The following is a 144,179-nucleotide window of genomic DNA, read 5'->3' on the forward strand; positions in this document are numbered from 1 at the left end:
CTAAGAGTCGTATTGATCGAATTTCTCTATATTGACATTTTACCTGTAAACAGCTCATTCTTTATTCCTGTGCTGTGCTGCCGTTGGATGATAATAACCGGAAGTGGCCGCTTAATTGGACTGACCCAACCACTTGATTCTTGTTCCTAACATTAAATCATTTATATATATAGAGAGAGAGAGAGAGGAAGGAAGAGGATGAGCTAATTTTATTACCTTGATCAATTACTGAGCGATTAATCTGCTGATAGGGATGGAGGGGCGTCTTCATGCAGCAGCTTTGGAGGGGGAGTGTAGCTTCCTTGAATTGCTTCGAGAAGATCCGCTTATTCTCGATAGAGTGATTGTATCTTGCGTCAACGAAACTCCTTTGTATGTAGCGGTGTTGCTCAGTCACCTCAATTTTGTGCGAGAGCTTTTACGGCGCAAGCCGGAGCTTGCTCTCGAAACCGACCTGAGAAGACGGCAATCACCTCTTCACTTGGCATCAGCGAAAGTGTATGTTGAAATTGTAAAAGAATTGTTGTTGATTGGCCCCAACAATTGCTTTGCTCGTGACAGAGATGGGAATACCCCGCTTCATCTAGCAGCAATGAAAGGCCGGGTTGAAGTCCTGAAAGTATTGGTTCAAGCAAAACCACAAGCAACTCGAGTACAATTGGATCGTGGAGGAACCATTCTACACCTCTGTGTGAAGTATGACCGCCTGGAGGCACTGAAGTTGTTGTTGGAATCGGTGGGTGATTACGATTTTGTAAACTTGAAGGACGACCATGGGAACACAGTTCTTCATCTTGCTGTAGCTGATAAGCAAATTGAGGTATGTATAGTTAGCCCTGTACGTATGTGGTGGTATCAGTTAGCCCCCAGACTTTCTGTTTTACTGGATCGATTCTGGTTGTGATTCTGTTCCTTATTACTACACCAACCCACTTAGGAGCTGAATTGGTTGTTGTGTTAAAAGGTAAATTTAAGAGAATAGTGTCAAGTTAATATCTAAACTTTCAAACCTGTCATACCCAAATTTTGAAAAAATGTCAATTTAATCCCAACCATTAACTATCTGTCCATGTCATGATATGTACAATTTAAAATTTTTAAAATATCAAAATTACCGTTGAAAATAAACACTGTTCATTGTCAAACTTAGGACTGAACCATAATAACACTAAGCAAAGTTGGATTGACTTGATGAGAGAACAGAAGACGTGAATTAATGAATCCGGTGGAAGAAGCAAAAGAACAGGGATTCATAATTTCGATACTAGACTACCCAAAGTGGTGAAGCTCAGGTGTTCTCTCTGCAATGTCGTTTTCTCTTCTTCCAACCCATCTCGCAGCGCCTTTGAGAATCTCAAAAGGGGGACTTGCCCCAATTTTACTTCTGTACCCAAGCCCATCTCCTCTGTTTCACCTCCTCCCTTCTCCTCCTTCCCACCGCCACCACCACCACCCCAACCATCGCAAGCGTAGTGTGTCATCTTCGGGCAGCGGTGCTTCTTCTTCATCATATCAGGTCTCACCACTTGCCATGGTCGACCCCTCCCGCTTTTGTTCTGACCTCAACTATTCTTCCGCAACGGCTGTCACGACTTCCAGTGTCACTGCAGCTTTGCCTCCACCTCAATAGCCACATTTGATGCTATCGGACGGGAAGGAGGACTTGGGTGCTCTTGCTATGCTGGAAGACAGCGTAAAGAAGCTCAAGAGTCCCGACGCTTAGCAAGAACCAGATTGACTCCGCCTTCGGCCTCCTTGCCAGCCAGGGGTTCATTAGTTTGATCAATGACTTTAACAAAGAGCTCCCACTCTTCAAGACTGTTACGGATATCAAGGCCCGGTAGTGAAAATTAGATGATAGATGAAGGGCATTTATGTCCGTTTGTATAATAACTTGACATATTTTTAAAGTATAGATATGACACGTTTAAAAGTTTAGATACTAACTTGAAATTACCCATAAAGTTTAGGGTATTAAAGTAAAATTTCCCATTAATAAAAATGTCGACATCTTTTCTGAAGTTCAGAATGCAGATTAGTACCATCCCATAATTTTATATTGCAATAAGTGTACCACATATACTCTTTCTATTGTATGTGTAGTATATTATGATAAATAATAATATTATATTATAACATGTATTTATACATGTACACGATAGATAAATAGATATAGTAAGTAGTAGACAGAAGAAATGCATGTGTCTTCTAAAACTTAATTTCTTAATAAATTGCTAGTAGATATTAGAGAATACTACAATTAATAGACCTGTTCCAATGCATGGGGAGTGATTATATTGTTTTTAAGTAGCCCCGGCCGGTTTGATTCTTTTACTTTTTTTTAAATAAAAAACCATATTTAATTTCTTAGCTAGAAGAATGGTGTATTTTGGAATATAGTATATACTAGAAGAATGGTGTTAAAAAGATGCCTATCTTACATTCAGTTTTTTAGCTGAATTGATTGTATGTGAACTTAATTAAATAGACCCATATTTAATTTAATTTTTTTTTTTTAAGAATTCAAAAACTCACAAAATTTTAAAGGGTTTGGAGAAGCAGTCTGAGGTGTCTGATTTTGTATAGATGGATATAGAGTAACTGTAAAAAATGGAAGAAATTCCTTAAAATTGTATTAAACTACAGGCTTTTTGTTGTGTAGAATCTCTAGATCCCATATAAGTTGTTGCAACACATGAATGATACATACCTCCTACGTACTAAATGTCACGCAACATTGAATTAATTGCTGAAAACTGTGCAGATCATAAAATTGTTACTCAACAAAACAGGAGTAAAAATGAACTCCTTTAAGAGCTTTAAGAGATGTGAAAGATATGGACATCGGAGAGGCCCTTCGAGGTGCCGGAAGCTACTAATAAGGATATGCCACCACAAGCACGTAATGAAGCTGGACTTACAACTACAATGTCTATTATCCCTACCATCCATCCATTATCCACAGAAAGGACCAACAACAGAGAGGGTAACATGAAGACTGGTTGAAAAAGAAGAAAAGTGCATTTATGGTGGTGGCATCACTGATAGCAACCATGGCTTTCCAAGCTGGACTTAACCCTCCAGGTGGTGTTTGGCAAGACGATATCCTCAATGATAGCTCATCCACTTCCGGTGGCTCCCGTCCACACTTGGCTGGCTACTCTATAATGTTTTATAATAATTCAAAAGCACACCGTTGATCTTTGGAATCAACACAGCAAGTTTTGTTGCCTCTTTGAGCATAATCCTACTGCTGGTAAGTGGGTTACCCATAAAACATCGGTTTTTATGTGGATTCTGATGGTGATCATGACCATGTGGGTCGCAATTACTTATATATTTGCAGTATCCACCTTAACACCCAATAATGATGAAGGGAACTCGATTAATGAAGTAATAGGCTTTTCAATCCTTGTGTGGTTAATTAGGGTTGATGGCCATTCCATCTCCTTTTAGGTCACACCATTCGGTTGATATATAATGAAGTCTGTGAGAAAATTGATAGGGTTTTGGAGGACACTAATAAACCTTAACGTCAATGTAGTGTCAAGTCTCAAGTGGAAGAGATACCATGAAACTTGATAGTAACCAAAGGTAATATTAATTATAATGCACCATGATCAATTAATTGATAAGTAGTGATATATTTTTGAGTTATGGAGTTGTAGTCTCAAGTGGAAAGTATTTACCTATCTAAGATATGGGTATCACTTACCTGGGCAAGTGGTATCCAAAGAAATAAACTTTCCCAGGTCCTACACAAATCTAAACAGAAAAAACATAGAATTTTTAGTCTATGGGAATTAAAATCTCATTGACCAACTTTCCTTCCTCTCAGCTTGCTAATCCGAGATTATTTTATAATTACACCAAGTAATTAATGGGCTAATGACACCTTATGTATATAACTTCATACCACATTTTCTCCCTTTACCCATTTCTTTTATTACCAATATGTGAAAAGGGTAATGCACCTAGGTCATTTTGGTCAATAAACAGCCTGCCTGATGCTTTGTCTTTTTCCTATGCTATGGGTCAGATCACGCCGAGCTGGATTTAGCATCGTATTATTGTCATCTTTGCCCTTTTGGCATATCCAACTTTAGGGCAATCTGATAACACCTAAAATAGGGTTGTAAACGGATTGGATTCATTACATCCCCATCTGATCGATGCAATTATAAAACAGTTGGATCTAAATCCCATCTGAAATCCGATATATCGGGCTTGGATTGGTTTTGGACATATCTTACTTATTAAATTTAAAATAACAAAAGAAAAGTTTCAAAAAATCTTAAAAACTTTGTATTTAATTTTTACATTTATACAAATTATATATAAATGTAGATTTTAAATTTACAGACCGAATAATAATAAAAGGAAGAAAAAGGGTGCGCAGACTATCTGCGCCAAATCTGCATTGCGATCTCCAGGTTCGAACAGTCCATTAAATCAAAAATAAATAAAGAACAATTCTAAATAAATTTTTGGATTTAACAAAATTAATTTCAAATCAAACGCCCTTAACAAGAAACCATTTCTTGAAAAAAAAAAAAAAAAAGCAATCTGCGCAGATCTTGGCAGAACATTTTCTGTTCATCTGCGCAGGGTCAGATCTGATTTTCCTTTGGTTCAAGATTCGAACCTGGCTCTGATACCACTGAAAGAATGGTAGGATCCAATCTAATGGAGGCCAAGAAGGGTGCAGAATGGGGGGGCGAATTTCAAAAAAAATTCCTACCTTCTTCCAACTGGGAATCATATTCCCTAAATTTAGAATACTTTATTCAAGGATCCTACTTGAACCATAAACAAACCAGATCTGAACCAAAAGGAAACAGGAAGGATTATACCTGATCCGGAGAAATAATATCTCCCAAAGTTGGTGTTCACGCTCAAAGAAGTAACCAAGATCCGCTCCTACTGAAGATGACACAGCTGTGGATGGAACGGAACCAGCAGGGTGCATCCTACACACTGGATTCTTCACAAGAACCCTCTGGAAACCTTGAACACCGAATCCTTTTGTCTATCTTGCAAGACTATTGTCAATACTGCTTTCTTGACTTCCTGTTGCTGCAAAGATCCAATCTTCCAACAGGTAGTGGCGGCGGCTGAATGAGGAAAAGTCCAGGGACGAAGAGGGCAGAACTGTCTCTTCTCTCTGGAGTTTGTGAGAGATCAAATCTCATATTGTAGGATGTGTTTCTTGCTTGCTCAAACCCCTTAGTTCGAAATTTGATATTTCTACTAGGGTTTTCTCCTCTTTCTTCTTGATTAAGAAACCTTCCAATATTTTGGGAGTTATCCCAATCCAAATCAGTATTTGGATAGAGGTTAATCTTAATCATATCTGCAGATTAAGTTAGTTAACTCCTGATCTTATCAGGAGGTTACCAGATTCAAATCTAATTTGATTTTGGTCTCTTAGAGTGGATAAGGTCAAAGACCCAATCCTTTTACTAACACTAATCTCAGATTCGCCCCATGAACTGGTGATCATATCAGCCCAGTTCGAAATGGGCTTTTGACCCATTAAGTGTTCAGTGTTTAACTAGTTTCCAACCTGCTGCCCAGTTGGGCTTCTTTGTATGGCGTGGAACCCAAACATTGATCTACACACCAGCCACATGGGTTCGGCCCAGCCTTTATTACAAGGCCCAGCCGAATTCACTGAAAGACTCAGTGACCCCCTTGAGCCCATCACATGGACACTATGGGCCCAACACTTACATTAAGTGGTCTCTGGGCCAAGCCATCTTATAAAAACCCAGAGACTGTGGGCAGGTGCAAGATTAGCCCATCAGGTATTATCCTAAATGGTCTTACACTTAACCTCTCAGCCCTTAATGATCAAACGCTGCCCGACAAGAGAAAGACTTCTCCCTCGGCTGCAAGGAACAGTGCCGCACTCTCTACTCACATGGATCCCGGGAATTAAAACCCTTTGCAAATCTTTTGAAACCGTACATATACATATACATATTAATTTTGCAAAACAAAATTCCAACGATTGAAATCAACTGCCGGCAGTTTGGTTTCCATCAGAGATAGTGCATTCCCGATCATTACCATTGTCCGACAAAGGGGCTGATCCTGTCACTATGACCACTCACTCAGATGAATTCTTAGACTGCCCCAACATGTCCAGGTTTTGACCCCCACTAAGGATCTCACTGATTGACACATCAAATACAGCCCGATCCGACACCTAGTGATGTGTTATAATCGAGTCTAGGGGCCAGGTGTAACTTTCCAATTTTGCCCATCTCTCTCAAAGGTCTAAGGCAATACTGAAAATCTGGTCCGGTTCAAGGGTTCAAGCAATCCCATACTACATGTGCCTTGGGTCTTACCCTGATGGCTGAAACAAGTCATCCCAACATTTGGTGGCACATCAATATCAGCCTTGGCAAGATAAATCTCCCCAAACTTATCCAATGGCTGTGAACATTTAAAACTAACACAAGTTTCTATAAGTGTCTAGTTTTAGGGTGTTACACAGAATTACACCAAACAACATGAATCAAACATGCACTTTAATTTATTTTCACTAAATAACAAAAGTACATCAAATCCGATTGAAGCTAAGGGCATACAAGATTGTCTAACAATGATTTATTTCTATTATTTAAGACCAGAAATTGAATTTATTTTTCTGTAGCTTAAAGAGCAATTGTTTGTGGAATTAGTTGACTTTCAAGTCAAATTTTATTATATCATGTTACACTTCTTATATAGTGGTAAATTCTATTGCTCTCTCTCTCTCTCTCTCTCTCTCTCTCTCTCTCTCTCTCTCTCTCTATATATATATATATATATATATATATGGATTGGAAGTACTTTTCTAAAAATGCTTTTTTTGAAGTACTTTCTAAAAAAATGCTTTTGTAAAATCACTTCTATAAAAATACTTTTATCAAAGTACTTTTACAAAAAAGCATTTTCAATGCCAAAAGTGCTTTTATATAATTTTTTATATTTCATTTGATTTGGATTGGATGCAATCCAATCCAATCCATTTACATTTTAATGGATTGGATTGGATTTGGTTTGTATTGGATTTGAACTGGATTGGGCCCAGTCCATTTCTAAGTGAACTCACATTGGACTGGATCGGTTGAACCAAATCCAGTCCAATTGACACCTCTATTTGTAGGTAATGCTTCGTGCATTTGGACCTGTAAATGTTACAACTTACAACATGAGACTACCATGTGGCCATGCATTGTTAAATTGCTCATGGTGCAAAGTTTACAGTTCAATGTATATTTTGTGAAACTGGTATTAAAAAATGTGTTTATGTCCTAGAATTGCTCCTTATTTTCCTATTTGTGCACTTGCAAGTCAGGATTTCCAAATTTCCACCCGTCAACCTTAGCCAGGCAATATACCAACCAAGGCTGCAGACTGTTGGACCATGGCAGCAGCAGATTATATGAAAGATAATTTCAGACTGTGAAATCTGTGCTAAAATCTAATTGCTCATCACTTCTCAGATTCTATAAGAGATTCCAGCCAAGGAGGACCAGAGGCAGTGCAACCATACCAAACCAAACAGGCGCAAAAAGCCACAACCTTGTGGGCAACTCAGTTAGCAGTCCTGCTAATCCACATGAAAGATATAAAGTTAAAATTTCTTGCCAAACATCTGGTGGTTCAACTTCCTAAATGACCCGGATATGTATTATGTTGTTAATGTAAAATAGGAGTGCAATTTGGACGGGCTTGGGTTGAGCATTTGTTAAATTTTGAACGGCATAGATCTCATGCTGTGTATATTCTTCTTTTCGAATGGAATACCCAACTTAAACCCCTGATGTAAAACCTTTAGGCTCAGCTTGGGTTGTAGTGCAAATATCATTTGCATTAGCGTAAATGCGTGAGAGTGCAAATTTTTATTTACTTTTGCTTCAAATTGACTTTGTATTATTTGTTTATGAGAAGTAAAATGAGGTTTTCCCCACCTATGCAAGAGAATGGAGGTAGATGGGTTATTCTTTTGAGAGTGAGGAAACTAGATGATGTGTTCCTCATTTTATACGGGAAAGAATTGAAGAAGGTAGTGTAAATTTTGCATCAAATTCTAAGATACAAAATTTCCACTGCCAATAAGTGCAAATGAGGAAAGTACAAATTGTGTGTCAAATAAGAATGTAAATCATAATTACAAACAAACATATGCAAAACTGAATTGGGTGAACAATTTGTATCCAATTAGACCGATACAATCCTAGGCTGTGAGGATTACTTTAATAAATTATAGTTAGCGAGCATTGGATAACAGCTGAAGTGGTTGAACTGAAAAACTTATTGCTTTGTAATTTAGTAAATAAGTTTTAAGGAGATCACGGGCTAAAGATGAAGTTGGGTAAAGTACTAATGTACTATACCATTGACTGTTTTATTGTTTAATTATTTTATTCATTAAAAGACACGCTCTGGTTCTCCATACAGCATCGATTGAATTCCACGAACCTGGAAATCTTTACAATTCTAGTATTTTGAAATATTGTAATGACACTTGACAATTAAGGGCAATTTTATAACTTTAACGATATCATTTGGATTGATTACGGAAGAGAAGTTTTTGTCGAATTCTATGAAAATTCAAGAAAGTTTTTTATTAAAATAAAATTACAGGGGAAGTTTTTATGATTGTCAGAAATTTGACAGGAGGTTTTTGTATTTTACCCAAAAAATGTTACTATGAAATAGTTTCTCCTAACTAGGGCTATCTCTTCTAATTCAGGGTTGGTATTTTACCCAAAAAAAAAAATGTTATGTTTTCATCCGATAAGGAGATAAGGCTTCTTGAAGATAGTAGGCTACAGCATTAGCAAGCCCCTTCTTTTCCTATTCATTCAATCTGCAAACTCAAGCCCAGGCTACTTCTTTGGATCCAAATATGAATTCACTTTATCTGAACCTAATCCAAACCTAATTTTATTTAGATTCATCCTAAGCCCTAACCCAACCCAAACAACTCCACCTCAACTCAAGTCAACACAGCCACCTTGGGGCCCGTTTGGTAGGGCTTCAGCTTTGATTGAGGTATTTTCACTAAATGGCTTTGAAGAAGAACATATTAAAATTAGCCGGAAAGTGGACTTCTGGGCTGAATGAAAGCATATCGTGGCTTTCCTTACTTTTCACGAAACATAGGTTCTGAGATTTTTCATGTGGGGACCACTTTGCAAAACCAGAAGCCACAGCGTGAAATTCCTCTTAAACGGGCACTATTTGTTAATGGGCTCAAGTCAAGTCTAAGACTAGCACAAAATTTAGAATCTGCTTCACTCGAACAAACAAACCTAAAAAAAAAAGGAAATTGAAATATGTTACAGAAAAAGCCTATCAATTAGATGGCTTGAACTGACTGCTAGACCTAGTCAATATTTTTCATTCACAATATATTTGGGCATGATTGGCGCAAACTCTAATCGACAAAATTACCCCAATTTTTTATCCCTGATTTGTATTTCTCCAGCTCCTCAAAAAAAACGAAAGAAGAAAAAAAAACTATTTTCTCTCTCTTTCACATTGGCCATGCATCAATCAAATTGAGACATTGATGAACAATTGAGCTACTAGTAATGGACCCAACACTTAAAAGGGAGCCAGCCCAGCAAACCAGTTGTATCAACTGGTTATAGCAAGATTGCATAAATTAATTAATCTAGAGAATTATAAATTATAATTAAGGAATCTAGCTGATGTTTCCACTAAGTTTCAGGAACTAAATCTGGAGGGAGACAGACAGATAATAATTTGTTTAGTAGTATAATAATGGAAACAACCAGAGAAATTAGAGAGACAAATGTTATTATTAAAAGGAGAACTACCTTCATGTTGCTTTATCTACCACACATCAGAGTTGTGGATTTCTAACTCTTGGCCTGCCATACCACATGTTAATTTGTTTCAATTATATGACCAAAAGTCTCGTGATTTAATAGTTTCTAATGCCCCTAGCTGTGAAGCAGCAGAAATGTCATAGTCAATCGGTACTCACATGCTTTTCAATCACCTTTAAAGAGAAATCAATCACGCTATCCGAATGTTGAGGTTATCTTGTTCTTTAGTATGAATTGAATTCAGATATACAAGAATATAGATCTAGGGGTGTCCAGAATAGTCGATCATCATCCCAAAGAGTGTCTTTTATATTAAAGAGATGAAAAGTATGTACGGTTACAAGAATGCCCTTACAGGGCTGAAAGATAAAAAGAACAAATAAAATAATAAGAACTATGATACTGTACAATAAAGACTACTCTAATAATTTACATCAAAATGTATATTCACACTCCCCCTTAAACTGATGCGTAGACATCAGCATCAGTTTTCCCATAAGAATGAGATGTCGACTCTTGGCCATGGCCTTGGTGAAGATGTTGGCAATCTGCATGTGAGAGGCAACATGAGGAAGAGATATAGAGCCTGCAACAAGGAGGTCTGTAATAAAGTGACAATCCATCTCAATATATTTAGTCCTCTCATGAAAAAACTGGATTAGATGCAATCTTGATAGCACTGGTGTCGTTGGCATATAGAGGGATAGGTATAGGAAGAGAAATCCCAAGGTTAAAGAAAAGTGAATTCAACCAAACAATCTCGCTACATGCGGAAGACATAGCTCTATACTCGGCTTCAGTGGAAGACTTAGAAACAGTTTGTTGTTTCTTGCACTTCCAGGAGATAAGAGAGTCACCCATGAAGACACACCACCTAGTAGTGGATCGACGAGTGTCAGGGCAACCAGCCCAATCAGCATCAGCATAAACCCTCAACCGTATGGATGATGAAGAAGAGAAAAATAGTCCCTGAGAGGTATTTCAAACATAACGGATGATCTAGCAAACTACAGTCATATAAGGTTGTTTGGGGGCAAAGACAAATTGATTGACAACCTGAACAGCATGTGAAATATCAGGCCTGGTCATAGTAAGATAGATCAAAGAGCCAACAAGCTAACGGTACAAGGTGGCATCAGGAAGGATGAGGCCTTTGGATTTGGATAATTTAACATTCGGCTCTAGGGGGGTATCAACATGTTTCTCATCAGTGATTCCAGGTAGTTTGATGAGATCAAAGGCATATTTTTGTTGACAAATAAAATACCCTCGACTGGTACGATGAACCTCCAAACCCAAGAAGTGAGAGGACCTAGGTCCTTCATATAAAATGAGTTATGAAGTAAGGACTTCAGCTCACAAATGTCATCACAGTTATCCCCCATTAGGAGCATGTCATCAACATATAATAGAAGAATAGTAATACCCTGAGGTCTTCTCTTAACAAAGGAGTAGTCAGAGAAACTCTGATTATACCCAGCTGCAACAACATCCCAGAAGAGCTCAAACCAAGTCCTGGGTACTTGCTTCAGGCCATATAAAGACATCTTTAGGCAATAGACACGTGAAAGATCACTGCAATATCTAGGTGGAGGTTTCATGTAAATTGTCTCCTTTAATTCGGCATGAAAGAATGCATTCTTTACATCTAATTGATAAATAATCTAGGAATTCAGCTCACAAATGTCATCACAGTTATCCCCCATTAGGAGCATGTCATCAACATATAATAGAAGAATAGTAATACCCTAAGGTCTTCTCTTAACAAAGGAGTAGTCAGAGAAACTCTGATTATACCCAACTGCAACAACATCCCAGAAGAGCTCAAACCAAGTCCTAGGTACCTGCTTCAGGCCATATAAAGACATCTTTAGGCAATAGACACGTGAAAGATCACTGCAATATCTAGATGGAGGTTTCATGTAAATTGTCTCATTTAATTCGACATGAAGGAATGCATTCTTTACATCTAATTGATAAATAGTCTAGGAATAAACTGCAGAAATGGTCATAAGAGTTCGAACTGTGATCTTAGCAACCGGGACAAATGTTTCTTCATAATCAATCCCATATTCTTAACTGTATTCTTGGGCAACTAACCAGGGCTTATATCGATCATGAGAGCCATCTGATTTTAGTTTGATCGTATAGACCCATCAGCTTCAAACAATAAAAGTATCTAGAGGGTCTAGCACAATATTCCATGTGTCATTCTCATGGAGGACATGAATTTCAGCATCTGTAACTTCTTTCCACCAAGAACTTCTAATGGCTTACTAATAAGATCTAGGGATATCTGTGGAAGAAAGTACAACAAAAAAGGAACTATGGTTTGAAGGAAAACCATAGCGGTCAGGAGGTCTAGAGATACGGGTAGAACGACGAAGTGGAATAACTAAACTACTATCTGAAATAGGAGGATCTTGGGTCAAGGTATCACTTACAAAGGATACCTGAGAAGAATGCTCTAGACTGGGTAGGAGGGTTGTAGTCGTAGGAGCCAGGACACGTAGCCGCTTACGGGTGAAGACAAGAAGATCTCACTTGGTTGAGGAAGTAGTAATGTCATTTGAATCAAAATCCTGCAAAACAGAGATGGAAAAAGCAGACAATCTAACAACCCCAGCAAAGAAGGAGATATGTTCAAGAAACACAACATTCTGAGAAATCCGAATATAACGAATAGCAGGATCATAACACAAATCCTTTATGATCAGGACTATATCTCACAAAGGCACACATAGCAGACTGAGAAATTAATTTAGATCATTCACGAACAGGAAGATGAACAAAACAAAGACATCTAAAAATATGAAGACTAGAGAAATCAGGGGGATGACCAAAAAGTTTTTGGAAGGGCAAGGTGTTGCCTAGAACAGAGGATGGAAGAAAATTGATCAAATACACGGTTGTATTGGCTGCTTTTACCCAAAACGAAGTTGGAGTATGAGACTCCTGTAGTAGTGTCCACACAACACTGAGAATGTGTATGTTCTTTCGTTCAGCTACACCATTTTGTTGTGGAGTTTCTGGGCGGTTGCGTTGAGACTGAATTCCATGACTCCTCAAATATGCCAAGAAGTCTCCATCTCTATATTCTCCCCTTGAATCTGAGAAGAGGATAGTCACACTACACTTGAATCAATTTTGCACCATAGTATGAAACAATTTAAATGCACCAAAGACTTCCGATTTGTATCGCAGAAAATAAATCCAAGTATATCCGGTACAATCTTCTATAAATAATATGAAATAAATGTACCCTAATTGTGAAGTAATAGAAGTAGATCAAACATCACTATGTATTATCTCAAAAGTTTAGTGGCATGTTCAAATTTATGAAGAAATGGTAAAACACGACTTTTACTCAAACAACACATAATGCAAGAAACATCAAAAGTATCAACAGGGGGAATTTTATTCTTAATCAAACTAGAGTCAAACAAAATTTTTAATTTTGGGGAATATGGATGACCCAATCGTTTATGCCATAAATCCCAAATATTATTTCTATAACTCAACATAGAATCAGACAAAGAAGAACTAAGTAAAGCTGAGGATGCCCCTGATTGAGATTTCTCGAACTCCAGTGCAAATAGACGGCCCAACCTACACCCATTCCCTTTCACCTTCCTAGTGTATCAGTCTTGTATCAAGCAACCATCATGAGAAAAAGTGAGAACATTTCCCTCATCAACAAGTTGACCAACAAAAATCAGATTAGTAGTAAGGTTCGGTACTAAAAGGGTTTTGGAGAGAGGAAAGAATCTGTTTGGTGACAGTCGAAGGGACAGATCATTACTACCAATGATGTCTAATTTTTCACCATTAGCAGTAATAATATGTTTATGGTGAGTTTTAGTGGAAGGGATTGGGTGGTTGAGGTAGGCTCCTATCATATGGTTGGTGGCACCTGAATCTATAATCCAAGTATGTGAAGGGGAGGAACAATATGCAAAGAATTTACCAGACAAGCCAATAGCAGAGAAAGTAGAAGAAATAGCAGAATATACCAATTGCCAAACCCTTTCTTCATCTGTGACACCTGTTGATTCACCTTTCATTGAGGACTCACCCTTAGTAGATATAGTGTCTATTGCTGGTCCATCTGTTGCCTGATAGGCCCGGTGCTGAGTCTTTTTCTAAGAGCCATTAGTTGGTCGGACTAGACAGTCTGGAATGATGTGACCATATTGCTTGCAATAGGTACACACATTCTTCTTCTTATAATAAGATGCTATATGTCCAAAACCCTTACACTCATAGAACTAGGTTTTGAAGAGGTCCTTGGAGGTTGGCTTGTTACCCCCATGAGCAACAAACGTTGTTTCAGCCCTAACTTCAGCCATCTTGCCACCAAACCCGATTGCAATGAGAAGTCTAGTCTTTTCTCTTAGAAGTTCCCCTAAAACAAAATCCATATCTAGAAGTGTTCCCCTACTCAGAATGTTGGACCTGATTATTTCATATTCAAGTCTGAGTCTCATCAAGAACTGAGTCACCTTTATCTTCTCAAAGTGCTTTTGAAGATATTTTACACACTCAACTGGATCTAAGGGTTCAATGTGAACAATCTTATATTCAACCCATAAATCAAGAAAACCAAAATAATACTCCTACACCGTCCTATCTCCTTGGCTGTAAGAGAATATTTCTAAATCTATCTGATATTGCTTAGATACATTGGACTATTGATAAACATTTTCTAGGCACATATACATCTCATGTATTATTTTCATTCTCCTCATGGGAACAGATATATGATAGTCAATAGAACTCAAAATCCAAGAAACAAGTATACCATTGTCCAACTTCCATTGTTGTAAAGCTTTGGCCTTAGTCTCAGCTGGTTTGGTGACCGTTCCACTCAAATATCCTTCTAAACCCTTTCCCTCAACATAAAAGTCAAAGTGAAACTTTGACATCCCATAGTTCTGTCCATTCATCTTTATTGGGATGATATCACCTCTATCTGAAGCCATTTTAGCAAGAAAATAGCACAAATAGGATTCGGTTGAAGTTTAAAGAAATTAATTTGAAGCAAAACTTGATCCAAATACAAGAGAAATAGGTTGTAATCAATCCAAGAGAGTCAAAAAACTAAAATAGAAACCCCTTACTTTCACTGGAGATTGCTCAAGATCCAAAATGAAGAGAGGTTGAACACAATCCAGGAAAGGAAAGTATGGGCGCAGCAGCCAAGAAGAAGAGTCCAAATCTCTTCAAAACTTCACGGATATTCGTGAAAATTTTAGAATATGTTGAGAAGGATTGGGCGACAACTCCTTTCAATTATTGCTGCAAACGGAGATCAAACAAGAGAGATCCAATAAAATTTCTCTGGGTGCACAAAAAATATAAGAGGAGTTCCTGGATAGATCAAAACAGTCCAGGACCACTCGACAGAGATGTAGGTTTTCAATAGATCACAAGGGAAAGACGGATCAGAGACAAGGAAGATCAAAGAGCAATCTGCTCTGATACAACATGCTCTGATACCAAGTAAAATAAATTCAGATCTAGGGGTGTCCAGAATAGTCGACCCCCACCCCAAAGATCCTCTTTTATATTAAAGAAATAATAAGAACTATGATACTGTACAACAAGGACTACTCTAATAATGCACTCAAGATATATCTTCACATTCAGATCTTACTATGAAAGGCCAAAGTTTTGAGGTTGGTCATACCAGAAGAAACCCTAAAAGGGTTCAATTTGTTTTCAACTGATTAATTAATTTATTTAATTAGGCTCTATTGAAAATAAAGGGTGAAATATTTTAGTTATATTTTAACCCCCATTTATGTTGAAAATTTTGTAATCCTTCTTTATTCTTTAAAAGATCATATCTCAAAAAGAGTGGAAAATAAAGCTCCGATTGCAAAAGAAGAGGAAATATTAGCAGAAATATTTCCATTTGAAAAAAAAAAATTATATCAATTTTATAGCCCTAAAGTTTTAGAGGCCGTCTGATAATAATTGAAGTTACTGAACGGAATGACATTGTTTAGTGTTTTAGTGGATGAAATAATTAAATAGTAAAATATTCAAGGGTATAGTAACCTACCCAATTTCATCCTGATCCACTAAGGTGTTTCGAACTTGCTCAAGATCTTATTCACTAGAAGACAAAGCAATAACATTTTCAATTCAGCCACTTCAACTGTTACCAAAAAGCCCCTTAATTCTGAACTACTTAAATGTAATTTTTTTAGGTACTATACCTTTCAGGCACCATATAAAATTATAAATTGCCCTGTGATGGTAGAAAGGTATGATACCTAAAGAGCTTTGACCAATCAAAACCCTCCTAAATTTTGATGAATACCACCAGATTGGTTACCACTTTTATGATTTACTATTTTTTTTTTTTTTTTGAAAAATTTTATGATGTTCTATTGATTGATTATAAGTTTTTCCAGTGCCATGCCTTTCTGATATCATAGTGAAACAAATAACAAAGTGGACTCATGTAGATAATAGGCCCCTGGGGCAGAGATGGATCTCCCAGGGCCTTAGGCCCAAGCTTCTGTTGATTGGGTCCATGACCCAATAGGCACTGCCCTAATTCCCTAACGCTGGGTTTGCTTTGAAGGAAAAGGTAGAGAAAGGAAGGGAAATGGATGACCCTACATTTCCCTTCCTTTCCCTACCTTTTCCTTCAAACCAAACATAGCCTAAAAGAGAGCTTGTCTCAAGGTTCTTTAGCTAATCTAACAACAGGTCTCCAAAGGATTTTGTTTTTTGGTAGAAAACAGAGCTGTCATTAAGATGAGAATTTTCAACCATACCGCCTTTCCTCTTCGAGAGTGTGGGCTGATATCATCCCTGAAGCCCATGTCCCTTACGATTTCCTAATACCAAGGCCCACATAAAGAGATTCTCAAAAACGGATCATTGAAATACTTCAATATTTTTTTTTCTTGATGATAATAGGAATTTTGCAAAAGGAGATGGTTTAAACTTGAAACTTTAAACCATATTATCTTTTAGCAGATTAGATAGGCTCTGTTTGGATAAACTTTTTGTTTTTGAGCTTTGGGCTGTGAAAAACAATTAAAGTTGAGCCAACTACTGTTTTGAATGTTTTGTAAGAAATGTTTTCAAAAGCATTTAATCTAAAACCAAAGCACAAAGTTTCTACATTTGGGCTTTAAAAGAACACATCTTGAAGCTTATCCAAACACAACCTTTCTTAGCTTGAAAAGCAATTTTCACCCATCTTTGAACCTTCTTCCTTTTCATTTAGAGAAAAGCAAAAGGTTCATTCAGTTTGGACCTCCCATATTGTCAACTCTCTTTTATCTCTTGATGCTTTTACAGGAAACTTCTGAAACGAAATGAACGGGGACGATAGATGCCAACAAGGAATTCCAATTCCTTTCTTAGATGTCAACTCATGAAGATTCAACGTCTCTATTATAGCCTTTTTAAGTGAAGAGTTTTCTATCCCCCTATCCCATCCTCAATGGATGAGAGATATTTTGGTGATTGTTTAGTAACTTTCAGTCTTGCCACTTTCTTTGACGAACTATTCACAAGAGTCCTGAAAAGGGAAAATGACATTCTTTGACGATCCATTCATTCATGAAAACCCCAGAGAAACAAGAATACACGTCAAGTGTTCTATTCAGCCCTTTGCTTAACAAACCAAAGTTTCTCCATAAGTGGCGCTAGAAAAGCCAAATTCTTCTGTCATTCGCTTTCACTTTTATCTCTTTTCAGGTCTACTTGAACACAAATATTAGGTTAGAGTTAGGGTAGTGTTGAAAATGTCAATCCAATAAAATGGGGTTGGATTAAGATTGATATATCACTCTTGTAATTGTATATTCTTTTACATCAAGTATGATGCATGTGAGCCCATTGCAGTCATACATTGGGAACATTTACATGAATACATTGTGGTTTATTTTAATGTGATGTTTCATATAAATTATGTGTAGTTACATGTATATATGTAAATTATTTGATAAAAAGTCCAACCCTACCTCATAATTGAGTTGGGTCAGGGTAGAGAACCTTAGGTTGAAGATAAGGTCAGATTAGGGTTATATTTGATGTTTTAAACACATTGGATTGGCCTCAATACAAGTTGTACCTCTACCTTTGATATTGTAATACATATTTGCCATTCTTCATAAAGAAGAAAGAAGATTGAAGAAATAATAAATTGTACTCGATTCAGTAAATATTTGGTATAAATCTTGGGCTGATTAGCATGAGGATACGAATTTGAGTTTAAGAACAGCCTAGTTATGCAAAAAAAAGAATGTCAAAGTTTAGGATCATATCCAATCTATCCTCCTACGACCCTGGATCGCAGGGACCAACATTAGATAATGGCCATTAAAACTTTAAGGCAAAATCTATGATGCATCAACTGTGCCAGCAAAAAATGTGAATCAGTGATAAAACGATATATTAGAATTAGCATCTTTAATGTTGTTAAAAGTTTTGAAGGCGAATACATAAATCAATGAAAAATAAATAGATCATATAACTAATATATGGACTGAAATCTTACTAATTTAATGTGCAAAAAAACACTGAAGAATGCACACACCATAAGCAACAGATAGCATATTCTCACCCACGTTATAAAACAGTTCTCTGTGCTAATTAATATATAGAGATCCATGTCCTCTCTGACGTAAAGCCCCAAACTGATCAAACTCAAAGTGATTGAGCAAAGCAGAAGGTGGTACTGTGGGACCATCTTGGTTGTGGGGCTTATAACATGATATGCATTCCATCTTCATCATGATTCATGAGAGGCTCAGGCATCCATCCCCACAAGATAGACTTCCATTCCACCGCTAATGGACCAAAATCAGCAAAATCAAGATAAGACTTCCATTCCACTACGGTCTGAGATTCCCACGGCAGAATAAAGCACATGGTAGCAATCTGTGGCTGATTCCAGGTCTAGAAAAATCCCTATTATCCAACTCCTTGAATTGAATTGAACGGTGGTTTCATCTTTCATGAAATAAGTGACAAGCCATGGGGCCCTAGCCCACCTTGCAGTGCTGTAGCTCCAAACCCAAACTTTTGCCCTCCTTGTGAATGATGATAGAATTGATAGAGATACAGACCAATAGCATAACATGGCATGAGAGAGAGAGAGACTCCATTATGAGTACGGGGGCTCTGCCACTTGATTAGAGGGAGCCAGCCAGGCAAATGAGTTGTATCTTACAGACAATAGACAATAGCATGTGTGCCCATTGTTTTTGCAAATAGATATATCATATATGCATGCAACAGTGATGGGACTTCCCACTGTTTCCAATAAACTATAGCCCCAATATTCTGATAGGGATTGCCCCCAAGCACCAAATAGTACATTTTAACCAAAAAAGAAACCCATTTAATCCATACTTCAACAGAGGTCTGAGAAATTAAAATAAAATAATAATAAAGAGACGGTGAGAAAATTTAAGCCATATTTCAGAGTAAATTTAAGCAAATTTAAGTTCTTTTTCTACAATTTTTTGAGAGAAAAAAAAAATAGAACAGGCATAGAACATTATTTACGCCCAAGGGAAAAAAAAAAAAACAAAACAAAAAAACACAAAAAAAAGGGTACAACAATCAGACATCAAAGGCCCCTGACAGTCCTGACTTTCATACATTCCAACACAAGACCCCCGCCCACAAACCACAATCCATTGCTTTGCCTCCTTCCCCCTCTCAAAATAATTTAAACAAAAATACAGAAAAAAAAATCAATGATAATAGAATTACAGAAAAGAATCACCACCATTGCTTCTACCCTTCCCTAAACAATTTCAAGCAAAACAATCTTCCTCACCCAATCACCACCCACCATCTCTTTTGTAACATACAAGAATCAGAGAAGCCCACGTGTCCTTTTCCTGCCTTCCAACCTCATAACCTTGTCAGGGACCCCATCTAACACCAAAGAGAAACACATCACGTGAATGAGCAGGTTAGCAGAATGCACCACAGCCTCTCAACCTTCTTCTCTCCCTCCCTCAGTCCCCTCTCAGTCCTACTCTCTATTTCTCTCTCTCTCTCTCTCTCTCCCTCAATTCAGCACCAGTTCCTTCTCAGTACAACCATGGTTGTCAGGAGCTGGTTGTGTAGCATTCCTCATCTTCTTTAGATTCTGTTGATGATAAACTTGCCTCAGTCTCTCTATCTCCTTCTTCAATGCTTCTTGGTGAGCTGCATTCATATGAACACACAACCCCATAATTAGCAGGTTAATGAATCCCCTCAGACATAGACTGTCTAAAGAATCACCAAAGCTAATTAAGCACCCAACAAAGCTTTTTGCAAAAAGCCATACACGCTGTTGGGTTTATTAATCTATCTTGTTCTAAGTTTAATTGGAGAAAAAGTTAAGCACTTGCCATCCTTGAAAATCTTATCTTGAGCTAGAGCGGCTATCCGTTGCTTAAGAGCACTGTTGTCGACGTTCAGAACCAAGCGTTGATGGTCCAGAAATGCAACTCTCGGTGACAATGCTGAGACTTCCGTCTACATTCGATGTTGTAACGAAGATAATTAGATAATTAAGAGGATAATTCAACAATAATTGAGATATTAACAGATCAATGGGATTGAATTCTGTAATACCTGTAACGTGGTTACACTCCTCTCCAGCTCGGAGATGTATTGTAGCTTCCTCACTCGTGACCTCTGTGCGGATTGCCGGTTTGCTAGAATCCTGATTTCAAGCCAACCCAAGATGATAAATTTGCGTATGAATTGTTTTCTGGTGATCTAAACGAGGGAGATAAGAACGTAGAGCCCAATTGGGTTGTTAGTTTGTTACCTCTTGACCCTCTTGGGATCGACAATAGATTCGCCGGTGGCATTTGAGGGTGGGGGGATTTGTGGGTCTGGTTTACATGAGCTCTGGACCTCGGCTGGTTCGTTCTTTTGCTGCTGATCGGAGTGGGTTGGCTTGTCTTCATTAATGCTGTTGTGATCCGAAGGCGTGGAGGGATTCGAAGACGACACCGTGGGAGGTACATTCCCGGATATATCGTCAGAGAACATAGACATGAGCTGCTCGTCGTCCAACTTGTCGAACTCATTGTTGCTAGGCCCCAGGGAGGTCGGAGAATTACGGCATTCTTCGATCAAGGGGGCCTCAAGGAAGGCGATTGAGTCGCTGACAGATCTCCGATGAGCCCCACGCTTTGCCGCCGAGAAATCAAGGAATTCGTCGACCCAAGAAGGTTGCTGGGTGGTGTTGGGCATCAAATTTCCCATGGAGGGTATCCTCTGGTGAGGGAAATTAGCCCAATTGGGAGCCATATTTGGAATTTTGGGAGGCAACTGTGCCATTTAATCTTTCCAACGACACAATTTAAAAAGATAAAGAGATGGAGAGAGAGAGAGAGAGAGAGAGAGAGAGAGAGAGAGAGAGAATGAAAAAGAAGGTGAAGTAGAGAAATAATTAAGAGGAGAGTAAAGGAAAAACTAAGCAAACCAACCAACCAACCAAATTCTATGAAATGTCCTTTGTACACAATTCTTTGAGTGGTGGTGAAGAGATGAAACCCACAATAATAACCACCACCACAACAACTCTCTTTTTCCTGCTTCTGCTGATTCTCTTCTCATTAGACTAGATTGGTGGTGGAGGTGGCGGTGGTGGTGGTGGTGGTGGTGGTGGTGGTGGTCTCTATTCTGTACATTGTTTCTCTGAATGGGTTCTATTTTTCCTTTCTCCTTTTCAGGCCCAGAGGCTTTGGAGGGGATGGTCACATGGGGGATTGAGACAGCTAGCTACAGCTGGGGAGGGGTTGGGTCTCAACGGTTTTACTGGAAAGTCGCAGTAGTTTAATAACTGGCGGAATCAGCGACCACGTGCCGATGTGACCGTCTTTTTGGCGGGAGCTTATTATAATCCCATTAGTAACACTTAGGAACTTCCCCCCAATACACCCCAAAATTCTTCTTCCTCGCCCATCCATCCACCCTACTGACCCATCAACTGGATCATGACCATTTGATGGGTTGAAGCCCAGAAGTATTATGGGGGCCACCCCATCCTGAAGCCCATGATGAGATTGATCAAAAAAGTTGGGAGGAGGAGGATGATGATGATCTAGATGGTGGTGAGAAGCATGGGAGGAGATCCCTTGAGAAGAAAAAATATAGAGTAAGATATATAGTGGTGAGGTGGGAGCTGAGATGGATGAGGTGGGAGCTGAGATGGATTACTGGATTAGGGAGATGAGCTGTGAAGGGAAGGGGGAGCTTGGTAGGATCATGATATCATGTCCTACGACCCATGTGAAGTGCTTACAAGCTCCCACCTTTGCTTTGTCCTCAAACCATGCTCACATGGTGGCAATATTGGGTCACTTTTATCTTCTCCACACACTGTTTCTTGGTACCTTCGATCAACTCAATTTGGCATTTTTGTTGTTTATTAATGGAACTGTTGAGGAGACAACAATAATGAGTAGAGAAAAGTTAGTGCATTAAGTCATTGTGTTTAGTAGAATAAAAACTTGTTTAGAGCTTCCTCTACCGACATTTAAGACTTTGATTTTGATGCCCATCATCAAAACAAGGACCACTCTATTCAGTATTCAATCCCCCCCTCCCTTGATGGGTTATAATCCCCACCTCCCTCCTCTCCTGCACCACCCCACACACCCACACAGTCACAGTGACACAGACCTAATTAAGAAAAATAAGAGATTACATTGGGTTGGGTGATCCTGACCATTCACTCAGTGCATTGTCTTTTGTTGGTTAATCAGACAATAGAGCATCTGCTTCATGATAATGGGTCGTCATAGAACAACTTACATTTTGCCCTGACACAGGACTAGAGCTATCCTAAAATATTCATGCCCAAAGGCTCCAGCCCATCTATGTACTAGACCCATTAACCCCTCTCTCTCTCTCTCTCTCTCTCTCTTAGGAGGGGCAGGGCATTTAATTGTAGGGTGGTGGAGTGAGAAGAAGCAAGCATTATTGCATGTGAGCAGGGGAAGAGGAACAAATGAGATATAGTTTTTTTTTTCTTCTCTTTTGGGCAGAGAAATAAAATAGTAGATGGGGTTCGCCACTTGAATGGATCCAATTGAGGAAGCTTTGTAATTTGTATGGATCCCATGCAGCTCCCCATTATTAGCCGCCTCTTTCCAAGTTGGTGAGTGGTGCGCCAGAACCAGACCTCGTTGAGTGGTCGAGAGACTCGAGAAATGCTAGCTCATTTTTTATAGGAAATAGGGTCCTCCCTTCATCGATCGAACTGTGTCAAACAAATGTCAGAGACTCACAGAACAGTTCCCAGGTTTGGCCTCTAACTTTAATATTCTACACCATCCTATGACTTGCCACGTGTTCTATCTGCAGAAAACAAAGACCCACATTGAATGGGGTCCACCACTCCACCATACATTGTTTGAAATGGTGTGCATCTACCGTAATTTGAACTTTTGAAATGTGAAAAGACCAAGAAAATACCATAGTTTTGCAAAGTTCCAAGGGAAATACATAAATCAGAAGGTTAAAAGCCACCTAATAATGATGTTTTTAGCAAAGCAACTTTTTAAGTAAAATAATCATCCGTTGATGGCTCCCAACCCAAACTTCTTAGTGTGCACCACCTGACAAGTTGAGTGGGCCAACAGTAATTAATAGGCTATTTTGCTTTCTGAACTACTTTTGTCCCACTAATTCAATCAATTATCCCAATTATTGCAGTAGTTTTACCCTTTTATGAGAGTACATCGGTAAAATAATAGTTTGGGTGATCAATTTTGGCAGGGTCAAAAGTCATGTAGGATTAATAACAAGCTTTTTGAAAAAAATGTATTTTGAAGGATAATAAGGTAATATTTGGAATCAAAGTTATTTTTCTATCACCATTTTCTCTACATCGATATGATATTTTTTGAAAAAAAAAAAGCAATTTTTTTGTTTGGAAATGTTTCTACCACTTACGCGTTTTTCAATGCCACATTAACAAATCATGTTTAGTAATGGTATAAAAATTAAAAAACATCAAAGGACATTTTCTCATATAACACCGTTCCTTCCGATTTTCAAGGCATAGTTTGAAAAAATCATGGTTTTCAAAATTGGATCGGACGGTCAGACGAAAAAACTGGGAATCGGTCTCAAAACCAGATTTTTGTCAAAAAAAAAATATTGATTTAGTCAGTAAACCGCTAACCCAGGCAGTTGAACCGTTCAATGATTTTAACCATTTTTTTATTTTTTTGTCAAAATGAGCCAATCGTTCGACCCAAGAACCGGACCCTGATTGGTTCGTTGTCTGGGTCGGTTTCAAAAACCTTACAAAAAAACATTTTCGAAAAAACACCCAATTAAATAGGCACCATTTTACCAATTTCCAAAAAACAATCTGAGAAAACATTTTTCAGAAAAATGCCCAACCAATCAAATGTCATTTTCCCCAACACCGGATCTCTCAGTGGTGCCAATATGGCACCGTTTTCTGGGAAAACGGCATCAGTTCCAAACATGCCTTAAGTTGTTTATACAAATTTGTCCACTAAATATTAAATTGTTATTTTTCTACCAAAATTGTATATATTAAATCATAGGCTTACTCATGGGCACTGTGCCAAAGGCAAACAGAACTCCCACATATTTCCTTCCACCATCTATTGATGGGCCATAGTTTTAGCCCAATTCCTTTTGCCAGGTGGCCAAGTTAAGGGGGCCTTATTTCTTGCGGTGCTTAAAAATCTGGACTATCCCTTGACCGAGAAACCTCGCCGAGTGGCAGATTTGGAGGTTCAACCGGGCAGTTAAGTCGATGATCCAGTCAAAATCATCAAAAACCTGGGACCCAGTTGGGCAGTTAGCTGCTCAGTTGACCAGCTAACCACCCGGCTCAACAACGGTTCAAAAAATGGGTTTTTTTTTTCATCCTTCATTCTTTCAATATTGATGTGAATACCTTACCTAATACACAATCTGGATTTGTTATTGCCACGTAATCTGTTGAGGTGGCCTAACTTAGCAAGGAAACAAGTGCCCAAATCCAATCTAAGGAATCCCATAAACGACAGTTCCTCTTTGCAACTTGAATTTAGAATCTTAGGGTCCAGACTAAGTAGTACTTGAAGCTGAGTCTACGCATTCAGAATATGACACCAAATAGCTCTTGTCCTGATTAGCTCTTGATGTTCAACTTAAATTGTACTAGAAACCAAGCCTACATTGAGAATCTTAGTTCAAGAGTAAAGCCTTTTGACATCGAGTTTGAACTGGTCTAGGTCTCAATTGATTCTGAATCCTTCTTTCAGATGCATCAAAAACCCAGATTGGCTTTATATTACTTAGATTATTTTTCACCAAATACAAAAATAGGCTCAGAAGCACTTATATGACCTTGAGAGAACTGCAATTTCCTTCCCTATGTGAGAGAGTGGCTAACCTTGATTTCCCATTCCTGTGCAGTAATCCGAGAACTTCTTAATTTGAACAAAAACACAATTAATACTTGATGAGATATGGAATTGTGTGTATCTAAGCCATTCTATTAATTAGGTCTCCTATCAAAAGGACAGTCTGGAGTGGTCTTGCATTGCAAGCTTCAGAGAACATAATGACTCAATAGATTACCTCAGGCTTAAGAATAAAGAAAAATTCTGGAATTTCTTTCTTTCAGGGTTGCTTGTTTTTGAATATTGGTCTTTCCTTTTCTTTCCCTTCTTTTTCTCCTTTTCTTTTTAATCTTGAAAGTAGGTCAATTATAATTCTGATGTGAATATGAAGTCTTTTCCTTTTATGTTCTTTCTTGGTTTTTCTTATTGGCTAGGAAAATGGATTACCCAACATCTACGTCCACATCCAATCCAATTATCAAACCTTTGGATCCAAATCCAATTTATCCAATTCAGAATGGATTTGGATTTAATCCGCATCATTTTTATTATACTTAAAATGATAAAAAATTAAAAAAATACTAATTATTTTTAACTTAAACATATATAATAAATGTATATAAATATAAAATGTTAAAGTTATTAATTATAAAATTTATATAATTGTGTGTATATGTATACATATATTTAGATTTTAATTATTAATCAGATGCATGTTCTAACATCCAAATCTAGAATAATGAATTCAATATCGAATTGATATCAAACCTTCAGAGTCCATCCACAGACCTAACAACAGGGATAGAATGGCGGGAACCTCAAAAGTCAAAAAAACCCTACCCTGGCAAAGGCGAGATTGAAATTGCCCCACCTAAAAGATCTCTAATGCCAAAATAAGTATGATCATGTGATTATAACTGTTTGATTTTCCTTGCACTCATTTGAAATGTCGGAAAAAAAATATACAAAACTATCAAAGCTTCAAAGTATAGCCAATAAACAGAAGATCAGATTGTAGAATTATGCATTACAAGAGTGGTTCTAAGTTTAAAAAATAAAAAATAAGAAATAAAAAAAAAAAAAGAAGATTCTTATCTATACAACCTCTGAAGAGGAACCCATCCGAAATTGGGTCAACAGTGTACATAACAACTATGGAAACAGGATGCCTGAAGGCAGCAGGACTTGGAATACTCTAATGGAGATACAGAGTACAAACCTTGATCTGCAAACCTAATCTGCCACGTGCAAGGGTTCAAGGCTTACCTTTTCCCATAGTATTTTATACCCACTAGACTATAAATCATATGGTTAAGTTGTATTAAATATGATTAATATATTTTTAGAGTAATTTAATTGGAAGGATTTAACAGGATTATAGTAGCTTTGAAAAGCCAAACAAGAAAAGAATCTCAAATTGGGCTTGTTAGTGAGGGAATGGTCATGGATGGTGCATGTGCAGAGTATATTTGATCTGTGACAGATTAAAGCTTACCCACAACTTGGGTCGGCCCATTTCCCAAGAGCCTGTCCATGCTTTGTTTGCTCATCATTTGGGAAACATCAATGCTTTTCGTCCACATGAAACATGAGTTTTTTCCAATTCCAAAGGTCCAACTTGGGTCGGTCCATTTCCCAAAGAAAACTTCATTTTTGTTTGGTCGTCATTTGAGAAATGGCATGCTTTTCTTCCCCATCAAATACTAGTTTACAAAAGGGTTTCATATACCTTATCCTCTAGGCTTTAGTAATGGTAAATCCTCATTATATTCTCTGCTTTTCAGAAAGAGGTCTGGACCTTCTTAAATCAGTGAATCCTCTCCTTCACTTTTACTGCTGTCTGTCAACTTCCTTTTGGGCACATCACATGAGTTATCCTTCTTGGTTGATTGCTTTATCTGTCCAACTGTGGAAATAAAACCATGATTTCACAGTAAACACTGCCCTCAACCCCGACCTTAATGTGGGGCCACAATCCTAGTTTTGAGCTTGCTGGTTCTTGACCCAGATGGCTACCCTCAACTGATAGCTGGAGAATGGGTGTCAAGAAAATCAATTGGAAAACAAAGCTTTAACCAGATAAAGTTACAGTTGCTTCACACCAGAATTCATATTCTTGAATTCTTTTACTCTTTCTTTTCATTTTATAAAACAAGAATTCCATACAAAGCGTGAAGCCCATTGTTTTCGAATGTACTTAAAAGACCATGCAAAGTGGGTGCTTAGAAGTCTATAAATATAAATAACTAATGGCCTTGATAGGAAGCATATGGGATGACTTTAGAGAGAGAATAAATCTCATTGACACTATAATTCAATTTCACATGGAAAGCATACGGGGATAGCCTGGATGGCACATCAGGCAGTAACATCACCCCAGCATCGTACCTGTGACAAAGCCAAAGTTCCTAACACGTGCTTAGGAATAAAGTATAATATCATTTATAAATGCCTGATCATAGTTCACTTTGCTCCAATTATCACATTTTATTTAGTACCCATTTGAGATTCCTTCAATGATACACGTGTCAACTTATACTAATTCTATCCGGTTCTGATAGACACAACTATTAAGTTTCTTGGAAAATTCCCCCCATTTTTTAGTACACTAGTGGAATTTTTCCAACTCATCTGAAACATTGAAAGAGCAAACTCATTACTGGAGTTTCTACCAAAAAGAAATCATTGCTGGAAAGTGCAAAGAACCGCCTCTAAGTCAACTCACATAATCAAATTCCGTTGCACAGACTCCTGGGTAAAAAGGGATGTTAGTACATGGCCTTCTTGATCCCTTCTATTTCTTCACTAATAAAAGATTCGCTCCATCTAACCCTAGCCCAGGAAATACATTTCTACACTCTGATCATTCACACTCATCACATGTAAACTACTTACCAATTTAATTCCCAAGGACCCCATATTGATGACTTTATAGAAGCCACTGAGGATTCAACCTACTTTATCCATCAAAACATATAATAAACCAGTTGTTCAAGTAAATCAATTAGAACAAACTCTTTAACCACCACTGACATCTAAATTTCAAGAACGGAAATTGAAATCTAAGGTCACCGTGCCTTTCAAGTTACGGGGGATACATTGGTCGTAGCCTCATGGGCCAGGGCTTGCAATCTAAGTGAGTATCGGTTGGTTGGATGTGGTCATGTGGGCTGAGTTACAACCGACTCGTTAAACCCATCAATCCATTCACCACCAACACGCATAGACCCATAGATGTAATTCACCCAGACCCACTTAGGCACTGTTTGATAACACTTAAAAAAAATACTTCTTTTAAGACATGGGACCACAAATTAAGTGGTTTTTAAGTACTTCTCGGTGTTTGGTAAAAAAGTTGAAAAAGTGACTTCAACTTGGCTTTTTTTAAGAAGTACTTCTCCAAAAAAATATGACGAACGAGTCCCTAATAAATTTTATAATACCCAAAATACCCCCACACCCAAAAAGCATTCATCATCTTCTTCCCCTCAATCTTCCGTTTATCAACTCCCCCTCTATCTCGCCCCTCCACTTTGTCTCCAACCACCCATCTTTCTCCCTTTCTCTCTACCCCCTAGTATATAATTTTTTCTGTGTTCTAGTTTTCGCACAGATTTTCTTCTCAGTTCTCAGCACTCTCCGTTACCAGGGTTAGGTTTTCGACTGATTTTCTCTTGTAAAAACATGGGTGGTAGAGTTGTGGTGTCCGACGACGAAGGTAGAGATCTTCAGAATGTTTTCGTCTGTTGCTTTCTTTAAATCTGGTGATTCATTTCATTTAGTTTTCCCATGTTTGTCTCATTTCTCTCTTTGTTTATTTTTTCAGAGGTCGAAGAGGAGGAAGACGAGAGGGAAGTTGGGGCTGTGAAAGCAATCGATGACGAAGAGAGGGGCAATGTTGACGAAGATGACAAGGAAGAAGACGATAACTTGGTTTTATTTAACATCTCGAAGTTTATCTTGTTCACTTCACTTGGTTTCAAACGAGGTTTTAGGGTTTCTATTTTGATTAGTAGATTTTTTGTGCACAGCTGTTTTACCTTTTGTTTTTTCGTTTGTTCCTCTTTGAATGCCATTTTGGTTCGTAAGTTCGATGTATAGCTTTAGTTGGTTTATATTTGTTCCATGTCTGTTTTTGTTTGTTTATCTTATTATTATTATTATTATTATTATTATTATTGAATCCACATGGCAATCCACGTGAACTCTCAGTTGAAATGTATAATATAATATGTGAAAAATATTATACATATGTATGAGTGAAGTGAGGGCTAAAATTGCCATTTGTATAAATATAAGTACTTGTGGGAAAAATAACTTACCAAACATTCCCACCCCAATAAGTACTTAAAAACATAACAAGTGATTTAAAAAAGTGGATTATCAAACAGTCTAAAAGATTGTTAAAACAAGTACTTTTAACAAGTACTTAATCATCAAACAGGGCCTTGATCCAACCGTAAGCTTCAACCTGCAGAGAGTGATCAGTGAGTGAAGAAATACATATCAATCCATTACCACTCATCTTAATCTAAGCGTTGGCACAAACAGGTATAGATGGAGTCAATTTCCATAGCTCTCGAATGAACTTTGTCAGTCATAATAAACATGAATCAAACCAAGTGGTAAGAAACACTTTTTTTCTTTAGTGGAAAGTGCAGCTTTAGTAAGATGGATTGCACTGGAATTTCAAGAGTTCTCAACTAATCTGAAACCCTTTTACAGGCTACATTGTTTTTTTTTTTTTCCTTCCTTTTACAGGCTGCAGCTGATACCAGCTAAATTAAGATGGGATTGGAAATGCAAAACCTAATCCCATGTCACTCAGCATGAAAATCTTCAGAACTTGACAATAGATCTCTTAATCCGAAATGAATCTCTCTCGCCAGCTTTTTTTCAAATTCAACCTCCTTAGCCCTTTCTGAAGATATGATTTACAAGATGCAGGATAAAAATGCAACGACCAGTTCGCACAACGACCTTTACTCATGATAACAACTTACAAGAAAGCAAACTTAACGATACCCCCTTCCTCTTCCACGTCCACCCCAACCCCTACCTCTCCCACCACTTCTGCCACCACGAGATAAACCCTCCAATGCCCTATTAACTAGTTGGTTCTGCACACCTTCACCACGTCCCTTTTTGGTTGCAGGAGCACCTGAACCATTAGTAGCTGTAGCAGTTCGTTTACCCCTGCAAAGCAAAGTGCATACACAATTAGCAGCAAAACACAGAACATAAGATGAGAACGTAGCTAATTTGCATACCCTGCTGGAACAGTGGTTGATGGTACTGAAGGCTTTGCTGCTTCTTTCCATGAGAGATTTATCTTCTTGTCCCCAATAAACGAAGGTGATTTGGAATGCAAAGGCTGAATAACAAATAACATGAACAAAACTGTTCGAGAATACATACACAATTATGCATATAAGCAAAATAAGGACTTTTCTTTCTTTTCATTCACCTGGGTCATAGCAAGAATATTGTTGCAGGTTCGCAACCCTGTTGTAGTATTCTGCTTTTTTACTTTCTGCAAAACATAAAAGGGGATGAGTAAATATGCTAGCCAGATGGTCCAACATGAGACCATGCTCACTCTAAGGAACTTTATTTTAATTTTTTAAATAAGAGAAATGCAATAAAAGCAGTAGAAAGGTGCTGAAATAAAGATCTGTAAAAGAAAGGAATATTTGTTGAAGAAGAGAAGAAAGGAGTAAAGGAAGAGAAGAGATTTCAGAGAGAAAAGAGAGCAATAATGCTAGCGGCCCTCTTCACTATTATTTATAGTCTAAAATAATAGAGTACAAAGACCAATAAGCCCTTATAGGGTGGCTAACCCATAAAACAATTAAAATAACTACTCAAAAATAACCCAACAAGAGTGTTGGGGTCCCCACTTTCTATCTAAACAATAAATAACCAAAAACTATCCCTATAGACTACACAATGTCTAAAATCTCAACATTCCCCGTCAAGTTGGGAGTAAATGTCATACATTCCCAACTTGCGTAAATTGTATTCAAACTTGTTCTTTGCAACCCCTTTGGTGAAGACATCAGCCAATTGTAGTTTAGAGGAGACATAAGGCAAGTATACTTCTGGGAAAAGGTTTCAGTCAGTCCATCCCAAATCTCCTTTGCAATATTAGCCCACAAAAAATTTTTACCAATGTGAGGTAACATAGAGTTGGCATTACCATGAAATTCTCCTATACCCATCGGAAAGGATCTGTATCAGGTTTCTTCTCCCCAGTGATGTACCCCAGTTTCCCATAAGCACCAATGGCCATCTTGGCTGATTGTTCCCATTCTAGATAATTTGTACCATCAAACTTCACTGTAGTAATAATTACAGACCCAAAAATCACTACTACCTCCAACACCTAGACCCATGTTACCAGTGGACTTATGCTCGGTACTCCAACTCTCCATTTTACTTCAAACAGTTCAAAAGCAGAAAATATTTAGGTAGAGAGCCTCCAAGATCAAATCGATTTCACACACAAAGGTAACGGACCTTTTCGAAAAGAAGAAAACACTACCCGAAGAGAAATCTCTCTCCTCCCACTATCTCCCACTGGAAAGAAAAGTGAATCAGCCACTCCAGAAGGCCCAGAAAATTCTAGAAACGTAACCACCCCCTATAGAATAGCTAGAGAAGTCCAACAATACCTGAGCGCCCAAGATCATATTAAAATTGAAGAGTCCAACTTGACTAGGACTCTTCCCTACACTCCAATTCTTCCTAATTTTGAGGCCAAAACATAGATCACCCTCCTGATGACTAGTTCTCACTAAAAAATCCAAGAACTGGGCAATCTAAAGTAGATTGATCAGCCCTTTATCTCCTCATGCAATCGGCTAATCTAGGACTGTATGGAAAAAACTTCAAGAAACCCTAGCCAAGCTCTGATACCAAGTAGAAAGGTGCTGAAATAAAGATTTATAAAAGAAAAGAAAATTTCTTGAAGAGAAAGGAGAAAAGAAAGAGAAGAGATTTGAGAGAGAAAATAGAGCAATAATGCCGGCTGCCCTCTTCACTATTATTTATAGTCTAAAATAATAAAGAGTACAAAGACCAATATGCCCTTATAGGGTGGCTAACACATAAAACAGCATAAAACAATTAAAATAACTGATCAAAAACGACCCAACAAGAGTGTTATGGTCCCCACTTCCTATCTAAACAATAAATAATCAAAAACTACCACTATAGACTACACAATTTGTCTAAAACCTCACCAAAAGAAAAACTTACAATGTTGGCCTTTGCTTCGTCAGTCTTAGCAGCTGCCATTGCCTTGTTGTGCTCAGCCATACCCTGTGTTAATTTCTTCATGGTGGCTCTCGCTAGGTCCTCCACGTTACTCAACCTGCACCACCATCAACCACAAGGATGTCAATTTCATCCTTCTGGAGAAACCACATTCCAACCACAAAACCCATCAATTTTACCAATTGAACTCCACAGCAACTGTTACAAAATGTCTTCCAATGTTAAAGCCCATATTATCCTTATGCAAGCCTTTACTAGTAATTTTGTGTAAACGATGGTAACTTTTATTTCCACTTAAAATCATTGCTTAGTATATGCAAATGGCTGCTATATATCACATGTCATTTTAGTGGATAAATACAGAACAACCTAAACAGGGATGTAACATGCGTCAGGAGGTGGGTGGTGTAGGGGGTACATCTTAGGCCAAGTTAATAGTCCCAGAAAGAACAAATCCACTGCCCTTCATAAGTCCAACCAAAGCTCAGTTTACTTGCATTGACAGATGTGTATAATATTTTACATGCACAAGTGCTATACGCTACCATTGCTTATGCAATGGTACTACTACTGTTAAAACTTTATGGCAACATCTAAGCTAAGAGTAAAGGATAAGAACCATAAACGTCCTATTTCTTAATGTCCCCACTCTTATCTATTATCCAATTATCAAATACTATCATTGTAAGGGCTTCAAATGGATTGAATTGAATCAGACAGATACCTAGAACCAGATTTGATTTTTTTTTTTTATAAATTAGAACCAGATTTGATTCATTAATATTTAAATTTGAATAGAGACATATTCATCGGATTTAGATCAGACTCATACTGCATTTGGATACTGAATGCTATTTATAAATTACCAAAAATTATCAGAATATTAGATGTTATTAATAAAATAAACTAAAAATGAATTTTATATTGTATATCATAAGAGGGTGGACCTTGGTGCAACAGTTAGGTTGCTCCATTGCAACCTGGGTGACCAAGGTCCAAATCTAGGAAACAGTCTCTCTATGTATCTACAGGGTTCAGCCTGTGCATCTGTCCCTCCCAGACCCCGCATGATGGGAGCCTCATGCATTGAGCTGTGATTTTTATATTGTCAATAAATTGGCTTGAAAATAATTTTTACAAGACTTGAACCTACTACTTTTTAGTAAAAATACAAGATTCAATGAATCGTACCAATAGCTACATATTAGTTTTATGCAGATAAAGCATAAACATAAATGCTAAAATATTGTTTTTTGGTGATAAAAGAAAATTCATTAAAAAAAGAAACAGATTACAAACAGCATAACAAATGTTTAAGATAACACCAAACCCAAAAACATCAGAGACAATCCACATTACAACTCAAGATAAGGCAGAAAGACCCCCCCACCCCCACCCAGACATAAATCTTCAGCTTCGAACAAACTTAGGTTCAAATTTGGATGAACCAATACCATTTGCAGCTCTATATTGTATAAAGTCACTGGTTGACTCACTTGAACCAGAAGGGAAAATAACGCCAAAATATAAACCAGAAAGCCTAACAACTGAACCATTAACTGCCACCAGTGACAGCACTTTGACATCTGAACGAATTTCTACAATTTTGCAAAAAAAAAAAAATAGAACCGTCATCGAAAATCATTTGCGTTTTGGAAGATATTCCCAATAGAAAGATAAAACGTAAGAAGCAAGAAAGCGGCAAAGCACTGATTTTGAATTGAGTTTCTGTAATCAATATGCAGATTCTAGTTCTTTTCAAATTAACACTTGCAGTCTGACTCAAAACCAAAAGCTCCACCTAAACTGAAACCAGGCAAAAACACCCTCAACAGAATTACAGACCCCAGCTACAACTAGCCTAAAAGATGAACAACGACCACTAACAGAAGTTTTACATCTGAATCAATTTCCAGAACTTTGCAAAACAAGAGCATCATCTTTAAAAATCGTGGGCATTTTGGAAGGTTTTCCCAATAGAAAGATAAAATGTATGAAGCAAGAAAAATATAATTTTATAAATAAAATGTATAATGTGTGAATTTGTACATGTTTGTGCATGGGTGTGAGTTTAAGCTAATCATATACATGTTGTAAATAATTATAGTTTATGGTGTATATGAAAGTATAAATATGTAATATACAGACACGTGTCTTTTTTTTATCAATTACAGACACATGTCATAAATACACAATATACACGTCTATGTCACACAATGTCAGGGCAGTGATTTAAAAGGCACACCTAGGCGCACAGGCGAGGTGCATTTTAGGGTATGCGCCTCGCCCAGGTTCTAAGCGCACCCCTTTCAAAAGGCGCACGCTTGGTGCGCCTAGGCATGGGCCTGATGCACCTTGCACCTCAGCCCAGGCATGCGCCTTTTTAAAATTTTGCGCTTTCTGCTTTTTTTCCGAGAACCCCCTATTTGCTAATGTTGTTCATTCATTCATTCCAATAAAATATCTTCTTAAAAGACAATTAAAATTATAAAATCATTATTTTATGTGAGAAATAAGAATTTAAGACCCTAACATGGACTTGTTCGGGCTTTGCCTCAAGGGGGTGTGGTACAAAGGCAACTCACATCGCATTAACTACATGTTTGCTTTTATTTTTAAATTTTCATTTGAGTGCGCTTTACATGTTATGTTTATGTATTTTTAATTTTAGATAATAGGTTTTTTAAAACATTTACTTTGAAATTTAAGTTTATATTTTTTTATTAACATTATGTTTAATATTTTTTGCATTTTTTAAAATTTTTTGGCATTTTTTTATTTTTTAACATATTTTTGTAATTTTGCGCTTTGCTTCAAAAAGGTGTGTGCAACCGTGTCAGGCAGGCTCCAGTTGGGTTGGATTGGGCTTGGGTTAGGCCTGCCCAAGTTGCAGCCCTACTAACTCCTAATCCAACCAAACACAGGAGACGTAAATCTTACCTCTCCTATTTCTTCCCCCTACCACCCCTGCCTTGACTCTAGTGCTCTTACTATTTCCTATCAATGACTTGAAGATTCCTAGATAACACAATCTATTTGTTTCTTAACCCTTCCTATTATGAGAATATGTTATAATGAGATCATAAAAAATCAAGGAGGAAATTTATCTTTTAAAGAAAGTTCAAACAGGTAATTACCTATGATTCTTCAACACAAGTAAAAGATGTCAGTCATTTATTATATATATGGCTACACACATACACACACAACTGAGAAATATGAATAACTTCCATTTTTGAAATAAATGAAGATAGAGAAGAAACACATGGTACAAATTACCTCTCAGTGAAATCTTTAAAGTTCTCAGAAAAATCTTCTCCAAGCCTATCTGATGGTTGGCCAGTGACTATCTTATAACCACAAAGACTATTCGTTGCATTAGGAGTCTGTATAACCATAACAACAAAATAAGCATCAAGTAGAAATAACAAACATGAAAGCATTCCAATAGGAAGCAAATACCACAAATGATAACTAACCTTACTAGCTAAATGGTGGAAGGTGTACAACAGACACTCAACATAAGTAAAATTCATTTCTTCTCCAGCCTTTCTCATGGGCATGTATTTCTGCCAAAATAGGGGGAAAATATAAGGTAATTTTGTGGGGCATATATTGCATATGGCTAAAAGAATGGAAAATAAAGGAGAAAGGAATGGAAGACAAAAAGAGGGGGGAGAAGAAGTGGTTGAGTTCCTAGTTAGGACTTGGAAGTTGGGACAAATGGGTCACACAGGTGGCCTCTCTCCCTCTCTAACTTCAGAATTGAAACAACATGAAAGATGTTGAACATCCTTGATTATTAAAATCAAGGAAAATTTTTGAAACAACATCAAAGGACAAAAGATGTGAAATAGAGGAAAATTTTTGGCAAATCTCAATTACCAAAATCAAACTCTTTTGCACATAAACTCCTAATGCAAAACCTCCAAAATTTTTACCTTTAATAGTTGAACAGTAGATGGAAGAAGCTGGCGAGAATCCTGTGGTGTTGTATAAGGTGAACTTTCAGCAAGGTTTTTCAATAAGTCAAGTTTCCGTTCTTCAGGAAGCTGACAGGAAAATGCATTGTTAGACCAAAATTGAACAACTCATCTTTTTCCATATGGTGATATTCAATAGCTCAAACTCATATACCGCAAAGAACATATGGAACCATATCCATGTAAATTCAGAACACTGTGTATATCTCAAAGGCTTCATAGATAACAAATAGAGAAAACATTTGGTAATAATAACTGGATTTCCCAGGAAGCTAAGAGACCCTAAATCAACCAAAATAAATAAGTCATATTTACAAAACTAACACAATGCTCTTTACCATTTCAAGACCAAAGAAATGAAGACTACAATGCTAATATGCCTAAAATAAAATAAACTGCATGCATTAACTGAATCTGCATCATATTTAGCCACCATGCAGGAGCTAAAGCAGTAGCTTCACTTCTGCCCTAATAGGCAGAACTGCCCTACCATCCCATAGTCTTTTCCAACTGCATACCATCAAAGCTGACCAAAATGATGAATTTGCCGAAGAAATTCAACTAAGGCTTGGTAGTTTGGGCAACATGGGGCATCTTAGAGATGGAAAGACCTCTTGTTCCTTTTAGTGGTCCAACCAAAGAGGCACATCTGGCCAAGGCAGAGATGATCATTCTGGGTTTAGGAGTGCCTTTGCAAGAAGGTAATCATTGATTCTGATAGAAGGAAATTTTGCAAGTGCAGCCATCTTGGGCAACGGATTCAGGAGAGAATCCAGGAGGCTATGTTTCATTCTTAATATGAGAAAGGTGCTTTGAAAATTGAAATAGATTATAAGGGAGAAGAATGCCATGACCAGTGGTCTAGCTAGATCAAGGGTTGTCAATCAGGATACAATATACAGCAGGTCCTACAATGCCATACAAGATTTTGTGTAGTCATCCTGTCTGTACAACTTGAGGAAGAAAGCAATGATCTCTTGGAAAGAATGCCTCCAGAAGCTTGAAGGCATTGATCTATATTCTTCTAGATCAAATTTGTGGTATCTGTTGGATATTGTTATGGATGATGTGTGAATTACCTTGTTTTTTCTCTCTTATGTATGAAAATATCATTTAAGGAAGTTTCTCGTCAACTTCTTGTACTCTTCTTTTTTCTTTAATAAAACTTTGGGAAAATTCCTGATCAGTACCCTGTACTTTGGCTTGAGTGACAATTTGGTCCCCGAACTTTAAAATGCGACAATTCAGTACCCAAACTTTCAAACTTTCAAAATGTGACAATCCAGTACCCTAACTTTCAAAATGTGAAAATCCATACCTGTCGTTAATCAACTGTTAAGTGACATTTGAAAAGTCAAAAATGCCCTAAGAATGCCATCTAATTCTCTTTATCAACCACCCAAACATTGACAATATAATGAACAGTCCCAAATTCTAGATTCTTCTAAACAGTCACCAACTTTTTGAATAGAAGAGGCTAGGATTTGGGACTGTCCAGTTTTTTGTCAATGTTCGGATGGTTGATAAAGAGAATTAGATGGCATTCGAATGGCATTTTTGACTTTTCAAATGTCACTTAACGGCTGATTAACGGTAGGTACTGGATTGTCACATTTTGAAAGTTCAGGTACTGGATTGTCGCATTTTAAAGTTCAGGGACCAAATTGTCACTCAAGCCAAAGTACAGGGTACTGATCGGGAATTTTGCCTTGAAAAATAATAATCTAAAGGATCAGTTAAAAGCTTTGCCTTGCTCATCTAATTTCCTACTTTTCCCTTAGCTAGCCATCCTACTGTTGGCTGAACATTCCTTTTCTATTCCCTTTCTATAAATAAATTTTTCATCCTAAAAGGATGGTTAGACATGATGTACCAAGTTATTTAAAAAAACTTGTTCTTTGTAAAATGTGAATAGGAGACTTTGATCTTTTGATCGCAGTGGTTTTTATCATGTTCCCCCTCCAAAGTTCTCGATACTTGGGTTAAAGCAATGCAGATGAGCCCCTCTCCAAAAATTAAGGTTTTCACGAAATCAAGAAGTATTTTTAACCAATATGTGCATTGTTCACAAGGCCAAAGGCAAGTCTATCAACAACCTTTTTACTACTTGCTCTTATATCCACACGATATGCTTCCACCCTCTACTAAGAGGGGAAGATCATGTGGAAGTGTTGCAGGAAGCTATGTTATGGCCATGTGGGAAGAGAGAGTTTTGAAATCTTCTACAATAAGCATTGAGAGGTATTGAACTGTTTATTGGTCTTATCCCTAGGAAGGATACGCATCCAGGCTGATGACTCTCCAGATTAGGATTTATAAATTCAAGAACTTGAATTCTACAATAAGCATTGAGAGGTATTGAACTGTTTATTGATCTTATCCCTGGGAAGGATAATGCATCCAGGTTGATGACTCTCCAGATTAGGATTTATAAATTCAAGAACTTGAATGTCCTGCTTTGAACATTTTGAAATATTGGTATTTTGCACAAGAAGCAATACTAGTGTTGTTTGTTGCAGCATTTTGCATAACAAATTCTGCCCTCAAAAAAGAAGGGTCACAAAGCTTTCAGAAAATGTAGGCATCAAAATATATTTCTGCAAAATGCTTAAAAAAGTTGAAAACAATGTAGTAGACCGAATCTACATTCATAACAGTGGATTACTCACATTTGTTGGTTGTCTTTTGTATGTCAACATGGTCAAATTTAGACAATATTGTTCGTTTCAGCAATTAATAAATGATTCTATCATTCCAACTAATCAACAATTCATACAAGTATTACAGTTTGGAGTATTCTCTGTCAACATGCCATAGGATGGTGCATGCGCATCAAAATAGGACAAGATCAACAAAACTCCCAAATATTTTTCATGTCTAGAGGGAACACAAACAAGTCATAACAAATATTTTCATGTATTATTAATGTAGAACCCTACCTAAGTATACAACACTAATAGAAACCAAGAAGCCAAAAAATTAAGCATTGTAAAATCAGCCTAATAAAATTTTCATGTTATGCAACCAAATCAGCAATTTCTACAAAACGTGCAAAGATTAAATAATTCATGATATTACAGAGAATAATTCAGCAAAGACTCCATGAAGTAGCTGGTATAAACCCTCTAATCAAAATCAGGGCTTTTAGGGTTGCCCTGTCATTTTAAAATAAACTATAAAGTTCTTGTCAACTGAAAACATGTCTAAAGAGAAACTCTAAATAGAAAAACATTCACTTATTAGCAGTAGTTTGGGTGGTCCACAATCCACACAAAAAGAACAAGCTACAAGGACATAAGATAGAAGTACATGATAATATAACTTGCAACAAACTTAGAGAACAAGCCAGAAGGATGATCTCCATTGTTCGTAATATCAAAGCAAGTAAAAAATTACCTTATCAAAAACCGGTATTATGTGTTTGTTGATATAGTTGAGGAACTTGCTGTTCGATGCACCCCTCTGTATAAAGCATGATTTCAGCAATAGAAGATCATTAATTTGCTGCCTTTTCTTTAAAAGCCACAATACAATTAACTAATCAGGAAAACATATTGAAAAAACAATATATACCATAAAAAATGGAAGAGCCATGTACAGGCATGATATTAATCTATCGATGTGGTCACCATCTGAAACCTGTCATTTTAAGGACATCCAAAGAAAGTAAGAAATATTGAAAGACATATGGCAAATTCACAATGTAAATTAGGACCCTAACAGATTGCTACCACACGGTCCAATTTGGGCTGAACATCCACCCTGGCCTCTGAATATATAATTGTCTGGACTGAAGTCCTGCCACCTTGTATCTCATACATCTAGGCAAACCTCATCCAATAAACAAATATAAGAGAGGCATCTAAGCCTTATGATTTTCAATATATAATCAGGTTGTTACAGTCCTCTCGAAAGAGACTAATGTGCTCATTTAAATTGGCACCTAGATCTCCCAACAAATTTGCTGACACCTTAACAAGAACAGGAGTAAACAAAAATGAAATTGTTGGGGGAGGGGATTTTGGGTACCAGGCCCAGGAATATACTTGTAATTCTGATCTTGCTCTTAATTATAACTGCTTTACTTGTCCCCTTATTCAAAACCCTTCAGGATATTGGGGTTTTACATTTACCAAAATAAAATTATCCAACCGCTATAATTTAAGGAAAAGGACTAATATGCTATCTTCCCTTCCTTGATATAATTCCTGCAGACCTGATCTTTAGAGAAATTTTACTAAAAACTTAAGACGCCTCTATTTAGATTATATCAATGAAAGCATACTTCAGCTTTTATCTAAAAACATGCGAATACTACACACACTGTTGGTGAAATTAGCTGTTGTTTTCCAAATTTTATTTCTTTTTCATGGCAGTTACTAACAAAACCTATGCATTTGAATGCAAATTGCAACCTCTATACAAGAAACCAAACATATGAGCCCAATTACAAATATCAAGACCAAGGTTCAAAGTATCGATACGTATGGGCCGATGCGTATTGTGCCGATGGCTTCGCGATACGCCCCTCCAGGGGTTGTTTCAGGTCAGACACTGGTTCAGAGGGTAGCCGGGCCTTAAACCAACCCCTCTGAACCAGTTTCGAAAAATAAATAAATAAAACCTAAAAAAAGTACCGATACAGGCCGATACGTCGGTTGAACCTTAATCAAGACAGTAGATCTGACCCAGGCTACACCAAAAAATGCCAATGAATTAAAAAGCAAACCAATGGGATAGCTACTGAATTTGCTTCCAGAACCCATCAAGTCACTGAAGTTACCAAAAACTTCATCCATACCCATCAAGTAGAAGACAAACAGAACCACTGCATAATATATATGCATTTCAGTATGGTTGAAAACAGCAATAAAATGTGCAAGCAAGAAAAAAGTGCTCCAAACATAGTCCTTATCAATGTTTCATTATATTCGGTTTATACAAATACACCAAGACCTCACCTAAGAAAAGCCTCACAGTTTCAGTCACTACCAAGAGTTACAATGACCACACACAGAAAAAACAAAAATACAATACCAAGTCTAGCATATATTAATTTCACAACTTACATTGAACTGTGCATCTAAATCAGCCTGTCCCTCAATAATTTCAATTAGCTCTTGCACACGCTCAGGAGGAGCATTGTCTCCAAATAGGCTCAAACTTTTCAAGAAGTCCATGAACATTTTGAATTCTGCCCCCGTCACATCTTGCAAACTCTACAATTAACACAATTAAATTGTCTGACATCTAGTAGCCTTTTTTGTCCAAAAATTCTGGTAAATTAATGTACAATTAAAAAGGAAAAATAAAATGTAGCAAGCAACCCACCAAACTACAGAAATGTTGCATAACATACATATACAGGATAAAAAAGACAGCTATTCCCTAGAAACCAAATCATTGACCTACTTTTTTCACCAATTCAGTTATATGTCTTTCCATCTGCTCCTGAGGCTTCAAGAGCTCAGCTTTGATAGGAAACACCTGCGATATAAAATCATTTTTAGCTCAACTATGATTTACAAATAAAACAAAAACAAACAATAACAACACAAACAAATATATATATGTGTGTGTGTGTGATATGCTCCTTACCTTATCCCTAATGAAGTTCAGAACCTTTTCACGGATACTTTCATCAGTGTTAGCTTCATCAGTACTCTCAATATGCTTAAACAAAGCTGTCAAAGAAGCTGCAACAAAAACAATCATATAGCATGAATTGGTACAGAAAAGAATATCCTGGTTATGTTAAATGTACCATGACAAAGGTTATTATACATTGACAACAACACTTCTGGATATATCAGGGGAAAAACTAAAGATAACAAGCAAGTGCATCTAAATCAAGTTATATTACTAAAAGATCTTTACCAATTCATGCAATTGATTTTCTTTCTAAAACCAAACATTCAACCAAAATTAAAAATATAAGATATTGATATCATGTTTTTAGAAGTCAGTTTCTCTATTTATATTTATGTAATTCCAATGTGGCGGCAGTTAGGCTTTGTCCTCTTTTTATTTCTTTATTATTTAACAGGGGTATATATGCAATTCTACCCAATATTATGGAATAAATAAAACAGGGTGGCAAATGTGATTAGTAGTACAACCTCTTTTGCTCTTCCACCTTACTTTTCTCTCTTCCCTCTTCTTCTCTATTACAGTTTTGTTCCTTTTTTTATTTTTTACAGGATTCTAGGGTATGGGTAAAATCTTGGCTGACAAGCGTGAAAATACATGTTTGAGTCTTGGAGCAGCCACTTTGTACCCCCCCCCCAAAAAAAAAAAACAAAACAAATGTTAGATATGCATCTAGTCCACCCCTCCCAAAACCCCGGATAGCAAGGAAGAGCATAGAGTAATGGCCTTTTATTGATATCATATCAATTTTTTTGTATTTGTCAGCATAGTACCAACATTCCCGAAGACTTGTTACAACGATTCAGAATCCACAATACAAATATTGTATCAGCATTTCATCATAAGCAATATTCTTTCAACTACTGATGTCTGAAAACTTTGGATTTGTTTACTGATGTCTCCACAGTTATGCTGCTGAACAATATTTGCAGTCAATTTGATGTCTCCACAGCAATATTCTTTCATCTTAGCTCCCTATCTTCTTCTGTAAGACAACCCCTTTCTTCCTTGCCATCCAGGTCCTCAATTTGTGCAATCACTATTTGCTTTCTTTCCTCTAATCTCCCAAACTCTAACAGATTCCACTCCTTGATTTTGCCTTTCAAATACTAGAGCTTCTTATGAAACCTCATTCCACTCCATTTCACTGTTGAATTTCTTTCTAACCACCATTCTTTGACTTTCTTTATGAACCCCAGGTGTCCTAGCCACATGTTTTCAAACCTAAAGGGAGCAGGACCAGCACTTCTCACTTCCTCCCTACACATTACAATAGGCCAATGGTCAGAAGTCACCCTTGGATATGCTCTAGAGTTTAGATTCCCCCAATGTTCTTCCCAGTCATTTGAGAATAGAAATCTATCCAGCTTAGATAAAATCGGGTTCACTTGGAGATTGGACCAAGTAAAATAGTTGTGTAATAGTGGGATCTCTTTAAGCTCGTAAACATCCACAAGTTGATTGAATTTCCCCATACTCAAGGTCGATCTCCACCTCAGACTATTTGTCTCTTCCAGGAATCTTATAACATTAAAGTCACCTCCAAGACACCAAGGCCCTTCCCATAGTCCCCTTATATCAGCCAATTCTTCCCACAACTTCCTTCTCTCTTTGTAATCATTTGGATCATATACATTGGTAAGCACCCATTCAAACCCATCTTCCACTTGTTTAAACTTCAAGGAAATTGAAAATTGGCCTATTAACTCTTCCTGATCTATGAGTACTTCATTCTTCCACATTGTGACAACACCCCTCACAGACCCCCAAGAAGGCAGAGCCACCCAGCTAATCCCCCTGCCTCTCCAGACACTCCTTGCCCACCTAATGTCAAAATCTGCTCTCTTGGTCTCCTGCAAAAGTACCACATTTGGGTCTGTTTTCTTGATGGCCTCTTTTATTATTGCTCTCTTCCTAGCACTTCCCAAACCTCTGTTATTCCAACTTAAGATCCTCATCTAACTATCTTCTTTCCCCTTAGACCCCCCTGCCCTCAGTTATTCCTTCTTTCTCCTTTAACCTTCAAACCTCTATCTCCTCCCACCTCCTTTGGCAGCCTTTCAGCCTCACTCACTCTTCTCCTTTTAGATTTTGCTTCTTCTTTCTTTGTTTTCAAAAATACTTTGAGAGCATTTGGATCTTTCAATTTGCACCCCAATTTCTGTACGAAACCCGCCACAGAATCCTCACTAATTACATCTCTTACACTTGACTTTCTACTTCCCTCCCCTATTTTTGTCTCCCCCCTTCTATCTCCTTCCTCCTCAGAACCCTCTACTCTAACTCCCTCTGACCCTTCCTTTTGACTATTTTCCACCACTGCTTCATTTAACAGACACTCCAGGATTTCCAAGATTCTTTTCTTTTTTTCGGTTTCTCCTTCATTCCCTACTTCTCTCTCCTGACCCTACCTGTCGCTTCTATTTTCTCTCACCCCATCCCCTCCTTCAAAGGTTGCAGCCTCTGGGTTGGGATATGTATTTGGCACGGAAGTCAAAGAGCAACAGTTAGTATCACAAAACGAAAGAACACAGTTACCTAGGTTGTGGTGGAGAAGACTGGGAGTGCTGGAGTTGGATACAGAAACAGTCTAGCCCTAACAAGGAATGTGGGTTCCATCTGGTTCCAAGGCTCGGTTCAGATTAGTTAGCCTTTCCGTCACCTCTGTTAAACAAAGATCACATCTCTTACCCACCTGTTTTATGCCTCCCCACTGTGTCCCCGTATTGCTTTTGAGAAGTCTCGAGGGATCCCTTACAAAAAACCTGTTCAGCAAGGAGATTTTGAGATGAAGTTTCTGAGTGTAAGTTAGAGTTTCCACCCCCAGAGTTTGAAATGTGTTCAACGACAACAATGTACGGCTCTTCCTCAGCACAGTGAAACGTTACCGCACCTGATCTTTCTGAGAACAATGTATCCAGATCAAGAATTGCAACAACTTCTTCCTCTGAAAACTTCTCACCCAAAACACTACCTAAATTGGACTAGCTATCCAAAACTTCTTCCACGTCTTCTTCCTCCATTTCGTAGTCCACCCAGCCCTCATCAAAACCATCCGTTTCCTCGAGATGAGCTCGATCGTACCTGGGGTTTGGTCTGTCTTGTGATATTCGTCCCTCCCTGGGTGTTTCAGGAACTGTGCAAGGCACCCACCGGAGAGTACTTGAGCTTCGCTCTGACTGCCTGAGATCACCTACAACGCCCCCATCCAAAATTTTCGAAGAAGAAGATAGACGATGTCTGTCGTCTATAGTCCCCAACCATCTCCCCCGACCCACGTGCTCACTTAAACAATCATGTGGGTAGGGATTCCCCCTTCTGGCTGAGCCGATCGGTCCACCCACCAGTTCAGATGACCTGGCCTGCAGAAATCTCCCTTTCTTAACCACGTCAGCGAAAGTGTCTTGTCCCTTCGAATTACCAGCTAATTCAAAAATTTTTGAATTTGTTTCTTTTAATAGATTTCGTGGCTTTTGGTTCTCTCCCACCGACTTTTCAGCTTCCTTTCTCAGCTGCCCCCTATGTTCAGTCTTACCCGCCAGCTGTAAGCCCCTAGTAATCCAACCCTCCACATCAGCATCATCTTCTACCTTGGGTCTTCGTCCCCAAAGCTCTGCCTCCACCTCTGAAACTAACCATACTTTAAACCATGTACCTTCAGCAAGAACCTCTATTGTTCTTGGGAGCGATTCCGGTCTCACCCCGATCATCCTGACCACAGCAGCACGAAAATATTGCAGTTGGACTTCCTCCATTTCTCCGCCCAGCAGCTTCACAATATTTCCCAGATTTGCTTCACTCCAGAGATGGAAGGGAAGACCTACCAATTTGAGCAGGAAACTTCCGCAGACATGTTCCATCTCATTACACAACGGTTTCCAGTTTTGAATCTGAATCAAACCTTCTTCACATTCAAAAGATGTAGATCCCCTGATTTTCTCATCGTCAATTCTCAACACTGCCTTCCTGTCTGAGAACAATTTCAGAGCAACCTTGGACTCCAGCTTCAAGTTGTGCACCACTGAGTTTAGGACCTTCCTCCAATCTTGTATTGCTTGCTTGCTGAGATCACCATTCTCCGCTCCCAGTCTTCTTTCTCACCCTCAAACCACAGCTTCACCCCTGTATTAGAGCTCGAAATAAGTTCATCATCACTACATGAGCTCTTCTTCAATGGCTGCTCCAGGCTTTTAATGGGTGCTGAACTTCGTTCTTGCTCCAACACCACATCGACAGAGACAAGAAATTGCTGCAACCCCTCCGCAAAGGCCATCCAACCTTGTTTCTTCTTCCCTTCCGGTAAGCAAAGCAATTGTCTTCTTGCGTCGAAATATTCTGTGACCATGATGAACTAGCCTTTATCATTGCATCTCAGTTCCACTTCGTACCTCTTCTTTCCCAGTTCAAAGACATTTTTCCATCCTATTGTCCTAACCGATTGTATAACACCATCAATAAAGCCCTTTAACCATGCCACTGCTTCCTCAAACAATAGTATCGTGGCCTTCCTATCCTCCCTAGTTTTTAACAGGTTCTTTCCTCTGGCCCTTCCACTCTCAAATTAAAATTTCTTCGCTTCAATAATCAGTTCAGACTTCCATCTACTCACCAAATGAAAAACTTATCCATTTCGGCTTCCCATCAGTTCAGACTTCTCCGTCTCTAAGTTGAAATTTGGTTCCATCAGTCAATTCATAAGCTGCTCAAATATTCTTTTTATGGGAAATGGTAACTTTCATTAAACTTAAAAGGAAAACTAATACAGCTGTCACCTTTCTAGCTGCTCAAATATTCTTTTTATGGGAAAGAATATTCTTCTGTGGAACTTGTTACCCCCACACAAGACTATCCATCAGTCAATTCATTAGCTGCTCAAATATTCTTTTTATGGGAAACAGTAACTTTCATTAAACTCAAAAGGAAAACTAATACAGCTGTCACCTTTCTAGCTGCTCAAATATCCATCTGAATGAATAGTTCAGATTAGATGCCAGACTTTTAGCTTCTCTTTATCTTCTGCCCCTTAACAGCCAATGGCCTTTTGCTTCATTCTACAACCAACTAATAACTACCTCGCAATCCCCTTCATCAGGTTGACAACTCCCAGAGAGCACCACAATAAACATCCCTATACTTCCTCCTCCAGGTAGGCTATCAGATGGCATGTTGTTTGATCTTAGCACCTATCTGGATCAGCTATTCAAGGTAGCAGATAAATACCTAGCCTCTTTAATTGTTTTAGATGTCAGGGCCCCTCGTCTAGAGTTTGCACCCATCTCACCATAATATGAGCCCCTTCTACAATGCTCTTTTCCCCACCTGATTCAAAACCCATCATAAGCACATGAACTAAGGCCAAGATTTCAGCCCTTAGAAAGTCACTTTCCCCAACAGGACCCAAATATTACACCATGAAGTTTCCATTGCAATCATGGAGAACTCTCACACCAATGGTCTGGGATTCCCTAAGGAGCATATGTTGAACTTTAGCTTGAGCATAACTGGTAGTGTGAACTCATATTCATGCTGCACAGGCCTATGGATGGAGAAATCAGCTACTGACTGTCAGCCCATGATGATAGGCTCTGTATCATTACAGTATGATTTACCAAACCCTTGGACTCTTTCAATCAAAGTAATATTGATACATTTGCTTCCATTTCCAATCAAAAAAAAAATCATATTATCATATTTGCTTCCATTAAAGAACAATATATAATATATCTTACCCAGATATGGAAAAGGACAACTGGAAATAAGGTGTCAAATATGAAATTTACACCATACAACACCCTTGCACAGATCTTTTCTTTGGCTAACCCTTGTACAGATATCCTGGTATCATAATGTCCCTAGCAAACAACATGCAGTAAAGGACCACCTCTTGCAGAGGGAAGGGAGAGAGAGAGAGAGAGAGAGAAAGAGAGAGATGCCCATGACAAAGCCAAATAAACAAGTACCAAAAGAAAAGAATTCTATTCATGCCAGAAACTGTATAGCAAGTACAAAGATTAAATAGAAAAGTTCTCCAAAACAAATAGCATTTGACACAAGATTTTTAGGTCTTCAGTAGTGAAGAAAATTACCTTTTACATCCTGCCTTAACAAAGATAGAAGGGCTTTATGTACTGCATCACGCTCCACATTTTCTTCTGAAGAGAAGCACCAAAAGCATAAACTTTTTTTATTGGTAAGAGAAGTTGAACTATAAAAACTATAAAATAGCAGGGCCAGACGCCACAAAAAGAGATGTATACCCCATCAACATCCACATTTTACAACCTCCCCCCTTGAACCCAAAATATTACTCAAAAACTAACTTACCAGCAGTAAGAAGCTGGCCAAGAATGTCCACAATCTTAGAAACATATTCTGGAGTATCCTTGCAGAAAAGAGGAAGTCCACGGATTGCTTGTACTCGAATCTGCAGCCATAGGTAAACAGAAATTAGAGTCTAGATTTCAAATACAAATAAAACATTATTCATATTGACAGAAGGACATCTAACCAATGCATTTCACCATTTCAGCAATTAATGTGACATTAAGTGAAGGGTGGAAATTCTGGGTCTCAAGAGTTTATGATGCAATTGGATGGGGCAGACATCCCAGGAAAGAAGAGCAAAAAGCCCTTCAAAAAAGAATGCTTCAGTTTTTAAGATGGTGGCAGGTGTCACAATGACCCACAGAACTTGAGAGATGATTCACATGAAATCAACGCATGTGACATGCTTCAGCAAAGACAACCTACCTGTTCCCTATCACCCCATATCTATTTTCTTGGCAAAGCCCCAGGTAAGACCATCTACTGATTACTAATCCCCTATACCTTTACTCCAGGGATTTAGGGAAATTAACTTTTTGTAAAGTAATATTTATTGAGATAAGAAATACACAAAGGAGGCTGAGATCAGTCCCAGAAAAAGCCGACTCTCAGCAATTACACATTCCACCAGGATCTGGAAAGAAAAACAGCTGACACATTACAATTTCTGAAATCCTCAGACACAGACACCCAAGACATCAGTTTGCCCACTGTTTTCTGAATTACCTCTTCTGGACTTGAAGCCTTGTTACAGAATATCCTTCTATTCCTCTCAGACCAGATGGACCAAAACACAGTAATTGGAATCGTCTTCCAAACAGTCTTCTTTTTCTTGCTCAAACCCATGAGCTTCCAGCAACACAACAGCTCCTTAACCGACCTTGGCATAACCCGGCATAACCCATCTGAGGAAGTGACTCCACAGCTGAGAAGAAAACGGGCAGTGGATGCACAAATGGTCGGTGGATTCAGCACTACTCCCACACAAACTGCATGACAGATCCAAAATCTGAATGCCCCTTCTCACAAGGTTAGCTCTAGTAAGACATTTATCAAGCGCCGTAATCCAAACTAGGAAGTTAGATTTAGTTGGGCTGGTGGGATTCCACACTTGACGGCCAGGGAAATCAGTAACACCCCTACTACAGAGGTTAGAAGCCAGAGACTTGACAGAGAACACACCATCTGAGTTCCACTTCCACTGCCACTTATCCTCTGAACTGTAATCCAGCTCATGATTCTGAAGACAGGTCAACAGCCACTTTATTTGGAGTCTGAGAGTGGCCAGTATGTGCAAATTAAAAATAATAAAAAAATAAAAAGCCAAGTGTTAGGAAGCCTACCCCTCCCAAGACCTCCACGGGACATTTCAGCATTACTTAGCTCATCTTGGCTCTCTCCTAAGAGTCTATGACCTTGAAAAGAAAGATTACGTAGAGATTCTTAAGAGTACCAAGAGAAAAATGATTAGGGTTTTCTCTATAAAAATAAAAGAACAGTGTTCTTATTGATCTCATCTGTGTTATAGTGGCCCACTAGGCATGAACCAGTGTTCTCAAGCCATCATTGACTTGGATGATCAAACTACTCAACCCATTACCAGTAGGATAAGACTGTCTAATTCAACCCCAAACCTGTAAATAAGCCAAAAAAAAGCATTCACTTGATCGAAACCAATGTTCAGAAAACCGGACCGCGCATAAAACCAGAGAAGGGAGAGGTTCACGGGTCAGAGTTTCAACCGGGGTCGAACTGTGATGGCATGGCATATACATATATTACCAGTAGGATAAGACTGTCTAATTCAACCCCAAACCTGTAAATAAGCCAAAAAAAAAAACATTCACTTGATCGAAACCAAGGTTCAGAAAACCGGACCGCGCATAAAACCAGAGAAGGGAGAGGTTCACGGTCAGAGTTTCAACCGGGGTCGAACTGTGATGGCATGGCATATACGTATATATATTACGGGGTCATATAATAAAGTAATATGTGTATAATAAAGCAAATGACTAGGGTTCAAGTCTCTTAATTTACATTTTCTTTAAAATATGTGTATAATAAAGTAATGTGTACATTAAAGAGCAATTAATTATCACAAGTAAAGAGGTGAACTAATGGTAATTGAGCAATATATAGAAATTAGAGATCATGGGTTCAAGTCTTACTAAAAACATTTTAAAATTTCAATTGTTAAGGACCCAGGTGGTTTCACAAAACCGGGACCAGTTTTCTGGTCAAACCGGCCAGACAGCCAGTTTTCGCCAGTTTTTTATCAAGTGTGGTTATTGGGGTATGACCAAACCGGCCAAGGTCCTGGATCACGGACTCACAGTTCAACAGTCCACCGACCGGTCTGGTCGGTTTTCTAAACACTGGTCAAAACTCATTCATCCAAGACAGTTAGACCACTGAACTGAACCATTTAACTCGGTCTATGGTTCACAAATCATGCTATTTAAATATTAGACTGTATTCAACCAATAAGTCAATCAAAGCGTCAAATATTCTAAACAAGATTTAAATATTAGAACTTTATCAAATCAACCAGTCAAATCAAAAGATCCAATTGACAAGGAGAGAGAGAGAGAGAGAGAGAGAGGCGGGCTACCACCAAGCAGTGATGGCAAGTCCACAACAACCAAAGCTTAGTTGCATCTCACTTTTTCTCTTTCATTCTCTAATATAGTAATATTTGGTTATATAACCTAATATTTGGTTATACATGTGCATAAGATAAATCTAACCTAATATTCTAGTCTGATGATCCAGATCTGTTGTATTAATAAAATAGTGACCCATTCAACCGGGACAGCAGAAACAGTGAACTCACCTGGGAAGAAAACCAGGTGGTCCACCGGTTCAGGTTTTAAAACACTAGTTCAAACTATAAAGAAGTTCTAGGATTTTACCACTGATAAGTAATGGCAATGTGAGGGGATCTTCTTTTCTAGCTTTCTCATACACTTAGAGAGAGACTCTCATCTAAATTTTTTTACTAGTACTCTCATATCTAGATCTAGACTCTCCCATCTCTTGGATCCATCAAGTTAAACTTTGATGGGTGCTCCCTGGGTTGAGTAGGGCTGCAACTTAGGTGGCCTCAAGTTGAGCATTCATTAAAATTTGAATGGGCCTGGACCCAATGTTTGTTTAAATTCTTCAGTTCAGATACCTGACTTGTACCACTATACTTGGGCAACCATGGTCCTTCAGTTATTGGACAAGAATTTAGGAAATATGGTCCTTGAGGTATTGGGCAGATGGTTCTGCAGATTTGCAATGGAACCAAACAACCTATGGAGGAAGGTCATTGCTGAGAAATATGGTTTGTGTAGCAATGGTTGGGATGCAGAAATGTCCCTTTCATCCTATGGTTGCAGCTTGCAGAAGGGCATTTCAAAAGTCTTCAATAGTTTTAGTGAGGAGCTGCTTTTCAAAATCGGGGATGGGAGGGAGATGAGATTTTGGTTGGACTCTTGGTGTGGTGATTTTGCCTTAAAAGACCGGTTTCCCTCTCTGTTTAACATGGTGGATAACAAACTGGCTTGGGTGGCAGACTGCTATGGGATGAGTGACAGTTCAATCTGCTGAACCCCCTCCTTTAAGAGTTTCAATGATTGGGAGATTAATCAAATTTCTGAACTGTTAACTCTAATGCAGAATCAAATTTTGGCAGATTCAGGATTCCAGACTTTGGAAGTGGACTTCAACAGGGGTTTTCACAGTCAATTTTTTTACAGAAGTTTGGTTGGAGCCCCAAGGAACCCTTGTTTCCCAGCAAGGCCATATGGGGTTCAGCCACACCGTCTAAAGTGAAATTCTTCACATTGGTGGTAGCCCTAGAGAAGTGTTTGACTAAAGAAATGCTCATGAGGAAGGGGTACCCTGTCCAAGACAGATCATGTGTACTGTGCAGCAGGGAGGATGAGTCAGTCAGCCATTTGTTCTTACACTGCAGCTTTAGCTCATCTGTGTGGAGACACTTCTTTAGGGTTCTTAATATGCAGTGGTGCTGTACCTTCTCAGTCAAAGACCTTTTGCAAGAATGGGGCGTACAGGGCTTATCAAGGAAAGGGAGAGTGTTCTGGTCAGTTGTTCCTTCAGCAGTCTTGTGGGCCATCTGGTCAGAAAGAAACTTAAGAATTTTCAAACAGAAAGCATCACCAGAACCTTTGGTGACTAATATAGCTGTAGAGGACTGAGGACATGAGAAGCTGGTTATCCATACATTTTGTATTTAAAAGTGATATTTTATCTTCTTCATTTTTGACAGTAGATTTTTTGAGGGGGCTTAAGTTTTCTTTTGGTACATAAGCCACTACCTGGCAGAGGCTAGGGACTCCCTGGACTGCTTAAACACAAGACTGACAAGGATTCCCAGGGAACTAAAACCACATAGCAGATGGTCTAGCCAAATGTGGTGTGCTATTAGAGTTTTTGTATAGTGATAGACTTCCTCCTCTGTAATCCTTTGGGGTTTTCCCCTTGCTTTGTACATCTTCTCATGTACTTTTTCCTTTTCTAATGAAATATGGACAAATTTTTCTCAAAAAAAAAAATTCTAAGGTGTATTTTGGGCCGGTGGGATAGAACAGTTCTACTACTGTTGAGTTTTTTTCTCTTCTAAGGGAACTTCTTATGGTTATCACCCTTGGTTATTCTAGAGTGGAGGTAGAAGAAAGTAGGTAACTCCCAGGAAGAAATTGGCTGGTTAAGAGATAGGGGTGACCAGTGACGGTTCCTAGATCATTAGTATTGTACCAGAGAGAACAAATCTCTAGTAGCCAAATAAAATATCTCATTATGCTGGATTCTTAGGTCTGGCCAACAGCTTAGCCAGCTCTTTAGCTAAAGGTGGAGTTGCATTGGAGATCTGTTTACCATATCAGGGAGTTTTTGTATTATCCTTCTTATTGGTGTATGAGGAGGAAGTAGTCTCACAGCCTCTGGACTGTATTAAATTCTGTTTTTTTTTTTTTTTTTTACTTGTATTTATCCCCTTGTACATCTCTCCATTGTCCTTATTCATAAAATCTATTAACTTGAAACCAATCACAGAGAAAGAGAGAGAGAGAGATTCCAAGACAAATATAGCATTTATATTATCTAAAACAATACACCACACCCAAAGCTCACACCCCAAAAGCATCAAGAAGACAGAACTCGCACAACCACATCCTACTAGCCCCTCCACAGCCCAAAGGATCTCTCAAGATTCAAGAGCAAACTTTGGCAAGACAATGCAATAGAAAGCTTCAAGTCCTACAAGGATGAAAGTAATTAGAGATCACCAAAGGAAGCATCAACAGAAAGACCTATTATGTCAATCCCCTGCCTTCCCACCCCCTCTCGCCAAACTCGATGTACTCGACCCTCATTCCATAGACCAGTTTCCTCTACAGCATTTCCTCCTACATATTAATAAGGTTTAAAATGTCGATGTCGGTGGAAATGTCTGTCACCCAAATATAAGAAACATGTCGGAAATGTTGGAAATATCATATGTAAAAATTATAGACATGGTGGAAACATTGTAAAATATGCAAAATATAAAATGATATTTTATGAAATGATAAAAGAAGTATAGGCACACCTTTTTATATTATTATCTTGTTCTAAATCATTAAACAGAGCTAAGAAACTAAGGTTATAGACAAAAGAATACGTTCTGCACGTAACCTGTAAACCTTAAGATTTAGAGCTTCATGATAGAATGAGTTAAAGCAAAGTTTTAAAAATTAGAAAATGTAAATGGTTGCAATAGATCAACCTTATTATCTATTACACAAACAATAAACTAATATTTAACTTCTTGTTTGAAATGAATATTGAGCTAACTCGAAGTGGTAATCATGTAAGTTAGGTAGACAATAACATTGTTACTTCATATATCTACAATATTGTCACCAACTTATGTTATAATACTATCTCTTGGACTCCAAATAATACTGGTAGTGTTTTACTAGGGAATATGTCGATTCTAGTAAAATTTCATGTCGCTACCCATGGAAGTGGAAATGGAAATATGTCATAGAAACTATCTCTTGTACTCCACATAGTGCAGGTAGTGTTCATTGGGGAAATGTTGATTCGGGTAAAATTTTGTGTCGCCACCCATGGAAATGGAAATATGTTGTGGAAATATTAGGGAAATTTGGGACATTTTAAACCATATAACATATATAAGAAGGATTATGCCTGACATCAATGCCCCTTACAGTTCAACTGGAGGAGGGAACCAAACCCTTCCAAATAAAGGTTTATTTAGTTTTTTCTTTGTTAAGTAGAGACGGTTTATTTAGTTACTCTATTAACATCAATTATCAATCCCTCTCTCACTCATCTCATAGACCCTTTGTTCACTGTGAAAATAGTCAATGACCTGATTCTGCAATCCCATTGAAAAGTTAATTTCTTGTTCATCTCTGCTATTTGCTCAACTTCATTATGAGCAACCTCCTCGATGTCTGCTCTTTCACCACATCCAGATCAATCACATTATCTGAAACATAGGATGTCTCATTTGATTTTTTTTTTTTTGAAAGAAAAAGAAAAAAACAGGATGACTCATTTGAATTAAAACCATGCTCTCTCTCTCTTTCTCACTGGCGCCTCCCTTTCGTTTCTCTTCAGAAGGCTCAACCAACTAGCTTTCAAAGATCTCTATTTGCACCCATTACACCTATTAGGCTTCACAATAATCCAAATTGTTATCTTCAGCCTCCCCAACCCCTCAGTGACTATTGCTGCAACAGCTCAAGCAAATTCATCAACAGCTAGATGGGCTATGCTGTTGCATACCATAGTAAATACTCATCTTCCTCCTTCTCCTCTGCTACTCCTTACAGCAAACTCTAAAAATTACTTCACCATCTCTATTAAAGAAACCAATCAAAATCTGCTCCATCAAAATAATTCAAGGGCTATCCACCATTCCACCTGACTCTAAATCAACAAAAGTAGGGGCAAAATCTGCCACTTCTAATGCTGTCTGCTACTTGCAACTCTGAAGTCTGAACCCAATCCTAGAGTCTTCTTGATTCCTGACATAACCTCAAGGAAATTAGAGCCCCAATGACAGAATATCAGAAATTGAAACCTGTTTCAGACCCCAAACTCCCTTTAAATGTACCTTCCCCATCAACTTAAAATCCTAATATGCATAGAACCCCAAGTCAACCATTTCAGAATTTGAAACTGTGGCTTCAATTTTCTGTACAATCTCCAACCTAACCTCATCATTATTGAACAACCAGAAGCCACCACTTAAATGCAGTTCACATGCACAGAGATTATTTTAACTGTCCCCCAGCCTCATGCTCCATGGCAGACTTCTGCAAAACCCTATATGTTTTATGGTAATGACAAATATCATCATCTTAAAACTATAACCAGAAAAATGAAAAAAGAAACACTATAAGCATCATGGAACACCCAAAAGCCAGCATGATAGTGCAAGTTAGCTTCCCACTTCTGCCTAGAAGGCCTAAAATATTGAGTTTGCAAATCATAAGTCACCTTTCCCTTGATCCTAATTGCAGTGCTTCAAGAGTGTAGGAAGAACCAGAGATTTAGAGTTCCTAACTTTCAAGCTTAGAGCATAGATCTGAAGCTTATCTTTTTCAGTCCAGCATCTTCGATTGCATGGAACAGACCAAAATCACTAACTTAAAGGCCATCGTTTAATCAATGTCTTCACTACTTGGGACAACTGAGATAATATTTTTAATGACAGTTGCTTGTATGTCTTTTTTTTCAAAGCTTTTAATGGTACTAGTGACCAGCGATACTTGTAAGATTTCTTGTACATGGAAGCTGACACCATGCCTGCTTCAAAGATTAAAATAAAAAATGGCCTGCTTCACACCACCAAGCAAACTACATACAACTGCCATAAGAGTGATGATGTGGGAGCCGGCAGCAGCAGCAGCAGCAGTAATTTAGTGTTCTCAGCAGCAACAATTTAGTGTTCTCATCCTATCTTATCTATTCAGTATTCTTACCTTATCTGCTTTCAGTAGCAGGGATTAGTAGGAGTCTTATCTATTCAGTTTTCTTATCTTATCAGTTCAGTAGGATAGATTAAGGGAGCCTTATCTTATCTAATTACAGTTCTTATCTTATCTTATCAGTTCAGTAGGATAGATTAAGGAAGTCTTATCTTATCTTATCAGTTCAGTCTTATCTTATCAGTTTAATAGGATAGAGTAGTAGATTAGCAAGGAGTCTTCCTAAAAGTAGGATTCTACCTCGTGTAATCTCCTATTTAAGGAGCTGATATTATTCAATAAACATATCGAAAGTTTCAGTCAAGAAAGAGAGCAAGAAGAGTTAGGTGATCTCTTGGACAAATCATCATTAGGGCGCCAAGATAGGTTCATCAAGAGCAGGGAGGAACAAGGGAAAACAGGAGGTTTTCCCTGTGGACCGACCCGTGACGAGATCTTATTCCTGGGCCCATAACAAGTGATTACCCAATGTTGGTTCCTGCTATCTGGGGTCTTGGGAGCTATGATACCTGGATACCCGTACAAGGGTGGCATGTCATATCAGATGCTTCAAGTTATAGTGTAAATTTCATATCCAATACTAACAGCTATTTCCTTGCTTTATCCAGGTAAAATAACTCTGGAGAGGTGGACTGGATATGGAGTTATGGACTAACTTTTGACATTTTCTTGCACAAAATGGCTGCTCTCAGGTTTGGACTAGCATCCTCACGCTTGTCAGTCCAAGATTTTACCACTGAACCCAGAAATAGCCCTCTACATGGCACTGCTATGTTAAAAACAAAGAATAGCAACTTCAGCACAATGTCAACTGGAAATGTGAGAAAAATCTAGCTTTACACCACTGGTCATAACCACAAGCCCTAAAGAAATTATGAGCAATGCTTAGTGAAGATTTGCAATCAAATTCCCAGTCTCCCACTATCTAACAGAGATCAGCCACAGATCAACCTGATATAACAGCAGTTTTCATCCTTGAAGCATCACAGACCATATCAATCACCTAGTAAGCCATAAAACTTTAACACCTAATCTAAGATCTGCAAACCACAAATGATCATATCAAAAGAAAATTGACCAGCCGGTGACTCTATGCAATTTTCCAACCTCTAAAAACTAGCCTACCCATCTGAGCACCTCAAGTACAGGAAGCAATGTAACTTAAATGCATAAAGCATATCCAACTTCCAACTGCCCACTAGCACTATGCCTGTACTGCTACATCCACAACTTGAAATTCTGTTAGGTCCAACTAAAACTCCACTTCAAATACAAACCCAAAAAAGTATGTGATGTCACTCTGCAACTTGAAATTTTTTCAGCTTCAACTAGAACTCTACCGCCAGCTCTATGTGAACCAAGTGAGACAATATTTCTCCACGTTCCGCAACTTAGTTGAGTTACATGGTTGTGGTCAAATGTGATGCATTAACTACAAATCACTCCAGTGTGACCATGTGACTAATATCATATCCACGCTAAAACAAACCCATCAAGTAAACCATTAAAACATACACAAATATTCATTACAGGGAAAAACAACGTAGAGACTAAATAGAAAGCTTATTACTCACACCAAGTTCCTCCTCTTCACACAAATCGAAATGGGCTTCGACGGCTTGACTCGAGAGGCTGGGGAAGAACTTGAAGAACCTGGGAATAAGCTGTGCTGCCAACTGTTTCGCTTTTACGCTGCCCTTGGCTGCTCTAATTATACCCTCGTAATCCTTAACATTCTGCCTCAATTCCAGACCCAAAACAGAAAAAAAAAAATCAAAATTTCCATAAACAAACATAATTAACAGCAAACTGAATTGATTACAGCACCATTAATACCCCGAAACAAAGAAAAGTAAGCAGACAGATAGACAGACATAGAGAGAGAGAGAGAGAAAAGCAAAAGTTTAAAGTTAACCTGGGACTTATCCTTGGCTTCGTTAAGTCGCTCGCCGTACTCGTACAGCTTCTCGATATCGTTCGCCTCCTCGGACCCATCAGCCATTGCAGCTTAAGAAGGTCGAACACAAAAGAGGAATTTATCAAGAACAATGAGGGAAAAAATCATAGAGATTTATGGAGATCTTGAGAGAGTGAAAAAACGGGATAATAAAGAAAAGGAAAAGAAGGGTTTTTACTTGTTTCAATGTTTTCTTTAATTCACTGTAGTTTTACAAAGTAGTAAGAACTAAGAAGCAGCAGCAAGAGCCAGAAGCAGCTCCGAGAGAGAAGGGGGGAAGAGAGTGTTTGAACACAGCAGAGAACAGACGAAAGAGGAGGCAACGAGCTTTCGAAGCCGCAGCGTTTTTTCTTACCCTCTGTCCCTTACCGTAGTCCGTAGGCTGTAGGAAATAGGCGGGGTCTTAGTGGACCAATAATGTTAATTTTACTGAAATGCCCATCAATCAGGACCGTCCAACACACCGACTCTTTGCCTTTGGGAGATATTTGCATTGACATCAACATAGAAACTGTACTGATCGGACGGCCACGAAACACGAGAAAAAACGAATCAAAATTTTTCTGCCATATTATTAGTCTCATGTGGGATACAGTAGATCAGAATCTTCACGATAAAGTCTTAATAATAGAATAAATTTCTTCAACTACACCTAATTGAGTAAGTGTATTTTTATTATTTGAAAATTGGTTAAGATACCTTTACTGTTTTTTTCTCATTTGCATCCGTTAACGGAAAAACAAAAAAAAAGATTATTTTATCCTTTATTCTTCTTCAAAATTTTAAAATAAAATATGGAAAATGGGGAAAGAAATGTTGATTCATCAAAACATTAACATTTCAAACCCAAAAGATTCCATCTTCCTCTTTGATGAAGGAAAATTTGGCCCGACCTCTTTATTATGAGACACGTGGCAGAAACGACAGCTCGGCAAAAGGGGTCAAGCCTACGCGGCAAGAGCACACTTCGCCAAACTAACCCACCTTGTAATAGCTCGGGGTAGACTTCGCCCAACGCCCTGTAACAGCTCGAAGTAGACTTCACCGAACTGCCACCTTGTAACAGCTCGGGGTAGACTTCGCCGAACTGACCGCCTTGTAACAGCTCGGGATAGACTTCGCCGAACCGCCTTGTAACAGCTCGGGGTAGACCTCGCCGAACTACCTTGTAACAGCTCGGGATAGACTTCGCTGAACTGCCACCTTGTAACAGCTCGGGACAGACTTCGCCAAACTGACCCACCTTGTTACAGTTCGGGATACCTCCGAGCTCAAGACCGCCTCGCTCAGCACTTCACATCATCTTCTAGGCACCAAAGCCAAACAAGTCGTACCACGCCTGGCACCAGAGAATTCCGTGCCCGAGGGCGCCACGCCTGACTGACTTGGGATCTGACGTTTGGCAGCTGCACTCTAAACGGCCGCCTGCCACCGCCACTGACGCCGCCATCTCCAGTTGGACGGTTAAGCAGTGACGGTTAGGCAGTGACGGTTCTGTCTCAGCAGAAGGGACGGCAGCCGAGTTGACAAGCGCCAGAGTAATCATACCCGATTTGACAAGGGCCTCGGGGCGAGTACGCGAAGCGACTATAAGAGCCCCCTGCCCCCCCGATAAGAGAGGTATGCAAAAACCTTGCGCTATCTGGTATTACTTTGCTTTTGAAAGATTCTAACTTGAGCTTCGGAGCCTATACACCGGGTTCCCCCCGGAGCTTTTCCATCTCTCCCATTTTAGGATCCCGACTACCTCGTTCGAAAGCAAGGCGACGGACAGCTAAGACCAGCCGGATCGCGCTCCATCACTCCTCTTTAAGAAATTTACCCAATATATTACCTATGGAGACTTCAATCACATGAAGTTTTATTAGTGAAGGTTGAAGAGGAATGCACATCGGTCCAGCTTTTCTTCCATTCTCTTTTGAACCCGTCAGGCAAGAGCATTGGTAACTCCCAACCGTATTTGTGCAAATTGCTGATAGTGCACAGTTATTCATGGTTCGATCCACGCATTCATCTATGTCTACAAGCGGTTTACTGTTTGCACCTCTGCAACTCTCATGTTGCAACTCTACAACTCTTCACGAGATACCTGTTGCAACGCTTTAGGTGAGATGGTTATTTGAGTCCTGTTTACTGTTTTTATTGTCATAAACAATAGGGGTACCATTACCCTTAATAATATGACAATTGTAAGGAAACATTGTACATTGAAAGTAGGGGTGCAACTTGGACGGGCCCAGCCCGAAATTTTACATGGGTTGGACTTTTATTTTTGGTTTTCGGGTTGGGTTTGGGTCCAAATAAGTTGGGCTTTTTATTTTTGGGTCAGGCTCGGGTCTATTTAGGTAAGCTCAAACCCGATCCAACTGTATAATTTATACATACACACACATTAGAGTGGGCTCATTGACTAACCTTAGCCCAACCTAAGTGCATCAAATTATAATGTGGATTGGGCTTAGGTTTGGGAGATTGAGATTGACCTCGGGCTCAGGCCTTAAAGCCCAAATTTTAGAGTTGGGCCTGAGTTGACCATAAACCCGGTCCAACCTACCCGATTTGCACCCCTAATTGATAGTGGATTAACTTGCTCCATTTAGAATCTAGATTTCCTCCCCACTCACCTCAGCGTGCATTGAAAGAATCTCTTGAAGTTGCCAGTGGGAGATGTTCCCAATACATGGTTGAGATATATTGTGGGGTGCAGATGTAAATTCACCTCATAGTACTTGCAAATCGTGCATGGAGAAAACTGAACATCTCATATCTCATAGCCACCCATACATGGAGAATATGTTAATTTTAGAGGGAGACATTGTTAATATATGGTTGGATTTGCATGCATCCATAAATCATAACGTGAATACAATTTTTGCTTACATAGCACCCAAACATGATGAAGGTGGGTGTAAGGGAGATCATATTCAATCCTTGCAGTTGTAGTTGTGTATTCAGAATATCTCCCGGTAAGGAGGAAATCCAAATTCGGTGTGAGGTGGGTCTTTGTCCATGGGATGCGAGATGTTTCCAATGCATGTGCAAGTGAAGTGAGATAAGGTGTGAGGAGGATTATGAGAGAGGAGGAATTTTGATTTGTTTGTATTCATAATATAGTGTGTTCCAATTGGAATTTGAAATATAAATGTTTTTTTTTATCAAAACTAGTGTAAGGGCATGTGTATATATGTATACAAACAAAGGCCAGGTAAAAATATAGTTAATATTATATAACCAAAATTATTATTTTTTTATCTTCTTCATAACCAAGACAAGTATTCAATTTATATAATATAAACAAGGTTTGAAATATCATACAACCCCATATCAAACATATCATATCAGTATCCAAAGTTACTAATACAAGTCCCAACTCCTAAGTCATTTAGCACCTCACAGCTTGAGCCATTATTTCTCCTTCTAACTTGTGGTGATAAATGAAATAAAATAATTTTTATTGTCAACATACAATCTAAACAAACACTATATGTTTATGTTCTTTTTTGGTAAACGTCATATATTTATGTTAAACACTCCAAACTTAAAACTAAAAAATTAATATTTTATAAAATATTAATTAAATAAATTAAATTATCAAATTTATATTTATATCAAAAACTGATTTTTATTCAATAAATTTATACAAATACAAATGTTAATAATATAATAATTATTTTTAGTACTTAAAATTCATAAATTTGTACATAATATGTATCTAAAAAATTTAATGTATTTTTATAAATTATTAATTTATATTTTAATTTACACAAAATAAAAACATATTTATTGTTTACAAAAAATAAAAACTTTATTTACAAAGTATTTAAGAATATAATATTAAATTGAATTTATCAAATCCACTAATTTACATTTATATCAAAAATGGTTTCTTATTTTAAGAAATTTATAGAAATAAAAGTAATAATAATGGAATAATTATTTTAGTAATTAAAGTTTTGAATTTTCATATGAGATGTATATTATAAATTTAAATAGATTTGATATATTTTAAATTAAGATTATATTTTTTATAAATTATCAATTGATATTTTAATTTACATTTTATAATAACATAATTATTGCTTATAAAAATATTGTTTGTCAAACATTTCAAATTTTAATATTTAGTTTACTTTTTCTTAATGTTAATAAGTAAAACTAAAATAATAAAAAATAATAATATAATAATTAATAATTGTATATATTTTGTGTTAAACTTATATAAAATATAACATAATAATGGCTCTGTGCATGTATTGATTTGTAAAAATCTATACAATATGAGTCTTAGACTCTTCATTGATAGATTGTCAACAAAATTGTAATATATCTATGCATCTTGTTATATTAATTATAACATATTTCTTCATATGTACCATTAAAATATATATTTCTTATGTATTTATATCTTATTTGTAGTTATTTTGGCCTTAAATTTAATGTAATTGATGTATTTTATAGAATTTGTATGCATTTCTCTAGTGTATCAATGTGCTTCCATATTTTTCACTCGTATCCATGTGTTTTCAAAGCTAGAGGTGTAAATCGGACTGTGCCACTCATAACCCGACTTTGGACCGGTACAGCACGATGGCACACAGGTCGTGCCATGTTGGGCTGGGGTTCAGAGTCCACAAGCCAACACGACACGACACAATTGTGTCGTCCCATGGTCCGCTAGCCGGACGGGCCACACTCGGCCCGCCTGAGAAGCTTTTGGGGGGTTTACAGAAATACCCCCAATAGTTATAAACAACTATATATGGGGTATTTATGTATTTTGGTTATGGGGGGAGAAAAAATGACACAAATGCCCCCAAACAAATATATAATAACTAGTTTAGGGGGGTCATTTTGGGTAAATAAATTTATAATGACCAAAATACCCCTCCCAACATCTAAAAATAACTAGTTTTTAGGGTATTTTGAGCAATTGAATTTCTTTCAATTCCTATAAAATAGCCCTATCCTTCATCATTCTCATCACACAAATTCAACAATTCTCTTAATATCTTCTCCCATACATTCTCTAAAGTTTGAAGTGATCTGAACTATGATTGACTAATTCTCCAATTCTCAACTTTATTGAAGTTTCAACAAGAAGAAGGCTTGCTCAACCAGCTCATTTATCTCAAGTTAGCAATTTATGAGGCTTGGACTCTTGGAGTTGAAAGGCTTCAACTGTTGAAATCAAGTTGGGATTCTGAATCGATAATCTAGGTAAGTCCAATTAAATTATTATTTTTTTATTTAAAAGTTGGTCGGATCCTCTCGAAACCAATTCCCTAACATGTTCAGTATCGACGATATTCAGTCGCATCATGATAGTGTTAGCACCAATATGAATGTTATTGATATTGATGGAACTTCCACCCCTAGTACTTGAAGGGATGGGAGATCCATCATATGAATGGCCAAACCCTACAGGAAGGTTGGGCGGAATTTAAAAAATCTCTTTACTCTCATCCGGAAATTGTATTCCTAATTTAGAAAAGTACATTTCCAAGGTTCGTTCTTGTAACCAAACATGACCAAATCTGAAACCAAGATTAAGGAGAGGTATACCTTATATGGAATCCAAGCAAAAATGCTCCTCCCAGCGCAGGTGTTCACGCCTAAAGAGTGTACCAAATCCTCCCTTCACTGAAGATGACAAAGCTTAAGATGAGGCAGGATCAGTAGCTATTTCTTCACCAAGAACTTTTGATTCTTTAGCAAGAATCAAATAGGCTTGTGAGCACAGCTTCAGAATTGCTTCTTCTTGCAAGAAACAATATCAAGATCTAATCTTGATCAGTTCCAAGAAATGGAGATCAAACAGGATAGGGTGACAAGAGCAAAGAGAGAAAGAACTGGAAGCAGAAATAGTCAAACTATGTTGTGTGTATTTTTCATGTCTGCCACGCTCTTTATTTATAGCCTTAAATAGATGATCTCCTAATCTGATTAGGAGTTTCTTGATTTAAATCTTTATTTGGATATGAACTCTTTAAGTGATAAGGATAATCCCTTATCTTATCTGCAGATCAAGATCAACTACCCCTAATCAAATTAGAAGTTTCCTAATCAAAATCTCTATTTGGATCTAAACTCTTTAAATGGATAAGAGTTATCCTCTTATCCATACCCATATTCGCCTCTGTTTAATTAATCCAATTAACCTAGTTTGAAATGGGCTTTAGGCCCATTAAGCTTTCAGGCTCATTTCCTTTTAATGCTGGCTAGCTTGGCTCTCTTTGTATGACGTAGGACCCTATCAGTGATCTACACATCAGCCACATGGGTTTAGCCTAACCTCTGTTACAAGGCCTAACTGAATTCACTACTGAATACAATGAACCCCTGAGTCCATCACCATGGATTCTTAATGGGCCCAACATTTACACTAAATGGTCCTTGGGTCCAACCATCTTATGAAGGTTCAAGGACTATGGGCAGATGCAAGACTAGCCTATCAGATATAACCCTTAATAGTCTTACACTTAACCTCTTAGCCCTTAATGATCAAACACTACCAAATAAGAGAGAACCTCTCCTTCAGCTGCAAGGTACATTGTTGCACTCTCTACTCACATGGATCCCAGGAATTAAAACCTTTTGCAAACAATTTGTGAAAACATAGTATATAAGTATATCTCTATATAAATATATTTTGCAAAACCAAATTTCAAACACATTTGAATCCACTGTCGATAGTTTAGGTTTCCATTAGAGGGAGTACATTTCCCTAATCATTCACTTTGTCCAACAAAGGGGTTGATCCTGTAACTATGATCACCCACTCAGATGAATTCTCGGACTATCCCAACATACACAGGTTTTGACCCCCTCTAAGAATCTCACTGATTGGCACATCAAAGACAGCCAAATCCAATACCTAGTGCAGTACCATAATCGAGTCTAGGGGTCAAGTGTAGCATTCCAGTTTTGATCATCTGTCTCCAAGGTCCAAGGCAACACTAGAATTTGGTCCGGTTCAGGGTTTCAAGAAAACCCACACTACATGTACCTCAGGTCTCACCTTGGTAGCTGAGACAAGCCACCCCAACCAACTTGATGGTGCATCAGTGTCAGCATTGGCAAGATAAATCTCCCCAAATCTATCAAAGGGCTGTGAAGATTCTAAACTAACACGAGTCTCATATGTGTCCGATTTAAGGATATTACACAGAAACACACAACAATAACATGAATCAAATATGTACTTTATTTATTTACAATAAATGTCATAATGTACATCATGCTAATTGGAGCTAAGGGCATACACTGTCTTATAGTACTAATACTAGGGGAAAGAAAAAGAGGGCCTCTAACTTGATTAGCCTAGTTTGGAAAATATTTAATATAGAGGATGTTGAGGGGAAGGGAAAAATAATTGTTTGCAAAAAATGTAGGAAAGACTTTACCTATTGTAATAAGGGTGGTACTGGCTATTTGAGCAGACATTTGCTCATCCATGAGAAAGAAGAAGAAGAAGAAGAAGAAATATTCTCAAGATATTGAACTTGAAATTACATTATACATACTGAGCAAAATATATTATACATACTGAACAACCATTTTTGTTAGCTGAAGATACTAAATTTGAAAAATGGTTTCGTAATTCTTTAAATCCACAATATATGAAAGTTTATAGGAATACTATTAGATCAGATGCTTTAAAATTTTTTTGTTCATATAAACAAAATTTAATTTATATGTTATCAAATCTTAATTCTAAAGTTGCAATTACTTCTGATGTTTGGACTTCTAAATTCAACATAAGTTATATTTGTGTTACCGGTCATTTTATTGATAAAAATTGGCTTTTCAATCAAAGAATTTGAAATTTTACTAAGCTTTAGTGGCCACATACCGGCTCAACTATTGCTGCAAGCATTTTAAATATTTTACATGCTTTTGAAATTGAGAATAAATTATTTTCTATTAGTTTTGATAATGCTAGTAATAATGATTCAACAATAAATATATTAAAATCTCAATTAAACCCATGTTTAAATGGTAAATTATTTCATATCAGATGTGCATGTCACATTTTAAATTTATGTATTTAGGATGCTTTAAATATCATTTCTACTCATATTTCAAAAATTAGAAATGGTATTATATATATTAAAAGTTCTAGAGCAAGAAAACAAGAATTTAAATATTTATGTCAAAATTATGGTTTAAAGTATAAACACTTTATATTAGATGTTATATATAGATTGAATTCTACATATGCTTTGCTATAAAGTTTTATTTCTCATAAACAAATTCTTACTATTTTTATAATGCAAAAATGCATAATGATATTATATTTGATGAAGACCGGGAAATGACAATTTGTATGAGAGATTTTTTAAAACATTTTTTTTATGCAACTAATGAATTATCAAGTATTTATTATTCAACCAGTTGTAATTTACCTTATCAATTGATGGTGATTATTGATTGTTTTGCAAAATATAGAAATAATCCACAATTTAAAAGTATTTTTGAAATAATGAAAAATAAATTTAAAAGATATTGGGAGAACATTTCTCCTCTTTATTGCTTAGCTATAATATCAGACCCTAGGATTATGAAAAATGGTATAAATATTTTACTTGAAATATATTGTGAAAATATGAATATTGAAATTAAAAATAAAAAGATGAAATTAATAGTTTATTATTTGAAAATGTATAGTTTATATGAAACTGAAGTAATATGAAATAATTCTACAAGTTGTACAGTTGCATTTTCTATTTCTAAACTTGAGCACAATGGTATAAGAGAAAAACTTTTTTATTTAATAAGGCAAAAATCTGCTACATCAACAATAAGTTCATTTACGAACCCCTCCGGTGGAGTAAACATGCAAAAAATCATCCAGTTTTTGCCGCCATGGCACGTGATCTACTAACCCCTCCGGTGTCTACAATTCCAGGGGTCTTGTTTTAATGCATGTATTAGGGTGTTGGACGACAAGAGAAGGTGTATGAATGATGAAAGTATAGAAATGTGCATCTGCTTTAAATTTTGGTTGGATGCTCACCCGATATTTTATCTGAAGTAGATGATGAAAGTCATTAAAAATAGTTGTATAACATTTTTTCAAATTATTTTAAATTTTGTTTTAATTTTATTTAATTTATTTGCTATTTTTTAACAATGTGATTTTGTATTTTCAATTTGTAACTATATTGTATTTTTTATATTTTATTAATTTATTCCATTTTCCATTTTTCATATTTCATTCATCCAAGTATCCAACCATTATATGCTTTGTAATTTGTATCATTCAAATTTAAATGAAATAAAATTCTTATTTTTCTTCCAATTTGTTATTCCTTTCTTATTTGGTTAAGTTTTTTTTTTTTTCATTTATTTGTTAGATTTTTTATTTCTTATTTTTTCAAATAGTTCCCAAAGCCCAAAGGAAAGTTAAATATTTTAGTTTTACACTTTTACTTTGCAAAGAAATAAAAAAATCAAAAATAAAAAAAAAACAAAAAACAAAAACATAAAAAAAACAAAAAAAGGTAAAAAATAAGTTTGGCCTAGTTCAGCCCATGCCCAAGGCCTAACTCAGCCTGGCATGGCCTTCAGTCCGACCTAGCCTAGGCCCGCTACACAACATGACATGATACGGGCCCACACTTTGTACGGGCCGTGTCATGCCAGCCCAGCCCGACTCGTTTTACACATCTGTTCAAAGCATATACATATCTAAGGTGTCCAATACAATACCCAATATTGATACTTTGATCATTGAGTATTGATATACTAATTCAATGTTATTTTTTTTTTCTGGATTCCACTATGATATGGAAAAGATATAATATATGAAAAACTTCTAACCAATCAACTGGAATCATAAACATGGTAGCCAATCAGGTGTTATTTATCAAAATTCATGAATGGATTTTGATTGGTCAAAAATCTTTCCATACCATATCTTTTCTGCATCATAGATTTTCCCTTTTTTTTTTCTTTTTTCTACTTCAGTTTTTATTTAGTGTTGCCCCAACTCCCAACATATTCTAGTATATGTTGTGCTTCAAACGGTTTCGAGTCACACCACAGCTTAAAAGAACATATATTTGTCTTGGCACATTCTTGAACCAAATGAAAATATGAAATAGTTATCTACCATGGGGAATGCCACATCGACGTATTTTTCTTTGAATACCACCTCGGCGTTCAATTTGCTATTTCTTGATTCTTGATCGGTGTAGACTTGACTTCTTAGTATCTTTACATCTACTAAAAAACAAACAAAAACTCATTTCAAATAACTCTTTCCATAGTGAAAAATAATAATATAGGATCTATAAGGTGAGATATATTATTCAGAAATAAGACTTCATTTCATCACTTAAACTAAATAACAAAAAAGTGAGTGCCAAACAAAATTTATCAAAATACATGAATAAAAAAATTTATCAGAATACTACCCTGCAGTTAGTATGGGATTCATTCTCTAGTGAAAGAAAAAACAAGAATGAAAAAGCCTAACCACACTGACTATAAACATGGTTTTCATGGGCCCCATCATAGTGTCTGGAAGCTTACGCTGCATTTTGGTTTGATAAAGTTATGGTTATAGAATTAAAGAAAAATAAAAGGCAATTACCCAATGCTGGTCAAAGTTCTCTACGGTGTTGGGAGGAGTAGTAGACTGCCTAACCTTGGGCATTTTTTTCTCAAATAAGTATTCATCTGTAGGAGTGTCAATTGGATTGGATTTGGTCCAATCCAATCCAATAAATGTTTTGAATCAATTTGGAATCCAAACCCAGTCTATTGACACATATATTCTTATCTTATATCAATGGACCAGATATTGGCTTAATCCAACCCAATCCAATATAAATTTGTTACGAACGGATTAGGTCTAATCCAATCTAATAAATATTTTGGACCGGATTGATCCAATCTAATATATCTTATTGGTCAGTCCAATCTGCCCAAATTAATTTTGGACTGGACGGGATCCAATCCAAAACTGGTGGTCCATTGACACCCTTATCTATATGCAGATTTTAAACTCGTTTGGCAGACTTGAAGTTCAAGATTCTCTTGAAATGTTACAACTTATAACTCAAAGGATCACTTTTAATTACCTTAAAAATTAAGCCAGTAAGTACATTCGCAACCTGTTTTTAATTTGTTTTAGTTATGGCAAAAACGAATTAAAGTGATGTTAGTTCTTGGTTACAAAAAGAGGGATGGTATAATTTTAGAACATATTTTTCTTTTGAAAATGGCAATGCTTTTTTATTCTTTGAACCAGACAATGCAAAAAGGGTTATTCTGTTCGTAGTTCATTTTTCCTCCCCGTGGCATGTGAATATTGATGCTGCTGTGATTCACGTGAATATATACTTTTACTATTTACTTTTAATAACGTTATCATTACTAAGAGAAGATACTATTGTTTGGAGCCGTATAGGTGTATGTGGTATGCAATTTGGCTGGTCAGCAATAACATCTGAAACAGTATTTTTGTTCAAAATTAAAGAGAAAAGGCATTCATACGTTAAAGACAGATGGAGCCTATCCAAACCAAGTGGTTGGACTTAGAAAAGTCAACCTATGCTATGTTTGATTCACATTGGAATCAGAAATGGTCTCTACTCCTCCCTGTTTCGTTTAGATGGAATCAAAACCTAAATTATAATTGGATGGAATGGATTCTCATTCCCAAGGGAGGTGGAGGGAAGTGGTTGTTTCCTCAAATCCAGGAAGGGCGTTGTACGATTTCTGCAAGTATATAGATCGTAGGCAAGTAATAGTGTGTGAATAGAGTGTCGATCCCACAGGAAAGGTGTTGTTAAGTACCAAATTTTAAGATTTCTTTATTATTTAAAAATTAGAAATTCAATTTTCAAGTCAAATTAAAGAAATGATAATGCAAGTACATAGGTTTAATTCAGAATATTATAAAAAGCCTAGGATTCGGGTTTCATCAAATGATTACCTATGACATACTTATGTTTTATTAGATTGGTTTATTGTTGTAGGAATTTATGATCAGATTTCCCCAAATTATATGAAGTTCTCTCTCAAGATACAACACATGTGTTTATGCTAACCGTGTGTCTACTCTCGTGATCACAGGCAATGAACACAAACCTATTAAGATCAATGGAAATCAGTTTAACAATTACAAAGGAGTGTTCTTATCTCTAAGCAACACATATCCTAAGTCAATTATCTCAATGAACTAGTATTATGCTTCCACTCTCGCTACTTCACACAATACTTTAGTTCAAGTAATTAATGGCCAATTACTTACTAGCATTAAGCCCTAAGATAAAAGATAAATCCCAACAATCAACGACCCAATCAATTAAACAAAATCTATCATAGGCAAATCAAAAGACTACATCCAAATCCTAGATCAAGAAATTTAGCTACTCATATTATTGATGAAAAGAATCATTCCAATGATAAAATTTAGATTAAACATAAGTGAAATTGAATAATAACAGAGAGTAAAGTTTGAAGAAAAAAAACTCTTGAATAGAAGTTGATTGAGGGGAACTACTCGCCCTTGAATCTTTAATTCTCCTCTTCGCCGCCTTTCTTTTCCTCCTGGGTTGCTTATTGCTTCCTTGGAGGCTGAAACTCTCTTGGAGAATTTCTCCTTACTCCCTTGATTGATTGATTGATGCTAGTCCACCCCCCCCCCCTTTATATAGCTTTAGGAGGAGGGGTTGTTTCTAACTCCTTTTTGGAGTTCTTTCTTAAAAATAGAAAGTCCTAATTCCTAATGATTAGTTTAGATCTAATCCCATCCTATCTCTTATCTGATAATCTCAATATATTTTACCTTTCTAGAATTACATCAAAAAATTAAATCTGATAGGACTCTTTGCAGTTTTCTTATTCTTGTATTCATATTAGGCTTCTGCTGCGAACTGGGCTTCTCTACGAATTTTCTCAGACTTCGGGCCCAATTTTGACTTTGGTGCAGTCCGAATCTATCAAAACTCAAAACATGAAAGTTATAGAGTTTTTCCTTATATTTCCAATGCATCTTGAATAATCTTAATCGGAGTCCGAATGGAAGAGTTATGCTTAGATTACTACGTGGCGCCAAAACTGTGCAAAATTACCTGATTGGCATTGTTTTTTTGCTGACACCTTCTTTCATGTCCTAAATCAAAATACAAGAATAATGAGTCCAATTAAGTACTAATTAAGTATAAAAGGCTGAATATTTAGGGATAAAAATATGATAATTTTTATTCTTACCAAAGGGGAATCGGATTTTGATTCTAAAAAATTAGGAATGGTAATGGGGTAGGTTCAGATTTGGGGAATCTAGTCCCCATTGGAGATGGGGAATCTTCAAATTTTCTCTGCCTTAAGAAAATCACCTAAAAAACCTAATTTATGGATATTTTACAAATAGGATTATGGAAATATAGGGGTATTTTAGGAATTGGATTATGACAATTTGAGAGCACTTTATAAATGGAATTATGAGATCCTAGGGTTTTAAGGATTTGAGGAACTTTAGAGATATTTTAAAAATTAATATTGAATATCAAGGTTTTTAAAACCGAATCGGTCAGGGGTCCGGCTCTCAGGTCGAATGGTTCGACCATTTAAACCAAATGAATAGCCTGTTCTGACCAAAAAATTTAAAAAAATAAAAACTAGCCAAACTGTTAAACGGTTCAATGGTTTTTGGGGAAATAACGGTTCCAGGGTAAAATAGAACTGGTCACCTGGCCTGTTCCTGGTTTTTTCCGGTCCGACCATCCAGTTCGGTTTTGAAAACCATGTTAAATATAGGAATATTTTACTAATTTAGCATTGGGTTCAGGACGACTATAGGGAATTATATACAAACCCCATCCCCGATTTGTGGAAAAATATTTTCCCTATTCTCATCTCATACCTATTTAAGATTGGGAAAAACATGCCCTATTCAGGGTGGGCCCCCGATTTTATAGGGAAAATTGACATCCCTATTCCAAAATAAACGGTTATACTTTTCGATTTCATTTTAAAACTCTTATTCCCATGAGCCAAAGAGACCCTTAATAGAATTCATTATTTCTCAATTCCACATATATATATATATATATATATATATATATACACTAATCTATTATCTATTACTACTATAAAGTGATATTTGCTTTGGTTTTGGTGTGTGTCATAAAGTTAATTTAGAATATACATTCTCAATCTTATACCTTTATCATTTACTTGTATAAGTTCATAGCTTACACTAGTCTTGTATAAAAAATAAAGTTTCGCTTATGATTCCATCAAAGCCATTGGAATGTGGAAATTTGTACTTGTAGACTTTAGAAATGTAATTATGAATGTCTAAAATTTCCAACTAGATTATGTATACAATTTTAAGTCTTAATTTTTGGTGATGCCCAGTTTGGCTGAGGGCAACAAAGTAAATTCACTCCCAAGCTTCAAAGGAAGGCCGAAGAGGGTCCAGAGGAGATGAGCCGAGGCCGAGGGCTAGAGGCTGAGGTGAATTGTTCCTTCGGATACTGTAGAAGCCGAGGGCTAGTACTGAGAAGGGTATCCAAGGGAGGACAAGATGTTGTTCCCACAGTAGTGAATCTACAAGAGAGAAGGTGTCAGAGGCCTCGGGTGCTAACCTGAGGCAAGGACTTCGACGATCAAGTTAGTATGTGCACGAGGTAAGTAATGAGTTTGGAACCGAGGGGTCTAGACGAGGTCTCAAATAGTGCTAAGTCCTTAGAGGAGAGAGCACTAGTGATCACAAAGGTTTCGAGTCCCTTACCTTGTGGGGGGTGCCTTGCATTTATAGCTGGAGCTGCCAGGGGGTAGTTGGGCTCAGATGGTCCAGATGCGAGTCGTACGAGGGCCTGGCGAGATGTTCTGCTAGAGCCATGCGGCAACCTATGGCTGGGGCCGCCAGGTCTGCATCAGGTAACCTTGAGCGTCCTCATGGTAAGCCTATGCTGGCGTCCTCTATTTGATAGGTGTCAACCTTGTACAGGCCAGCCGAATGCACCTACATCACTTGTCCCCGCTCCCGAGGCCAAGGTGGGGGTTCAGAAGGGGCCTCGGTTTCGGTCGAAGGGAGTGTTGATGTTGGTAGGTGCCATCAGGCTTGTTTAGAGGGGTGTACCCTGCAGTGGCGTCGCCTTCGTCTCGCTTTTGCCTCAGCCTAATTTCAATTCGTGGAAGAGAGGTGAAGCTGTGGATGCCTCATCTTCGGATAGGGAGCCCGAGGTTGAGGGGGTCTGGTTGAGCAGAGCATGTGCATTATTCTCACGCAGTGACGGTCTAGGGCCATGCGTGGTATGGGATTCATTGGCTAGTGCGCCGGGGTCATGCCTGATACGGGTCTGGCGCGAGGAGAGCCTTCCGTAGAGGGGATGGCCACTCTGGGTGAACCGGTCTACGCATCCATCGGGTTTGTGCACTCGAACTGGTGGGTTGCACAAACGGGCCCGTCGGTTCGCTTGGTGTCGTTTTGTCTTCTTGAGGTTGAGTGTCGGTTCACTAGGTGTCATTTTGTTTCCCCGAGGCTAGGCACGTGCTGGTTTATTAGGCATTGTTTTGTTTCCTCGAGGCTGGGTGCCGAGTGTCACAGCGAGAATGGTTAGTGGAGGCGAAGGCCTCCAGACCGTTGGATCCGACGGGATCTAAGCCGTTCATTTTTCTATAAATAGGGGCCCTAGTGACGATTTTTCTCTATCATTTGTCTCTAGGCACCCTTGTTATCGAGTGAACTCTGCTCCCAAACCTTCAATCCTTTGACACACCTCGTCTTCACTCTTCTCTCCTTCGTTTTTTAGGTAACTCTCAAACCATGTCTTTTTCAGATTTTGGCCTCGAGTGCTATGAACTTCCAAATGGTTTGGAAGGGAGCTCTCTTCAGACTCCTTCCCCACTTTCTCCCTTTGGTTCATTGACCGTTGTCCCACTTCAGTGAGAGGTGATGGTGCTGAGGGAGAGGGTAGCCTCTGGGGGTGCCAAGGGCAGCCGCCGAGGCGATGACCCTCCCTGTGATCATTTAGGTCAAAGTGGGGAGTGGACTGTATGACGGTTGAGGAGTGTCCACCTCTACTTCAGGACAAGGAGATCGCTGTCGTGGCACACCTGATCGTGTTGGGAGGTCAAGGCCTAGCCCTTGGTGGAGGGGGAGCTCCCCCTGGTGTTTGCAGGGCTCAACCCTGCCCCTCTCAGTAGGAGAGTTTTTTTAGTTTTTTACATGTTCCCTTCATCTTCGTTTGGTGTACTAACTCATGGTCTTTCTTTTGTAGAGGTACCAATGCATGCCAAAAAGCTGCTACTCGAGAGTGCCTGTGCTAAGCAAAAGGCCTAGGTGGGGAAGAAGGCAGGAGGGTAGACGTCGAGGAGGCCTGCCGAGAACGAGCCTGTGAGGGATGAGAGAGCATCAGCCCCCACCAAGGGGGTTACTCAGCAACAAGTCCTCGCCAAGGGGGCAACTCAACAAGTCCCTGCCAAGAGGAAGAGGCCAATCGAGGGGGCCCAAAAGCTGGCCGAGACGTCGAAGAAGCCCGTAGAGGGGATTGAGGCAGGTAAGAAGAGGCCTACCAAAGGGGCCTTGAGAGAGCAGCCGCCAAAGAAGGTGGTCCAACATCGAGCGTCCGACTAGGGATGCCGCGAAGAAGCCCTGCCCTAAGGGTCACCCAACGGGGCCCCTCCGCCCCCTCATCAGCATATGAGCTCGCCGAAGGAGTCGAGGGGTCTGCTAAGGTCTTCCACCCCTGGTGGTCGATTCATGAGGGGGACTCTATAACTGAGGAAGGGATCAGCAGGCCCTGGTGAGTGGGGCAATCATCTCGAGGGGTTGCTTTCGAATGATGCATAGTGAGCCACAATCCGTCTACGACAAGAGGTTGTACCACTTGGCCGAGGTAATTTTCTTTCTCAAGCTTTGTCTTGTGTTTATTTCTTTGTTGTAGTCTTTACTGATAACTCTTGTTGCAGGCCTGTCTTAACTTCATCGGTCTAGGAGACAGAATGAACCTTACTTTGTCACGCCTGGACAAGCTTTAGAAGGAGAAGGAAAAGTTCTATGCTTCTACCGGTGACAAGCGAGACACCATCAGGAAGACCCACAAGGATGAATAAATGATCCGAACAAAGATGGAGGCCGACTTGAAGGAAACACATGCCCGCCTTGTCAAAGAGCAAGAGGAGAGGGTTCACCTCGAGAGCATTGTCACGGAGGCAGAGCGGCGGGCGACCTAGGCCAAAGGGCAACCGAGGCGGAGAAGAGGGCTGCGGAGACCGCAACAGAGATGGACAAGCGGGCAGTTAAGGCAGCGACCGAGGTAGTGGAGGCCTTTACGAAATCACTCGAGTACCAGCAGACCCTCGTTGAGTATGCTCCACCTCGTACCTAGATGGTATCGAGGACACCAAGAAGGTCCCCTGCAGGTGATGCTCGATTTTGACGTTGAGGGGCTAAAGGTGATTCCTGACTCCCACAATGAGGCTCAGGCTACTGATGGCGCTGTCGGCTCTGCCCTTCCCCCGGATAGATATGAGGCTTGATGTGATTCTTCTTGTGTTTTTTCTTTCTTTTTTCTTTTGAGATGTAAATGGGCTCAGCCTCCGAGGTCGTAAAATTTTTTGTAAACGCTTTACACAAAACGAAATGAAAAATACAAGCATTTTTTGTATGATGTGTTCTCCCCTTTTGTCTCTTTTGCATATATATATATATATACATATTTTATTATATATATTTTATCAAAGAGGTCTTTGCCCCTCCTAACAAAGAGATCACTGTTCAAAAAATGGCTTGTAATGGCTCATTTTAGGTACATGCTCGCTTTAGATTGTTAAGGGGCCGAGGTTGACGCAAAGGTATGCGACCAAGGTGCAAATTGCCTGGCTCGTTTTTTACCCAGGTGTTCACTTAGGCTAGGCTGAGGTGGTCTGTCAAAGTATGGGAGGGAGGCCGAGGCTGAGGTATAGCTCGCCTAGCTAGTCTCTTTCCCAAGTGGTTACTTCGACGAGGCCGAGGTGGCGTTCTAGGGAGGTTGAGGTCTCGGGCCGAGGCGAACCGTCGAGTTGGTCGGGGTTGTCATTCATTTAATCGCGCTAAGTGTGTATGACCAGGAGGCCATCCACTGCCGAGGCGGGTGGTGAGTAGACCTGTTCATGGGCCGGGCCGAGCTCGGGCTAGGCTTTTACTATGTATTAATAGATTTTTCTAAGGCCCGAGCCCGAGCCCGACCCTCATAAAAAGCCTGAAGCCCGAGCCTAGGCCCAAGCTTGAAATTTAGCCTATACTTTTATAAAATATATAATATTGAGTCAGGCCGGACTGGGCTTTTTTGACAAATTTCGAGCCTGGCCCGAAACGCAGTCGGGCTTACTATGTTAGGCCCAAGGTCAGGCCTGCAGACCTAATTACATGACCAAGCTTGGCCGGGGTGCGGGCCAGGCCGTCGGGCTACCCGGCGCACGAATAAGTCTAGTGGTGAGGCATGTGATGCCTCAGCCGTCTTGATGTATTTTATTTTGGCGAGGTGTTAAGTTAGGGTGTTTGCCACTAACTATGTGCCATGGCGACGGTCTAGCTCGAGCACATGGTCTTCGGAAGAGGCTGTGTGCTTCGACCAATCACGAAGCCAAGGGGTCATGGGAACTTAGTGAGGACACGTGCTAAAAGCCGAAGAGGAACTTTGCATTTCATTCATCAAAGTTTGCGTTTACTAGCAATACATCCAGAGGTTCTCCAAGTTCCATGTCCGAGGGACGGGTCTTCCATCTAAATGTTCTCAACAAAAAGTGCTAGGGCCGTCGACTTGCTTGGTTTTGTAGGGGCCTTCCTAGTTGAGGCCCAACTTTCCTACACCGGGTTTAGGGACCATGACCTTCTTGAGGATGAGGTCTCCCTCTAGGTAGTGTCTTTATTTCACCTTTAAGTTGTAGTAGCGGGCCACTCGTTGGTGGTAGGCGGCCACTCTAATCTGTGCATGCTCTCGAGCTTCTTCCAACAGATCTAAGTTTGCTATAAGTGCTTCACTATTCTCGGCTTCGCTGTACGCTTCAGTTCGGAGCATCGGTTAGCCAATCTCTGCTAGGATAACTGTTTCTGTGCCATAGATCAGGCCGAATGGGGTCTCTCCTATGGTTGTCCGAGGTGTGGTTCGGTATGCCTAGAGGACCCTGGTTAGCTCATTAGCCCATAGGCCATTGGCTCGGTCTAGTCCGGTCTTCAGTCCATCTAGTACAGTTCTATTGGTGACCTTGGCTAGGCTATTTGTTTGGGGGTAGCCCACTGAGGTGTACTATTGCTTGATGCCGAGGAAGGCACACCACTCTTGGAACTTGGCACTGTCAAACAACTTGCCGTTGTCGATGACTAGCATGTGGGGGAGGATGAAGCGACAAATATCGTTCTTCCAGAAGAAGCTCTGAATAGCTCGAGTTGTGATGATGGCTAGGGGTTCAACTTCTACCCACTTGGTGAAGTAGTCCACGGCGGCGATGAGGTATTTCCTGCCCTCCATTGCCTGAGGAAAGGGGCCGAGGAGGTTCATCTCCCATTTGGCGAAGGGCCAGGGGCTACTAAGAGATGAGAGGGTTGTGGCTAGCTGATGGCATAAGTTGGCATGTCTCTTGAAGGGATGAGAGATCTATCATATGGATAGTCGAACACTGTAGGTAGGTAGGGCGAAATTTCAAAAATTTCTCTCTCCCATATGGGAATCACATTCCCTGTTTTAGAAAAACTACATTTTCAAGAATCAATCTTGAACCCTAAACTGGACCAGATCTAAAGCCAAAAGGTTTCATCCTATGGCTGCTAGGAGAATTGCTTCTGTGTCATAGGTCAGGCTGAATGGGGTCTCTCTTGTGGCTTTTCGAGGTGTAGTTCAGTATGCTTAGAAGACCTTGCTTAGCTCATCAGCCCATAGGCAATTGGCTCGGTCTAGTCCGATCTTCAGTCCATCCAGTATAGTTCTATTAGTGACCTCGGCTAGGCTATTTGTTTGGGGGTAGCCCATCGAGGTGTATTGTTGCTTGATGCCAAGGGAGGCACACCACTCCCGAAACTTGGCATTGTCAAACAACTTGCCGTTGTCAATGGCTAGCATGTGGGGGAGGATGAAGCAGCAAATAACGTTCTTCCAAAAGAAGCTTTGAACTACTAGATTTGTGATGATGGCTAGGGGTTCAGCTTCTACCCACTTGAAGTAGTCCACGACGACAACAAGGTATTTCCTGCCCCCCATTGCCCGAGGAAAGGGGCCGAGGAGGTTCATCCCTCATTTGGCGAAGGGCCAGGAACTACTGAGAGCTGAGAAGGTTGTGGCTGACTGATGGCATAAGTTGGCATGTCTCTTGAAGGGATGAAAGATCCATCATATGGATAGCCAAACCTTGCAGGTAGGTAGGGTGAAATTTCAAAAATTTCCTTCTCTCCCATATGGGAATCACATTCCCTGTTTTAGAAAAATTGCATTTTCAAGCATCAATCTTGAACCCTAAATTGGACCAGATCTAAAACCTAAAGGTTTCATCCATATGTGCTGGATGGAACTACTCCCAATTCATGAATGAACTTTTTCATCCATACATCTTCTTTGGCAGTTTCACTTGCATCAATGTATTCGGCTTCGGTTGTGGAATCCGCCGTGGACCCCAGTTTGCTGCTTTTCCAACAAATAGCACACGATTCTATAATGAAAACATACCTAGAAGTAGACTTTCTATCATTTGGATCTGACTGGAAGTCGGCATCAGTATACTCCTGGATCTGTAGTGAGCTACCATCGAATACCAGACAAAACTCTTTTGTCTTTTTAAGGTACTTAATATGTTTTTCACAGCAGTCCAATGCTCCTGCCCTAGGTTGGCCTGGAATCTGCTTACCACATTCATTGCCTGAGCGATGTCAGGACGAGTGCACAGAATGGCATACATGATGCTCCCTACGACTGAGGCATAGGGAACGCCCTTCATGCCCTCAATCTCCTTTGAAGTCTTGGGAGACATGCCCTTGGAGAGAGTGACTCCATGCCTGAAAGGAACATTTCCTTTCTTGGAGTTTTCCATACTGTATCTTTTGACTATCTTGTCAATATAAGCAGATTGGGATAATCCTGTTATCCTCCTCGATCTATCTCTATAGAGTCGAAGACCTAGTATATAGGAGGCTTCTCTAAGATCTTTCATGGACAATTGCTGTGAAAGCCACACTTTCACCGTAGTCAACATTCTACGTAATTCCCAATGAGTAGAATGTCGTCTACATACAGAACTAGAAACGTAATCTTATCACCACTGGATTTCCTGTAAACACAGGGCTTGTCCGGGTTCTGCTCAAAGTCAAAGTATTTGACAGTAGAGTCAAACCGTATCTTCCAATTCCTAGAAGCTTGCTTAAGTCCATATATGGATCTATGTAATTTACATACCATGTGTTCTTCACCTGAAACTATGAAACCTTGTGGTTGCTGCATTAGATATCTTCACTAAGATCTCCATTCAGGAATGCTATTTTGACATCCATTTACCAAATCTCATAATCATGGTATGCTGCTACAGCTAGTAGGATCCTAATGGATTTAAGCATGGCCACTAGCGAAAAGGTTTCATCATAATCGATGCCCTCTTTCTGAGTATATTCTTTCGCCACCAGACGAGCCTTATAGGTCTCTATTTTACCATCGAGGCCTTTCTTCCTCTTATAGATCCATTTGCAACCAATTACTTTTACCCTAGGGGGCGGATCTACTAGAGTCCAGACTCCATTGGTCTCCATTGAGTCCATCTCAGCTCTCATGGCATCTACCCACTTTAGGGAATCTATGTCCAACATATCTTCCGTATAAGTCACAGGATCCTCCTCACTAGTCGTAGCTTCCACCAGGTAACTATCTTGGTCATAGCCAAGACGAACTGAAGGCGTGGAAGCCCGGGTAGATCTTCTAGGTTGGTCATTACCTGGAACTTGTGGGACACCTCCCACTGACCCTGAGCTTTCCTCATCAAGAACAACTTCTTGACGATGATTGTTCAGGATGTAATCATCCTCCAAGAAATGGGCATTTCGGCTATAGAACACCTTCTATTCTCCTAGGTCATAGAATAGGTAACCCAAAGAGCCCTTGGGGTAGCTTACGAATAGGCAACGGTTGGTATTGGATTTCAATTTGTCCGCACTCGTTCTTTTAACATGTGTCGGACAAACCCCAAATCTTCAAGTGTCTCACACTTGGTTTCTTTCCAGTCCAAAGTTCATAGGGAGTCTTTGGAACTGATTTGGTTGGAACCCAGTTCAACACGTATATCGCAGCCTCCACTGTGAAACCCCAAAAGGATGTGGGCAACTCTGAATGTACAAGAAGTGACCGGACCATATCTAATAATGTCCTATTCCTCCTCTCTGAAACACCGTTTAGTTGTGGTGTAGTAGGAAGAGCTAACTGTGATATTATCCCGTTGACCTTCAAGTAGTCCCTGAATTCATCAGAGAGATAGTCACCACCTCGATCCAATCGAAGGGTCTTAATTTTCTCCCTAACTGCTTCTCGACCTCTTGTCTGAACTCTTTGAACTTTTCAAATGATTCCGACTTGTGTCTCATTTGATACACGTAACCGTACTGAGAATAACCATTGGTGAATGTAATAAAATACACGTGCTAGTTATGAGTTCTAACACTCATGGAGCCACATACATTAGTATGTATAAGGTCAAGCGTGCCTGTTCATTTTTCAGGCTTACCATTAAATGGTCGTTTCGTCATCTTACCCTGAAGGCAAGGTTCACAAGTTGGAAGATCTTCTACAGTTAAAAAAATCAAAAGGACCATCCTTTACCAACCTTGCGTTACGATCTTTTCTTAATATGGCCAAGTTGGTAATGCCACGGGCATGTGGGATTAACTGTATCACAGACTCTTTTCTTGAGGATATCATACGACATAGTTTTGGCTATGTTAGTTTCTAGAAAAGGATGGAGAACATAGAGACCATTCTCAAGTTCTCCGTATGTGATGAATTTGTTATTTCTTTTAATAGTAATTGTTTACCAAAAAGAATAGAATATCCATTCGCACACAATTTTGAAATAGAAATCAAATTTATTCTCAAATTCTATACACAAAGACAACCTTTTAGTACAATAGATCATTCTCTGAAAAATAACTCTATGGTTCCTATAGCCGTAGCTGCAACACTTGCAGAAGTCCCCAAGTAAAGAGTTACTTCTCAATTACTCAGTCTTCTGCTTATCCTGAACCCTTGCAGTGAGTTACACGCATGAGTCGAAGCCCCGGAGGCTGATCTTGAGAAGTTCAAGGGTAGAGGAAGAGAAGGATGCCTCGCAAGAGGAGGGGTTCCTACTTGCATTTTGCCAACACCACTACTGCCACCTCTGGATTTGAATCCCAACCATCTTCAATTTTAGAATCACTTTCTATTCTTTAATTTCAGTTTATTTTTCCCTCATGCAAATTTACTTTTATTAGATTTAATTTATGTTTTAATTCTCTTCTGCAGATTTGAAATTCGTCCAGGTAAGATGGAAGGCCTAGCTCGAGAAGTTCAAGGGTGGAATGAGAGATCTGGAAACTACTACCTCTCATCGAATTCTCAGACATTTTTATTTTGTTTCTTTTATTTATTTATTTCTATTATTTATTTATTTTTTATGCACTTGTTATTCTTAGTACCGTTCGAATTTGGTTTTAATGAATTCCATTTTTTTAATTAATTAATTTTATACTTTTGCAACTCCCCTTTGTGTTATCTTGTTTGGATCTAAGAAAATATTAATTTTTCCCTTGCTTCCCTGTGGAGACGACCCGTTCTCACCCATTTACTACTTTAGTAGTTGTTTGAGAATCGGTAAAATTCTATAAATGTTTAAATTGGTGTTCCAGAGTGTTTAATGACGCGCTTCTGGACACACCAGGCTACATCTTTGTGAAGGGTCAGCCAAAAGTACCCCTGCCTTAGTGTTTTTGGGCTAGGGCTCGATTGCCGAGGTGGTTACTACAGATGCCTTAGTGAATTTCTTGGAGCACATACTCGCCCTCCTGTACAACTTTCCCTCTAGCAGGGTGTATGAGTTGCCTGATGTCGGAGTCGCTTAGCTTCGTTCTTGTTGTCGGGCAACCATTCTGTCACTAGGAAGTTGATGATGGGGTCCATCCATGACGGTTCAACCTTTATTGGAAGTACTTGGGCTTCCACTATAGAGGGCCGAGGTAGTTTCTCCACTCAAACAGTGTGACCAAGGGTTGCATCCTAGGTGCTTACCAACTTAGAAAGGGCATAGGCTCTTGCGTTCTTGGCTCGTGGGACTTGCTACAAGGAGAAGCGTTCTCAGCTCGTAGGCTCTTGACGTTCCTCCCCATTTGATTTTTAAACACCTTGTTACGAGGCGTTGGTAGGTGGCCCCTACATTCTTGAGGCCGAAGGGCATCACTTTATAACAATAAGTGTCGTGCTCGGTGATGAACGAGGTCTTCTCCTTGTCTTCTAGGTGCATTTTTATTTGGTTGTATCCAAAGAAGGCATCCATGAAGCTGAGTAGCTCCTACCTTGTAGTGGCATCGACGAGGTGGTCTATCATCGACAAAGGAAAACTGTCCTTAGGGTAAGTTCGGTTAAGGTCTATGAAGTCGATACAGATCCACTATTTCCCATTAGCTTTCTTTACCAAAACCACATTTCATAACCAATTTAGGTAGTATACCTCTCGGATGAAGATGACGTCGAGTAGCTTGCGAACTTCCTCTCCTATGGCCTTCCAACACTCTGGTGCAAAGTTCCCCTTCTTTTGCTGAACTGGCCTAGAGCTCGGGTCCACGCTCAGCCTATGAGTGATGACTAAGGGGTCAATTTAGGGCATGTTAGCGGTGGACCAAGCAAAGACGTTGGCATTGGTTTTGAGGAAACTTACCAGTTTGGATAGGCTCTTTGCAAGTACACTTGAATGAGTTCAACACTCTAGTAAGCAAATTAGCAGCTGTAGAGGTACGTATTGACGATGAAGAAAATGTTGCTCTTTTTTTTTATGTTCTATGCCAGACTCTTGGGATAGTTTGATAATGAATTTGAGCAATACTAAAGATCTGTCATTATAATCTACTATTCTATGTTGGTTATGGAAGAATCTCGTAGAAAAGTTGGTGAGAAATCTTCAAGTGACGCAATGATGGTACGAGGTAGATCGAATGAGAGAAACGGCTCTATAAAAAATCAAACGAGATCCAAGTCAAGAGGCAACAAGAAAAGAATCAAGTGTTGGAATTGTGGTAAGAAGGGGCACCTTCGAAAAGATTGTTAGAAACCCAAAGCATAGAAAAATCGGCCCAACTCTAACAAAGATCCGGTTTCAAATAATTCCCAAGGAAACATCGCAGAAGGAAGTGATTCATCAGAAGATGGTGAGGTACTACTGCCTATTGATTCTTGTGAAAATTTAAAGCATAACTAGATATTAGATTTTTGTGCTTCTTTTCATATGACGCTATGCAGAGATTGGTTCCACACATACCAATCGTGCAATGGTGGGACTATTTACATGGACGATAATAGCACATGCAAAATAGTGGGAATTGGAGACGTTAGAATTAATATGTTTGACGACATCACTCGTACAATCTCTAGTGTACAGTATGTTCCAGAACTGCGAAAGAGTCTCCTGTCACTGGGAAAGTTTGATGAAGACGATTACAAATTTTCTGGAGAAAAGGGCCAATTGAAGATCAGTAAAGGAGCTATGGTAATTGCAAAAGGCAAATTACAAGGGAAGCTATACCGCTTGATCGGGGATACCATGGTCGGCGGTGCCATCATTGCAAATGATGTGACCGATTCCGTCATGATTTGGTATAGACGTTTGGGTCATATGATCTAGCAAGGACTTAAGGTACTTCTTGATCAAAATCTACTTCTTGGTTTAAAATCTACTGATTTGAATTTATGTGAAGATTATTTATTTGGGAAACACCACAGAGCTAGTTTTCCCAAGTCAAAAGCTAGGAGTAGAGAGGTATTAGATCTAATACACTCTGATACATGGGAAGCTACTACAGAATCTCTTGGAGGTTCATTATACTTTGTCTCTTTTATTGATGATTTCTCTAGAAAAGTATGGGTATATTTACTCCAACGGAAGAGTGATACTTTTTTCTATTTCAAGAAGTTCAAAGCTCTAGTTGAAAATCAGAAGGGGAAAATAATTAAGTGTCTGAGAACCGACAATGGAAAGAAATATACCTCGAAAGAATTTGAAGAATTTTGCAATGAGCATGGCATTCTGAGATAGTATATGGTTCCACGAACTTCACAACAAAACGGAGTTGCTGAACAGATGAATCGTACACTTATGGATCGACCTAGAAGCATGTTGAGTGCAACTGGGCTGGAGTAGTATTTTTGGGCAGAAGCAATCAATACGACATGTTACCTAGTAAATCGCTCTCCCACTACAACACTTGATTGCAAAATTCCAGAAGAGGTAAGGTCAGGAAACCCTGTTGATTATTCTTTCCTACGTACATTTGGTTGTGATGCTTATGTTTGAATTCCTAAGGAGCAAAGGACCAAGCTAGAGGTAAGGCCCAAAAAGTGTATTTTTCTTGGCTATGCAGATTGTACAAAGGGATACAGATTGCGAGATCCTACTGCCCACAAGATAGTACCTTCAAAGGACAAAAGAGTTTTGTCTAGTATTCGATGGTAGCTCACTACAGATCCAAGGGTATACAGATGTCGATTTCCAGTCGGATCCAGATAATAGAAAGTCTACATCTGGATATGTTTTCATGATAGGATTGTGTGTTGTTTTCTGAATGTCAGCAAACAAGGGTCCTAAGTAGCAAATTAATAGTCCACAACCCAGGCCGAACGCATTGCCGTAAGTGAGGCTGCCTTATGAATGAAAGTGTTCATTCCTGAATTTGGAATTCGGTACATCACCCATTCCACTGTTGTGTGACAACAAGAGGTTGATGTTAAGAGGTAGCATCATCGGAGAATGTGGTAGACCCATTGACTAAGCCACTGACACAGAAAGTGTTTGAGAAACACGTGGAAAGCATGGGACTCCGGCTAGTATCTGATTGGACCTAAGTGCAAATGGGAGCTGTTAGACAGTTTTGTATGCCCTTAGCTTCAATCAAAATGATGTACTTTATGAGTTTATTGTAAATGAATAAAAGTGCATATTTGATTCATGTTCCCTTGGCATGTTTCTGTGTAATACCCTTAAATTGGACACTTAATGAGACTCGTGTTAGTTTAGAATGTTCACAGCCAGTGGGTCGGTCTAGGGAGACCTATCTTGACAAGACTGGCACTGTGGCGCCACCAAGTCGGTTGGGGTGGCTTGTCTCAGCTACTGGGGTGAGACCCTAGGCACTTACAATGTAGGATTAATTGAATCTTTGAACTGGATCAGATTTCCAGCATTGCTCTGGACCTTGGAGATTGATAGGCAAAACTGGAAAATTACACCCGACCCCTAGACTCGATTATGATTCTGCACTAAGTGTTGGATTGGACTATCTTTGATGTACCAATCGGTGAAATCCTTAGCGGGGATCAAAACCTAGGTATGTTGGGACAGTCTGAGAATTCATCCGAGTGGGTGATCATAGTGACAGGATCAACCCCTTTGTCGGACAAAGGTAATGATCGGGGATGCACTCTCACTGATGGAAACCAAGACTGCCGGTAGCCGATTTCAATCGTTGAGATTTGTTTTGCAAAATATATTTTATATGAGATATAAAAGTATATATAAATTATGGTTTTGAAATGATTTGCAAAAGGTTTTAATTCTCGGAATCCATATAAGCAGAGTGCAACACTGTCCCTTGCAGCCGAGGGAGAGGTCCTCTCTTGTCGGGCAGTGTATGATCATTATGGGCTGAGAGGTTAAGTGTAAGACCATTGAGGATAATACCTGATGGGCTAATCTTGCATCTGCCCACAGTCCCTAGGTGTTACAAGGTGGTTTGGCCCAGGGACCACTTAGGGTAAGTGTTGGGCCCATAGAGCCCATCTGATGGGTTTCAGGGGGTGCACTGTCCATAACAGTGTATTCGGCCAGGCCTTGTAACAAAGGCTGGGCTGAACCCATGTGGCTGATGTGTAGATCAATGTTTGGGTTCCATGCCATACAAGGAAGCCCAACTGGGCAACAGTTTGGAAGGCTAAATGAATGCATAACCTTAAATGGGCCTTAAGCCCATTTCGAATTGGGCTAATTTGATTAGTCACTTAAGGGGCGAATTCTGAGATGGATCAGTTGATAGGATTGGGCCCACACCCTATCCACTTAGAGAGTCCAAGATCTAAATAAGATTTAGATTTAGAAACCTCCTAATTAGATTAAGAGATAACCGATCTAATCTGTAGATAAGATAAGGATTACCCCTTATCACTTAAAGAGACTTTTAATCCAAATATGATTTGGGTTAGCAACTCCTAATGGGATTAGGAGCTAATCCCTTTTTAAGTCTATAAAAGGAAGAGGGGGCGGCAGCTTTTAGACAATCACAAGCAACCAATACATATTCTTGTCTTTAGAGCTGAAATCACAGAAGAGAGAATCTGCACCCTGGAAATGCTCTCTTGCCGCCTCCTTCTTGCAGTCGCCGCCTACAACAGTTCGATCTCCAGTTCTTGGGAGAAATCAAGATTGGATCTTGATTCCAATCTTTTGGAGAAAAGATTGGTGGGAGTCGTATTCACAAGTCGTCCAGGTGATTTTGAGAAGGATCATGTTCTTTTGGAAGAACACTGCTGATTCTACTCTACCCTACACTGCGCCATCTTTAGTGGGAGCAGATTTTGTATCCTTCCTTGGGCGTGAACACCTCCATTGGGAGATACTATTTCTCTGTATCAGGTATTATCTCTCCCTACTCCTTTTGGTTTAGATCTGGTTCAATTTATGTTTTAAGAATGATCCTTGAAAACATGATTTTCTAAATAGGGAATTCGATTCCTAGTTGAATGGAGAGAAAAATTTTTGAAATTCACTCCCTTATTCCGCAATTTTTGGGCGTCCATGTGATGGATTTCTTATCCCTTCAAAAGCAACAAATTGATACAACTGTTGATGTACCTAAAAAGCACATTGAAACTTTTGAAGGAGACTCACGGTGATCAAGGTCGATCGAGGAGAGCTACAAGATCTATTGTCTGGCTTCAGAATTATGTAACAACTTATGCTTGCATTACAGAAGAGCATGAGCCTTGTTCATACCAGGAAGCATGCAAATGTCCAAATTCTTGTCATTGGCAAATGGCAATGGAGGAAGAAATGAAAGCTCTGAAGAAAAATAAAACTTGGGACTTAGTCAAACTACCTAAGAATCAAAAGGCCATTGGTTGTAGATGGGTGTACAAACTCAAAAAGGACACTAGCAGGAATATCGGAAGATACAAAGCTCGACTAGTTATAAAAGGATATGCTCAGAGATCAGGTATCGAGTTCAACGAAATATTTTCTCCTGTTGTTCGATTAAGTATTATTCATATTCTATTGAGTATGGTTGCAGTATTTGACTTGGAGTTGGAGCATTTATATGTTAAAACTGCATTTTTGCTTCGTAATCTTGAAGAAGAGATTTATATGACTCAACCTGAAGGCTTTGTTGAGAACGACAAAAAGGATCTGGTTTGTCAGTTGACCAAATCACTTTATGGTCTAAAACAGGCGCCAAGGTGTTGGTATAAGTGGTTTGATTCCTTCATTGTGAGCTTGGGCTTTAGCAAATGCAAAGCAGATCATTGTGCCTACACATACTTTGGTAATGATCACTTCATCATTTTGCTGTTATATGTTGATGGCGTGGCAGTTGTAGGTACTGATAAAGAAAGTATCTCAACACTGAAAGCTCGTTTTGCTAGGGAGTTTGACATGAAGGATTTGGGGGCGGTTAATCATATTCTTGGGATGACGGTATATAGGGGCAGAAAGAACATGAAAGTCTAGATAACTCAAAAGAGTTATGTTCAAAGGGTCTTGCAGCGCTTCAACATGCAAGATTCCAAACCAGTCAGTATCCCATTTTCTGTTGGTTGCAAGTTGTCTTCGGAACAATCACCTAGCACTGAAGCTGAGAAGACAGAGATGTCCCACATACCATATTCATCAGTAGTAGGGAGCCTTATGTTTTCATGGTGTGCACCAAACCAGACATTGCACAAGCAGTGGGAGTAGTCAGTAAGTTTATGGCAAATCCAAGAAGAGATCATTGGACTGCGGTGAAGAGAATCCTTCGGTATTTGAAGGGTACTTCTGAAATCTCTATTTGTTATAGTGGCCAAAGCTTAAAACTAGTTGGTTATGTAGATGCAGACTATGCAGGAGATCGCAATAATAGAAAATCAACTACTGGTTATGTGTTTTATTTACCTAATGGTATAGTGAGTTGGGCATCAAAATTGCAATCAGTAGTAGCCTTATCTACAATAGAAACAGAATATATGTCAGCTACACAAGCATGCAAAGAAAGTATTTGGCTAAAGAGGTTGCTTAAAGAATTCCACATCGAGAAAGAAGTGGTGACTATTCATTGTGACAATCAAAGTGCATTACACTTAGCAAGAAATCCTGTTTTTAATGCATGGATTAAACACATTAATGTACAGTACCACTTTGTTTGTGAGGTAGTTGAAGATGGGCAGATCTCATAACAAAAGATCCACACTAACAACAACGTTGTTGAAATATTGACAAAGCCGATGATGAGAGAAAAGTTCATTTGGTGCAGAACTTCTCTAGGACTTGAAGCCACATAAAAAGAGATGATCGATAGCTATTCTAGAGCGAGTTTCTTCACTATGAAAATTGTCTTCAAGTGGGAGAATGTTGAAAAGCAAAAGGTGGGCCAGTCGGTGGCCCACCGAAATTGCAATCGGTGGCCCACCTTGTTGTGCCCATCATTCTATTTGGTGGCACACCAAATAGAACTGTGGCACACCATTTGCAAATCACTGATTGTGGTTTGCTTACTATGAATAATTAAAAAAAAAACCCATTATACCCCTAAGCTTGTTAGATAGTTGTATGCCCTTACCTCCAATCAGAATGATGTACATTATGAATTTATTGTAAATGAATAGAGTACATATTTGGTTCATGTTCCCGTGGAGTGTTTCTGTGTAATACCCTTAAATTGGACACTTATGAGACTAGTGTTAGTTTAGAATGTTCACAACCATTGGATAAGTCTGGGGAGATTTATCCTGCAAAGGCTGACACTGGTGTGCTGCCAAATGTTGGGGTGGCCTGTCTCAACTGCCAAGGTGAGACCCAAGGCACATGTAGTGTAGGATTAATTAAATCTTTGAACTAGACCAGATTTCCAGTATTGCCCTGGACCTTAGAGATTGATGGGCAAAACTGGAAAGTTACACTTGACCTCTAGACTCGATTATGATACTACACTAAGTGTCGGATTGGGCTATCATCGATATGGCAATCAGTGAGATCCTTAGCGGGGGTCAAAACCTGGGTATGTTGGGATAGTCTGAGAATTCATCCGAGTGGGTGATCAAAGTGACATGATCAACCCCTTTGTTGGACAAAGGTAATGATTAGGGATGCACTCTCTCTGATGGAAACCAAGACTGCCGGCAGCCGATTTCAATCGTTGAGATTTGTTTTGCAAAATATATTTTATATGAGATATAAAAGTATATATATATATATATATATATTACAGTTTCTAATTGTTTGCAAAATGTTTTAATTCCCAGTATCCATGTGAGTAGAGAGTGCAACACTGTTCTTTGCAGCCGAGGGAGAGGTTCTTTCTTGTCGAGTAGTGTTTGATCATTATGAGCTGAGAGGTTAAGTGTAAGACCATTGAGGATAATACCTGATGGGCTAATCTTGCATCTACCCACAGTCCCTAGGTGTTACAAGGTGGCTTGGCCTAGGGACCACTTAGGGTAAGTGTTGGACCCATAGAGCCCATGTGATGGGTTTTAGGGGGTGCACTGTCCATAACAATGTATTCGGCCAGGCCTTGTAACAAAGGCTGGGCTGAACCCATGTGGCTGATGTGTAGATCAATGTTTGGGTCCCACCCCATATAAGGAATCCCAACTGGGCAACAGTTTAGAAGGCTAAGTGAGCACATAACCTTATTGGGTCTAAAGCCCATTTCGAGTTGGGCTGATTTGATCAGTTAAATAAGGGGCGAATTCTGAGATTGGATTAGCAGATAGGATTGGGTCTTAACCCTATCTACTCAGAGAGTCCATATCTAAATGTGATTGAGGTCTGGAAACCTCCTAATGAGATTAGGAGAAGGGCTCACCTTGTAAACTCTCTTCAGCCCTCCCAAACGGGCATATAACTTGTAACTGTCCACGCAGGGCTCACCTTGGATAGCAAGAAGAGGCTGCGCTTCAGCCCTCCCAGACCGGCACTCATTAGACCAAAAGTGAGTGCGAGGTGAAGGTTTGAAATATCTACACAAAATGTAAACTCCAATTGGTCCACGTCCAGCAAATAGACTATAATGTCTTGTTTCATGGGAACTGTTAAGTATGCATTTCTTCCTGTTTAAACTTTATCTACATTCATTGAGGCCGTATAATCATAAGATGAAATGACGGAACTGAATGGTCTGTTGCTTTGTCTTTGAATAAGTTTTTAAGATGATTGAAGCTGAAATTGGGTTGATCATTATATTTTTATTAATTAAATTTATTTAAATATTATATCCACTAAAAGACAAATAATAAGTAATTCAATTTAATTTAGCCACTTCAGCCATTATCAAAAGGGCCCCTATAGCTTTAGTGTTATTGATATATCTGTAGTATTTATATGAATATTCCTAGTGTATATTCATGATATCTCAAAAGAAAAAGAAAAAAAAAAGAACTCTTTGCAATATTGGTATTTTTAGCACTGGGCTTAATTTTATATTGGAAATTCTGGAAAAAAAGAAAAACATTGGGCTTAACCCGTTATATGTATAAAGGCTAGGATATACATGCAGATTTGAAACATAAGCTGATTTTTGGTCAGAGGAGGAAAATTGCTTAATTAGATTCACAATATCATTGATTGATTTACCCACGTTCGTATTTCAAGAATAAGTGGGACCCACGGTAAATTTCATTTTCCCGGTATCACTTACCGGGTAAATGGTACCCTTCTCATAATCGGGTAAGTTTGTTTTCCCGAGTGAAACGTAAATGTCAAAATTGCCCCCCACAACATATGAGCATTCGAGAGCCTTTCCGCTTCTATCGTTCCTTCTCCCAAAAATCACCGTTGCCTGCTGTTGAAAGTGTCTCCCTCATGTTCACCGTTATTCTGTCACCAGTGATGATACTCTCACTTGTTGCCGCTGCTCCACCAAGTGACCGTCATTGTTAATATTTTTTTTCATCCATTGAAACGGTAAAGAGTTAAAGAGGGTAAATCGCACCATTTTTCTTTTTCATAGGGTTTCTTCTTCTACGTTTATAATTGCTGTTAATCCCTTTTTATTACCTTCTCACCACTTGTAGATTGAATTCTGTGATTTGTTTTGTATTGCAAATGATTATTTCACAGAATCAGTGTTTGCCAATTGCCATTCTCGTCATCTTGCTAGATAAATTGCCGAATGGAGGGATGTTTCTATTGATTTTAAACTATAATTTACACCATTACGTTCTTTAGCTTTTTATTAATTTTGTTAAAGGGGTCTACATTCATTTTCATATTCTAAGCAAAATTTTGTTTGAAAATTCTTGAGATACAAGCCCATGCAATTACTTTTTTTTCTTGTAGTTATTCTTTTGCATGTCTATTTCTCAGACCGTTTTCCTGATTTGTTACCATATTGCAATGGAATTAGAAGTTGTCTTCTCGTTTCGTGGATTATACTGTTATCTATAATGGAATAGATCGTCAGAAATCATTGTGGTTTCCCCACCAAAATATTTTTGCCTTGTTAGCCCCCATGGTCCTCTCTGTTTGATATTTAATAAAATTCCAGCTGTCTATCCCAAAGAAAAGTTACATGAAACATCAAGGGAAAGTAAAACTTTTCAGGCCTTAACCTAAAATGGGTTGCCTCAATGTGTCGAACAGACATTAAATTGGGGTCCCGGTTCATGTTCCCAACTTCAAATTTTGGTTGCATTAAGTTTCAGTTCTATCCATAATTTCACTGCATGTATGAGGGCATATACAAGGATCAACCATTAATTTCAGTTCAAGGCTTTGTTATCTTGAGAGAGTGTTGTTTGTGGAAAATATAAAGGTTTAAACTTTGCCTAGCAACTATTTGTTGTTGTTGTTGTCATCTTGAGAGATTTTGTAGCTGGACCATCTGCAGGTAAGGCCTTATCTTCAGCTGACATACTGGCTAAAATCTGAGAAACCAAGAAAAAGCAATCAGTGATGGTTTGAAAACATCAATTTGGTTTGGTCTTTGGTTCTAGTAACAACACAGAACATTTGGTAGGTAGTGGGCCTTCTAGTTTTAGACCATTTAGCAAGCTTGCTACAGTGCAACCTGAGATATTGATATGCCAGATATGTACATTTATACAACAAAGAGTTAAATGGCTCATCTGCTACTATTTTCGCCATTGCACCTGCTTATTTTGAAACATTGAACATAGACACTCTTAGTTTCACTTCTGCATAGAGTTAAATGTTCTTCAGGTTTCTAATTTTGAGTTCATTAGGTACTTAAAATTTAGCTAGATCAAATTCACTTATCTATGATTAAGAATTAAAACATAATCTCAAAAAATACCTATGCTCTTAAAATTTGGTCAGATGAAATTCACTTAAAATTTGATCAATACCTATGCTCTCATTTTTGTATTCTGTACCCATATATAATCTAAAAATAATAATAATAATTAAAACATAAAAGGACCTTGTTACACTTTCAGAGCTAGATGATTAAGATTTGTCTTATAAGTCTTTGCTAGCAGTTACTTGTAGAATGCCAGGTTGCAAGTATATGGTTAAAACCTTGCTAATAGTCCCATCTTAGTAGAGTATTAAGTTAGTTAGCCATTTAAAAGATGGTTAAAACCTTGTGAGTCTTCTTCCATGTTTGGTTGTGACAGAGGTTCTCAAATATTGAGCAATATTGATGCACCTGGAAATAGGAAAAATTAGATATGTAAATGATGATGATAGGGCACTATTAAAGGTGTGTTATTCCATATTATTAATTTACAAAATCAGAACTTGTACTTTTTTTAGCTTCTAATTTTTGGAAGGCCAATGTTATGGCCAAATATTAAGCTTTTTCTTCAATTCTTCTTTTTCTTTTTTATTCTTATTTCTTTTTCTTTGGGTGGTTATGCGAGTAATATGATTAGTAACAATTACTTGTCAAAGACTTGTTTGGAATTCAGGCTTTTATATAAAATATGACCTTTCCAAATATACTGTTGGTTTGTTAGTTGCTAATTTGATTAAGATTTATTTTGAAAGTATGTTATGTAATCAAAACATAATCTTTACGTTAGTCTTTCTGTGAATCAGATCATGGCCTGGATCTACTTAGTCAAATATGGTTATCAATAATACATCTGTTTAATCTATTGATTTGAGTCCAAATGCACTCAAATTTATTTGATAGAAACCAGATATGACAATCTTACCATAAAGATATCTGAATGTATTTTACATATTTTTTTAGTAGAATTGTTTCAAGAACTGTCTTTTTGTAAAATTGCAAGGCAAAGATTTATGAAAGTCTTTTTAGTTCATTTGTTAAGAATTCGTGATGTCTTAATCCAATTTGGAATTTGATTAACCGAGTTCAAGTTGGATACTGATATCCTAGATATGCAATTGAATGGCATAATCTTTCTTTATCTGTTCTTGTTGTGTTTCTATTTTCCTGATTTATTATGTTGGAATGTTTTGAGATTTGGTTCTTTGAATGAGGCAAGTAATGATTGTTAAGGAAGGAGAATAATTCAACAAATCATATCAATGTGTTAAAGGATTATGTGAAATTAGAATTATTTGTTATAGAATATCAAAGCTTTTAAGGGCATTACTGAAACCAAACTGTATGAAACAATACTTATGCAACTGCAAATCTGGAAGAGTTGCTACTGTGAGACTAATATCTGTTTGTTATTTGTTGCAGATTTATGGATCAGTGACCGTGAGCATCCTTTCTCTAGCAGTCTTTTTAGTGGTTGTTTACATAAGGAGCTTAATATGGGACTTCTCTTCTGAAGTACTTATTCGTCTGTTTGTTGGACAATTGGACGGCCATTGTTAATTGTTTTATTTTCTAGCATTTTTTGGACTAGTTATGCTATTGAGGCAAAAAGTAAAAAAAAAACATGGATTTGTTCCCAAAGGGTAAAATTGGCAAGAGATGAACAAAAATTACCAACTTACCCAGGAAAGTGGATGTTGCAAAAAAACATGGGAAAGTAAAGAATCTCATTTACCTAGGTAAATTAAACAGAAAAAGAACATGGGTAAATGCACTTACCCAGGTAAATATTCCTTGGGTAAGTGCATTTACCCAGGTAAACGTGTTTCCAATAAAAGAACAGAGCTTAATTGATGTTGGAAGAGCTCATGACCGAGTCTTCATTAAATCAGTGGGATTTCAATCCAATCCCACTAATTGGTGTCCTTTCCATTCTGTACTTGTTTATCCTTATAATCGCTCTCTTCATGGGAAAAGTGGGATTTCAATCCAATCCAGCATTGGTAATATTCACGATCAATGTGGGGAGACTCAAGAGCCCATGGACAGACTCGAGGGATCAGACACGATTCAAACATGAAAGCCATGGTATTAGCTATTCTGAATGGCCCTGCATCATTTCCACGGGCCACTGTTGCCTGTCATCGTACAGATAAATTTGTCATCCAAAGCAGAGAGCAAGTTATCCTATAAACAATTCATTCTGATTGAAAACAAGCATCTACCTCAAATGTCTTGGTATCAGGACCATGGGGGGTCATGCAGCAATGAAGACTTGCACCTCCAGGGAGAAACCCATCAGCTTTTGCCTTGTAATTATGTCAAAAGTATCTTGGTGAAATGTACCAAACAAACAAAGAAAAGATAACTTTGATCCCATTTTGAGCATGAACAAGCAATAGCATCTAATAAAAAATGAGAATTCATGCACGTTTTGAGCATAAACATGAAATTGCATGTCTAGATGTTGAAGATCTTATCATATATGAAGATACATGTACTGGGAAAGCAGGTAGCAAAGACAGAGCTCTATGCCTTCCAAACTGCCCATGTCTATACTCTTTTTTAACTTACAGAAAGAGATTAAAAAAAAAAATCATGCCATGTTAAATAATTACCTCATATCCACCATAAATTAGGCCCATAAATTCACTCATACAATTTCGATGATAATATGGAGGTCGAAATGTGTGCTCAGCAACTAACCATCGAGGAGGAAAGATGACAAAGTCGAGCAATGCAACACCAGGCTTATCAGAGGGCACTGTTAGTACTGCAATATAATTGTATAAAAAGAGGAAAGTTTAGACACAATGTTTATGAACAATTAGATTCTTTCCTACCCTCTATAGGAAAACAGAATAGGAAAATATATTGCAGAATTCACACACCTGTGTTTATTGATGGATCACCATGATCAATTAAAACAGTATTGAATGGGCAAAACTTACTTAGATCATACTGCAAGTAAATGATATTTTTCATAAATTAGGTATGAGATATGCATTTACAACATTCATTCCAAGTGCTTCACAATTTGATACCAAAGGGAATAACCGATGTTACAAGAAACTCATCCTTTTATCTCTATTGGCACATACCTTATATGGTACATAATTACCATGCCAGGCAACCACATTGAATGGAGAAAAATCTTGTATGGCAGTGAACAGTTCACCACCAAACTTTTGTACAATGGTATACCCTGGACAGAATTTTTGTTCAAACCAAGCTGTAGGGGCAAGAAAGTCCCGTGGAGCAGCAAGGCCATTAGCACCTATACAATATCCAAAGATAGTTTGATCAGGATAGCATTTTACAAGCCCAGTAAATTGTATTGCATAACAAAACTAGATTAGACAATGTTTAATGGAATTTTCATTCAAAACTGAATAACAGAATACAATACCTATAGGCCCAAGATCAGGAAGCTGGAAATGTGCACCAAAAACCTCAGCAACATATCCACGAGATGGACCATCTGGCAGGTTGACAGCAAAACGAAACCCTTGAGGTATAACAATTATTTCGCCAGGAGATATTTGCAACCTTCCACATTCAGTTGCAATCCACAGCCCTGTAGAATGGAGAAAGCATTTAAGAGAGAAATAATCTAGAGCAAACCACAAAAGTAGATAGTTCCAAAGAATCTGCCAAGGAAAAAAGTGCATAGAGACAAATATGTTTTTTTAAAGAATATCTGAAGAGCTTTATTAAATGATTATGAAAAAGGACTGTGGGGCATGTAACCTGACCCTCAAAGCTATACAAGGAGCAAAACTCTCTAATTTCTGGCTTATAACCAGGAAAAAAGATTCTTAAGAAGAATAATAGGGGTGAAAACCCTTGTTTTCTCTTGACGATCCCTGGACTACTTCTAATTGATTACTGGGTGCCATTTCCCAGTCCTCCTTAGACTTACGGTTCTTCTTCTTCTTCTTTTTTTTTTTTTCCTCAACCATCATCCATTCTTGATTTGGGAAATCATTTCTCTTGGATGTAACATCCTTGGTAGGTCTCTCAGCAATATGATTTTCCTTGCAGAAGTGGCTACACATTTAGAATTTGTTGTTTATTTCACCTTAGTCGCATACTGTATTTCTTGAGTTGGTTACCACACTTTATTGATACCTCTTGCATTCCTATTCCTTGATTCCTAATCGTAGGGGTGAATTCGAGCCGAATATCTAGTTATTTGAGCTTGACTTGCAAAAAATATTCATGAGGCTCAAGCTCAACCCCAATTCGAGCTAGAGATTTGAGCTTGAATTTGGCTTGGCTCAAAAGCTTGTATGCTCAAGCTTGGCTTGACTTGAGCTCGAATGTGAGCCAAATTTCCTATAAACAATAAAAGTTATACATATACAAAATTATTTTTTTAATTATACATACAAATATTTAAGAATTATGAAAATTATTTATTATCATACATATAAAAAATAAAAATATTATATATAATATGTATTATTATACATATAATAAAAATTATTTATTAATATATTTATATATAGCTCAATTAGGATCTCGAGCCGAGCTTTATTAGGCTCGAACTTGGCTCAATTAGCAAACAAGATGCTTGTTTTTGATATAAAAACGAGCCGAGCTGAGCTTTACAAAGTGAAACAACAATCCCTACCAATCTGAGCAAGTTTTTGATATAACAATTTACTAGTAGATACAAAAAACTGATCCACACTAGCATGATATATGATTCCCAACTAAGTTCAAAATCCGGAACCCACTTCATCAAGTGAAACAAGAATGCCTTGATTCTAAAAGCCTCCTCTAACCATATCTTCAAATAGTCGTTTTCATTCGAGAACCAGATTAGGATGTGCTTTGAATCTATAGAAGTAATCCAAATTCTAGAGCCGTCACTAAAGAGTAGGGTTTCTCATCCTTTCTTTAGCTTATGCTCATGATGATCCGGGATGGATTATTAACTATGTCCAAACTCATATTACTAACAACCCCCATAGAGATAGATGTGCACTAGAAAGATAACATCAGAAATATTGCACAAATACAATTAAATCCCTAGGACATTCCAGCTAAATAATATGCTACTTGATATCATAGATCACTCAGAAGCTATTCTTGAAAAGATCCAGAAAATTGAGTAGCAGTACTTAGTAAGGAGAAGAATTTGAAAGAAGTGGCCAGGAGCATGAATATGATTATGATTGTAGTGCAGCACAATGGTAGAAGGTCCTTGTTCTGGAGTTTACCATAAGGCATCTTTTATGCATTATGCTCCTGAAAATCAATGGCCACCCTTACCATTTCCATCCAGTATAGGAATATCATGGTACATCTAAATATTGTCAAAATGAGCAAAGGTTCAAGTCAAATGCATTTGCAGAAGAGGACTCAGAGGAATGCTAGTAAACAATGCATTGTGCAACTTAATGAATTATTTGCCCCACAGACATGGTGGGACACACGGAAAGACAAATTGTGGTACAAATTTGGACATGCTTTTGTGGGTCCCACCTCGTCTGCAGGGCAAATAATTCAGCACATGGCACCCTGTTCTTGGCATTAGCTTTGGCCTTTGAGAACCAAGGAAAATTGATAGTATGCAACTTGAGTAACAAAAAAGAGACAGGAGAGAGATCTCAGGGTTAGGCTAATAGCATTATATGCTTCCAACCTAGTATTCTATATCAACACTTTTATTGGCATGTACACCTGCCTCAAAAGTTCAGAAACCATCAGCTTTTGATGGACATGCTCTTGCAACAAGTATCATGTTTGGAGGATATTTGCAACACAGATCCTATACCTATTATTATGTTTTATGAAATTTAATGACTATAAACAGCAAAGCCTAAATATGTTAAAGAGATTCAGAACATCAGCAGACGAAAGCCCATTCTCCAAACCAGAGAAGATAATGTGGAGGTTGAAACAAACCGCTGAGGAATCGAGTACAAAAGGATACATGACAGCCACTTACTTCCTTTCTGAGGCACTATCAACAAGTCACCATCAGCATTGCAAAGAGCACAATTATCCATTGATTTGTTGGCAGTGTACCTAAATGCAAACAAAATTCTTCTGCTATTCAAAATGCATAATTATGATTTGCAGTTTGAACTCAGTGATGATTGCAAATATCAAATTACCATTTCTATTTCTAATCCAGCATCTAATGCTTTAAAGCATCTTCAGTCCCACTAGCAAAAGTTTTCTACATATATAACAAAGGAAATTAAAAGATTGCCAAATTACAATCACCTGTAGTTATAATTATTCATCTTTATGAGAAAATTGAAGTCTAGATTGAAAACAGAGACCTTGTGAAGTTATTCTTCTCAAACATGGATAGAAGAACATATGTCTTCCTGTACATTACTCTTTTCAATTCTCTTGGAATTATTTCTGCTTTTCTGCCTGCCAAATCCAATCCTACAATTCCATTTCCACCATGATCCAAAAGCAGTCCAATGGATATATCTCTTTGCTTCTAGGCCTTGTAAAAGAACTATTAGTCTTCCCCACTGTTTATATGAGTATTAGCTTAGCCTAAAGTTCTTTCTTAATTCATAAGGAAATCACAAAATCAACGAAACACTTAAAACATTAGATGAGAATTCACTACTTATTCTATCTCAATAGGGCTGCAAGTGGATTTGATATTGATTGGATCCATTTAATCTGGACCTGTATACCTGATCTCAATTGGATCTGTTGGATCTGATTAGATTCAAGTGTGTGTATATATATATATATATATATATATGTTTTTTTTAGTAAGTTTGTGTATTTGTATATATAGACATATCCAATATATACTTACATGGACGGTTCATAATATCGATACACATGATACCAAAAAATTTTGTTAGCCTGATTGGTGAAATACAGGCTACTGAGGATGTCTTCTACAATCTGAAACATCCAAAACCTGCGCACTCCTATTATTTCATGTCTTGGTGATCTTCAAAACTGATATGTTATGCCCCGTATATAGGGGGTGTTCTTCAATGTAAATTGTTTCTTGTTGTGAGTTCCAAAAACAAATCAAAACCAACTGGTTTGAAAACAAATTGGTCCTTGCAAACAAAAACACAGAAAACATGTCCTTGGTTATATATCAAAACGTATTGAAAGTGAATATCCTGATGTTTAATGGAATCAAATTCGGAGATACCCACTATGTTATGGGCCCGGGAATAGGATCTCGTCACGGGTCGGTCCACGGGGAAAACCTCCTGTTTTCCCTTGTTCCTCCCTGCTCTTGATGAACCTATCTTGGCGCCTTAATGGTGATTTGTCCAAGAGATCACCTAACTCTCCTTGATCTCTTTCTTGACTGAAATTTTCGATGCCTTTATTGAATAAAATCAGCTCCTTAAATAGGAGATTACAAGAGATAAGAGTCCTACTTTTAGGACGACTCCTTGCTAATTAGGAAGACTCTCTACTAATCTATCCTACTAAACTGATAAGATAAGATAAGACTCCCTTAATCTATCCTACTGAACTTATAAGATAAGATAAGACTCCCTACTAATCCATACTACTGAACTGATAAGATAAGAACACTGAGTAGATAAGACTCCTACTAATCCTTACTACTGAAAGCAGATAAGGCAAGAATATTGAATAGATAAGATATGATGAGAACACTAAATTGCTGCTGCTGAGAACACTAAATTACTGCTGCTGCTGCTGCCGGCGTCCACATCACACTGTCCAAAGTTGGTTTGATCTATTTTGCAGCCCTACATCTCAAGACAAGTATAATACAATCCAGAAATACAGGCCAAAGACCTATTGTTGCCATCTAGAATAAATGGTTTTGCATTTAGATCTAGATCTAGAGAAGAGGCTCATAATGTTGGGGTGGGGGAGGGGGAGGGGGGGGGGGTTGAGACTGTCAGGAATCTGACCTTCAATGAATAGAAAAGGTAAAAGGTGTACAACTTGAAGCTACAATATAACATATGGCATGCTCATTTACGTGTGCACACACACACACACCTGTAAGCACGTTGTGATGGTACCAAAACATACAGGGCATATAGAATCCATAAAATCAGCTGCAGAAATAGTTTCTATCCATTTCTTGAATATTTCAAATCCAATAAAGCTTGCAAGGGTGCAAATAAATCTGAAGATATCCTCTTATCTTTATGTTTTTCCTCTTTTTTCTTCACTTTTGTTTTTGAGAAGGTAATCAGATGATGCATGATGCAAAGGCACTGATATTCAAAGTTCATTTATGAGTGAGTTCTAGAGAGAAGAGTCTCAAGTCCATCACTCGATTTGCAGCCTAAATTTGAGGAGTCAAAACCTGCAACTTTGGCTTGATTTGGTGTATGTTATTTGCTTACCTATCAACAAGACCTAAAGAAGGCAATTCAGACATGAACTGAGAGCGAGTTGTTTTAAGAACACCCAAGAAGTCCATGACATGATTCTCTATTTTTAGGTTATTTACGTTTTTAATTAGAATTTATACTTTTTAGGATTTACTTGGGCAAATATTTGTCTTATAAGTTTCTTTTTTCAAATTTCATGTCAAACTTGTAATGAATATAAGTTGGAGAGTTTTAAGAAAACTGTCTATATAAATTCCACAATATTCTTGTAGAAGAGTGACAAATATTGAGAACAAAACTTTGCCTTTCTGATATTTTTTTTTTGGATTTTGAGAGAGATGTTCAAACACTTTCCTTTCATGAAACTCAATTGAGGACCTTGTATCGAGTTTAGTATGAGTTATGACAGACTCCACACTTCTTCCATAAAGGAAGCTGTGGCACCTCTATCTATGTATCTTTCTTCAATATACCCAACTTCTCTTCTTTATTTACCATTATTCTATTTATAAGAGATCCAATCAACCCCAAGGCTGTTTTACATCTCCAGAGACTCTCTCTCTCTCTCCATGGAAATTTAACTTTCCTCCTAAAAAGGTGAATCAGCATGAAGTCAATGTTGAAGGGATTGAAAGAAACTGCCTAGATAAACCCAATCTCCAAAGCTGTTAACTATGCCAGGTAAATAGGGCCTATAAGGACTTTCCCTCCATAACCAGTGTAGGAAACTGTAGACCCCACATTAGTGTACTCGTGTGGCAGCTTGAGTTGTACTTAGATTTAATTAAGTAATTGATTAGGATCAGCTTTCCTAGTAGGATTAGTTTTAATTTTGTTCTATCTTATCTAGGATTAGTTTTTAAGAGGTACGGTTAAGAAAAAATCCCTCTTTTCTGTATTCCTTTTAGGGTTTAAGAGAAAACCCTCAAGTTTCAGGGCTGGTATTGCTTCAGGGAGGTAATCAGATTTGTCTCCCTCGATTTCTTTGCTCTTTGGAAGATCCAGTAGAGCTAGGACTGTTACAGTTGTTTACTGCTATCAGTCTCAATAGGCCGACTAGGGTTTTTGAATTAGAACCCTCCATCTAGACCCACTATTACCTGTTACAGACCTAGTAGGCCGATTGGTACAGCATTAGGAAGTATTTTGATTAATAATGGAGTTTAAAAGCCAAGGGGAGGGTGTTTTTGGGGCTGATTCAGGTAGCATGGCTGAAAACACCTTCCAGATTACAACCGTAAAGTTTGATGGTTCAAACTACTTAGAGTGGGCCCAATCAGCCATGATGGCCATTGGGGGAAGAAGAAAGCTGAACTATTTGTTGGGAAATGTGAAGGAACCGACCAAGGAGGATCCCACTTATGCTAAGTGGATTTGGGAAAATTATTTGGTGATGACATGGCTGTGCAACTCTATGCAGCCACACATCAACCAAAATTATTTATGGGCAAAAATAGCTAAAGAAATATGGGAATTTGTGAAAGAAACCTACTCTCAGCCCCTTAATGTTGCTAGGGCTTATGAGCTGAAATGTGAGGCTAAAAATCTCAGACAAGAAGAGAAACAGGTCTCTGTTTATTTTTCAACCCTAAAATCTCTGTAGAATGAGATTGACCACCTTGAGACAATTGAATGGGAGAGTCAGAAAGATGCATAGACTTACAGAGTATTTGAGTTCCTGGCTGGTCTAAATTCTGAGTATGATATTGTAAGACAACAGCTATTGACAAGAGAAAGTGTGACTCTGTTTCAAGCATATTCCCTAGTGCACAGTGAAGAGACTAGGAGAAAGGTTATGTTACAGCAACAACCTTCCGAATATGCTCTGGTAGTTAAACCCAAGTCTGGTGATAAGGAAAGGGATATGAAGAAAGAGGCTAAAAAGGACCTAGTTTGTGAACATTGCAAGAAACCTAAACACACTAAAGACACTTATTAGAAGTTGCATCCACATCTAGTTCTAGCAAAACTCATAAACAAAAAGGGGAATGCCAATATGGCTGTCAACACTAATAGTGCAGCCTCAATGGCCTCAAGAGGCACTCCTCTAGACACCCTAGCTGCTGTCCGACCTGCTCTGACACAATTGGAAAGTGAAGTTAGTAACTCAGTCTTATCTCCTCAGCCACCGTCAGCTCCTTCAACCTCATCCTTTGCTCAATTAGGTAATCGGGCCTCAACTTATCATGCTTAAGCTCCAGGTAATACAAAACATTATTGGATAATAAATTCAAGAGCATCTAACCATATGACTGGTTTGCCATCACTTTTCTCTACCTATCATTTATCTTCTGGTAAAGACAAAGTGTTCATTGCTGATGGATCCCTTCTTCCTATTTTTGGCAAAGGAGACATCAAGTTGTTTGATGCCATTTCCCTATCATCCGTTCTGTATGTTCCTAAGCTTAATACTTACTTGCTCTCAGTTAGTAGCATTACAAAAAAAAACAGAATTGTTCAGTAAGCTTTTTTCCGGATTGAAATGTTTTTTAGGATCTGGATACAAGGAAGGTGATTGGGCCTGGTCGTGAGACAAATGAAATCTACCTACTTGGAGGAAGTTCTCATCAGGAAGATAGTGAAACTAAGAAATCCTTTGTTTCTTAGTCTGTTGACCAGGTGATGCTTTGGCATAATAGGATGGATCATTTATCCTTTCAGGCTTTGAAGAGTTTGTTTCCTAGTTTATTTGAATCTGTTCAGATGTCTAGTTTGAAGTGTGAAAGTTGTGAGCTTGCAAAACATTGCAGGACAGCCTATTCATTAAGTAATAACAGAAGCAATATTCATTTTGAAATTGTGCATACTGATGTTTGGGAACTCTATCATACCACAACTAGGGGGGGGTACAGATATTTTTTGTTATTTGTTGATGATTATACTCGGTTTTCTTAGGTTTACCTTATGCATTCTCGAGATGAGGTTCCTGCATTAACTCAGATATTTGGTTAAAATTAAAACTTTTAGATCCGATAATGCAAAAGAATATTTTGCAAACCCATTAGCCTCCTACATGTTTGATGATGGGATTATCCATCAGAGTACCTGCCCACATACACCACGGCAGAATGGGGTTGTTGAAAGAAAGAATAAACACATATTGGAGGTAGCCAGAGGCATTATGTTTACCTCAAATGTGCCTATACGTTTCTGGGGGATGCTGTTTTTACAATAGTTTATCTCATCAATCGGATTCCCTCACGGGTTCTTGACATGAAACCTCCGTTTACCCTTTTATACCCTAATAAAGAATTGTTTACCATTCCACTCAAAACCTTTGGGTGCACTTGCTTCGTTCAAATCCTTGCCCCTCATCGTTCCAAATTTGATCATAATCCCTCCAAATGTATTTTCCTTGGTTATGCCCAAACTCAAAAGAGATATTTTTATTATGAACCCACTTCTGGAAAAATATTTGTCTCAATGGATGTCACCTTCTTTGAGGATCAACCCTATTATCCAAGGGTTTCTCCTCAAGGGGAGAATAGTGAGGCTGGGAGCAACTCATCAGAAGTTCCTTTACAAATCCCATTAAGTGAAGAAGGGTGTAATGGAGAAGGTTGTCAAAGGTGCAGGGATGTGAGAGTCTATAACAAACGATAGAGACAGGTTGATTTCGGACATCAGCAGTGTAGGCCAGTCTCAGTCCCCTCTGCAAATCTAGATCCTGGTACCACAGATACTACAGATGAGAGACATCCCACCATGGAGCCTTCACCTTCATTAGATGATCCTGACCTTCCCATAACAGTTCGTAAGGGCAAGCGCCATTGCACCACATCCACAGTTCACAACATTTCTCAGTTCTTGTCCTATGATCATTTGTCTCCCTCCTATAAGTCTTTTTTCACATCCATTGATGATATTCCCATTCCTAGAACAATACAGGAAGCATTGGAAGCACCAGAATGGAAAGATGCAATAAAAGTAGAAATGGATGCCCTCATCAGAAACAATACCTAGGAGATAGTTGATCAGCCTAAAGGAAAGAAACGGGTTGGATGTAGATGGGTATTCACTGTGAAACATAATGCTGATAGTTCTGTTGAAAGGTGTAAGGTCCGATTAGTTGCAAAAGGATTTACTCAGACATATGGTATTAACTATTTAGAAACTTTTGCACCAGTAGCAAAGATGACTACTATCAGTCCTATTATCTCTTGCAACTAGTTACTCTTGGCCGTTGTATAAGATGGATGTTAAAAATGCCTTTCTCAATGGAGACTTGCAGGAAGAAGTTTACATGTAGCTGCCTCCTGGATTTTATGGTACGGAGACAGGAAAAAAGGTTTGCCGGTTGAACAAAGTTTTATATGGACTTAAACAGTCCTCCAGAGCTTGGTTTGACAGATCCAGACAAGCCCGTGATAGGTTCGGATATGTGCAGGCCCATTCAGATCACACCCTGTTTATTAAGTGTAGAGATTCTATAACTTGATGTACCTTATTGGTATAGTCCCTGTTGTATATTACTTTTACATCTTATTCTTCTTCTCTTTCAACCCTGTATGGGCATTCTTGTAATTGTACATATCTTTTAATATATAAGAGACTCTTTGAGGTGGGGGTCATTCATTTTGGACACCTCTAAGATTATTCTTGTTCTTTTCTCTATTCAGCCAAGAGTGTTGACATGTTATCAAAGCAGGTTGCTCTTTGATCTATTTTCTCGCTCTCTTGAACCCTACTAGAAGCAGTAAACCTATCGTATTAGGGCTGTCTTGATCAACCCTTTTCTACTCTTTCTTCTTTGCGCAACCAGCAGGAGAGATTTCTTTAGATCTCTCTTGGGGGACATTGGTTTGAGGCCAAACTTCAGATCTGGTGTCGCCTAGACCTGATCTATTCTCCCTATAAACAACATCTGATTTGGTGAAGTTTTTGAAGGAGTTCTGATCTTCTTCTTGGGGCGGCAACACTGTACAGTTTCCTTTTTTGGACTGCAACAGCTTTAGACTTCAAATCTGGTGTCGCCTAGACCTGATCCATTCCACCTACAAACAACATCTGATTTGGTGAAGTTTTTGAAGGATTTCTGATCTTCTTCTTGGGGCGGCAGCACTTACAATTTCCATTTTTGGACCACAGCCTTTTTTGGACTTCAAGCCTTCAACATCAACTTGCGATTTAAGTTTTTCTCTCCAGATCAAAGGGTTCTCTCAAGCTCTCCTTAACCCTACACTCAGTTTCTGGTTTGGAGTTTTTAAGGACTGCCCCAATCAGCATAAGATACCTTCTTGTTCGTGAAGAAGAAGTCTGATGTGTTGGTAAGTCACAGATTTCTATCAATCGGCTGACTCGATCAACCTATAACCCTAGATCTAGTGTTGTCCTAGAGTTTTCTTGCCTCCCACTTATTTGATTCAGACTTCAGATTCATATTTGAAAGGCCTTAGACTCGACAGTCTTAAAAACTTGCCATTTTGAGACTGTCATCTTCGTGATTGCTGAATTTGATTCTCTGATATCCTTGTGCCTGGACTACTATTTTCTCGCTGAAATGGCCTCTGATAGTGGCGATTCTTTTGTTAAAGGTGATTCTCTGGCATCTATGGTTGAGCAAAACATTTGACAACTTGTAACATCTGCTATTCCTTCTGATCTTTCTGCTATTGGCTTACCTAGTGAGTTTTCCAGTTATTGTGCTTCTCCTTCTCATATTTGGATCATTGACTCTGGAGCTACCAACCACATGACAGGAGCCAATCCTAACCAACAAAGTAACCTTACTAAAACCCATCACAAACATATTGTCTGCCAATGGTGAAAAGTTAAACATCATTGGTAGTAGTGATCTGTCTCTTAAGCTTTCATCCACTGCATCTTTCCCTCTTACCAAGACCCTTCTTGTTCCAAATCTCACTACAAACTTGATTTCTGTTGGCCAATTAATTGATGAAGGTAATATTCTCATTTTCTCTTAGGATGGATGTTTGATTCAGGACCAGAACACTGAGAAGGTGAAAGGGAGGGGGCGCAGGTTGGGCCGTCTGTTTGCATTGGAGTTCGAGAAGACTCAAACAACAACATCATCAGTTTATTTCAGTTCCTCCACTTCTAATTACTTTCTGAATCATAGAAATAATGTTTGGGACCTATGGCATAAACGTTTGGGTCATTTACACTCAGAAAATTTAAAATTTTTGTTTGATTATGGATTTGTTAAGAATAAGGTTCCTTCCTTGCACACCTTTGATACATCTTGTGTTTCTTGTTGCTTAAGTAAGAGTCGTACCTTACCTTTTCCTCACACATCTGAGCATGCTACCTCTCCCTTCGAGCTTATACATAGTGATGTCTGGATTGCTTCTATCTCTTCTCGGCTTGGATACAAATATTTTGTGTCGTTCATTGATGATTGTACCGGGTACACATGGATATACTTTCTTCGCCACAAGTCTGAGGTGTTCCCAACACTTAAGTTGTTTCATGCTGTGGTACAGGTTCGGTTTCAATCACAAGTGCATGTTCTTCGTTTAGATTCAGGAGGAGAATACACTGATGGAGATTTTTTATCCTATTTGAAGGATCATGGAATACAAGTGCAACAAAGTTGTCCAGATACTCCTTAACAAAATGGTGTGGTCGAGCGCAAGAATGGACATATCCTTAGTGTTGTGAGAACATTATTGCAGGAGTCCCATACTCCACCTTCCTTTTGGGTAGAGGCATCCAATACAACTGTGTTTTTGAACAATTACATTCCTTCCTCAGTTCTTGGTAAAATGTCTCCCTTTCAGAAGTTATTTGGTCGTTCTCCAAATTTATCTATGCTTCATGTCTTTGGATGTGTGTGCTTTGTTCATCTTCCCTCTCGTGAACGTTCTAAATTGTTTGCATAGTTTGTCATGTGTGCCTTTGTGGGTTACAGTCCTGACCACATTCATATATCACATAATGTTATTTTCCTTGAGCACATTTCATGTTTTAATGGAATTGCTAGACTGTCTGCACCGTTTGTTTCTATTTTGCCAAACTTTGATTCACAAGATGATCCACCTCTTTCTGCTAAGAAGGACTTTCTCGTCTTCTCTCGTAAGCGGTTAGTGCTCCAGCCCCTGCGCCTGTGACTCTCCCTCCTTGGTTCAGATCATCATCCTATCACTACTACTGTAAGTGATACCTCTACTTCAGACACTCTTCATACTTCTATTCCTTTTCGTCGTTCTACTCGTATATCTAGACCTCCTGACTGCTATGATTTTCCTTCAAACCATAGCTCTTTGTCTGCCATCCTATCCTCCGCAGATGTTCCTCGCTCCTACTAGGAAGCTAATAGTAGCCCTCATTAGAAGGAAGCCATGGATGTAGAGATTCATGCTTTACATGAGAATGACACTTGGGATCTTGTGCCTGCTCCTCTAGATGCATCCATTGTTGGGAGTCGTTGGATTTACAACATTAAGCTAAAGTCTGATGGATCTCTTGATCGATACAAGGCACGTTTAGTTGCCTAAGGATATAGTCAGGAGTATGGTATTGACTATGAAGAAACCTTTGCTCTTGTTGCAAAGATTACCACAACCCGCGTTCTTTTAGCAGTGTCTGCTGCTTAGCCTTGGACCATATGCCAGCTCGATGTGAAGAATGCCTTTCTTCATGGTCAGTTGAAGGAAACAGTCTACATGAAGCCTCCTCCTGGATACTGTAGTGATCCTTCTTTAGTATGTCGCCTCAAAAAATCTCTATATGGTCTAAAACAAGTTCCCTGGGCATGGTTTGAACGCTTTCGCGATGTTGTTGTTGCTGCAGGATATAGCCAGAGTTCTTCTGATCACTCTTTATTTATTAGGCGATGACCTCAAGGTATTACCATTCTCCTACTATATGTTGATGACATGCTGTTGACTGGGAATGATGCTGAAGGCATTCGTGAATTGAAACTATTACTTCATAATTTCTTTCACATGAACGACTTGGGGCCTCTCACATATTTCCTGGGATTGGAAGTACATCATAGTGATCGAGGGTGTTTTGTTTGAGAGCAGAAGTATGCCTCTGACCTTGTTAAACTTGCTAGTCTTAATGATGAAAAGCTTGTTGATACACCTATGGAGCTAAATCTTAAGCTATCTAAATCTGAAGGTCCATTACTTCCAGATGCTGCCTTATACCGCTAGCTTGTGAGGTCCCTAATTTATCTCACTATGACTCGGCCTGATATTTCTCATGCTGTCCAGGTTGTTAGTCAATTTGTTTATGCTCCTCGACAACCTCATATGACTACTGTTTATCGCATCATTCGATATGTTAGAAGCACAACTTCCCAGGGACTGTTCTTCTCCTCCTCTCCTATTCAGTTGAGAGTATATGCTGATGCAGATTGGGCTAGTTGTCCAGACACTCGTAGGTCCACGTCTGGGTGGTGTGTTTTTATGGGTGATTCACTCATCTCTTGGAAGTGTAAAAAACAACAATCTCTAAGTCTTCCACTGAAGCAGAGTATAGGGCCATGTCTTCGGTTTGCAGTGAGATTGTTTGGTTACAATCTCTCTTTATGGATATTGGCATTCAGGTTCCTACTCCTATTCCTCTCTATGCAGACAATACAAGTGCTATCAAGATTGCATCTAAGCCTGCCTTCCATGAGAGGACCAAGCACATCGAGGTGGATTGCCACTTTATCTGAGATCTCTTCACTACTAGGTCTATATCGCTTCCTCATATAGCCTCGGACATGCAGATTGCTGATGTCTTCACCAAAGCTATGACTAGAGTTCGACACCTCTTTCTTATAGACAAACTGATGCTTATGTCGAGGCATCAATTTGGGGGGGGGTGTGGAGATTCTATAACTTGATTTACCTTATTAGTATAGTCCCTGTTGTATATTACTTTTACATCTTATTCTTCTTTTCTCTTTCAGCCCTGTATGGGCATTCTTGTAATTGTACATATCTTTTAATATATAAGAGACTCTTTGAGGTGGGGGTCATTCATTCTGGACACCTCTAAGATTATTCTTGTTCTTTTCTCTATTCGGCCAAGAGTATTGACATTAAGAAAGAGGATTCTTTCGTAACTTTGCTTGTTGTGTATGTAGACGATATTGTAGTAACAGGGAGTGATACTAGTGAAATTAAGTCTCTTAAGCAACTTATTCATCAAGAGTTTGAGGTAAAAGATCTAGGGGAACTACGATACTTCTTGGGCATTGAGGTAGCTAGATCCAAGCATGGAATTTTTGTCTCTCAATGAAAGTATGCCCTTGATCTGCTAGAAAAACAGGAAAGTTGGGAGTTAAGCTTACGAACACACCTATTAAATAGAACCACAGGATTAGTGCAGAGGGTGGAGAGCCTCTTGAAGATAAAGTTATATTCCAACGGTTAGTTGGAAAACTTCTTTATCTTTGCCTCACACGACCCGACACCACTTATGCAGTCAGTGTAGTAAATCAGTATATGCACTCTCCTAGAACTACTCACCTCCTTGCGATTAAGAGGATATTAGCATATTTAAAGAGGTCCCCAGGCAGAGGCATTTTGTTCAAGAAAAATGACCACATGAAGATAGAAGTCTACATAGATGCTGATTGTGCTAGGTGGGTTCATGATTGAAGATCTAGCTCTAGATATTGTGCCTTTGTAGGAAGTAATCTGGTCTCTTGGAGGAGTAAGAAACAAAGTGGTCTCTTGTTCCAGTGCTGAAGCTGAATATAGGTCCATGGCAAATGGTGTGGCTGAGATTCTATTGTTAAGATCATTACTTGAGGAATTGCTATGTCTGTCCTGATGTCACCTTTTTTGAGTCTGTTCCCTTCTTCTCAGGAACTGAAGCATCTTCGTCTCCACCTTTACTTCCTCTTCCTCTTCCGGTCAGTGATCCCGTTCCGGGTGTTCCTGTTGGAGTTGACTCGTCATCTCATCCAGTGCAGATCCCTACTGAACGACCACCAATGCGGCAAGTGTATACACGTCGAACGACACCGACCCCTCCTCCAGCTTCTACCTTGTCCGCGGATCCTGTCGTTGCTCCTGTTGCTGAACCTTCAGGACTTGACCTACCCATTGCCTTACGGAAAGGTAAACGTAGTTCTACTCTCCATCCCATTTCCAATTTTGTTTCAGTATCTCGCCTTTCCACCTCACATCGCCAGTTTGTTTCACTATTGTCATCTATTTCCATACCTAACAATGTCCAAGAGGCTCTTAGTTCACCTGGGTGGAGGCAGGCAATGGAGGAGGAACTCTTTGCTCTTCAACATACTCACACGTGGGAGCTCACTACTCTTCTCCCTGGTAAGCATGTTGTGGGTTGTGAATGGGTGTATACTGTTAAATACTTGCCAGATGGTAGTGTGGAGTGTCTGAAAGCCAAACTTGTTGCTAAAGGGTATTCACAGTTGTATGGAGTGGACTATATGGAGACCTTCTCTCCAGTGGCTAAGATTAGCTCTGTCCGTGTGTTAATTTCCCTGGCAGTTATGTATGATTGGCCCTTATTTCAACTTGACATAAAAAATGCCTTCCTTCATGGTGACCTTATAGAGGAGGTATATATGGAGCAACCACCTGGGTTTGTTGCTCAGGGGGAGGCTGGTAAGATGTGCAGACTGAAAAAGGCAATTTATGGGTTGAAACAATCGCCTCGTGCTTGGTTTGGGAAGTTTAATGAAGTGGTGAAGAATTTTGGAATGAAACAATGCCAGGTTGATCACTCAGTGTTCAACTATGACTCAGAAGCTGGAAAGATTTTATTAGTGGTCTATGTGGATGATATTGTCATAACTGGCAGTGACAAATTGGAGATCGACAAACTCAAGGTCTTTCTGCAAAATCATTTTCAGACAAAAGACCTTGGGACATTGAAGTATTTCTTGGGTATAGAAGTTGCTAGATCAAGACAAGGTGTAAACCTGTGCCAAAAAAAATATGTTCTCGATCTATTGGACGAAACAGGACTGTTAGGTGCAAAACCGGCTGAGACTCCTATGGAACCAAATGTTAAGTTGAGCGGTGATACAGGGGAAATATTTGATGATCCTGGAAGGTATAGACGACTAGTGGGGAAGCTGAACTATTTGACTATCACGAGACCAGACATCTCTTTTGCAGTAAGTGTGGTGAGCCAATTTATGCAGAACCCTCGTATATCTCACTGGGATGCAGTTCTTAGAATTGTAAGATATTTGAAGGGAGCTCCAGGCCGTGGGCTATTGTATAAACCAAGAGGAAAACTTGAAGTAGTTGGGTACACGGATGCAAATTGGGCAGGCTCTGTGTCTGATAGAAGATCTACTACAGGTTACTGCACATTTCTTGGAGAAAATCTTGTGACGTGGAAGAGTAAAAAGCATACGGTTGTGGCTAGAAGCAGTGCTGAAGCCGAGTACAGAGCCATGGCACACACTACATGCGAATTAGTGTGGTTGAGGAATCTCCTACAAGAAATCGGGTTCCACATGGATAAACCTATGAAGTTGTACTGTGACAATCAAGCTGTGCTCCATATCTCATCCAACCCTATTTTTCATGAGAGGACAAAGCACATAGAGATTGATTGCCACTTTGTGAGGGAGAAGGTTCTTACTAGAGAGATAAGCATAGAACATGTAAGCTCAGGTGATCAGTGGGCAGATTTGTTTACAAAAGCCTTAAGCTCAGGGAGAGTGAACTATATATGTAACAAGCTGGGATTATATGATATATATTCTCCATCTTGAGGGGGAGTGTTAGAGTTAGCCGAATAAGGGTAGATTAGTCATCTCACCTTGGTTAAGTTATGAGCTTATGTGGCAGTCTTATTAGAGGTTCTCTGTCCCATACTTAAGTAGGGGCAGTTTAGTTCTTGTACATTTAATTAGAAGCCTAATCACTATTAAGAGGTCGACTGATAGGGTTTAGCTATCAAGTTCGACAGTTCTTTCATCTTCTTCTTCTTCTCCTTACTGGTTCGGATTACTGTAGCTACTGTAGCTACAGTAGCTACAGTAAAAACAGGTATTATTTATGAGAAGTCCCTAATGTTGTACTGTGATAATTAGGCTGCCATTAATATAGCCCATAATCCAATACAACATGACAGAACTAAGCATACTGAAGTGAACTGGCATTTTATTAGAGAAAGGGTTACATCTCAAGAACTATGCCTCCCTTACATCACCTCCGACATGCAATTTGCAGACCTTCTCACCAAGGTTGTTTCAAGAAAGAAGTTAGAAGAAGACCTATGCAAGTTGGGAATGACAAACATCTACTCTCAACTTGAGGGGGAGTGTAGGAAACTGTGGACCCCACATTAGTGTACTCGTGTGACAGCCTGAGTTGTACTTAGATTTAATTAAGTCATTGATTAGGATCAGCTTTCCTAGTATGATTAGTTTAATCTTATTCTATCTTATCTAGGATTAGTTTTTAATTATCGTATCTTGCCATGTAAGCATTAAGTTCTTTTACAATAAAGAAACTATGTATATAAATTCAAAGGGTGGGGTGGCTGTTTTATTACACCAACCACTCTCTTCTCTCAAAAGTCCTTCCACGAGTTCTTCCTCTCTATCTCTCTTCTTCTCTTCTCCTCTTCTCTTCCTTTCTTTTATTTTCTGTTCAAAATCTAAAGAATATCTGTAGTCTTGTACGACTACTATCAGAAACAGGAGCCCTTGAACCATATGAAGGATGCCTCATATAAAGCTAATTGCTCTACCACCCACTTGCATGTGCAACACTTGCAAAAGTTCTGTTGTGAATGCATCAATTGACTCCAAAAGCTGCTACCAGATAACTGCTTCATGCTTATTGTTTCAATATGTGTATGTCTTTAAGACTTCTTTTCATTTTATCTTTCAGAACAAACAAAATTGTAAGGCTTTGAATGCCAACAATATCATTGTGTTTGTTGTTGAACCACCCTTAAAATACTGTATCACCTAATCAATCTCTTGATTTCTAAAGGAGGAACCTTAGATGCATCCTCAGTCAGAGTTCAGATTTCCTCCTCACATAATTGGCCCTCACAGAATTTATAGCCTCGCATCAGGGACATCTCCTGTACTTGTATGTTTTCAATCATGGGGAGATGTTCCCAATGCATTGCTGCAAGTTCTGTGAGGTGGATGTGAGGACCATTCTGGGAGGAGGAAATCCCGATTCAGTCAGTTAACCTCTAGATGACATATTCTTTTAAAACAACTAAACTACTAGAGAAACCACTCAAGCAATATAAGGATATGGGAGGGAGGAAAGAAAGGTTATTAACTGCTAATTAAAGGAATATGAAATTACCACTTGAGGCCCAATTTGAGGTGTATTAAGAGACGTGTGGTCTCATGACTTGAGCCTTGGCTTATGTCAATGGTGTTCTAGCACTAAGACTTTATCTTTTTCTCTCAGGCATTTCAATTTGTTTAAATTAATATTTCACTAACTACTTATAATTATAATTAAGGGGGTTTTAAAACAGATTATTGCTCCAGTTACACTATTGGTTTTTCCACTTTTTCTGCTAGAAGTTTATTGGTCTTGGAGCCACTAGTCTGAAATGTAGATTCCAACGGATGAATAACGATAGGTTATGCTTCAATATGTAAAGTAGATGTTAATATAGGCCTTCTTTCCATGTATATGTATTCACCCACAAAGCTATGTAACCATTACAATTTGAAATTTTCGTTCTGGGAAGCGGATTATCTCAAACAAGCTAAGAAATGAACATAAATAGTTAGGAAAAAAATTGATCATCATGGAAGAAATTAGATAAATAATGGAGCAACCAAGAAATACCAATTACATGTGAATGGCATATCCATGGCGTAGGAAAGAGCTCCCGGCCCCACACACTGTGTACAGCCCATCAATAAAATCAATTGGTGAATCAGCAACCTCTGTAGGCTTCCACCGCAGTTGAGTTGGGTTAGCGGAACTGTTGGACTGGTTGAACTCGCTCACAAGTTTCTTGTGGCTAGGGATACGAGGTTTGAATGGTTCATGGGTAACTGATGGCTTGATACGATACAGCCAACTGCCAGCAAAATAGAAATAAATAAGCCACCATCATTTTTCCCCAGAAAAATAGCAACACATATATCGTCTACAAAGTCAGCATCAACAACAGTAAAGCCATTAAAATAATGCCAGATAAAAAACATAATTAATAGTCGAATTAATTATAGCTTCAGAAGATGTTAATCATAGAAAAAGACCGTTCATCGAAGAAATCTTAAAATATCCAACTTAAATGAAAATTCAGACAAACCTAATTTAAAATTCCTATTTTTGCTGCGTATTCCACCTTCTCCAGATAAATTTCTACTAACATATATCACCCCATCCAATGATTCCTCATAAATAAATAAATTGAACAAAATCAATTGAAATTCGAAACATCTAACAAGGAAAATATGAGAAGGAAGAAACTGAAACAGACCTTCTCTGGTTAACCTTGCGAGGTGAAGTGAAAGAGGTGCCAGAGATCTGCTCGGCGTAGAGACCATACGGGCACATGAGTGGACTGTTCTGGCCCTGAGGCAGAGCTCCGGGAATCGCCTCGGACGAAAAATGGTTGCCGAAGCCTGATTGGTATTCCAGCTCCGCCGGGAAACCAGAATCGCCGAACTCGCTGCTTGGTTGCTTATTCTCCATCGTAAGAACAAACAAAACCAGACAGAAGAACGCTGAGCTTTTCCTTCTGCTCCTGAGTGTTTTAATTACAGATACAGACGAAAATCTATGAACTCGCAGTCTGCACTCTACAGTTGACCTCGTCACTGACTCCCGATTCCCGATTTATGATCACCGGTCAGTTCGTTAGTAAGAAAATGTGTACGGGACTATAATAAAAAAAAAGGTACGTCTTTATCGTGACCTGATTAACATGTTTCAAACCGTCGAATAGTGAATTGATGATGAATAGATCATCCCAGCCGTCTAATCCATAGACCAGTCTCAGGTCAAACGGCATTTCTATACGGCATTTCTTTCTACTTAAAGCCGTTCTCCCTCTCCACCCGTGGCCGTGGATCATGCTAGAAATCGATTTGAACACGTGTTAGCTTCGGACAAGTTCCCAACTGTCGTGAAGCATCTGGATCTCTCTCTCGGGATTCACGAGATGGCAGTGGGTTCTAATTCTCACCGATCGAATCTCGACACTTATTCAGGCTTATCAGTTATCAGATTTTTTTTGGGTGTTTTTTTAAAAAACGTTAAGGCTCCATTTTGGAAGGAGTATAAATACAAATGTATAGTGTTAATAGTGTTATTATAAAACAAAAATAAAAACAAATATAAATGGGTAGAGCTTGTATTTTGTATTATTTTGTGTGTATTTGTCTACATATTTGTATTTATATTCCATCCTAACTGATTTGTTTTATATGTATTTGCACCGTATATATTTGCATTTGTACTTGATGTCGTGTAATCTGAACGTTCCCTCGTGTACTGTGATTCAAACTCCAATTGTGTGTCAATCTGGATAGGCCAAGCTGTGTGGCCGAGCTGATGCCTAGATGTCCGAGCTAAAGCGAGTTGCAAGGAGACCAAAGTGAGAGTGCCCAAGTGTTTTTTACCCGGGGGGAACACTCCAATGCTTAAGTCAGTAAGTGAATGGGGATTTCTCAGAGAGTGTGAGAGAGCTAGAGAGTATGAGTGCACATAACTCCCTAGGTGAATTCAGGCTCTTTTTATAGTTATCAGAGGTTCAGGAGGCTTTGGCAACGTCCCTGAGTTTCTGGTGGAGCTGTTTCTACAATATGGGGTGTATTAATGGGTCAGTTACTAGATTTGCACGACGATTATAGTTCGTCCGCTTAGATCGTGGCGTATAGTGCGACGAATTGCTCCAACAGTTGCGATATCGACGGCCTCGGGAGTGGGATGTGAGGGCGTTTAGATGAGCTCACCTTCGTGGGTCACGCTAGCTCACCTCAACTTGGCTGACTTCTTGGCCAGGTCGCCAGCAATCTTAGAGTCCCTACTAGCTTGCCCTTGCCAAGGTCGAGAGTGGTCTAAGCGAGGTGCTTCGAGCTAACCCACCGAGTTGGTTTGCTGACTTGGCGCTGCGTTGTCAATAGTGACCACGTGTCATCATTTGTTTGGGAGGGCCAAATTACTCCTCATCAATTTCCCCCCACTCTCGAGCCGAAGTCTATTTGGCAAAGAAAGTAGGTTCCTTTGGGGTATTTGGTCTGGTCTGGTTCACGGGTACCCCAGCTCGACCGAGTTTGGTTTGCTACCTGAGCTACGCTTCTGAAAATTTCAAATCTTGAAAAGGGAGGGAAGGATTTCGAGCGCATGTTCGACGGGATCTTTGGTGGGCGCACAGATTTGAAATTCGACGTGCTTTGTGTGTGCGTGCGATTTCAAAAATTTGAACTTTCAAATTTGTGCGCTCAAAATTTCGCTCCCACGCGTGCCCTGATAGCTGTAGCCTGGCTGTTTTGCATGCTCAAAATCTGCACCGTTGTATCTCGGGTCTACGTATTTCTGCCAGTTGTACTCGCACCTGCGCCGTTGATCACATCCTTGGCGAGTTATAAGTATGGGGTCCTTGCTGAGGTCCCCACACAAATACTGTTGCTTCTTGGAGATTTTTGGAGGTTTTGCAGTTCTACAATCTGAACCAGTCTGCCAAGCTGAGCTCCATCTTCTTGCTACTTTGAGCTCTTCCATTGTTGTTTTTCTAGGTTTCTTCCATTTTTTCGGTGAGTATTCAAGTTTTTTTCACCATGTCTAGTAGTCCAGTGGAGGATAGGTTTATTGCCCATGGCTCGGACGGTGAAGCGAGTCCCTCGGGGGAGGACTCATTCACTCATTCGGTGTGTTCTGTGGTGGTGCCATGGTGGAAAAGAAGCACGAGGTCAAGTAGGCCATGTCTTCCTTCAGCCTGATCGAGATGTTTACTGAAGAGATAATCGAGCTGTGCCACCGCTACGAGATCCCCAACAAGCTTAGTTGGATTGAGCCACTGGCCAGTCATTACCCCTTGGACCATAACCGAAATACTCTGTGCGTTTATGAGGAGGCGCTGGCCGTGGGTCTTTGCTTTCCTCTTCACCCTTTCATAGTGGCTATGTTGAGGCATTAGCACGTGTCTTTAGGTCAGCTCATGCCTAACGCGATCTAGGCACTGGTGGGCTTGTCTTCCTTCCTACCATGGTAGTCCAGTGGAGGAAAAGTTGTCTGACCATGGCTCGGACGGTGAAGCAAGTCCCTCAGGGGAGGACTCATTCACTCGTTTGGTGTGTTCTGTGGTGGTGCCATGGTGGAAAAGAAGCACGAGGTCGAGTTGGTCATGTCTTCCTTCAGCCCGATCGAGCTGTCTAGTGAAGAGATAATCGAGTTGTGCCACCGCTATGAGATCCAGGCACTGGTGGGCTTGTCTTCTTTCCCACCATGGTAGTCTAGTGGAGGATAGGTTGTTTGACCATGGCTCGGATGGTGAAGTGAGTGAAGGGATGAGATCCATCATATGAATGGCCGAACCCTGCAGGAAGGTAGGGCGAAATTTCAAAAATTTTCTCTCTCCCCATCTGGGAATCGCATTCCCTGTTTTGGAAAACTTCTTTTCAAATATCAATCTTGAACCAAAACCAAACCAGATATGAACCAAAATAGTAGGAGAGGGATATACCTGATACGAAGATGCTATATCTCCCAATGAAGGTGTTCACGCCCAAAGAAAATCTCCAAAGACTGTTCCCACTGAAGATGACACAATGTAGGGTGGAGCAGAATCAACAGTGTTCTTCTCAAGAACTGAACCCTTCACAAGAATACAATGGAGGCAGTGAGCACAACTTCAAATCAGTCTTTCTCCAAAGACTGATATCAAGAACTGATCTTGATCACTCTTACAAAACTGGAGAACGAACTGGCAGTATGGTGGTGGTAGGAGGAGAATGCAAGGAGAAGGCGCAGTCACACTGTATTCGACTTCTCTCAGTGTTCTGAGATCTTGTATCTTTGGGAGGCTGGAGTATTTGGGATGACTTGAATGGTTCGTCCCCTTCCTCCTTATATAGGCTTAAAGAGAGCTCCTAATCTCATTAGGAGTTATCTAATCCAAATCTGTATTTGGATTAGGAGTTCTCTTTAAGAGATAAGAATAAACCCTTATCTTATCTACAGATTAGATAAGCTCTCTCCTAATCTCATTAAGAGGTTTCCAGATCTGAATTCAGATCTGAACTCTCGGAGTGGATAGGGTAAGACCCTATCCTATTTGCTGATTTAATCCCAGATCTGCCCCTTTATTTAACTAGTCAAACTAGGCCAGTTCGAAATGGGCTTTTAGGCCCATGAAGTCTAAGTGCTCAAACTTCTTCTAAACTGCTTCCCAGTTGGGCTTCTTTGTATGGCATGGAACCCAAACATTGATCTACGCATCAGCCACAAGGGTTCAGCCCAACCTCTATTACAAGGCCTGGCCGAGTTCACTGAAAAGACAATGAACCCCTTGAAACCCATCACATAGACTCCTAATGGGCCGAACACTTACACTAAGTGGTCCTTAGGCCAAGCCACCTTATAAAAACCCAAGGACTGTGGGCAGATGCTAGATTAACCCATCAGGTATTACCCTCAATGGTCTTACACTTAACCTCTCAGCCCATAATGTTCATACACTGCCCGACAAGAGAAGAACCTTTCCCTCGGCTGCAAGGAACAGTGATGCACTCTCTATTCACATGGATCCCGGGAATTAAAACCATTTGCAAACATTTTGAAACCATAATATATATATGTATATCTGTATATAAATATATTTTTCGAAACAAATTTCAACGATTGAAATCAGACTATTGGCAGTCTTGGTTTCCATCAAAGAGAGTGCATCCCCGATCATTACTTTTGTCCGACAAAGGGGCTGATCCTATCACTATGATCACCCACTCAGATGAATTCTCGGACTGTCCCAACATACCCAGGTTTTGACCCCCGCTAAGGATCTCACTGATTGGCATATCTAAGACAACCCAATCTGACACCTAATGCAGTATCATAGTCGAGTCTAGGGGTCAGGTGTAACTTTCCAGTTTTGCCCACTAATCACCAAGGTCCAGGGCAATGCTGGAAATCTAGTTTGGTTTAGGTTTTCAAGTAAACCCACATTGCATGTACCTCGGGTCTCACCCTAGCAGCTGAGACAGGCCACCCCAACACTTGGCATTACATTAGTGTCAACCTTAGTAGGATAAATCTCCCCAGACTTATCCAACGGTTGTGAACATTCTAAACTAAGACGAGTCTCATAAGTGTCCAGTTTAAGGGTATTACACAGAAATACACCATAATAACATGAATCAAACATGCACATTATTCATTTACAATAAATGTCCTAAGTACATCAATCTGATTGGAGCTAAGGGCATACACTGTCTAACAGCTCCCACTTGCACTTAGGTCAAATCTGGTATAAGCCGGAGTCCCATGCTTTCCACATGTTTCTCAAACACTTTGTGTTAGTGGCTTAGTCAATGAGTCTGCTACATTCTCCGTTGACTCTACCTTCTGAATTAGTACGTCCCTTCTACCAACAATCTCCGCAGTACATGGTACTTCCTCTCAATGTGCTTTGACTTTGAGTGGGCTCATGGTTTCTTAGCCTAAGCGAAAGCTCCATTGTTGTCACACAACAACGGAATGGGTGATGTGCTGGATGGAACTACTCCCAATTCGTGAATGAACTTTTTCATCCACACAACTTCTTTGGCAACTTCACTTGCGCAATGTATTCAGCTTTGGTTGTGGAATCTGCCATGGACCCCTATTTACTGCTTTTCTAACAAACAGCACACGATCCTATCGTGAAAACGTACCCAAATGTAGATTTTCTATCATCTGGATCCACCTAGAAATTGGCATCAGTATACCCTTGGATCTATAGTGAGCTACCATCAAATACTAGACAAAATTCTTTTGTCCTTCGAAGGTAGTTAAGTATATTCTTCACAGCAGACCATTGCTCCTGCCCTAGGTTGGCCTGGAATCTGCTTACCACACTCACTGCTTGAGAAATATCAGGATGAGTACACAGCATGGCATACATGATGCAACCTATGGCTGAGGCATAGGGAATGTCCTTCATGCCCTCAATATCCTTTGAAGTCTTGGGAGACATCTTCTTGGAGAGAGTGACTCCGTGCCTGAAAGGAACATTTCCCTTCTTGGAGTTCTCAATGTTGTATCTTTTGACTATTTTGTCAATGTAAGCAGATTGGGATAATCCTATTATCCGCTTTGATATATATTTATAGAGTTGAAGACCCAGTATATAGGAGGCTTCTCCAAGATTTTTCATGGAGAATTGCTGTGAAAGCCACACTTTCACTGTAGTCAACATTGCTACGTCATTTCCAATGAGTAGAATGTCATCTACATACAGAACCAGAAATGTAACCTTGTCCCTGAAGGGATGAGAGATCCATCCCATGGACGCCCAAAGATTACGGAATAAGGGGCGAATTTCAAAAAAATTTCTCTCTCCCTTCAACTGGGAATCACATTCTCTATTTAGAAAATCATATTTTCAAGGATCATTCTTGAACCTTAAACTGAACTAGATCTGAACCAAAAGGAATATGAGAGAATTATACCTGATACGGAGAAGTAGTATCTCCCAACGAAGGTGTTCACGCCCAGGGAAGGATGCAAAGACTGCTCCCACTGAAGATGGCGCAGTGCAGGATGGAGCAGAATCAGTAGTGTTCTTCCCCCAAGAACTCTGTCCTTTGCAAGAATCAGTAGAATGGTATGTGAGCACAGCTTCCTTTTCAATCCTTTCTCAAAGAACTGATGTTAAGATCCAATCTTGACTTCTCCCACAACTGGAGATCGAACTAGAAAACAGGGCGGCAAGAACAGGGAGGCGGCAAGAGAGTATTCGCAGGGTGCAGAATTCTCTCTTATTGATTTCAGCACTAAAGAGGATCTGATGTATGTCTCCTAAAGACTGTCGCCCCCTCATTCTTTTTGTTAACTTAAAAGATCAGCTCCTAATCCCATTAGGAGCTGCTTAGCCAAATCATATTTGGATCAGCCTTCTCTTCTAGTGATAAGGATAAACCCTTATCTTATCTGCAGATTAGATTAGCTTTCTCCTAATCCCATTAGGAGGTTTCTAGATCTGAATCACATTCAGATCTGGACTCTCTGAGTGGATAGGATTAAGACCATATCCTATCTGCTAATCTATCTCATAATTCGCCCCTTTAATTAACTAAATAAATAGCCCAGTTCGAAATGGGCTTTTAGGCCCATTAAGCTTATGTGCTCACTTAACCTTCCTAATTGCTGCCCAGTTGGGCTTCCTTGTATAGCGTGGGACCCAAGCATTGATCTACACATCAGCCACATGGGTTCGGCCCAGCCTTTGTTACAAGGCCTGGTCGAATACACTGTTAAAGACAGTGCACCCCCTAAAACCCATCGAATGGGCTCTATGGGCCCAACACTTACCCTAAGTGGTCCCTGGGCCAAGCCACCTTGTAACACCCAGGGACTGTGGGCAGATGCAAGGTTAGCCCATCAGGTATTATCCTCAATGGTCTTACACTTAACCTCTCAGCCTTTAATGGTCATACACTGCCTGACAAGAGAGGACCTCCCCTCGGCTGCAAGGAACAGTGTTGCACTCTCTACTTATATGGATCCCGGGAATTAAAACCTTTTTGCAAACATTTTAGAAACCATAATATATATACTTTTATATCTCATATAAAATATACTTTGCAAAACAAATCTCAACGGTTGAAATCGGCGGCCGACAGTCTTGGTTTCCAACAGTGAGAGTGCATCCCCGATCATTACCTTTGTCCGACAAAGGGGCTGATCCTGTCACTATGATCACCCACTCAGATGAATTCTCGGATTGTCCCAACATACCCAGGTTTTGACCCCCGCTAAAGATCTCACTGATTGATATATCAAAGACAACCCAATCCGACACCTAGTGCAGTATCATAATCGAGTCTAGGGGTCGGGTGTAACTTTCCAGTTTTGCCCATCAATCTCCAAGGTCCAGGGCAATACTGGAAATCTGGTCCAGTTCAAAGATTCAATTAATCCCACACTGTATGTGCCTAGGGTCTCACCCCGGTAGCTGAGACAAGCCACCCCAACCGACTTGGTGGCACCACAGTGTCAGCCTTGTCAGGATAGGTCTCCCCAGACCGACCCACTGGCTGTGAATATTCTAAACTAACACGAGTCTCATTAAGTGTCTAGTTTAAGGGTATTACACAGAAACATACCAAGGGAACATGAATCAAATATGCACTTTTATTCATTTACAATAAACTCATAAAGTACATCAATTCGATTGAAGCTAAGGGCATACAAAACTGTCTAACAATCTCCACTAGACTTCCTATAAACACAGGGCTCATCCGGATTCTGCTCAAAATCAAAATTTTTGACAGTAGTGTTAAATCGAACGTTCCAACTCCTAGAATCTTGCTTAAGTCCATATGTGGATCTATTTAATTTACAACCATGTGTTCCAGACCCGCAACTATGAGACCTTGCGGTTGCTGCATATAGATATAACATAATTTTGACATCCATTTGCCAAATCTCGTAGTCATGGTATGCTGCTACAGCTAGCAGGATCCTAATGGATTTAAGCATGGCCACAGGCGAAAATGTTTCCTAATAATCGATGCCTTCTTTCTGCATATACCCTTTCACCACTAGACGAGCTTTGTAGGTCTCAACCCTACCATCGGGGCCCTTCTTCCTCTTATAGATCCATTTGCAACCGATTGCTTTTACCCCGGGGGGCGGATCTACCAGAGTCCAGACTTCATTGGTCTCCATTGAGTCCATATCAGCTCTCATGGCATCTTCCCACTTCAAGGAATCTATGTCCAACATAGCTTCCGCATAAGTCACGGGATCCTCCTCACTAGTCAAGGCTTCCACCAGGTAACTATCCTGATCATAGCCAAAATGGACTGGTGGCCTGGATACTCGGGTATATCTTCTAGGCTGGTCAATACCTGAAACCTATGGGACACCTCCCACTGTTCCTGAGCTCTCCTCATCAAGAACTATTTCCTAACGATGGGTGTCCAGGATGTAATCATTTTCCAAGAACTGCGCATTTTGACTGCAAAACACCTTTTGCTCATTTGGGTCATAAAATAGGTAACCCACAGAGCCTTTTGGGTAGCCTATGAACACCTTGTGCTCACCTGTGTCTTGGATTCCAATTTGTCCTCATTTGTTCTTTTAACATGTGTTGGATAACCCCAAATCTTCAAGTGTCTGACACTTGGTTTCTTTCCGGTCCAAAGTTTGTATGGATTATTCAGAACCGATTTGGTTGGAATCCGATTTAGCACGTATATTGCAGTCTTTAATGCGTATCCCCAAAAGGATGTGGGTAACTCTGAGTGTACGAGAAGTGACTGGACCATATCCAATAAGGTCATATTGCTCCTCTCTAAAACACTATTAAGTTGTGGTGTAGCAGGAGGAGCTAACTGTGATACTATCCCGTTGACCTTCAAATAGTCCATGAATTCGTCAAAGAGATATTCATCACCTCGATCTGATCGAAGGGCCTTAATTTCTCTCCCTAACTATTTCTTGACCTCTTGTCTGAACTCCTTGAACTTTTCAAAGGATTTGGACTTGTGTCTCATTAGGTACACGTAACTACACCGAGAATAATCATTGGTAAATGTAATGAAATACACATGCTGGTTACAAGTCCTAACACTCAGGGGACCACATACATCACTATGTATAAGGTCAAGCGTGCCCGTACATCCTTCAGGTTTACTGTTAAATGGCCGTTTCGTCATCTTACTCTGAAGGCAAGGCTCATAAGTGAGAAGATCTTCTATAGTTAGAAAATCTAAAGGACCATCCTTTACCAACCTTGTGATACGATCAATATTGACATGGCCAAGTCAGTAATGCCACAGGCACGTGGGATTAACTGTATCATAAATTCTTTTCTTGGGGATATCAGACAACGTAGTTTCGACTATGTTAGTTTCTAGAGAAGGATGTAGAACATAGAGACTGTTCTCCAGTTCCTCGTATGCGATGAATTTGTTGTTCCTTTTGATAGCAATCGTATTACTAAAAAAGACAAAATATCCATCCGCACACAGTTTTGAGACAGAAATCAAATTTCTTCTTAAATTCTGTACAAAAAGACAATCTTTGAGTACAATAGTTCATTTTCTAAAAATCAATTCTACGATTCCTATGGCCGCAACTGCAACACTTGCAGAAGGTCCCAAGTAAAGCGTTACTTCTCTTTCACTCAGCCTTCTACTTACCTTGAACCCCTGTAGTGAGTTACACTCATCCTTCTATGACACAAGATTCAAAATTACCTTTCTTGGATTCTAGGTATTGAGGACAATTCCTCTTCCAGTGGCTGGCCTGATGGAAGAATTGACAGGCATCCGATGCCTTGTCTTTCCTCTGCTTCTTGGGTTTGGTGGCCTTCTTCTGAGGATTTCTCTTTGCCCTCCTCTTCTTGCCCTTCTTGCTAGCTTCAACAAGCATGGGTAGGGGCTCATCATTCTTGATCAATTCTTCGGCCCTCTTCAACATATTGTTGAGTTTCTGAACGCTGACATTCAACTTATTCATATTATAGTTCATAATGAACGAATTGAAGGACGGAGGCAAAGAGTTGAGAATGGCCTCTATCTGGGTCGTATGATCCAGCCCGGATCCAAGAGCCTCAAGCTCATTGATGTAACCCATCATTTGAAGACAATGGTCATGAACTTGTTGCCCCTTGGACATCTATGCGATCATGAATTGCTTCAAGACCTTCTGTCGAGTAGAACGATTCTACTCTTCGTACATTGTCTTTAACTATCCAATATGTCTTTAGCAAGTTCGATCTGATCAAACTGCCTCTGTATTGAATTGTCTAATGAGGCAATGATATAGCACCAGGCGAGGGAGTTCTTCTCCTCCCATTCCTGATAGTCCCTTCTCCTAGCCTCAGAATCCCTATCTCCTAGACGTTCCGGGGCAGGATTCTTGGCCACCTTATCCAGTTTTTCAGAGGTTAAGACCAGCATTAGGTTACGATACCAGTCGGCATAGTTTGGGCCCTTAAGCTTGTTTTTGTCAAAAAGCTTAATAAATTGCCCGTTTGCCATTTTCTGATAAAAGAGCAAACATCAGTCCACGACCTAATTTGATTCATGTTATCTACATAGATATGGATTTTAATCTATGTTCCTTTCCCATTTGTTCATCTCTGAGATTTCCCTCCCATCTCAGTGACGAAGACTATGAATTGTCTCTGGAAATGTGGGAAATCACATAGGGAGCATGGAGTCAACTGTTTCAGCTGCATAACCCCAACACTTTTCTGTGAAGGATCATATACACTCATCATATGAGCTTTCCCTTTAGCCTCTGTCAGACAAGGTTCATAGCCAATTTAGGTTAAACCTTTCTGTTCAGTGAGTGCTGACCCATCACATTCGTGAACGCCAAGGTACCGTGAGAGAGTTCCCATTTTCTGGTGAAGCTCCTCCCACATCGGTCTATGACGCCCCTATTATCTTATGAAACATTCCGACAAATCCAACAACAAATGGATAACCCAATTTTTATGGTGCGTTTCCTCATTACTGAAGGACCCATCTTCATGGTAATGATGGAAGGCCTTTAGAGAGTTCATCATATGAATCTCCATATCACATGTACTCATATTTCAGGAGGGAACAAAAGTTACACTCTAGTTTAATTTAGGTCAAACCAAAGTGGCTTCCACAGACTTTCATAAAGCTAGATTTCTGGTGGGCCCTAAACGGCTAGGGTTTCGCATGGCAATGATGTGCATTCAGCCATGGCAATTTAGGTCATCCCATGGCAATGATGTGCATTCAGCCATGATGTGCATTCAGGAGGGAACAAAAGTTACACTCTAGTTTAATTTAGGTCATCCCATGGCAATGATGTGCATTCAGCCATGGTGTGCGCAAGAGCCACTATCGTATTTGCATGGGCCAAGTATTTATGGCCCATGTACGTAGCACATCACACATCCATACAACACATGCAAGAATAAAAAAAAGTCCAATCAATTAATATCTGTAAAGCCCATTAATAAAGCCCATTTTAATCCATAATATTAACAATTAATATTATCTATATGGACCGAATAGGGTTAGGCAGTTCATCCCATATAGCTTTCCTACAATTAGTGGGCTTTTGCAGTTTTAACTTCTTAAAACTGGGCCTTACAGGTGTGGGCCGAATTAAGTCTCTTAATTAACCATCAACCCCTTGACCCAAAAGTGGGAAAATTAGGGATGACATCAGCCTCCATCGAACCATAGATTCGATCTAACTAGTTTGGACCAATTTGGTTCGAATGGGTCTAGGGTTTGATTTTTAATTACATAAATAATTCAAGAAAATGATCTAAAATTAATTATTGATTAAAGAACAAGCAAGAATAATTCATAGGGCTGTTCGCACACCTCCATCCTGCAAAACAAAAGTCAGAACACAGTTTACAGTTTCACAAACTGCAAATCGCAGATAACAATTTTGATATCTACGACATCTCCTTCTGCGTCGCCATCTTCGAACAAGAAAATAAAATAATTAGAAAACCTAATTTCTATTAATGTTACATCTGATCGAATCCTATACATTCAGTCTAGAAAAAAAAATTATTTACAAACTAGGGAAGAATAGAAAGAAAAACTACAAATCGCAGGTTCACTGCGCCAATCAAGATTTCAATCTCCAGTTGTACGAACAACCCATTAATCAAGAAAATAAGAAATAACAGTTCTAAATATAATCCAAATTTATAAAAATTAATTTGAGATCATTTGCCCTTTAACTGGGAACCAATTTCCCAAAAAGACCCTAATCTGTGCAAATCGGGTAGAATGCCTTCTGCCCATTTGCGCAGGTTTAGATCTGATTTAATTTGGTTCAAGATTTGAACCTGGCTCTGAGTGTTTTGATTTAGATACAGACGAAAATCTATGAACTCACAGTCTACACTCTACAGTTGACATCGTCACTGACTCCCAATTCCCGATTTATGATCACTTGTCAGTTCGTTAGTAAGAACATGTGTACGGGACTATAATAAAAAAAGGTTACATCTTTATCATGACCTGATTAACATGTTTCAAACCATCAAGTAGTGAATTAATGATTAACAGATCATCCCAGCCATCTAATCCATAGACCAGTCTCAGGTCAAACGACATTTCTGTCTAGTTAAAGCCGTTCTCCCTCTCCACCTGTGGCTGTGGATCATGCTAGAAATTGATTTGAACAAGTGTTAGCTTCAGGGAAGTTCCCAACTATCGCGAAGCATCTGGATCTCTCTATCGGGATTCACGAGATGGCAGTGGGTTCTAATTCTCACCGATCGAATCTCGACACTTATTCAGGCTTATCAGTTATCAGATTTTTTTTGGGCGTTTTTTGGAAGGAGTATAAATACAAATGTATAGTGTTAATAGTGTTATTATAAAACAAAAATAAAAACAAATATAAATGGGTAGAGCTTGTATTTTGTATTATTTTGTGTGTATTTGTCTACATATTTGTATTTATATTCCATCCTAACTGATTTGTTTTATATGTATTTGCACCGTATATATTTGCATTTGTACTTGATGTCGTGTAATCTGAACGTTCCCTCGTGTACTGTGATTCAAACTCCAATTGTGTGTCAATCTGGATAGGCCAAGTTGTGTGGCCGAGCTGATGCCTAGATGTCCGAGCTAAAGCGAGTTGCAAGGAGACTAAAGTGAGAGTGCCCAAGTGTTTTTTACCCAGGGGGAACACTCCAATGCTTAAGTCAGTAAGTGAATGGGGATTTCTCAGAGAGTGTGAGAGAGCTAGAGAGTATGAGTGCACATAACTCCCTAGGTGAATTCAGGCTCTTTTTATAGTTATCAGAGGTTCAGGAGGCTTTGGCAACGTCCCTGAGTTTCTGGTGGAGCTGTTTCTACAATATGGGGTGTATTAATGGGTCAGTTACTAGATTTGCATGACGATTATAGTTCGTCCGCTTAGATCATGGCGTATAGTGCGACGAATTGCTCCAACAGTTGCGATATCGGCGGCCTCGGGAGTGGGATGTGAGGGCGTTTAGATGAGTTCACCTTCGTGGGTCACGCTAGCTCACCTCAACTTGGCTGACTTCTTGGCCAGGTCACCAACAATCTTAGAGGTCCTATTAGCTTGCCCTTGCCAAGGTCGAGAGTGGTCTGAGCGAGGTGCTTCGAGCTAACCCACCGAGTTGGACCGCTGACTTGGTACTGCGTTGTCGATAATGACCACGTGTTATCATTTGTTTGGGAGGGCCAAATTACACTTCATCAATTGCCCCCCACTCTCGAGCCGATGTTTATTTGGCAAAGAGAGTGGGTTCTTCTGGGGGTATTTGGTCCAGTCTGGTTCACGGGTACCCCATCTCGACCGAGTTTGGTTTGCTACCTAAGCTGCACTTTTGAAAATTTCAAATCTTGAAAAGGGAGGGAAGGATTTCGAGCACACGTTCGGCGGGATCTTTGGTGGGTGCACAGATTTTTAACTCGACGTGCTTTGTGTGTGCGTGCGATTTCAAAAATTTGAACTTTCAAATTTGTGCGCTCAAAATTTCACTCCCGCGCGTGCCCTGATAGTTGTAGCTTGGCTATTTTGTGCGCTCGAAATCTGCATCGTTGGATCTCTGGTCTTCGCATTTCTACCAGTTGTACTCGCACCTGCGCCGTTGATCACATCCTAGGCAAGTTATAAGTATGGGGTCCCTGCTGAGGTCCCCACACAAATACTGTTGCTTCTAGGAGGTTTTTGGAGGTTTTGCGGTTCTGCAATCTGAACCAGTATGCCAAGCTGAGCTCCATCTTCTTGCTAGTTTGAGCTCTTCCATTGTTGTTTTTCCAGGTTTCTTCCATTTTTTCGGTGAGTATTGAAGCTTTTTTCACCATGTCTGGTAGTCTAGTGGAGGATAGGTTGTTTGACCATGGCTCAGACGGTGAAGCGAGTCCCTCGGGGGAGGACTCATTCACTCATTCGGTGTGTTCTGTGGTGGTGCCATGGTGAGAAAGAAGCATGAGGTCTAGTAGGCCATGTCTTTCTTTAGCCCGATCGAGCTGTTGAAGTGAATAAAAATTATCATATTCTTATCTCTGATATTCAGTCTATTTACACTTAATTAACACTTAATTGGACTCATTACTCTTGTATTTTGATTTAGGGCAAGGAAAGAAGCCGTCAGAAGGAAAACAAGGCTAATCGGATGATTTTGCCCAGTTTCGGCATTGTTCAGTAATCTGGGAAGAACTCTCACATCTAGACTCCGATTGAGATGATTCAAGATGCACCGGAAAGATAAGAGAGAAATCCTCAACTTTTATGTTTTAGGTTTTAACAGATTCAGTCTGCATAGAGTTCATAATCGTATCCAAAGTCAAAGAAAATTACTAGTTAAGAGTAGTTCACAGTTGAAGCCCAATTCGCATAAAAGCCTTGTAGCAGCCCAATTTATTAAAGAAGCCCAACTCGAATTCGAGAATAAAAAGTCCTATCAGATTTAAATTTCAATTGTAACTCTAGAAAGATAAAAGATTGAGATTACTAAGTAGGATAGGATATGATTAGATCTAATTAGGACTTTCTATTTTTAAGAAAGAACTCCTAAGAGGAGTTGGAAACAACCCCTCCTCCTAAAGCTATATAAAGGGGGGGGGGGACTAGCTTTTGGCATCACTCAATCTATCAAGCACTCAAACTCTCTCTCTCTGAAGCAATCAAGAAGACAATCAAGAAAGCTTCAAGAAGGAGATTAGCAAGGCAAGAAGGCTTTAAGAAGGAGGTGGCGGCAAGGAGAAGACAAGATCTCAGCTTCAAGGGCCACATCATGAGTTTTCCTCACCCCTTGTTTTTTTTTCCTTTATTATGAATTAATTTATTTGTAGCTAGGGCTGTGGGAAGCCTAGCCATGACAATGAATTGATTTTTATTCTGATTTATCCAAGATTGTTATTTTCATATTGTGTATGAGTTATTATGCATAATGCGATTATGAGCTTGGCCACCTCTTAATTGATTTGGTTTATGTGAATGAATCGAGAGAGGAATTCACATAATCGACTGAATAATTCATAGTGTGAATTGAATGATATATAGAGATATATATACATGATTCATCTGATGATATAAGTTTTTCATAGAACTTAATGCATTTCTATAACGAGAACTCTAGTCGAGAGATCGAAGGGTTACTTGATAGAGGTAGATTTGATATATCCTGAGAGAAAATATTAAATAATTATGGAAAAACTTCAGCTTATGAAAATAATAAATTATCTCGGTTAATCTAATAAATTGATATCCATTGGAATGGTTAGGTGGATCAATAGTCCTAGCGCTTCCAATTAGATCATAGCAAGTTTTGCCATTGATTGCCCTTATTTTTATTTCTTTTTCTTCTATTCTTAATTTTCAGTAGTTCCTATTCTTAGATCTGAAATTTGGTTGTCAAAATAATTAAGGAAGGCTATAGTTCTAATACTTATTTTGTTAAATCCTCGTGGGAATGATATCTTTATACTACTTGATAACTAGTGCACTAGCTAGGGTTATAGCTGTCTACTGAAGAGATAATCGAGTTGTGTCGCCGCTACGAGATCCCCAACAAGCTTAGATGGATTGAGCCATTGGCCGGTCATTACTCCTTGGACCATAACCAAAATTCTTTGTGCGTTTATGAGGAGGCGCTGGCCATGGGCCTTCGCTTTTCTCTTCACCCTTTCATAGTGGCTATGTTGAGGCATTAGCACGTGTCTTTAGGTCAGCTCATGCCTAACGCGATCCAAGCACTGGTGGGCTTGTCTTCCTTCCTACCATGGTAATCTAGTGGAGGATAAGTTGTCTAACCATGGCTCGAACGGGGAAGCAAGTCCCTTAGGGGAGGACTCATTCACTCATTTGGTGTGTTCTGTGGTGGTGCTTGGCCGAATTCACTGAAAAGACAGTGAACCCCCTGAAGCCCATCACATGGACTCCAAATGGGCCCAACACTTACACTAAGTGGTCCTTGGGCCAAGCCACCTTATAAAAACCCAGGGACTATGGGCAAATGCAAGATTAGCCCATCAGGTATTACCCTCAATGATCTTACACTTAACCTCTTAGCCCATAATGATCATACACTGTTCGACAAGAGAAGGACCTCTCCCTCGGCTGCAAGGAATAGTGTTGCACTCTCTACTCACATGTATCCTGAGAATTAAACCATTTGCAAATATTTTGAAACCATATATATATATATATATATATATATATATATATATATATATATATATATATCTGTATATAAATATATTTTGCAAAACAAATTTCAACGATTGAAATCGGCTGCCGACAGTCTTGGTTTCCATCAAGCATTACTATGTGTCTTTAGGTCAGCTCGTGCCTAACGGGATCCAGGCACTAGTGGGCTTAATCAGCTTGTTCCACCACTATAACTTCCCTTTGAGTCTCAAGGCTTTTTCCACCCTGGTTCACATGAAGAGGATTTTAGGTCCCTTTTGTTTTTACCTTCCTTTTCATAGTGGTAGGAAGGTGCTAATTGATTTTCCTAAGAAAGTTAAAGGGGGGAAGAAGAGATTCTTCTATCTCAGTAGGGATGGTGGTTGGGGTCTCGATACTTTCTGGTATAGTAATTGCCGAAATGTCATCGAGAGTGAGGATGATGAGTTGCAAGCTGCCATTTAGGAATTTATTTGCGAGGAGGTGTAGGTTGAGAGAGTTTTAGCTAAGTCCATGCTACTGCAGGTGGGCGTGAGCCGCATAGGTACGTCTGTTGACGAGTCATGCATTTGCATATGACATTCCTTATATTATCAGCTTGGCTAATGGTTCTTTTCTTTTCTACATGTATGATGAGCTTGACTCCGATGATGTCATTTGATAAGGAGAGGAGGTCTTCTCGGAAAAAGTGATGAGCTGAGTGTCGCTCTTCTATGGAGGGGACTTTGGCTAGTATGCCTCCTATTGTCGACCTAGAGGGGGAGGACAAGCAGATATGCACAAAATAGCTCCCGTCTGAGTCTCAAGTCGGCCAGGAGGAGCGAGAGGCCGGCCCTTACATCTCGGACATCCCTCCCTTCATCCCTAGCGTACCCGACGTTTCTGTAACTGACTGGTCGAACAATGTGTGTGTGTCTCTTCAGCTAGCCAAGGGGATACTTCTCCCTGAGGATATGTGCCAGTTCAGCAAGCTAGATCCTATAGAGACAGGAGCTTAGATGACTAAGTGCATCATCAAGGTTTGTTCTTCTTCCTTTTTGAGTTTCTTGATCTCTCTCTGTAAGGTATTTTATTCTGATTTTGTTTTCTGTAGGTGAACACCTACAACCAGATCTTGTTGGACCGCGTCCACACAGGGCAAAAGGAGAGGGCTAGTATGCAGGCGAGCATAAGTTTTCTTCAGGCCAAGATGCAGAAACTCCAAGTCGGTTCAAAGGGGGAGCATCAACATCTCTACCAGACGAACCAGAATCTGCAACGCGAGCTGATGGAGGTGCACCACGAGCTGGAGGAGAGGTGGTCAAAGTGTGCTCAAGACATGCACTGAGCTAGGGAAGAAGCTGTTGCTCTTTATCTGCAGTCCCTAGAGTACGAAAAGAAGAGAGTGAAGGACGACATCCCATCAATGAAGAGAGGTTTCAAACTATGCCATTATTATATGAAGTCTCTATATCCTGCTCTCGACTTCAGCTCTATCTTTGTGCGTAGAGTCCCGGACAAGCTTGTTACACGGGTGGATGAAGATCCCTTGACCCTAGAGGAGGAGGAGGATGACGACGAAGAAGGGGTCGAGGAGGCCTAGGACAGTAATGGTGACGAGTAGCTCGACTGGTTTGGTGGCGGTGGTAGTATCTCTATTGTTCCGGGGGTTGGTATGCTCCTGTAAGCTTTCCAGGGCCTGCGTGCCCTGTTATGTCCGAACTATTGAACACTTCCTTCTCTCTCTCTCTCTCTCTATCTTTTGTAAGTGGCCATTTGGCCTGCTCTCTGTACGGCCATTTGGCCTTTCTTTTCTTAATAGAAGCTATTGTTTCCTATCCCATCTTTTGTTCACTTGGCTGCTTTCACGTCAATTAGCTCGGCTCAATTGTAGTATTACTAATAGATTGTATCTTTGTGTTCTTTAATTTTGTCAATTTGCTTTCCATGATTCTTGGATGACTTGTTAGTTGACCTTTGGTGAGCCTTGTCACAAACTTTGGTGAGCTCACAGATGTAGCCTGAAATACTTTGCATCAAAGGTAGTACCTTCGCAAATTATCTACATTCCAAGCCCGGGGCACTGCCTTACCTACGAGTGTTTCGAACTCATACATGTTCCCACCTATAATTCTAGAGACCCTATAGAGGCCCCCCAATTCGGGCTGAGTTTTCCCACACCGGGCTCAGGTACCATAACTTTCCTGAGTACCAGGTCACCAACCTTAAAGTGGCGTCTCTTAACTCAGCTGTTAAAGTATCGAGCTACGCGTTGTTGGTATGCTGCAGTCTGTATGTAAGCTAGGTCTCTGACTTCCTCTACCATGTCAAGATTTTCTCATAAATCTTCTTCATTTGACTCTTTTGTGAATTCCTCAGATCGTAATGTTGGTACCTCTATTTTAGTTGGTATTATTGCTTCGTTGCTATACGTCAAGTTGAAAGGTGTTTTGCTTGTCGGTGTCTTGGTGGTGGTTCTGTATGCCCATAGTACGTTAGGTAGCTCGTCCACCAATAAACCCTTAGTTCGGGAGAGCCGAGCTTTGAGGCCGCGTAGAATGAACCTATTGGTAACATCAGCTTGCCCGTTAGCTTGGGGGTGTACTACCGAGGTGAAATTCTGCCTTATTTCCATCTACGTGCACCAATCTTGGAACTTGATATCTTCAAACTACTTCCTGTTATTTGAATTCAACACTCTAGGTGGGTCGAATCTACATATTATGCTTTGCCAAAAGAAGTTATGGACGTTGTGAACTGTTATGGTGATAAGAGGTTCGGGTTTTACCCATTTGGCGAAATAGTCCACTACTACCACTAGGAACTTTTTCTGTCCCTCCGCTGGTGGGAAGGGGCCCAGCAAGTCTATGCCCCATTGCGCAAATGGCCACAGATTGTTTAAGTATTTCAGGTCAGCAGCCGGTTGGTGTAAGATGTTGGCATGTCGTTGGCATTTGTCACATCGTTGGACCAGCTCGGTCGTGCCTACTTTCCTGGTGGGCCAATAGTACCCTTGTTGAAAAGCCTTCTGAGCGAGGGCCCTGCCCCCCAAGTGTCATCTGTAGAGCCCCTCATGAATCTCGTGTAGCACTTGATTTGCTTCGGTTCATTGTAGGCATTGTAGGTAGGGCAGTGTGAAGGATCTTTTGTAGAGTAGCTCGTTTCCTATCACGTTGCAAACTGCCTGTCATTCTATTTGTCAAGTTACATTTCTCTCTTTTGGCAATGAATCGTGCTTTAGGTAGATGAAGATCAGGTCTGTCCAGCTTGACTTGATAGTTTCTATGTGGGCAACCTCTTCTGCCCCCTTTTCTATTGACGGGTGAGGTAGGTCTTCTATGTAAACTATCCTTTTTTTTCGAGTCAATTGTGCTTGCTAGCCTTGAGAAGGCGTTGACTTCTGTGTTTTCCGGTCTTGGAACTTGGTGGAGGTAATGGGAGTGGAAGTTGGGCAGGAGTTCCCTAACCTTGGCCAGATAAGCTGCTATGGCGGGTTCTTGTGCCTCATAATCCTCGCTTACCTAGTTCACTACTAGCTATGAGTTGTAAACTACAAGATGTTTGACTCCTACCTCCTTTACTAGTGCTAGCCCAGCTATTGATGCTTTGTACTCAACCTCACTAGGTCCGTAGAGTATCAACCCAGCTCTGCTTCCACCTTGATTGGATGAGCCATCCACATGGAGTATCCAGGGCTCTTCATCCCAGCTGGCAATCTCGTGAGCTGAGAGTGGTGCCGTATTGGTTAAAGCCTCTGATGCTTCAGTGGGCTCAGTCGTGTCTGGGATTGGCGAGCTGAAAGTGCACTCAGCAATAAAATCTGCTAGAACCAGTGCTTTTATTGCCGATCATGGCCCATAACGGATTTCATATTCATTGAGCTCTATTGCCCACTTTGTTAGCCTCCCTGAGACCTTGGGCTTCTGAAGAATTTGCCTCAGGGGTTGATCAGTCAAGATGACAATGGTATGGGTTTGAAAGTAGGGCCTTAGCTTCTAGGTAGCTAACACTAATGCAAAGGCGAGCTTTTCTATATTTTGGTATCTTGTCTCGGCAGCATGCAGGACCTTGCTTACGTAGTATACTGGTCGTTGTACTATGTTAATTTCTCTTACTAGGACTGAGCTAACTACCTCAACACTTGCAAAGAGGTAGAGTTTGAGCTCGTCCCCAGTCTCGAGTTGGGTTAACAGGGAAGGCGAACTAAGGTATAATTTCAGCTCGTCGAAGGTAAGCTGACACTCTTCGGTCCATTCGAAAGCTTGGTTTTTCTTTACAGCTTTATAGCTTTATACCACTGAAGGGATGAGAGATCTATCATATGAATGGCCTATCCCTACAGGAAGGTTGGGCAATATTTCAAAAATTTCTCTCTCCCATGTGGGAATCACATTCCCTATTTTAGAAACTTGCATTTTCAAGGATCGATCTTGAACCCAAACCAGACTAGATCTGAAACCAAAAGGGAGTGGAAGGATATACTTGATACGGAATAGTAATAACTTCCAATGAAGGTTTTCACGCCCAAGGAAAGATCCAAAGACTGCTTCCACTGAAGATGACACAGTGCAGGATGAAGCAGAATCAACAGGATGGTTCTTCAACAAGAACCGAATTCCTCAGCAAGAATCTGATGGAGGGCTAGTGAGCACGACTTCAGATTACCTTTTCTACCAAAAGGTAATATCAAGAACTCTTCTTGATCGCTCCCACAGTTGGAGATCAAATTGGTATGGCGGCAAGAGCAGGAGAGAAGGAGACAGTGCATTCAAACTGTGTTGTCTCTCTCTGGAAATCAGCAGTCACTCATTTCTGTTCTATTTTCTGAGCGTTCGCCCTGCTCTCCTATTTATAGCCTTAAAGAGAGGTTCTCCTAATCCCATTAGGAATTTCCTAATCCAAATCTTGTATTTGGATCTGGACTCTCTTTAAGAGATAAGGATAATCCCTTATCTTATCTGCAAATAAAGATCAACCCTCCTAATCTAATTAGGAGTTTCCTGATCCAAATCTTTATTTGGATCTGGACTCTCTGAGTGGATAGGGATAATCCCTTATCCTATTTGCTGATCTAAATCCCAGAACCGCCCCTTTTTAATTAATCTCATTAAGCCAGTTCAAATTGGGCTTTAGGCCCATTAAGTCCATCTACTCACTTATCCTCCAAACTACTGCTCAGTTGGATATCTTTGTATGGCGTGGGACCCAAATATTGATCTACACATCAGCCACATGGGTCCATCACCATGGGCACTTAATGGGCCCAACATTTACACTAAATGGTCATTGGGTCAAGCCACCTTATAAAAACCCAAGGAATCTGGGCAGATGCAAGATTAGCCCATCAGGTATTACCCTCAATGGTCTTACACTTAACCTCTCAGCCCATAATGATCAAACATTGCCCGACAAGAGAGGACCTTTCCCACGGGCGAAAAAGTTTCCTCATAATCGATGCCTTCTTTCTGAGTATACCCTTTCGCAACCAAGCGAGCTTTGTAGGTCTCAATCCTGCCATCGGGGCCCTTCTTCCTCTTGTAGATCCATTTGCAACCAATTGCTTTTACCCCAGAGGGCGGATCTAGTAGAGTCTAGACTCCATTGGTCTCCATCGAGTTCATCTCAGTTCTCATGGCCTCCACCCACTTCTGAGAATCTGTCTAGCATAACTTCCGCGTAAGTCACGGGATCCTCTTCACTAGTCAAGGCTTCCACCAGGTAGCTATCCTGGTCATAACCATATCGGAATGGTGGTCTAGATACCCGGGTGGACCTTCTAGGTTGGTCACTACCTGGAACTTGTGGGACATCTCCCACTGCTCCTGAGCTCTCCTCATCAAGAACTATTTCCTGACGATGAGTGTCCAGGATGTATTCGGATTCTAAGAATTGGGCATTTCGACTACAGAACACTTTCTGCTCACTTGGGTCATAGAATAGATAACCCACTGAATCCTTTGGGTATCCTATAAATAGGCAACGACTGGTTTTGGATTCCAACTTGTTCACACTTGTTCTTTTAACGTGTGCAGGACAACCCCAAATCTTCAAGTGTCTTACACTTGGCTTCCTTCCGGTCCATAGTTTATATGGAGTTTTCGGAACTGATTTGGTTGGAACCCGATTCAGCACGTAGATACTGTCTCTAATGCATATCTACAAAAGGATGTGGGTAATTCTGAGCGTACGAGAAGTGACCAAACCATGTCTAACAAGGTCCTATTCCTCCTCTCTGAAACACCGTTGAGTTGAGGTGTAGCAGGAGGAGCTAGTTGTGACACTATCCCATTGTCCTTTAAGTAGTCCCTGACTTCGTCAAAGAGATACTCGCCACCTCGATCCGATCAAAGAGCCTTAACTTCTCTCCCTAACTGTTTCTCGACTTCTTATCTGAACTCTTTGAACTTTTCAAAGGATTCAGACTTGTCTCTCATTAGGAACATGTAACCATATTGTGAAAAATCATCTATAAAGGTGATGAAATACACATGTTGATTCCGTGTCCTAACACTCAGGGGACCACATACATCAGTATGTATTAGGTCAAGTGTGCCTCCAGATCTTTCAGGCTTACCGTCAAATGGCCGCTTAGTCATCTTACCTTGAAGGAAAGGCTCACAAGTGGGAAGATTTTCTACAGTCTTGTGATTCGGTCAACACCGATATGGCCAAGTCGGTAATGCCAGAGGCATGTGGGATTTACTGTATCACGATTCCTTTTCTTGGGATTTTCGACCGACGTAGTTTCGGTTAGGTTAGTTTCCAGAGAAGGATGTAGAACATAGAGACCGTTCTTCAGTTCCCCGCAAGCGATGAATTTGTTATTCCGTTTAACAGTAATCATATTACTAAAATAAACAGTATATCCATCAACACACAGTTTAGAAACATAAATTAAATTTCTTCTCAAGTTCTGTACATAAAGACAATCTTTAAGTACAAGGACTCCTTCTCTAAAAACTAATTCTACGATTCCTATTGCCGCAGCTGCAACATTTGCAGTCGTTCCCAAAAATAGTGTCACTTCACCATCACTCAATCTTCTGCTAATTTTGAACCCCTACAGTGAGTTACACGCATGAGTTGAAGCCCCGGAGTCAACACACCAGGACACAGAAGTAACTAACATATTAGTTTCTATGACACAAGTTTCGATGTTACCTTTCTTAGATTCCAGGTAGGCAGGACAGTTCCTCTTCCAATGGCCGGTCTGTTTGCAAAAGTGACAGACATCAGATGCCTTGTTCTTCTTCTGCTTCTTGGGTTTGGCAACTTTCTTCTAGGGCTTCTTTGCCTTTCTCTTTTTCTTGCCCGATTTGTTTGCTTCAGCAAGCATAACCACAGGCTCATCCTTCTTGAGTAGATCCTCAGCCCTCTGCAACATATTGCTAAGTTCCTAGACGCTGACATTCAGCTTATTCATATTGTAGTTCATTGTGAACGCATTGAAGAAAGAGGGCAAAGAATTCAGGATGGCATCCACTTGCGTGCCAAGATCTAGGCCGGATCCAAGAGGTTCGAGTTCGTTAATGTATCCCATCATCCGAAGACAATGGTCATGAACTTTTTGCCCTTTGGTCATCTGCGCGGTCATGAACAATTTCAGGACCTTCTGTCGAGTAGAACGGTTCTGCTCTTCATACATTATTCTTAGACTGTCCAATATGTCCTTGGCTAGTTCGATCTGATCGAACTGCCTCTGTATTGAGTTGTCTAATGAGGCAATGACAAAGCAACGATCTAGGGAGTTCTTATCCTCCCAATCTTGGTAGTCCCTCCTACGGGCCTCAGAAGCCCTATCACCCGGACGTTCCAGGGCAGGATTTTTCACCACCTTGTCTAACTTTTCAGAAGTTAGGACCAGCATAAGATTTCTGTACCAATCAGCATAGTTTGGGCCCCTAAGCTTGTTATCATCTAGAAGTTTTGCAAATTGACCGTTTGCCATTTTCTGATAAAACAACAAAGACGTTAGTCCACAACCTTAGTTTGATTCATGTTACCTACATAGATATGGTTTTTAATCTATGTTCCATTCCCATTTGTTCATCTCTGAGATTTCCCTCCTTTCTCAGTGACGGAGACGACGAAATGTCTCTAGAAATGTGAGAAATCACATAGGGTGCGTGAAGCCAACTGTTTCAGCTGCAAAACCTCACCACCTTTCTGTGACGGATCATATCCACTCATCAAATGAGTATCCCTTTGGCCTCTGTCAGACAAGGTTCAGAGCCGTTTTCAAGTAAACCTTTCTGCCCAGTGAGTGCACACCCATCATATTCAGGTTACATCAAGGTACCGTGAGAGAGTTCCCATTTTCTGGTGAAGCCCCTCCCACATCGGTCTATGACGCCCCTATCATCTTATGAAACACTCTAACATATCCAACAACAAATGGATAGCCCAATTTTATGGTGCGTTTCCTCATTACTGATGGACCCATCATTGTGCTAATGACGGAAGGCCTTTAGAGAGTCCATCATATGGATCTCCCTATCACATGCATTCATATTTGCTGGAGGGAACAAAATTACACCCTAATTCTAATTTAGGTCAAACCAAAGTGGCTCCCACTGACTTTCATAAAGTCAAATTTCCGGTGGGCCTTAATCGGCTAGGGGTTCCGTACGCATCCCTTTTTAGGGTTGTGGGGCCCACCAAGTAGAGAGGGGGTCATCCAATGACCTTAAGGGACACCATGGCAGTGATGTGCATTCAGCCATGGTGTGCGCAAGAGCCACTAACGAGTCAACATGGGCCAGTGCATATGGCCCATGGTTGCAGCACATCAAACATCCAAACATCACATGTAAAGGAGGAATTGATCCAATCAATTAGCTACTGTAGAGCCCATCGAATAGCCCATTTAAAAAACTTAAAGCATTAACAATTAATGTCTAGGTGTATGGACTGAATTGCAATTAGCAGTTCGGCCCATACAGCTTTTCTCACAATAATGGGCTTTTGCTGTTTTAACCCTTTAAAATTGGGCTTTATAGGTGGGCCGAATTAATACCTATAATTGAACATCAGATTTCGAACAACAAGTGTGAGAAATATGGATTGAAATGGTCCAATCTAGTCTGAAATATGGACTACAATTGAACAACAGATTTTGAACCCCAGATTTGGTCCAAACAGTTTTGGTCCAATCTAGTCCGAAATGGTCCAAAATTGATTTCCAATTCAAGAATTAATTCATGAAAGATCTGAAATTAATAATCTTGATTTTAAACAAACACAAATCAACTATGGACTGTTCGCACCACCTGCAAAACAGAGGTTAATAATTAATGTTACAGTTTCATAAACTGTAAATCGTAGGAAGCGATTTCTCCATCTGCAAATCTCCAGCGCCGCCATCTTCTTCCTTCTTCTTTAATCAATAAAATAAATAACAGAAATCTTATTTCTATTAAATAATTACATTCTTGATCAAATCCTATACATTCAGTCTAGAAAAATAAAAAAAAAATATTTACAGACCGAATTGAATAAAAAAAAAGAAAAAGGGTGCACAGACCATCTGCACCAAAACTGCACTACGATCTCCAGGTTCGAACAGTCCATTAAATAAAAAATAAATAAAGAACAATTCTAAATAAATTTTGGATTTAACAAAAATTAATTTCAGATAAATCGCCCTTAACAAGAAACCATTTCTTGAAAAAAAAAAAGCAATCTGCGCAGATCTTGGCAGAACATCTTCTGTCCATCTGCGCAGGGTCAGATTTGATTTTCTTTTGGTTCAAGATTTGAACCTGGCTCTGATACCACTGAAAGAATGGTAGGATCCATCTAATGGACGCCATGAAGGGTGCGGAATGGGTGGACGAATTTCAAAAATTTCCTACCTTCTTCCAACTGGGAATTATATTCCCTAAATTTAGAATATAATATTCAAGGATTCTACTTGAACCATAATCAAACCAGATCTAAACCAAAAGGAAACAAAAAGGATTATACCTGATCCGAGAAACAATATCTCCCAAAGTTGGTGTTCATGCCCAAAGAAGAAACCAAGATCCGCTCCTGCTGAATATGACACAGCTGTGAATGGAACGGAACCAGCAGGGTGCATCCTACACACTGGATTCTTCGCAAAAATCCTCTGGAAACCTTGAACACTGAACATTTTGGTATTTTTTGCAAGACTGTTGTCAAGAACTGATTTCTTGACTTCCTAATGCTGCAAAGATCCAATCTTGCAACAGGGAATGGCGGCTGCTGGAGGAGGAGAAATCCAGGGAAGAAGAGGGCTGAACCGTGTCTCTTCTCTCTGGAGTCTGTGTGAGATCAAAAACTCAACTCGCAGGAGGTATCTCTTGCATACAAACCCTAGTTTGACATCTGATATTTCTGATAGGGTTTTCTCCTCTTTCTTCTTGATTAAGAAACCTCCTAATTTTTGGGAGTTATCCCAATCCAAATCAGTATTTGGATAGGGGATAATCTCAATCCTATCTGCAGATTAAGTTAGCTGACTCCTGATCTTATCAGGAGGTTACCAGATTCAAATCTAATTTGAATTTGGTCTCTTAGAGTGGATAAGGTTAAAGACTCAATCCTTTTACTATCATTAATCTCAGATTCGCCCCATGAATAGGTGATCATATCAACCCAATTCGACACACCAGCTGGGCTTCTTTGTATGGCGTGGGACCCAAGCATTGATCTACACACCAGCCACATGGGTTCGGCCCAGCCAAATTCATTGAAAAACTCAGTGACCCCCTGGGCCCAACACTTACATTAAGTGGTCCCTGGGCCAAGCCATCTTATAAAAACCCAGGGACTGTGGGCATGTGCAAGATTAGCCCATCAGGTATTATTCTAAATGGTATTACACTTAATCTCTCAACCCTTAATGATCAAGCACTGCCCGACAAGAGAAGACCTCTCCCTCGGCTGCAAGGAACAGTGTTGCACTCTCTACTCACATGGATCCCGGGAATTAAAACCTTTTGCAAATCTTTTGAAACCATACATATACGTATATATATAAATTTTGCAAAACAAAATTCCAACGATTGAAATCAACTGCCGACAGTTTGGTTTCCATCAAAGAGAGTGCATTTCCGATCATTACCATTGTCCGACAAAGGGGCTGATCCTGTCACTTTGATCACTCACTCAGATGAATTTTCAGATTGCCCCAACATGTCCAGGTTTTGACCCCCACTAAGGATCTCACTGATTGACACATCAAAGACAGCCCGATCCGACACCTAGTGATGTGTCATAATCGAGTCTAGGGGTCAGGTGTAATTTTCCAGTTTTGCCCATCTGTCTCCAAGGTCTAGGGAAATACTAGAATTCTGGTCCGGTTCAAGGGTTCAAGCAATCCCATACTGCATGTGCCTTGGGTCTTACCCTGATGGCCAAAACAAGTCATCCCAACACTTGGTGGCACATCAGTATTAGCCTTGGCAGGATAAATCTCCCCAGACTTATACAATGGCTGTGAACATTTAAAACTAACACAAGTTTCTATAAGTGTCTAGTTTTAGGGTTTTACACAGAATTATACCAAACAACATGAATCAAACATGTACTTTATTTATTTAC

General features: G+C 39.3%; 4 protein-coding genes across 4 annotated transcripts; 1 reads left to right on the forward strand and 3 right to left on the reverse strand.

Annotated features, from left to right (window-relative positions):
* Positions 1-253: 253 nt before the first annotated feature.
* On the forward strand, positions 254-3,408 carry LOC148877597 (uncharacterized). Its single transcript, XM_088952657.1, has 2 exons — positions 254-820; positions 2,765-3,408. Exons 1-2 carry the CDS (start codon positions 254-256, stop codon positions 2,993-2,995), a joined length of 798 nt encoding a protein of 265 aa, XP_088808783.1. The 3' UTR covers positions 2,996-3,408.
* Positions 3,409-19,297: 15,889 nt separating this feature from the next.
* On the reverse strand, positions 19,298-21,863 carry LOC148877598 (basic leucine zipper 34-like). Its single transcript, XM_088942205.1, has 4 exons — positions 20,665-21,863; positions 20,466-20,556; positions 20,240-20,366; positions 19,298-20,051 (listed from the first exon to the last, which is right to left on the reverse strand). The coding sequence occupies exons 1-4, from the start codon at positions 21,180-21,182 to the stop codon at positions 19,912-19,914; spliced, it is 876 nt and encodes a 291-aa protein (XP_088798331.1). The 5' UTR covers positions 21,183-21,863; the 3' UTR covers positions 19,298-19,911.
* Positions 21,864-29,773: 7,910 nt separating this feature from the next.
* LOC148877599 (apoptosis inhibitor 5-like protein API5) lies at positions 29,774-58,813 on the reverse strand. The gene is made up of 17 exons (XM_088942206.1): positions 58,601-58,813; positions 58,381-58,472; positions 58,040-58,201; positions 48,454-48,553; positions 48,216-48,281; positions 42,079-42,176; positions 41,893-41,967; positions 41,550-41,699; positions 40,054-40,119; positions 39,877-39,942; positions 36,439-36,549; positions 35,977-36,066; positions 35,777-35,883; positions 32,480-32,594; positions 30,687-30,752; positions 30,490-30,593; positions 29,774-30,415 (listed from the first exon to the last, which is right to left on the reverse strand). Exons 2-17 carry the CDS (start codon positions 58,465-58,467, stop codon positions 30,235-30,237), a joined length of 1,644 nt encoding a protein of 547 aa, XP_088798332.1. The 5' UTR covers positions 58,468-58,472; positions 58,601-58,813; the 3' UTR covers positions 29,774-30,234.
* A 35,923-nt stretch (positions 58,814-94,736) lies between these two features.
* Positions 94,737-116,302, reverse strand: HGO (homogentisate 1,2-dioxygenase). The gene is made up of 9 exons (XM_088942207.1): positions 115,774-116,302; positions 115,138-115,368; positions 99,036-99,115; positions 96,486-96,653; positions 96,178-96,353; positions 95,968-96,037; positions 95,695-95,849; positions 95,302-95,385; positions 94,737-95,214 (listed from the first exon to the last, which is right to left on the reverse strand). The coding sequence occupies exons 1-9, from the start codon at positions 115,986-115,988 to the stop codon at positions 94,990-94,992; spliced, it is 1,404 nt and encodes a 467-aa protein (XP_088798333.1). The 5' UTR covers positions 115,989-116,302; the 3' UTR covers positions 94,737-94,989.
* Between the last annotated feature and the right edge of the window lie 27,877 nt (positions 116,303-144,179).

The sequence above is a fragment of the Nelumbo lutea genome, chromosome 1 (genome assembly GCF_056320005.1).
Source record: "Nelumbo lutea isolate HS-2025 chromosome 1, American lotus-T2T, whole genome shotgun sequence".
In the NCBI taxonomy this organism is placed as follows: domain Eukaryota; kingdom Viridiplantae; phylum Streptophyta; class Magnoliopsida; order Proteales; family Nelumbonaceae; genus Nelumbo; species Nelumbo lutea.

Bases quoted from the DNA above. Each gene is read 5' to 3' on its own strand.
- LOC148877597 (XM_088952657.1), top strand. From the start codon at position 254: ATGGAGGGGCGTCTTCATGCAGCAGCTTTGGAGGGGGAGTGTAGCTTC. The intron at 821-2,764 runs GTATGTATAGTT...AAAACTGTGCAG, and splicing joins TAGCTGATAAGCAAATTGAG to ATCATAAAATTGTTACTCAA.
- LOC148877598 (XM_088942205.1), bottom strand. From the start codon at position 21,182: ATGGCACAGTTGCCTCCCAAAATTCCAAATATGGCTCCCAATTGGGCT. The intron at 20,367-20,465 runs GTATTACAGAAT...CATCGAATGTAG, and splicing joins GGAGTGTAACCACGTTACAG to ACGGAAGTCTCAGCATTGTC. The intron at 20,052-20,239 runs GCAAGTGCTTAA...ATATGAATGCAG, and splicing joins AGATAAGATTTTCAAGGATG to CTCACCAAGAAGCATTGAAG.
- LOC148877599 (XM_088942206.1), bottom strand. From the start codon at position 58,467: ATGGCTGATGGGTCCGAGGAGGCGAACGATATCGAGAAGCTGTACGAG. The intron at 36,067-36,438 runs GTAAAAATTTTG...CTATTTTGGCAG, and splicing joins CTACTGTTCAACTATTAAAG to AAATACATGCCCATGAGAAA. The intron at 30,753-32,479 runs GTAAGTTTTTCT...TATGTTTTGCAG, and splicing joins ACGAAGCAAAGGCCAACATT to AAAGTAAAAAAGCAGAATAC.
- HGO (XM_088942207.1), bottom strand. From the start codon at position 115,988: ATGGAGAATAAGCAACCAAGCAGCGAGTTCGGCGATTCTGGTTTCCCG. The intron at 99,116-115,137 runs GTAATTGGTATT...GTTTGCATTTAG, and splicing joins CATGGATATGCCATTCACAT to GTACACTGCCAACAAATCAA. The intron at 95,850-95,967 runs GTGTGTGAATTC...ATTATATTGCAG, and splicing joins TGATCCATCAATAAACACAG to TACTAACAGTGCCCTCTGAT.